We start from the raw sequence: 144,179 nt of genomic DNA, 5'->3' as shown, positions 1-144,179 counted from the left end.
TGTCATATATTAACCTTGTGTTTACTCCTATGTACCTCCCTGTGAGAAAACCTGTTTGATCCCTGTCTATCAACTTGTCCAAAACAGTTTTAATCCTATAAGCTATGGTACCAGATGCAATTTTGTAAATAATGTTTAACAATGATATGGGCCTCCAGTTCTTAATAAAATGTCTCGGTTTATCTGCTTTTGGTATACATGTGATGATTCCCTGCCGTTGTGTAATAGATAATTCCCCCCTGCGATAACCATAATTAATTGATCTAACAACAAACTGCCCTAACTGCCACCAAAACCATTTGAAAAATTCTGTTGTGAACCCATCAGAACCTGGACTTTTATTATTCTTCATGTGTTTTAAAGTTTTTCCAGCTTCCTCATAAGTAATTTCTCCTTCTAAATTAGCAGAGTCATGTTTAGTCAGTTTTGGTACCTCACAGTCACAAAGAAAATTAATTAAATTTATTTCACATGAAGAACTTGGGTTATCATATAATTTCCTATAAAAATTACTTACTTCCTCCAAGATATCTTCCTGTTTAGTTAGAATATCTTCATTATCTTTATGCAATTTTGGAATTATTTTGGATGTGAAATTTCTGTTCTCCAAATTAAAGAAGTAGCTAGTTGGCTTTTCCCCCTCCTCCACCCACCTAGCTCTAGAACGAATCATACTCCCCTTGATTTTTTGTAATCTGATAGTTTCTAATTCTTTTTTCTTTTCCTCTAATTCCACTAAATCTACTTCTTTCAACTTCTCTAGTTCTTCTATAGACTTCTTAAGAATATTCTCTCTATGGTCTTGCTGCTTTTTCTTATGAGAAGAGTAGGAAATAGTTGTTCCTCTAATTTCCATTAACAAAGTTTCAAAAAACAACTGATCATTAATGGAAAACTGTAAATCATATTCAGGTATATTGTCAACATTATGTAGGTTATAAACTGGGAGACAGTACTGTTTCTTAACATTATCTATACATTTATTTATACAATTCAAATAATCTATATCTTGTAATAATGAGTTATTAAACTTCCATAAACCCCTCCCTTTCTTAAATTCATTAATTTTCAGTGTGATTTTAGGAAAAGAATGGTCTGTTCGATATCCTGGGTCTACACCTGAAAGATGGATACTAGAGAGTAAATTTTCTGAAACCAGAAAAAAATCTAAACGAGCTTGTCTAACTGGATTACTTTTCCTCCATGTATATCTCCTAGTTTCATCATGTTGTTCTCTAAAAATATCAATTAAATTAAAATTCTCTAATAATTCCAGCACTTTATTTCTAGCTCTAGGGTTGTTTATATTCTTGTAATTTTTATCATAGTCAAGCTCAGGCTTTAAAACCAAATTAAAATCACCACACACTATAATCCTGTTATTGTTAAAAGTTTCAATAGCTTCAGATATTTTGTTATAAAAGTCTGGATTATCTTGGTTTGGGCCATATATATTAATTAAGGTTACACGAGAGCCTTCTATTTCCAAGTCAAGAGCTAAAAAATTACCTGTTAAATCCCTCCTTTCTCTAAAAACTTTTGTCTCAAAATTGTTATTCAGAAGAACAGCAACCCCCCTTGCATTTGACCTAAAGGAGTTAAAAAAACAATCATACCCCCATTCATTTCTAATTAATTCCTCATTTTCACGTGAAAAATGTGTATCTTGTAAACAATAAATACTATACCGTTTTTCCCTAAGATATGCAAAAACATTCTTACGCTTAAAACTGTCTGCTAATCCTTGACAGTTGGCCGAGATTACTGTCACACCTGTGTCCGCCATAGCGACGGTAGATAATTATCCGTTATCAAACAGCCTTCCATGCAGAGAAGTCGAGAGAACAAGAAAGAATAGTGTTGTAAGAAAAAGGGAGAAAGGATTAGGAAGATGAGAAAGGATAAAATCATAGCAAATATGGTTAAGGTCTCTGACTGCTACTAGCCTGCGTACTATTATCTTATAACAAGAAAGTACTTGTAGGCACGGAGAGATAGCGAGAAATCGTGTATACATCAGCCAACTCTACAGCCTTCCAAACACAGGAAGTGGAAATCTAATAGTAAAAGACGGAGACCGGAGATGGAGTACATAATAAACTAACCGGTAGCATCAATCCGGAACTGATATAAAGTCATAAAAAATATATATGTATTTTGTTTCAGCGCATATATAAAGAGAGAGAGAGAAGGGAAAAAGGGCATTACATGGCCCTACCTCTATAATATCAAGAATATGCATTACCAAATATATATTCTATTTATACTTCAGTATCTACATGTATATATATATATTTTTTTAATGAAATTAAAAATGTTGCGTCAACTTACCAGTTAATTAGCGGTATCCTGCTTGCTGCTCTCCTCAGTTATACAATCCACACAAACACATACACACATTAATGAGACTATAACACACATTACGATCGGCGGCACATATAATAATGTGCCATTAATGTCTGTTACCGACCGTTACCAAAAACACAAGAATTCACACAAAGTTACTGTCATCTCTTAAGAAGGCATCCTCAAGTGGAGTGTCGTAATAAAGTCTACGTTTAGTCCCATTTTGTAGCACCGCAAACAGCTTACCATCAACACTGTACGTATTCTGAACACAACTTAGCTGGTAAGCATCCTTCAGAATTTTAAGATTGGTTTTCGTCAGGTCCTCAAAAATCACATAACCAGTGTTTTTCAGTTTCCTGCGTTGATGAAGAACATCATGTTTTGTCTGTCTCTTGGTAAATTTCACTATAACGTTCCTGGGTTTATTCCTCCTGAACTTTCCCAGTCTGTGTGCGATGTTGACATCGTCCTTACTTATGCGGACCGCCAGCTTATCGTTCAATAGTCCGACCACTTTTTCCACACATTCCTCCACAGATTCCCTCTCAGAAGTGTCCTCTAGCCCGATAATCCGGATGGAGTCCTTTCGTCCATGTTGTTCCAGATCATTGATCTTACCATCTAAATTCCCCTGTAGCTCGCAACAACGATTTTCAAGTTTCTCGACAGTTCTCCTTAAGTCCTCGTTTTCACTCTCCAGATCTAGAATTTTTCCTTCTAGGCGGTCAGTCAACACCTTGACTTCTTTGGTGAAATCCCTCCTCAACATAGTTAGCTTACTGTCCAGATATTCACGTGTCAATATCGAAGAGAGCGAACTGGTGATCTCATCGAGTCTCTCGTCCATGGATTTCTTATCTTTTCCATCTTGATCGGATTCACTCTGCCTTGTAGACCTTGTATGTTGTTTCCCTCTTCCTGAACCAGACATGGTTTAGACTAAGAATGTCCAGAAAGTTCCAACTCCCAGTGTTACTGATATACGTATGTAAGTCCTACATGTAAGTGTACGTGGTTAGTAGTAGTCACCGTGGGGAGCTCAGTCCATTGTTGAAATCAAATCCGCCCAAAAACACATTTTTCTGGAATAATGTTCTAAAATCCTTAGATATATCGACAATGAATAATTCCACAATTTACATAGTCAGAAACGAGGCTTTGTAAAATAGAATAACTTGGTGAATTTGATGATTTCTGCAGAGCACAAAAAAAGCCTCCAACTCTAACCCACGTGACCTGGCCCTCACACAAACTTTTTTTGATAAATGTAATATGCTAAACATTATTTCTGTGATCAATATAACATTATAAACACACTATCTCTGTGATAAATATAATATAAACACACTATTTCTGTGATAATTATTATATAAACATACTATTTCTGGGATAAATATAATATAAACACACTCTTTCTGTGATAAATGTAATATAAGCAAACTATTTATGTGATAGATATAATATAAACACACTATTTATGAGATAAAAGTAATATAAACACTATTTCTTGGATAAATATAATATAAACACACTATTTCTGTGAATAATACATATTATAAACATACTGTTTTAGTGATAAATTTATATAATAAACACAATATTTCTGTGATATAGGACAAAAATAACTGTCAGCTGTATTTTGTGTTAATTGTACTTGATAGTTTTTATTAACAAAATTCTGTTACATACTAGCAGTCATTTTACTGGTGATGTTGCTGAAATTTATATAATATCTTAGTTTATGCAACAGGTTATTATAGAGGTGTGATCCTGTCTCAATTATCACCCAATCTCAGATGGGAAGGAGACATAGTAATTGCCTTTGTGCATCTGTCAACCTGTTCCACTGCTCTGTATATAGATCATGTTTTCGAGTTCTGTTATCAGGTCAGTTCATTTCAAAATTCATCCAGTCTTTTCTTTAAGAGAGTTGTTTTCAGGCCAGAGTTAAAAAATTAAGGTCACTACTACTTTTATGAAAAAAATGGTTTCTACACTGTATTAGCCATCCATCATCAGATGGTGGACTATTCCAATCACCCTACATCCACGGTCTATCTGTCTGTAAGCAATTTTTGTTTTTGCTATTTGATTGATTTAAACATATTTATTGCCCCAAAATTGAGCAGAGGATTAGGCACAAGTTATTTCAACTTATGACCGCCTTTTCCTCTAATACAATACATGATAAATATTTACATGATAACATCAACAAAGCATACATAATATATTTAACATTTAGTACATTTTACTTAAAATCTGTTGCTGGATTTGATAAAAATTTGCACGTGTCTGAATACTTCTGTATTGGTGGTTAGGGACAGATTTTCATTTCCAAATAAAAATAGATGTAAATTCACTTGATCTAAGTTCAACATGTTTATACTTTGAAAAAATGATATTCTTACCTTATCATAAAGCTTACATTCTAGGAAAAAGTGCCCAACATCCTCACAGTAATGTCCACAAGCACACGATGGGTTATCAACAATCTTAACACGGAACAAATCACTTTTCAAAGAGCTGCACTGATGTTTGAGTCTCGTATGTAATATATTTAGCTTACATTCGCCAAAATTATAATAAGATGGAGGACAAGAATTAGCGTCATTAGATAAAGAAGATTTAAAAGCATTCAAAGATGGTAATGTTCTTATTGAATTGTCTAGCGAATTCCACAGACGTAAACTTGATGGCAGAAAAGAGGAGTTACTTAGGGAGAGTCTGAAAGAAGGAATGATATAATCATGTTGGTTCCGTAAATTATACTGATTGTTGTAACCCACTGTGTTTGGCAAAAGGGCCAATAAATAAGAAGGGGTTAAATTATTTATCATTTTGTATAATACATTTAACTTGCGTGTCTTCCTTCTCTCTGATAATGTTTCCAATCCTGTTTCAAAATATAGTGATTCATTACTAGCATACAAAGGTAAACCTGCTATAACTTGAACCGCTTCTCTTTGTGCTTTCTCTAATTTCTCAGAATCCAAAACAGAGCAACCATCCCATACCTCACAAGCATATTCAAAAACAGGTAGAATGAAGGATTTATATATTTTTAACAGAGAATCTCTTTTTAACAAGTATTTCAGTTTTCGTAAAACATTAATTTTTTTCATAACCGAGCTATATACTGCCTCAACATGGCTCCCTCACTTCCATTTGAATTAAAATTTACTCCTAAGTGTCTGTGAACTTCTGTAAAACTTAAAATTTCTCTGTCAAAAAATAAATCTAGATCCCCGTCAGTATTGACTGAATTTTTTAGAGGGTTAAAAGAAACCAACCAACGTTTAGCCCACTGATTTAAAGATTCAAGGTCCCTGTTGAGAACAGTCTGTAATTCGTGACATGAAAAAGCAGAATGAAATAATGATGTATCGTCTGCAAATAACCTAGAGGCCGACTCAAGAGCATCTGAAATATCATTGATATATAACAAAAAGAGAAGCGGCCCGAGTATTGAGCCCTGGGGTACACCAGCGTCGATATTACTTAGACCGGAATAAGAATTTCCAATTAAAACTTTCTGTTTACGCTGGTGAAGATAATTTGTGAACCAATTTAACAATGATCCCGAAATTCCATAAGATTCCAATTTAGCTATCAGGCCCCTGTGCCAAACACGATCGAAAGCTTTAGATATATCACAAAAAATAATACAAGTGTGTTTTTTTTTCTTCTAAAGCAGTACAAATATTATGGTAAATTTCAATAAGTTGATAAACAGGAGAATGAGTAGGCATAAAGCCGGACTGATAGTGATAAAACAAACGATTGTCAAACAAATAATTATTCAAGTGTTTGTAAACTACACGCTCGAAAACTTTACCTACTGTAGATAGAAGGGATATTGGTCTATAATTACATGGCGTATGACGGTCACCCTTTTTGGAAAGTGGTATTACAGTTGCAAGTTTCCATTTGTTTGGATACACACCTAAAAAAAGAGACATGTTAAAAAGTAGTTCAAGTGGTTTACAGATAGAATTTGCAGTGTACTTCAGCACATGATGACTAATCCCATCCCCTCCCGAGGCTTTCCCTAGTTTTAAAATCTGTAAAACATCTTTTATTTCCAAATAGTTTAACCTGAGAGATACAAAGCGTTTATCAGTTTTGGATTCAATAATCGGAACTGGGACATCAACATCATTAACATGACTATTCAAATCACCCTACATCCACGGTCTATCTGTCTGTAAGCAATTATTGTTTTTGCTATATCTTGAGAAGTACTGCATTTCTCAGATTTCATATGTAGAATTCCCTTGGACCCTAGTTGTGCCTTTTTGATTTTAGGAAAGGTCAGAAAAACAGAATGGCTGATAGATGGCCATCTCAGATTTTTTCAATGAAGTTTGTTATGGCTGTTTCCTTGAGCAGTATTGGATGGATCTCTTATTTTATATATAGGTTTTCTTTGTTTCCTAGTAGTGGTGGTTTGATTTTGGGGCTGATCAGAAAACAAAATGGCCCACAGGTGGCCATCTTTGATTTTGACTTTGAAAGTTTGTTATCAGTTTTTCTTAGGTAGGTTTTCCTTGTTCCTTAGTTGTGCTAATTTGATTTTGGGACTGAACAGAAAAACAAAATGGTTGACAGGCAGACATCATGGATTTCACCTAGTAAATTTTGTTATCACTCTTTTTAAAGAAATGATGAGTGAATCTCTCTCAAATTTCTTAGGTAGGTTTTCTATTGTCTCTAGTTATGCCCATTAAATTTCGGGACTGACCAGAATGACAAAATGGCTTACAGGTGGCCATCTTAGATTTGGTGATTAATGATTATCATCTGTATTTCTGCGAAGGAATGTTCAAATTTGTTATCATTGAAAGCAAAAACAGAGAAGTGAAAAGAAAGGATAGTTCAATTTTCTTATCATTAAAAGGAAAAACAGAGAAGAGAATAGAAGGGAGAAAATCCAACTTTCAAAGAACAAATAAAGATCAAACGATAGTGGGTACCAAGATCCCTCTGGGATCTCTTGTTTCAAATTCTAATTCTGATTGTACTGTGACATAATATTTTCTCAATGAGATCACCATTTCTTTATGTATGGTTTCTGCATTATCTGTCAGTTTCTGTTGGACAGATTGCTCTTGGATTTTACCTGTTGCCTATTTACATAAAGTGCTTGCTTGAAATTGCTTTTTTGGTCTGGAGGTGAAAGGTCAAGGTAACTTACTTTGAAAATAAAATTTGTATGCAGTAATATTTTTCTGTCCCACAAATACCTCAGCTATATGATTTGAGATATATATTATGAAAGACACCTTTTTTCATGAGATTAAGCATTGTTACATATTAAGGATGCATTTGAGACAATATGTCATCATTCTTTGATTTAACCTAATGGTATTACATGCCGCTGTTAAATCATCAATATACCAGTACTAAATGATGGCCATGGATCAGCATTGCTTTTTGATGTCATGTTTCCTTATTTAGCAGTATCATGGTGAATGGTAGGATTGCTTCTATTTTGCTTTAATTCAGTCTCCAAATGTGTAGCTTAGCTTTCATGAGTGAATCAATAGTAGTTATCATTGAAAGTGTTAATTAAACATATCATATACACCGAGAACTAGTTCAGTCTCACTTAGCGTCGCATTGCTTTGAAGTATACATTTAATCAATACTGCCAATCAACACTGCCACATAATTACAAGGATATTTCAGTAAGGTATGAATTTGTACCTGGTATTATAATTATAGCATATCTATTTCTTTTATGTGCATATAGATGACTTCTATTTCCTAAAGTCATTGAGAAAAATGAACTGAAAATAGCATCCCTAACATATTTCAAGGGTGAGAAAGACAGATTTTGAACGAAGTTTAAAAAATTTTGAACCCAAAGGTGAAGAGAAGGAATTTCCAGTCTGAAAGACATTTTTGCTGCAATGTCATGTAAATGTCATTATTGCTTATTTAGTATTGTGGATAAAGATATTTAACTTCGGTGAACGATTTAAGCAGCTGAGTCTAGATTTAGAACTCTTTCACTTGAGTGGCTGTATGTAGACAAGAGTTTCAGTTGTATCCTGTCCTCACCTTTACAAGATCTATATCGAAGCAGACCTATTTCTAATATTTGGCTCTGATTTGGATTGGCCACAGATAGTATCTAGTTCCTGACCCACAGACCTTCAGAGTTTTTGGCCACCACTAGAGAAGTACTGGATGGATCTTTCTCAGATTTCAAAATGGTCAACAGGCAGCCATCTTGGATTTTGATTTTGCATGTTTATTATTGGTATTTCTTGGGATGTGCTCAATGGATCATTTTCATATTTCATGTGTTGGTTTCCCTTTATCTCTGTAAGCCCTCACTAACCGTCCTGTCCCGTCCCGTCGTGTCCCAAATCAGTATATACCACCTAACAACTTCATTCGGAAGGCAATTTTCATGAAACTTCATACAAATATCAAGTATGGAAAGACCTCATGCAGTGTTGAATTTCTCGGCATTCTAAAAGAAGATGGCCACCAGGGGGAGATAACTCAAAAAAGAGGAACATCATCTTATTTCTACATAATTTGGTACTTTTAAGGCATAAGGAACTAATATAGTCCCTCATTTTTTCCAAAGAACAAAATTCCAAATTCATGTACGTTAAATCAACTTGTCAATTTAAGTATGAAACTTAAGTTGTACATAGTTGCATACAAATTAACAAAATCATCTCTTTCGGACCTTTTACTATTATTTCACATGGGGGGGGGAGGGGGTGGCATTCATGTCTTACAGACATTTTCTAGTTTAAGATTATAGAAGTTTCATGTAAGGTATTTCTTTGGAATAAATATCAGTCAGAGGTTGTAAATGTATTTAAATAATTTACTACACTTATCAAAGTACTTATTTAAAGCTTGTTTAAAAGCTTGAAAATCAGAAGTTTTTTCTTTTTTCTTTTTAAGGAGTTATGACCTTGAAATGAAGACGTGGAAAGTGATAGGCTGCCTGCTGTTGATATGGCTGGGAATTATGGTGTACATGTCAAACATCCTGTTTCAGTCCTCTGACAGCAACCCCAGTGATATTGAACGACAACTTAAGCGAGCACTCCGGGAACTAGATAAACTTAAAGCACAAAATGATGAATTCAGGGGTTTAGTGGCTGATATTAAGTAAGTCTGTATATCATCTGGGGTCTGTGTTCATGACTACCTAGTATATCATTTAAATCTGGATCTTCTAGAGGTTTTTGTTTATGACTACCTAGTATATCAATTAAATCTGTATCTTCTAGAGGTTTGTGTTCATGACTACATTATTTAAATTTTTGTAATCTTGAGGTTGATGTTTGTGACTACATCATTTAAATCTTTGTCATCTTGAGGTTTGTCTTTGTGATATTTATCATTTAAAACTGTATCTTCTAGAGGTTTGTGCTCATGACAACATCATTTAAATGATTAATCTGTGTCATCTTGAGGTTTGTGTTTGCGACTATATCATTTAAAACTGTATCTTCTAGAGATTTGTGTTAATGACTACCTAGTATATCAATTAAAACTCTATCATGTAGAGGTTGTTGTTTATGACAATATCATTGAAATCTGTATCATCTACAGTGTTTTAACTTTGTTATTTAAATCAGTATTATCTAGAGGTCTGTGTTTGTGACTATATCATTTAAATCAACACGTCTATCATTGTATGAGATATTGTTGAGGTAGAGTATATGTGACAAATATTATGCGAATGTGTTCACAATGAATTATGAATAGTCCTAGTATGTGGTTTATGACTTATTGGGTGATGTTTTCAGAGAAATTCAACATTTTTTTAAGGTGTAATTGAATTCCTATATTCCTGTATTTAATGTTTGTATACTGGTGGGATATGTTCATATATATCTCTGTGAATTAGGAGTTTATAATGTTAAGTTTTATTTAGATGTTGCTTATTTCTATTTTTTCTACAGAAATCAGATTAAAACAGAAAATTCTGAGTCTGATTTAGGAAAAAAGGTGGAGCTCAGAAAACCTATCGCTGTAGCCAGTTCTAAAGTTTGTGAAGGTATGTATCACCACAACACTGTGTTGCTTGTTATTGATTAAAACCTTTTCTTAATGCAAAGAAATAAAAAAAATCTTGGAGATTACTGAAGATTTTCTGAGATTTTTCATCTCTGGGATCTGAAGCAGTATCACATCTTGGCCCATCTTTGCAATCAAAAAGCAAATTAAGTATTCTGTAAAGGCTCTATGCAGTCTGCTTACCGTTTCATTTTATTCTTATCTCGTTTACCATAACAGTTCAGGTTTCAAATCTACACACACTCTCTATAACACTGTTTATAAGTCTTTGGTTAGACTTGCTCTTTGGAGCACTGGTCCTGCTGGAAAAGCCTACTGTCCTATATTTGACTTAATCTGAAGAGTACCTGATGTGTTGGTTTGTCTTCAGTCCTTGTCATTATAGAAACTATTGAACACCAGAATAGATGATATATAAAAGTGTAGGCTTTTTCTGAGTTTCTTGAAAGAGTTTCAGAGAAGTTTTCTAGTATGATGTGCAATGCCAATTCATGGGAGGATTTCAGCTAAGTACCGCCAATGAAATCTGCTGGATTAGCTCAATTTTGTTAACTCAGAGTATTCTGATACAGGTTGTTTTATTGAACAGTCTATTAGGACAATTTCATGTCGGCAATATCAGTTGTAATTTACTTCTTCTCAATTTCTAGCCCCTGGACCTTCGCTTCAACACGAACAAAGGAGACGTAAAATCGAAAATGATGTAGTAGAGTTTTGGTACTACATGCGTTCTGAACTGAAGAAGCTAAAGATCAGTTCGAAAGGGGACATAATACATTTGGTAGACAAAGCCCTCACAGATGGAGCTGATTATCAAAAGTTTGTATCGTTAATGACTTAGTGTTGATTTATGCTTGAAACATTCAATTTATAATGGTGTAAATAGTAGAACGTTTGGATATCGGTAATCATTTCCTGTTAAGGTTCTTTTCATAGCTGTCACTGAAGCAAGAAATCAGAATTTAAAACTTGTTGTCATAAATAATTCTAAAATAACATTCATGACTAGATGAATTGATGAAAAGACAGCTTAGTAATATCATGAAAAGGAAATGATTAAGAAGGTGTTGATTAGTCATGATAATCAATAGCTGAGTGTACAGCCATATAAAAGTACCTTGTATCTGTCGATAAACTGGTGAACACTTTGAATGTTAAACAATGAATGTGAAAACTTGTAAGAGTTGCAAAAAGATTCCCAATTCCAATTTCCAGGTGTACTTTAATTGAAGAGATTAATTGACAGTTGTTATGAGTAATTATCTGAAGTTTTCGTAATGCCACAATAGTCATTATGGGAAGTATCAGATGTAATTTGGCTTCTTGTATATTTCAAACTTTTTACTTAATAAATTTTACGGTCATACTGACTTTAAATATTGTTTAATATCTAGTGTAATATATATAAATACTGTGTATGAAAACTGTAAGATTTAGAAAAAATGTATTTGTTTTTGTTACAATTCAAGAAGATGTTAAGTTGTGATTCTATTCATTCTTTTTTTTTCAGAACGATACATAAGGACTTTCATTCACTGAGGAATGTTGATAATGTTGGTGAATTGATGAAAAAGGAATCAGAGGAACTTGGTCAGCTTGTCCAACGAAGGTTTAAATACCTTCAGGTGAGAAATAACCTAGTTGTATTTTTTTGTTAAACTGATTTCAAGACATTGGGTTTACAAACCTTCTCTCTGTCTGAAGACCAGATCTGTTGATGATAATACTAAAACTTGTGATTGTAGAATCCAAAGAATTGTGATACAGCTAAAAAATTGGTATGTAACTTGAGCAAAGGATGTGGGTACGGATGTCAGCTCCACCATGTAACCTACTGTATGATGGTAGCCTATGCCACACAGAGAACCCTAGTTCTGGAATCCAGAGGCTGGCGTTATGCCAGCAGTGGCTGGGAGTCCGTGTTCTTGCCTCTAAGTGAGACATGCAGAGACAAAAAGGGTAGCAGCTCCAGGCCATGGGCAGGTAAACATACATACCCTTGACATAAATGAAAGTAAAAGGAAAAAATATTAGAAAGCTGTAGATAATCTCTAAATTTGACAATTGGTCTTTTTTATTGTAAAATTGGGTAGTATGGAAATTTTATATATTCAAATATAACTTTATTATGTACTGTAAGAGACACTTTGTTTGTATATCAATATCAGATATACTCACCCACATTTGCTATATTTTGAATGAGCATTCCAGGATCCTCTTGTAATGGCATAGTGTTACATACTGAATTTAGATCTTGAAAAAAATAACAGCTAACAATTTCTTGTCATGGTTTTCGGTTGATTAAGACAAGTGCAACACAAAACTTATTTTGTAATGAGGTCACCATAGATTGTGGTTTGTACTTTATTACTGTGAGTTTTGAAAGTAAAACATTGTTGATACTTAAATTAAGCTGTGATTTGTGCTGCTGTTTGCCTGTTATATGATATTTATATATATCCATACACATTTGTAGTTTCTTTTATTGGGGAAAATCACATGTTTAAACTAACTTGTGTGAATTCTAGATCCTGATATAATTCGTGACACACAAGTCGTTGAGATGCCCATCGTTGATAGTCTACACCCAAGGCCAAATTACCTCCCCTTGGCCATCCCAAAGGACTTATCAGAGAGACTCCAGCGTCTACATGGTGATCCAGCAGTATGGTGGATCGGTCAGTTTGTCAAGTACCTGACCCGTCCTCAGCCTCGGCTACAAAAAGATCTGGATAATGCCAAAACAAAGCTTGGATTCACTAAACCCATTGTAGGGTAAGACAATTTTACTAAGAATGATCTTGTCAAGTAGTAGAGTATTCATACTAGAACTCAGGATTATTTTATTGAATCGAAGAGTAAGACAACTTGGGATTATCTTGTCCGTTAGTAGGATAAATAAAGCTTGGATGATATTTTGACCTTGACAAGGCACACAGAATACTCTTACCCTGGTGTGATATTTTCTTGTGGCTTAGTCCAGAAGAAGATAGGGCAGCTGGGGAGAGATCAGCAGATCTCGAGCCTTTTTTCCCCAACTAGTTCTCCTCAATCTCACATCTAACAGATTCCATTATTTAAATGTAAGGTAAAGCATGCAATAAGATAAAAGACTTGGTCTCCCTAATACATTAGCTGTGTAAGATCAGTTTAGTTATATAATATCTTCTATAGGGATTTGTAAGATTTAAGTATTAGGATAAATAAGTGTTGATTTTTTTTTGTCTTTTGGTAAGATTTCTTTTTTAGCACTAATGAGAGTTAAGACTACAATATATGTGGGAAATGAACTATTCTGCAGGGTCCACGTGCGGCGAACAGACAAAGTGGGTACAGAAGCAGCATTCCACAGTATAGATGAATACATGCTTTATGTGGATGAATACTATGACAGGTTGGAGGCGAGGGAATCTGTCCAGACCCGCAGAGTCTTCCTTGCTTCAGATGATCCATCTGTCCTGCCAGATGCCAAATCAAGGTGAATAGAGAGTTAACATTTTTGATGTATAGCAAGTAGATGGATCTTTTGTGTTGGAAATCATTTCATTCATCATATTTTCCCAAACGGTTGATCATCTGAAACTGAAGTAATCAAGAAATGTGGTGAAATGTGGCATTATGTCTTAATTACACTATACTTAGCAATTTGGAAAGGTGCTTTAATACTGTTTAAGGTTAACTTAAAATCCAAGTGCAATCAACCTGTTTTCTGATCAGCTGCAAATATTTACACTTAAAACTTTTGTTAATATGGTCAGACTTTGATTGATAATAGAAAATCATAATTGATATGCTGTCAGATTCAGAGATAAAATTGATTTGATTTTTATCAGAACAACACTGCCTCGTATTCATACTAGACATCATTCAAAGTCCATCATAAGTCAGTATTTTGAGATACATAAACCTGCAAATAAAAATTCCAATTTCATAACCACAATACCTTAATAGCTAACACTGATCTAGTGAATGCAACTTTAACTGAATGCAAAAAAAAAAATCAAGTGAAATAAAAAAGATATTGCACAAGTGATGATATTTTGTCTTCTTATCTTTGTACATATGTTTACAGATACCCACACTATGTGTTTATAAGTGATTTAGAAATTACAAAGTCGGCAGGACTGAACAAGCGATACACAGATCATTCTCTGCATGGCATCATCATGGATATACATTTCCTGTCTCTGTCTGACTACCTTGTCTGTACTTTCTCCTCTCAGGTAATACCACAGATCCTCATTAATCATCCAAATACTGAGGCTGATTTTATTCATCAAGTGTAAATATTCAAACTCTTTGAATCAAGAAGTAAATGAAAGGTACAAATTGGGAATGAGACTGTGATAAACAGAAATGGTGATGAAGGGATTGACTGGCTATAAGTAGTTTGCTGTAGTTCTACTTTGAATAATTGCAGTTTGAAGATTTTTCAGCCACATTTTTAGATATTACTTCAAAAAACATACTGTAAGTATGCAGATTTAGGCAATGTTAGATTTCTGCTTTTATTTAGCAGCCTACTTATAATCAGATGGTGGACTATTCAAATCACCCTACATCCGTTGTCTGTCATCCATCTGTCTGTCCATCTGTAAACAATTTTTGTTATCGCTATTTCTTGAGAAGTACTGGATGGATCTTTCTCATATTTCATATGTAGGTTCCCCTTGGTCCCTGGTTGTGCCGTTTTGATTGTACGGCTGATCAGAAAAACAAAATGGCCGTTACAGGTGGCCATTTTTTTTTTTTTTTTTACACTTTGTAAGTTTGTTGCTGCTATTTCTTTAGAAATACGGGATGGATCTCTCTCAAATCTCATATGTATGTTTCCTTTGGTCTCTGCTTGTGCTCGTTTGATTTTGGGATTGATCAGAGGAAACAAAATGGCTTACAGGCAACCATTTTGAATTTGTCAGGTAAAGATTATCATTGCTATTTCTGCAAAGGAATGTTCAAATGTCTTATCATTAAGAGCAAAAACAGAGAAGAGAAGAGAAAAGATCCTACTTTCCAAGAACAAATAAAGATCAAACAATGATGGGTGCCAAGATCCCTCTGGGATCTCTTGTTAACAGATGAATACATAAAAAGATGACACATTCACACATGATAAGGCATAAAAATGCTATGACAGAAAATGCATAAATTGTTGTACTGTTACAGTCCAAATTATGTCTGAATGGATTAGGCTAATAAGATACAAAATACCAATATAAAATAGAAATTGTTTTTGAGAGTTAATGTGATATTTAATCTGTATCAAGTACTGTGAATAACCATTACTGTAATGTTATTATTTCTTTTAATACACAGGTATGCCGTGTTGCTTATGAGATGATGCAGACAATGCATGCTGATGCCTCTTCCTATTTCAAATCCTTAGATGACATATATTATTTTGGTGGACAGAATGGACACCATATGGAAGTTTTAGAAAAACACATTTCAAAACAGCCAAAAGAAATAGATATGGAGCCTGGTGATTCTGTTGGTATAGCAGGTAATCACTGGGATGGATTTTCTAAAGGAATGAACCGAAGGACAGGAAAGGATGGATTATTCCCGTCTTATAAAACGCAGAGTAAGGTTGTCATTGTGGATCTTCCAACATATCCAGAGGCAGATGAAGTAAGCCAGGACAATTAATGAGGATGTACCTAATACAGAATATAGAAGAAACATGTTTCAGGTCTTTGCAAACAAGGTTGTCATTACAAATATGCAACTCAAATAGGCTGAATAATATTGTGCTGGTGTACAGATAGGCTGATACTGTCCTGGTGTACAGACAGGCTGATACTGTCCTGGTGTACAGACAGACTGATACTGTACTGGTGTATAGACAGACAGACTGATACTGTACCTGTGTACAGACTAAGCTGATACTGTCCTGGTGTACAGACAGACTGATACTGTACTGGTGTATAGACAGACATACTGATACTGTACCTGTGTACAGACTAAGCTGATACTGTACTGGTGTACAGGCAGACTGATACTGTACTGGTGTACAGAAGACTTACACTGTACTGGTGTACAGACAGACTGACACTGTACTGGTGTACATACAGACTGATACTGTACTGGTGTACAGACAGACTGACACTGTACTGGTGTACAGACAGACTGACACTGTACCGGTGTACAGACAGACTGACACTGTACTGGTGTACAGACAGACTGATACTGTACCGGTGTACAGACAGACTGATACTGTACCGGTGTACAGACAGACTGATACAGTACCAATGTACAGACAGACTGACACTGTACCAGTGTACAGACAGACTGATACTGTACCGGTGTACAGACAGACTGATACTGTACTGGTGTACAGACAAGCTGATACTGAACCAGTCCACAATTATGTATTGAGACTTACAATGCTACATAGTATTTGAACGGGATGCATGCTGTTCATATGTCAAATTTTGTATCACTTTATCCAGATCATGACTCATTTACTGTTGTCATATGTTGCCATTGTATGTTTACTCCCGTGTGGGGGTGGATTGTGATGTACTAAACCTTTTGTATCCCATTATATAGAGTTGTTGCCCTTTGTTACCTGTTTGTCTCATTGTCTTTATAATGTCCTTCATAATTGCCAAATTTTGTATTTGGGTCCCTGTAATGATAGCAGAGTGTTGTATACAGAAATTACCTAATGTGTCCCACCTTACACAAAAACCCTGATCAAGTTTCTTTGAAGGTGGGAACTTGTAGATAATTACTGACAATACTCAGCCTTATAGAGTTGTACCAATAGTGAAGACTTTCTATTACTTAACTTACAAGTCTGTACTGATAACATGGCAATGAGTCATGACATTGCAGTACAGATCGCCTACTGCTGAACTGACATCCTAGATGGTATATCCAGGCACAGTGTGCAACTTTGACTCGGGGCTAGTAGTGTATTGTCAGTTAAAAGATGTTATACAGACGCATGATGGTATTGTGTGTAAGGTAAATGATTTGGTGTAAGATTACTGGTATCCGACATTATACAGATGTTTGATGACTAGTAAATGGCTTTCCTTTACACTGATGTATGGCTGCACATACCTGTGCTGTGTATATTGCAACTAGTATTAAGATTTGTTATTTGCTTCAATTATACAGATAAATGTCAATACATCACTATATCACTGCAGAGACCAGCTGTTACGCTAAGTAGGTGTAAAGATAATTATGCTGGTATCAGTACATAGACCAGTATACTGATGTCAATATATAGACCAGTATACTGATGTCAATATATAGACCAGTATACTGATGTCAGTATATAGAACAGTATTCTGATGTCAGGTTATAGACCAGTATTCTGATGTCTGGTTATAGACCAGTATTCTGATGTCAGGTTATAGACCAGTATACTGATGTCTGGTTATAGACCAGTATTCTGATGTCAGGTTATAGACCAGTATACTGATGTCAGGTTATAGACCAGTATACTGATGTCAGGTTATAGACCAGTATTCTGATGTCAGGTTATAGACCAGTGTACTGATGTCTGGTTTTATACCAGTGTACTGATGTCTGGTTATAGACCAGTATTCTGATGTCAGGTTATAGTCCAGTTTACTGATGTCTGGTTGTAGACCAGTATTCTGATGTCAGGTTATAGACCAGTTTACTGATGTCTGGTTATAGACCAGTTTACTGATGTCTGGTTGTAGACCAGTATTCTGATGTCAGGTTATAGACCAGTTTACTGATGTCTGGTTGTAGACCAGTATTCTGATGTCAGGTTATAGACCATTATACTGATGTCTGGTTGTAGACCAGTATTCTGATGTCAGGTTATAGACCAGTGTACTGATGTCAGGTTATAGACCAGTTTACTGATGTCAGGTTATAGACCAGTATACTGATGTCTGGTTATAGACCAGTTTACTGATGTCTGGTTATAGACCAGTATTCTGATGTCAGGTTATAGACCAGTATACTGATGTCTGGTTATAGACCAGTATTCTGATGTCAGGTTATAGACCAGTATACTGATGTCAGGTTATAGACCATTATACTGATGTCTGGTTTTAGACCAGTATTCTGATGTCTGGTTGTAGACCAGTATTCTGATGTCAGGTTATAGACCAGTATACTGATGTCTGGTTGTAGACCAGTATACTGATGTCTGGTTATAGACAAGTATTCTGATGTCAGGTTATAGACCAGTATTCTGATGTCAGGTTATAGACCAGTGTACTGATGTCTGGTTTTATACCAGTGTACTGATGTCTGGTGTTATAACCAGGGTACTGATGTCTGGTGTTATACCAGTGTACTGATGTCTGGTGTTATACCAGTGTACTGATGTCTGGTTTTATACCAGTATACTGATGTCAGGCTATAGACCATTATACTGATGTCTGGTTATAGACCAGTATTCTGATGTCAGGTTATAGACCAGTATACTGATGTCAGGTTATAGACCATTATACTGATGTCAGGTTATAGACCAGTATTCTGATGTCAGGTTATAGACCAGTATACTGATGTCAGGTTATAGACCAGTATTCTGATGTCAGGTTATAGACCAGTATTCTGATGTCAGGTTATAGACCAGTATACTGATGTCAGGTTATAGACCAGTATACTGATGTCAGGTTATAGACCAGTATACTGATGTCGGGTTTTATACCAGTGTACTGATGTCTGGTTTTATACCAGTTTTCTGATGTCATTGTAAAAGCAATTACTAGTATGATGATGTTAAGGTGTGTTGTATGTATTTTTGTGTTTTTACAGTAACATCACATCAGGGTTTTGTTTTCACCATGATCAGCTGGTCTGATTTCATAGACCTCTTCCTTTCAGCAAAAACTTTATCTTGAGATCACTGATGTCATTTGATGATGGAAGTATCATAGCCTGTACTGGCTATAGAGTGTGTGTATATATTGGTATCAATACATAGATGCAAGTGTTGGGACATCATTGTTTTGTCTTGTTTTAGGGATAATTTGTTATAACTGTGTTGTCCACTCAGTAATGTATAGTTTTCATATCCCTGTCTCAATGAATTATTGTTATGGTCTTTTGGTCTTGTTGTCTAATCAGACGACATGATGATGCAGCATTTTGTACCTGCTCATTTCCTAATGGAGTCGGTGTTGTTTCAAGTATAGAGTCACATCTCATATAAGAAGTCTCAATGAAAGTTTGTATTATATGAAATGGAACAGATTTTATAATTTTTTTCTAATGTTAATGGAGGACTTTTTTATTTGAAATATTATGAAGAAGTTAATTATAAAAAATAGGAATTTTTAAAAGTCCTCATAAATGATGTTTTTCAAAACTTTTTACAACATGGTACTCACAACACTGAACCAATAATTTTTTGTTGAATTGTTCTTCATAAAAGTGTGGTGTTTCATAGATTATTATAGTGCTGTAGAGAAGAAACTTGATACATTCCCTGGTCATGTAGTTACATGTGACATTTAGTTAGAACATCAGATCAGATCTCTCCTCCTTGTTACTACCCAATGATGGCATTAGATTTAGCTTTGTAGATAATGTGCTCTATATTGTGAAATCCACATTAGATATTACTTTTATTGTACACAATTTTCTGAAGTATCTTGGAACCAACATAGGATATTCCCTCTGAAAGCAAACACCTTGTACTTTAAACAAGCTTTATTGTTCGTTAAGGTTCCTGTATATTATCAAATTCTTTCTACATGAATGCTAAACATCACAATATTTATTCCTTATTTAACACTTTTCATTATTGATGAAGCAGTTTTGATTTTGTTCCAATCCTTGATACTATTACGGAGTTATGAGAAACTAATGTAAATAATGATTTCTGATTGTTGTTTCATTCCATAATAGCTGAAGTGTATAAATAGGATATTGATTTGTTATTATATTACCACATAAAATGTCAGATAATCTATATTGATTTGTTATTATATTACCACATAAAATGTCAGATAATCTATATTGATTATAGTTAATCATCCAATTCGTTTCCAGGTCAATTATATTTGAAATCCAAAAATAGAAATCAGATGTTGCAAATAACCCTGTTTTCCCATTTCTATGGAGAAATTTTATTATTCCTGACACAAGACTAGATTGGTTGGTAGCTTGGGTTTTAACCGTTTGTATTGCTAGACTTTGTGTTATGGGTGAACATGAGAAATAATTATATTTTAGTGGCCAGGAATCACTTTTTATGATCTCCTACACTTCCACAAAACATCCTCATTAGATGTTTCCAGTGTCTCATACACCTGTTTAAGGTTCCCTCACCCATATAACATCAGTTACTGTTGTCTGTTCTGCTGTCTATCTGAAATAGCTGTTTTAGTACACTGCTTTAGTTTAGTATAGTAATATGGTTTACACTCAGGTGAAAATACAAATTGATGCATTAGTGAATTTTGATTATTTAAGCTGCTTTGTTAGAATCACTTGCTAAGAATCCTTCATTTCAAGTCATCATACATTGTATCAAAATAAAAGAAATGATAAAAGTTGAGATATCTGTTTTAGAATATCAGATACCAGGGTACTGGTAAATTTAATTACATGTTCACCATGCTAGTTTGTTTACATATGTTTTATATATTTATGTATTATAGATACATTTAATTTATTAATATTTTAAAGAGGAAGTTGTAAGTACCGATACGATGAATCCAATCACATATTTATATAAATGAAGGAATTGTGAAAAAAAACAGCTGTGGTAGAATTAGTGTGTACATATATCACATATACCTCATTGTAGAGTAAATACCAAATCATTTTATGAATGAGATAAAAATCAACAGTATCATGTCACATTATAATATCAGATTACATCCAAATTAACCTCATTGATATTCAATATCAATCATTTATGTAGATTATTGTGTAGTTAGTGCAAAGAAATGTAAACTATCTTTTATTTGGTATTTTGCAGTAAACAAGTTTTTGAAATTTGAGTTACACATGTATGCATTCATTGCAGGTGTTGGATGTGAGCTAGTTTAATTGTGGTGAGAAAACAGTTGAGGATGATGAGCTCTCATTAGGTATCTATGAAAACTGAATACCCTTAAAATATTGGACATTTGACAGAACACATTCTTAATTCACACACATTTGACATTTAACCATTGCGTGTTGTCGCTAGTTATCTAGAAGAGCTTATCTGTGATTATCTAAAGGTTTTAAGATATCAGGTTGGAAAAATTTAAAGAGTACCTACTACAGTTTTTACCTGAAAACTTGGTATGTTATACAGCTTTAAAACAGAGAATGTCCATCCATTAATTTCCATTGGTGAAAAACTAAATGTGTACACACATACACTGTTGTCCACAATCACATACACAGTTACTACCCACATACACATACACTGCTGCCCACACACCTCGCTAACTTCTGATATATTTGATTGCATTTACATTTGCACACTTTATAGCCCCTATTTGCTATTGTATTCAACCTTTCTAATGTCCCATGACACACACACAAATAATCTTGCTAGTATACATTATGTACACTGCTGCTGTTTTTCACACCAATTCGATGCCCTCTTACAAATACTCCATTGCCCTCACTTCTGTGCTCTATTGTTCTCACTGAGACACTTCATTGCCCTCACTTCTGTGCTTTATTGTTCTTACTCAGACACTTCGTTGCCCTCACTTCTGTGCTCTATTGTTCTCACTCAGACACTTCATTGCCCTCACTTCTGTGCTCTATTGTTCTCACTCAGACACTTCATTGCCCTCACTTCTGTGCTCTATTGTTCTTACTCAGACACTTCATTTCCCTCACTTCTGTGCTCTATTGTTCTCACTCAGACACTTCATTGCTCTCACTTCTGTGCTCTATTGTTCTCACTCAGACACTTCATTGCCCTCACTCAAATACTCTTTTACCCTCACTGTGATCTCTACTACTTTTTATGATATATTTCATTGCCCTCACTCAAACACTCCATTACCCTCACTTATGCTCTCTACTATTCTCCACAATACACTCTGTTACCCTCACTTAGCACTCCATTGCCCTTCCAAATGTATTCTATAGACCTCAATTATACACTTCAATGACCTCTTTCATATAAGCAATAGCCTTTACATATAAACACTTTGTCTTTCACTCTACTGTCCTCACTGATACACTCTGATACACTCAATTGACCCCACTGATATACTCCATTTCCCCCATTCCCCCACTGATACACTCCATTGCTCCCACTGATACTGCATTGCTCCCTCTGATACACTCCATTTCACATCAGCTTTTACACATACATAGCTGTGGTGGACTCTCACATCAGCTATTACACATACATAGCTGTGGTGGACTCTCACATCACATACAACACATATATCACAGTGATGGACTCTCACATCAGCTTTTACACATACATCGCTGTGGTGGACTCTCACATCACATACAACACATATATCACAGTGATGGACTCTCACATCAGCTTTTACACATACATCGCTGTGGTGGACTCTCACATCACATACAACACATATATCACAGTGATGGACTCTGACATCAGCTATTACACATATCACAGAGATGGACTCTCACATCACATACAACACATACATCGCTGTGATGGACTCTCACACCAGCTATTACACATACATCGCTGTGATGGACTCTCACATCACATACAACACATATATCACAGTGATGGATTCTCACATCACATACAACACATACATCGCTGTGGTAGACTGACATCACATACAACACATATATCACAGTGATGGACTCTCACATCACATACAACACATACATCGCTGTGGTAGACTGACATCACATACAACACATATATCACAGTGATGGACTCTGACATCAGCTTTTACACATACATCGCTGTGATGGACTCTCACATCACATACAACACATATATCACAGTGATGGACTCTCACATCACATACAACACATATATCACAGTGATGGACTCTCACATCACATACAACACATACATCGCTGTGGTAGACTGACATCACATACAACACATCTATCACAGTGATGGACTCTCACATCAGCTATTTCACTTACATGGCTGTGATGGACTCTCACATCACCTACAACACATACATTGCTGTGGTGGACACTCACATCACATACAACACATACATCACAGTGATGGACTCTCACATCACATACAACACATACATTGCTGTGGTGGACTCTCACATCACATACAACACATACATCGCTGTGGTGGACTCTCACATCACATACAACACATACATTGCTGTGGTTGACTCTCACATCACATACAACATACACATCGTCGTCATGGACTCTCACATCACATACAACACATACATTGCTGTGGTGGACTCTCACATCACATACAACACATATATCACAGTGATGGACTCTCACATCACATACAACACATACATCGCTGTGGTAGACTGACATCACATACAACACATATATCACAGTGATGGACTCTGACATCAGCTATTTCACTTACATGGCTGTGATGGACTCTCACATCACATACAACACATATATCACAGTGATGGACTCTGACATCAGCTATTACACATATCACAGAGATGGACTCTCACATCACATACAACACATATATCACAGTGATGGACTCTCACATCACATACAACACATACATCGCTGTGGTGGACTCTCACATCACATACAACACTTACATCGCTGTGGTGGACTCTCACATCACATACAACACATACATCACTGTGGTGGACTCTCACATCACATACAACACATACATCGCTGTGGTGGACTCTCACATCACATACAACACACACATTGCTGTGGTGGACTCTCACATCACATACAACACATACATCGCTGTGGTGGACTCTCACATCACATACAACACATACATTGCTGTGATGGACTCTCACATCAGGTACAACACATACATCGCTGTGGTGGACTCTCACATCACATACAACACTTACATCGCTGTGGTGGACTCTCACATCACATACAACACATATATCACAGTGATGGACTCTCACATCACATACAACACATACATCGCTGTGGTGGACTCTCACATCAGCTATTACACTTACATCACTGTGATGGACTCTCACATCAGCTATTACACTTACATCGCTGTGATGGACTCTCACACCAGCTATTACACTTGCATTGCTGTGATGGACTCTCACACCAGCTATTACACATACATCGCTGTGATGGACTCTCACAACAGCTATTACACATATATCACAGTGATGGACTCTCACACCACCTATTACACATGCATTACCACCTTTACTGCTGGGCCAAATTATAAATTATTTAAGATAAATTATCTTTGTTAACTGGTTAAACAGTATTGTAAGTTCATACATGAAGATTGAATGTGGTGCTGGGTGCTATGGTAAAGTCTCATCTATATAGGTATGCTTGCAACACATGTTCACTTAAACAGTGTCGATAGGAATGAATTCTTTTGTAAATAATATGATCTGATAGCTTCATGGAAGCACTGTAAAATATAGTATTGGCTGTATAACGTTGTAATTCCATAAAAATGTTGAATGGGTGTGTTGTAGGATGAAGCTTGTCATGATTGTATGTTATAATGATATGTAAAGTAGAATAGAGATGGTAGTGTGTATAGACAGGATAATAACAGCAGATAAAACAAGACTACACTACAACACACATGCTGGAAACTACAAAGCATTAAGGAATTATGCTTAAGGTTCAGTTCTGTACCATGGATGGTAAATTGTCCATGGAAAAGAGTTGATGCTTTCTATACATGAAATGAATTTCTTGTTCATATGTGTTCCATGATGATAAAATTTATTCTTATGATATTTCGAAGTAGATTACCTAGGTAAATTTATCAATAGGGTTTTATTAATATATCCAAATTTGTAGAATTTCTCTACATACACTTAAAAAAGATAATAAATTGATTGCATGATTATGTATGTTACCATGACAACATTCAATCAAGGAGAGTGATTGCTCATTCCATGATATTGATAGTTGATATATATATAACATAAGGCCAACATAGAAACAAATTCTCTCTGTTGACATTTATTATCCAATATTTTAACAGTTTTGTCTAGTATGGGTACCTGATTGAAGTGGCATTTCCATTATATATTTTTCAGTATGATCTGTCATTTGGTGTAAAATGGTGCTATTAGATGTGTAAACAGTTACACAATAAGTATTCCTTACTTTTCTACACAGCTTACTTGTTGTCATTGTAAAGGATGATAACAGCCATTTTATTTACTAGTTTCAGACTTAAAGCAAAACTAATTTTTTGTGATCATGTTTAATGGTTCTCTTAAAAGGACAAATTGTATCTAGTGTTGCTAGCCTAATGGTTTGACTACTCAAATTTATCAACATGGTTTAATGTAGAGTTATTATAACATACAAGGACAAGGGTGATCATTTTGATTTAACATTAAGCATATTTGTTTTCATTTTTAATAATGAGAGAAATATTCCTAGTTCAGTTATTGCATTTTTGTTTTCCAAAGTTAATTAAAAAAAGTTCGATACAAATAAAGCCTACTCATTCCACTATACACTTGCCCCAGTATACCATTGTATTCTTGTGTTTTAAATTCAGTATTGTAGTATATGTATTTTATAGGAAAAATTGCAAACAGACATAACTTTATTGGCCCTTTTTGCAATCTGATTAAAATCAGATCTACATTCACTCTGCTCTGTCACACTACTTTATATTAAGGTAATGTCGGACACCTGTATGTAGTTAAATTCAGATCTCATTTTATTCAAATTGCTTTTTGTCCTTCCTTCTTATGTAAGGTCTATCACTATAAGTTCCTGTTTTTAATTTAATCTAGATCTATCTGACATTGAAAGAAATGGAGAAAAAATAGGAAAATTCAATGGTATACATATGAAGGAAGATATCATTCATTGGTAAATATAGATACTTTGTGTTATATTTTCTGTTATTTTAAAGAGGTTCCACACATTGAAGTACCATGTATGATAATTGCTTGCCCTAAACCCTTTTTAATAGATACAAAATTGAAGGTAACCATGAAAGATGTAGTCAGATTTTTCTTTCTTTTTAAAAGTTTTTTAAAGTTACCATATGAAATAGTGTGATATAATATCAAAACTTTACGATTTTCAAAAAATCAAAAATGGCTAGAAAAGATTACATACTCATGTACACCTGGTTTGCTATGATAGATTATAAGGATATACCACAATACACCGTTTCTTTGTTTGCAATATTTTAAGAATTTTTCTATTTGAAAGAGTTTTCTGTTTGACTGAATGTGATACATGTAATACATTATTTTAATAAAAGTGCAATTGTGCAGGTATCTGTGAAATGATTTATTTTATATCTTTTTGTGACTAGTACTAAATATTAAAGTACCTTTCAAACTGCATACATGACATTTATTTCAGAATAATTAAACTCTTCAAGGAATTACAAAACTATCCAAACTTCTAAACAAATCTGCGTAAGTGCAAGTAACTGTCGAGGCAGATGTGCCCTCCGACAACAATATCTATCTTTATTTCAATAATCAAGGTCCTAATTGAACAGTGTTCTAATTTGCTTAAAGTTGATAAACATGACCTTTAACAATGACTATTTACTAACAGCCTGCTATGTATCAATCAAGGGGAATCCAGAGATATGCAATATAGCAGTGACAAAAATGTGGAGCAAATTTAAGAAACAAACTCAAAATATGGCACACTTATTAATGTCTTACAGTGAACATTTCCCAAAAAGTTCCAGCAGATATCATCATTAATGTTGGGAAATAACATTTGCAAACTTCAAACTCAAGTTAAAAATCCAAATGACTGACAATGCAGGAATTCAGGATCAGGCTAGAAGAATGACTTGCTCAACCAATACTGCTTATGTATCTGAAAATGAAGGATCAAAACAAAAATGTCCAAGTTGCCACCAAGAACATTCCAATAAGTTAATATAGAGCTGGAACAACATGGATTTAGAATATCAATAGAGTCAAGAGAAGATCAGTAGTTCTTCAGAAAAAGTGGTAACAAAGGTTAAATTCCGAATTTTCAAATGGTTGTAGTAGCAATTTTGAAATCTGTAATGTGGCATGAACAACTAGGACCCATAAAAGGTTTCAAGACTGAAAGTTTTATATGCCCATAAAAATATTGGCAGGCTGTATTATGTTATGGTGTTGTCCATCTGTCCATTGCATTCCATTCATCTTGTCCTGAGATCTCTTCTCTCAGTTGCAGACAGTAAAACTTGGTAGGCTTAATCATCACGACATAAAGTTGTGTTTTTCTGAATAACAGTTTGATTCAAATGTATTTGAGAGAGTTCTTGCCACTTGTTGTTTTCAAAGAATTAATCCTGTTCTGAGATCCCCTCTCTGTTTTCAACCGATTTCTTTTAAAACTGATAGGCTTATCACCAAGGCATTAGCTTGCATTTTCCTGAATTACTCTTTGATTCACTTATAATTGGAAGAGTTATTGCCCCTCGTTGCCAAATGTTGATCTTGTCCCGAGATCACTTCCATAAGTTTTCAACCAATATTTTCAAAACTTCTAAGACTTTTTAACACAGCAGTTTGATTCTGCCAATTCAACCATTCTTGAAGGAGTTTTTACCCTTTGTTTTTATCAATATTTTGATTTTGTGTTAAGTTGTCCTTCCTCAGTTATTCACCAACTTTGCTGAAAAATGTAGACTTTCTATCTATTACATGAAATTGTGTTTTCCTGCTTGGCATTTTGGGAAGAGTAATTCCCCTTTCTTTTTTGCAACAGTTTTATCTTGTCTAAAAGTCAATGCCCTTTGTTCTTTTCAGTCTTTTTTTCAGCTTTCCACTTATCTTTTCAATTTATCATTTAATTATATAACACTGTTTTCTCTCTTGACATTTTGACTCGTTATTACCATTACCATAATTGTATTCTTTTTGATACAATAAATCTTAAATATTTCTTTGGCGTTGGATGGGAGTATATTGTTCCACTACATGGAACTCTTGGTAAAATGGTTGCTAGCAGCTATCTTCCCAGTAATCATGATTGTAATTATCTGACCAGGCTCAAAGAGACCCCAAAGAGAAAAAAAAAGTGAAAAGCCCACTGTCTTTCCACTGTACCTGATATCACGGACAAATTTTTTATGGAACTTCACAGGATACTCTATATATAATACATATGTATTGTGTTTATATCATCATGGGAACAAAATAAAACATTCAGGAATCATGTCACCAAAAAATATTTATCCAGAAATAATGAAATATCTAAACACATGATTTCTTAAAACCATTTGTTTCATTATTTGATTTATTTTCAAGAGCAATTTCTTTTTCCCTTCATTTTTGTCATATCCGTTCTGGTAATTTGTTGTTAGACTTCAGGACCCAATAGAGTTCGAGTCTATCAAGCCACTTGTCCCAGTAGGTGCTGACCTGATCACAATCCATGATGTGGACATGGGCGGGGTCTCCTTGAGGGTAGGCTATCACCAGTGCACATTGTCTCAGTTTTGAGTCCTAGCAACATCAGAAACAATAGATGGATATAGATTGTAACTTTGACTTTTTACTAAATTGTATACGTTAAAATATACAGCATGTTTTGCTTAACTTGCCCATCAGCAGTTTGTCAAGCATCACATTTCCCCATGAAACAACTTTTTCAAAATCACCAAATAGCCTAGATCATTATCTTTTGCTGGATGGTTCCTTGAATGAAGCCTGAAAACGTTAACAAAAAGAAATGGCCTTGTCCCATATACAAAGTCACAAGGGTAAAATTTGTCACAACCTTACAAATGGCTTCTTACTATCAAAAGTGTCTAGAACTATATTTAGCTAGTAGATTCCTGGGAAGAAACTGGACAAAATTTGCATTAAAAAATGCCTTTGACCCTAATTCCAGGTTAAATGGGTCGAATATGATAAACTTTTAAATACCTTCTTCTGATGAACCCAAATGCCTAGAATAATAACAATCAGCTGGAATGAAGACTGACAAAGTTTGCATAAAGAAATGATCTTGACACTTATTCAATGTGACAGGGGTCAATTTTAAATACAAATGCACCTTTATGAACAAAAACCACAAGGAATATATATATAAACCCTGTCTGAATTTCCTCACACCCTATATAGTAACCCTGTCTGACTTACCTAACATCCTATACAGTAACCCTGTCTGACTTACCTCACATCCTATATAGTAACCCTGTCTGACTTAAATCACACCCTATATAGTAACTCTGTCTGACTTACCTAACATCCTATATAGTAACCCTGTCTGACTTACCTAACATCCTATACAGTAACCCTGTCTGACTTACCGCACATCCAATATAGTAACCCTGTTCAACTTACTTCACACCCTATATAGTTACTCTGTCTTGACTAAACAACATACCTGCTCTCCTGTCATGACATTACTGGTAACCCTGTCTGACTTAACTCACATCCTATATAGTAACCCTGTCTGACTTACCTCACATCCTATTTAGTAACCCTTTTTGACTTACCTCACATCCTATAAAGTAACCCTGTTCAACTTACTTCACACCCTATATAGCAACCCTGTCTGACTTTCCTCACATCCTATATAGTAACCCTGTCTGACTTAACTCACATCCTATATAGTAACCCTGTCTGACTTACCTCACATCCTATTTAGTAACCCTGTCTGACTTACCTCACATCCTATAAAGTAACCCTGTTCAACTTACTTCACACCCTATATAGCAACCCTGTCTGACTTTCCTCACATCCTATATAGTAACCCTGTCTGACTTAACTCACATCCTATATAGTAACCCTGTCTGACTTACCTCACATCCTATATAGTAACCCTGTCTGACTTAATCCACATCCTATATAGTAACCCTGTCTGACTTACCTCACACCCTATATAGCAACCCTGTCTTACTTACCTCACACCCTATATAGTAACCCTGTCTGACTTGCCTCACATCCTATACAGTAACCCTGTCTGACTTACCTCACATCCTGTATAGCAACCCTGTCTGACTTACCTCACATCTTATATAGTAATCCTGTCTGACTTACCTCACACCCTATATAGCAACCCTGTCTTACTTACCTCACACCCTATATAGTTACTCTGTCTTGACTAAACAACCTACCTGCTCTCCTGTCATGACATTACTGCTATTGATGGCACCAAGGTAAGCCGCTAGTTGGATAGGGTTGTCATATGTATTGGACAGCGAAGGCTTAGCTTTCTTTGAGGTTTTCCAGTCTATGACACACAGCATATCTCTGTTGTGAAACACACAGCAAATTACTACAATGTTAATACTAGGTGACAGACACAAACTCCTTACAAGGAGATAATGTTCTTGCTCCATTAAAAGTCATGGGACCATGTTAAAGGGTTTTGGCCATGGTCTTTGTAAAATTTTAATGAAAAACTGCCACACTGTACATCAAGACAGTGATACCCTGGTCAAGCACCATTCAAATATGTCCCAAAAGCTATATAGAGGCAGAAGAATGTACTTGTTAAGGATGAGTAAGAAATTTAATGAGGTGACCAGTCACTTGGTACATATGACAGTTTGCACATTAGTGTGTAACAGTGTTGAAGACAGACACATGCATCTTAAATACAGACTGCTTTTTCTGCGCGATTCCCTTGATTAACAGTGAAATTTCTACTTGACCTATAACACTAAGTATTGTTTTATATAAACTTTCCACCCATAAAACTGTTAAAATAAAAACAAATTAATGGAACATCCATACTGAAGGATCCTGTTTTGGCAATAGTCAATGATACATACATACTGGTTCTGGTTATGAAATAACTTATCACTAATTCTACCTGTTGGCTGAGGGAGCTAGAAGAATGGTTATTAATATTAGTACATAGGAGACCTACCTGTATCTGGCTACACAGTCAAATTTCCCATGGTACATCAACGTCTGATGGCTGACATTCACTTCTAAAGCTCTCACATCACTAATGTCTGGGAACACACTGGCAAGGCTGTTCCAGTGACCTTGGTTGTCTGCCTCTAGTGGAAGATCATCCTTACTCACACCCTCAAGGTGCTTCTGTATACAGGAGTGCAGATTCCTCCCAAGGCCTAATGTCTCTGAAAGTATACCAGATAAATCCCATTTCACAAAAATGACCCTCATACACAAACAAAAATTACATGTCATTATGTAACATATGTACTGCTTTTATCAATTTTAAGCAATCTGCAGACTACACTCAAATCTGTCTTTTTTCCCCCTCCAAAAAACTCTAATTCGAAGCTAATTTTGATTAATAAAATAGCATGCAAGCACTACAGAAATGTTGTTATCATGTTAAACTATTGATGTAAAAACAAAAAATGAAAATTTAAAACATTTTTCAATTATTAAAATTCAATGGTAATCAAATGTGAAACTTTTACACTAAAAACATCAAATCATCCTATGGAGGAATAAGAGCAAAAGTCATCTGACATTTTACAGTTCGTTTCATTTAAACTATAAATTGAATCTAAAGTTAACAGAACATGCCTTACACAAAAACAAAATAGTTGGTGTGTTATATTCCACAGCAGTTGGACTTAGAGAAAATCAGAATCCAATTTCTCAGTATCCCTTTTTTTTTTAAATAATTGGACTATATAATCTTTAAAAAAGGTTCTGTAAATTACTGATCATTGAGATATCTTTTATGTGATCAAATTAACAACAGTATAGGTTTAGAGGAAACAGATATTCAGAGACATATATATAAACAGTGGTACACATGGTTTAGAGGAAACAGACATTCAGAGACATATATATAAACAGTGGTACACATGGTTTAGAGGAAACAGACATTCAGAGACATATATATAAACAGTGGTACACATGGTTTAGAGGAAACAGACATTCAGAGACATATATATAAACAGTGGTACACATGGTTTAGAGGAAACAGATATTCAGAGACATATATATAAACAGTGGTACACATGGTTTAGAGGAAACAGACATTCAGGTACATATATATAAACAGTGGTACACATGGTTTAGAGGAAACAGACATTCAGGGACATATATATAAACAGTGGTACACATGGTTTAGAGGAAACAGACATTCAGGGACATATATATAAACAGTGGTACACATGGTTTAGAGGAAACAGACATTCAGAGACATATATATAAACAGTGGTACACATGGTTTAGAGGAAACAGACATTCAGGGACATATATATAAACAGTGGTACACATGGTTTAGAGGAAACAGACATTCAGGGACATATATATAAACAGTGGTACACATGGTTTAGAGGAAACAGACATTCAGGGACATATATATAAACAGTGGTACACATGGTTTAGAGGAAACAGACATTCAGGGACATATATATAAACAGTGGTACACATGGTTTAGAGGAAACAGACATTCAGGGACACATATATAAACAATGGTACACATGGTTTAGAGGAAACAGACATTCAGGGACACATATATAAACAATGGTACATATGGTTTAGAGGAAACATACATTACGATTTATCTTTTCTCACAAAATCTTTATAATCCCCTGTGCAATATATGTTAGCCATGTATTTTTCTGAAAAATTGCTGGGAAGAATTTCATTATGTTCATTTTTCTGAAAAATTTATAGGAAGAATTTCATTATGTTCAAAATACCTGAAAGAAGCAATCTAAATTATGATTTATGTATATAGTCTCTGAATGGTAACTTTGAATAACAGATGAAATGCTGCAAACAGGACATGTGTCAACTGCTAAATTACTAACAACTAGCCAAAATAGCTTCTCCAGCAAATCTGCTTCAGTTTCCATTATATTGAAATCTGACATTATAATACCATGAACAATTTTTGATTCCAGATAAAAATTCAATATTGATAAAAACCTGATTAATTTAAAAGTTGTTTATTTCAGCTGGATTTAATTTTCTCTAATTAAGTGAATTTGAAAATTTAGAGACCATGTGCAAAAAAAAACAAAACATGCTATATGGTTCCACATTATCTGGCAAATTTCTACCTCCACATGTGCGTGAAAATCCTACTTTTAAAAGTTATATTAGCACTTTTGAACTGAATAGGTAAATTTCCAGTGTCCTTACCTGACTTAGATGGCTCTGAGAATCATTATGTATATTGAGCATAAAATCCATTGATACGGTATATGTTAACTTCATCGGACTAAATTTTCACTGGAATGATATTTCATTGCAAGATTAAGAACTTTTCCAGTAGTTAAAGACAATATTATAAGAATATTGAACATTTATTCGATCTAAATTTAGTTAAAAACGATATCATTGGACTTCCTTACACAACCAATCACTTACTTTCTTGGTGCAATGCGAATCCTTCTGTGCCCAGTTCCTGAATCATTCGTTGTTTCCAGCGATTTAAGAAATATCTGGCACTATCTGGCATGGTTAAATTGATAATAGAGGTTACACTGGGAATTGATCTTAGAGACAAATTGTCTACAAACTTTTTATATTTGGAGTGGTCTCCATTCAGATCACACCTGACCTGATCTAGGGGATTGTAAGGGCAACATTTCCGAACATAGCCAAGAGCAACAACCTTGCTGCTGTTCTGACGCAATGAAGATGGCTTTTTACTAAATTTTGTACTCTTAGCATTGTCTTCAGGTTCATATTTCTTTACTTGAAGATTAGCAATGTTTGACGTTCTTATATTTTCAGCAACAACTGATACAGCTTTCAAATCTTGACTTTTGGTATTTCCTTTTCTATTTTCTCCTATTACTTTTGTTGCTTCTCCTACAACTTTTGGAAAAGTTTTCTGCTCTAAAACAATCCTTAATCTATTTTCAATTCTATCCGAGGCAGACAATGATTTTGCTGTTGATAATGTTTTTCTTGAATTGTTCAAACACACATCATAATGAAGTCCAGATTGTGGACATGTAAAAAATATCTGGATCACTGGATCTTGCAACAAAATAGATTTTCTCAAATATCGTAGGCTTGGGAATAGACTGGCAGCCATCATCAAGCATTCACTAATGAGGCCAGAAATATGACAAAATTGGTCCAGTGAGTTTTGTTCAGCATATATCTACAAAGTCAAGTAAAAAAAGGTTAAAATAAATTCATGTTCACAAAACAGGTTTTCTCATACAAAGAAAACAAATCAAAATGTCAAAAATTTGAATATGTACCACATCACAAGGGACCGATTAGTTGAATCTAAATAAGATAGTTGGAAAGAACTCACTGTTAAATTCCAAGACAGACACCAGTTGGTTATCTATTTTCAATGTGGAGCAGTTGCAACAAAGGACCTGCCTCCTTCCCCAATGCTTCAGACCAAACTGGGACAGCATCTACACATTGCTACAAAAGGAGAAGATTTTAATTTAAAGAACTTGCTAAATATCCCCCTTTTAATTCTCACTCCTTAGGCCCTGGGAAGAGGTGGATGGGGCAGACCCACCATTTATACAATTTTGAGTCCGATTTCCCCGAGGATGCTTCTGACTACATTTGGGTCAAAATCCACTCGGTTGTTCATGACTCGTAGCGATTGTAGAAATAGTTGACAGAAGACGGATGCCACAGTATGCTGGTATGCTAAAACCTGACTGGACCCCCACCTCTGAGTACCCCTATTTCCTTTTCCCTGCTGTGCTTTCATCAAAGAACTGATAAATTCATGATGATACAACTTGTTACGCAAATGTTGTAAAAAAAATATAGTTTATTCTCATATTTTAATCTACCTATTCACAAGATTTTTTACTTTCTCTATTGTGACATTTCAGTCATTAAAATGTTAAAGTAATCTACACTATTATTGTTTACTTTATACCTAAAAGAGGATCATTGTATGTGTGACACACTTACACATGTGCCAAACAGTGATGGAATAAACATAGAAATTGTACAGCACATCCTTACATCATATGTAAATGCTGTCTTTCTGCATCAGCAATTGAATGTTTTACCAATCCTTAATTCAGGTCAATAAAGAACATCAACTTGGTTGTGCTTGTACATATATGATGTGTTGATAGGATTTACAGATCTTTGTTATTCAAGTCAAATTCAGAAATTCAAATAAAAATATTAAAATAAAAATACATTGTAAATATTTTGGAACTCAAGAACCTGAAGTTATTTTGAACCGAAATATTAAGTGCAATACAAAGATAGTAATAATTTTAAGTAACTTTACGGCTTTGAAAAAAACATATCTTGCTTTTATTATTGTTACTTTAAATACTTTCAACGACTTCATGGTCTCTTTCTTTAAGAGAGTATAACAACAATGTGTCTCTAGTGTGGTGATGACCAATTCATTTTGCCAAGAGATTAGGATTCATTTTCCAATTAACTGCATAAACTGGCTGTCTGATATGGTGACCAAGTGAGTGAACAATTTCCTTATATGGTTTTAAATAAGTATACATAACAGACAACCAAGAGGAAAACCAATTGCATCATCTTCTTTCAGTTGTTTGTGTGTAGTTGCTTGTGTGTGTTTTGAGAGAGGGACGGGGACAATAAATATCTTCATCTGCACCATGACCCTGTTTACCTCGATTTTTGAGGCATACGGAAACCGCACGTCATTAATATCTAACCGATTTCTGTAGATACTGATGTCTTGTAAAAATTCAGATGCAAAACAAAAATCAAAAAGAGTTTTCATGAAACAGATCTACACGTGCAGTGTTATGATTTTCCGTTTCCGCCTTTGGTTTCTGTTTAGTTAAGCTTTACATGTAAAGCTAGCAAGTTCTGTTTCTCAGAAAAAGAGATATATCCAATATCAGATTCGCGTGAGCATGTTTTTAGATATTTATATGATACTTGCTGTATACCCTAATGATATAGTTAAACGAAATATAAGTTAGGATTTTATTTTACGGAATACGAAAACAAAAGCGGCAAATATGGCGACGTCCAAGAAGAAGAAAGTTGTCTCCAAAGAGGACTTGAGACGCTTAATGAAAGAGAAGAAGGCAACTGTCGCAATAACTAAACGTGTCGAACATCAGTTTGCCAAGTGAGCATTTCATATGGTGTCTGATGGATATCTAAACGATACAGTACCATTGAAGCTTAAAAATACAACCTACCACCAGACGTTTTTGAGATTACTGTATCTGAAACGTAAACAATACAAATCATGCATTTTTATTTTTTTACTCGTGTTGTTTTCGTTCCAGATACAAGTGCTTTTGAACAGTGTAGGATCAAATGAAGAAGAAATTAGAAACATTCAAGACAGTAGTCATTAATTTAATCCCATTTAACCCATTCGGTATTTGTTATTCATCCACCCGTTCCCTCTCTCTTTCGATAAAACTATCCTGTGCTATGGCTACATTGTATATACATAACTGTATAGGAATGAGTAATTGAAAATACCCTGCCCAGGCGGGGTTCAAACTCTTCAGTCTCTTGTCAAATTCTATGCTATTCCCTCATTCACAAAGTCTTCGGCCTCGAATTCGACAACAGCAAACTAGGTTTGATTAATCCAAGAAAGCATTTCATTGCCCTATATTTTTTACCCTTGGAGTGGTCAATGTCACCAAACTTGGATTAGGAAGGCGTATTAATGAACACCCTTCCCGTTCAAGGGTTCGAACTAGTGACCCTTTGGTCCCTAACCTTACATGTTTCTGTTTAATTGGGAAATTCCAACTGGCTATAGCTAGTAAAGAGACCTGTGCTTCTTCTATATATCATCAAAATGACATAATTTCATCTTGTAAAAAGTAGTCATTAAAAAGCAGAAGTAGGAATAGTTCTGACAAGTCATCAACAGGTGTGCAGATTGACAATTCTTCAAGTCAAGTGTTGGAATAAAACAATGTATATAAGGTTTGATTTAGGATGTAGAGGTATGTTACAACATGGGTAAGTTGGTCAGTGCCTTTTATAGCTAGACTGAGTACCAAACAGATGAAAAGCAATATATTGTTTATGTAAAAAGGGACCAATTAGTTGAATCTAAATAAGATAGTTGGAAAGAACTCACTGTTAAATTCCAAGACAGACACCATTTGGTTATTTATTTTCAATGTGGAGCAGTTGTAACAAAGGACCTGCCCCCTTCCCCAATGCTTCAGACCAAACTGGGATAGAATCTACACATTGCTACAAAAGGAGAAGATTTTGATTTAAAGAACTTGCTAAATATCCCCCTTTTAATTCTCACTCCTTAGTCCCTGGGAAGAGGTGGATGGGGCAGACCCACCATTTATACAATTTTGAGTCTGATTTCCCCAAGAATGCTTCTGACTACATTTGGGTCAAAATCCACTCAGTTGTTCACGACTCATAGCGATTGTAGAAATAGTTGACAGAAGACGGATGCCACAGTATGCTGGTATGCTAAAACCTGACTGGACCCCCACCTCTGAGTACCCCTATTTCCTCTCTCTTGCTTCATCAAAGACTTGATAAATTCATGATGATACAACTTGTTTGGTAAATGTTGTAAAATAAATAAAGTTTATTCTCATATTTCAATCTACCTATACACAAGATTTTTTACTTTTTATTTATGTAAAAATGCACGTGCTCAAAAGCAACATTTAAAAAATTACTCCAGGGTTGTTTATATACATGGGTTGTTGTCCTGATTTTGAGGGATAGTTACGGCTTTGAGTAATTAATTGGTTACTCAGATGCAGTGTCATTCGACATAGAAATGTGCCAAGTTCTTCTATATGTTTGCAACAAAAAAGGACAATTGCAACTTGTACATTTTTTAAAGGGTTTTGGCTATAATCTCAGGTTTTGTTTAATTCTGTTAGATAATAATTTAAATAGTAATACCACCGATATGGCACAGCTGGAATATTTCCCAATACCTATTTTCAGGCAGTTATTCCTCTCAGTAAGGCCTTGTAGAATAGACGGCAAAATACCACTTAAAATCTTAAAAACTTCAGTGACCATGTATTTAATACAGTTGGCATGTAAAAAATCAAGTTTAAATCTACTTAAAATATCGCTAATTGAGGAAACATAGTCATTTTCGATAAAATGAAGTGCCTGCTTTTGTCCCTTTTCCATTTTCCAAGTGTTTGTAAGGCTACAAAATGCCAGCTAATAGGCAATAATTAAAATTTGACAAAAAGAAAGACTTAAAAATTATTATCTTCCCTTTCTTAGTTAGATTTTTCCCCATTCATTTAAAAACAGCAAGTTGTTTAGAGGAATTTTGTAGAAGGTGAGAGATGTGAAAATCAAACTAAAGTAAAAAGTCAATATCTACACCTAATAATTTCACTCTTTCTTCACACATTATCTCTCAGCCTTCTACCTTAAGAGACTAAACTGAAATGTTACTCTTTTTTACCAAACTTTGTTCTGGATAAGATTGTTTTTGGTTTAAGTTGAACCAGTCTGTAAGGATTTTGCTTTCATTTTCTGAACAATCCTTTAAATTAAAAAAGTTATCACATATCATTATATAAACTACATCCATGTACAAAGCTAAAATATCATTTATAAAAATTGTTAAAGATCAGAGGTCCAACTATAGAGGCCAGAGGGACCCCCTTCCTAACATCAGCTCAGTTGCTGGTCACAAGTCCCAGTGTGACCTGCTGCTGTCTAGGACTAAATGATTAAAAATGAATCTTAAGAAATAATTATGAATCCCAAAGACAATTTAGTAGTAAAAGAATAAAACCCTGGACCCTGAACATGTTCTGTTTTGTTTATTTTGTGATGATGTAACAGGTTTATTTGAGGAAAAAAGACCAAACAATAAAACTTATATTTAACCCATAAGAAAGGTGCTTACACAGACAAATATTCATCTTTTTCACAATATGATTTTATTTTAAAAAATTTCATTGAAATAGCATTCCTGATCTAATGAAGATTACATGTAATACTGTATACCGGTATGTAAACTTGTCCTCCAGTATGTCATATTGAATCAAAAGTAGGTCACTCTGTCCTGCATTTTGACCTTTGACCTATATGAAAGGAAAAGTTTGTTCTGACTCTATCTCTTACACAACTTTACTGGAACTTAATAGTTGGGTAATGGGTTCACGTTGGTGAGGTAGTGTGTCTTGTATCAAAAATTGATTTACATTGATGTACCCCAGTATTGATAAGGTTGCAGTTCAATAATATAGCGTAGCTATTGACATACTATTCTTAAGGGATTTGAAACTAACATGCCAAGGATATACTAAATTTGTTAAATGTGTAAGATTTTGTGGTCCAAAAACAAAAACAAACTCTTTTGTCCACAAAAATAATCAACTCTAAATTTTCATTACAGGTATAACAGTATCGACCAGCTGGTATGTGTTGTCTGTAATACAGTGATAAAAAGTGGATTATTGTGGCAAGCACATCTACAGAGTAAACAACATAAAGAGGTATATAATGCTATTTCCGTTAAATATATTTTTCTGTATATATGCCCTTCTGTTCAGATGTGACTGTTTGCTTTAGCTGTTAAAGCTTAGGCTTTTTGTTATGTATATTTAACTTATGTTGCTGTGAAAAAAATGTCTAAGGCGATAATGACCTTGACCTAAATGTATGCTTCTCTTTCATGCACTACTACTCTAAATATTGTTCTTTATACAATATCTGGATACAGTCTACTGAGAACAGTGATATTAGGTCATTTATTTAGGGTGCGGTACTGAAGTGCAGGTGTGCTATTGTAATCACAGTGTCTGTCTGTCCTTTAGAAATTACGTTTCTGTGTGATAACTTGAGTTTCCTTTGGCTGATCAAGCTCAAACGTCATACACTGCTTTTTTATTAAAAGCGCTTGTATGGGAGAGCTTTTCAGCTTCAAAGGTCAAAGTTCACTGTAGCTATAAGTTAAAAACAGTTTCCGTGCAATAACTTGAGTTTTCTTTGCCCAATCTAAATCAAATTTCATACATTGCTTCCGTACCTAATTGCTTGCTTTGGATATTGTTTTTTATATCCCAAGTTCTAAGGTCAATGTCACTGTTATTATAAATGAAAAAACTAGATTGTTGAATGTGTTTATTATCATGGTTTTTTTTCGTAACAATCTTTTTTGACTTTCTTGTTTTAAAATAGAAACTGACTCAAGTCAAGCCAGCAGCAGACACTTTTACCACTGGCATCAAGAGGTCTCTCCCCCAGCATTCAAACAGTCATGAAGACTCTAAACGACACCGAGGTATATACTTCTTTTTCTGTTTTTCTGTGCATAAAGGTATGAAATTGATGACAATATATTAGTTTGATAATGGTATAATAGAAATCATCTGCAGTACAAAAATATTCCAATAGTACATCTAGCAATTGCAAGATTATATGTATTCAAATGATAAGAACTTAATTTGATTTGACATTTTTATAACTCTTACATTTTGACTGGATTTTCAAAAGAAGTTTTCTTACAGTAAGAATAGAAACAACTGTGGAACTGTTGGATTAACTTTGTATCTATATACATATGTATATCATTATATATATATATATATATATATAATTTTTTTGTATCTATATACATATGTATATCATTTTATATATATATATAATAATTTTTTGTATCTATATACATATGTATATCATTTTATATATATATATAATAATTTTTTGTATCTATATACATATGTATATCATTATATATATTTATATAATAATTTTTTGTATCTATATACATATGTATATCATTATATTTATATAATAATTTTTTGTATCTATATACATATGTATATCATTATATATATAAGACACTTTTGTTGTCAAGAATGAGAGATGCAATTGTTTGTTTTCATGAGGATGTCAAGAAAATTTGATTTTCTCTAGAATAGGCTAATGAATCGTTAAGGCTTTTCACACAGAGGATATTTTGAGCAATTATCGTTAGAAAGGTCCAGAACAATCAATATTAGAAATGCAATGTTGGAAGTAAAACTGAAGCTGGCAAGGACATTATCATTAATCAGCATAAATCGTGCAAGAATATTTGAAAGGCAAACAAAATTAGTGGCATCAGCAGCCAAAAATACTTCTAGAAACATCCCAGATATCTGAGCAAAATGTAAGATCAGAAATAAAATCACTGAACCAAAGACTTGTCATAATTAGACTCATACATGTACATTGTATTATACTTCATAATTTATTGATAATTAATTAGTATACTGGTTCATATTAATCTCCATAGAGATTATGTGGAAAGTAATATGCATTTGTTGATAATTACAGTGATTCGTAGAAAGCTTTAAATTGGAAGTGATACAAACAATTTGATAAATGTTAGATATGGACATAGATTCCTCAGGTCTGTATCAATTATACAATTATATTATTGTAATATTATGTTATACTGTATGCATATCAGAGAAGTAAAGTACTTCAAAGCTAAATATCACAAGAAGTCAAATAAATTTATAATACCAAGTCTGTGGTTTTAAAATCATACATTTTTTATATAAAGCTATTTGTATGTTTGTTTTGATGCTTGATATTACAGGAAATGGTCAGTCAGCCAAATCATCCTCAGCAGCCTCAGGGTGAGTAGACAGAGTGGTGAACACAGGGTATGAGTGTTAAATAACAGATAGACCTGGTAATTATAAATACATTTATAACTGAACTAGGATTAATATTGTGTCTGGAGATTAATGTACATCTGACTAGTTATCAGGGTTTTTAATTTAATCATATGTGGAGCTAAATGTACAAGTCATGTGGATTCACCAGACATTAAAGATCTCTGAAGGTTATTAAATTTTACCACAGACAAAACATCATCTGTATAGCATATGAAAGTTGTAAAAAAAAATTAGATACATTGGAGCCATTTCTTGAATAAGGTCAAAAGTGAAGTTTAGTGAAATAACTCACTTTAAGTATTCAGTTAAAATTCACCAAGTCACCAAGATGTCAGGAAGTTGTATAAACGCTTCAGCAATTAGATCATTGTTCTTGGGTTTGAAAGATATACCTGATCAAATGTATTAGATATTGACCAAGATATCTAATGAACATATTTTTGAACTTACCGGGGAGTAAGTCAAATATTGTGGAAAAAACACATGCTTGTGAATACACCAAAAGGTCAAACTAAGATTTGATCAAAATGATTCATGTTGAATGCTGATATATTTGTTATTCTACATGTCTTATCATCATGTACACATATTGCCTTGAATTGGATAAATATTATCATATGATGTATTTTGTGTAAATATTTTTCTCCAGGCTACCCTCAGATTTCTTTGACGGTAAATCTAACGACAGAACGAGTATGTCAAGTCGTCCTGGTCTGGCATCTTACTCATCATCTTCTGAGGATGAGGATGAGGTGAAATCGACATCCAAACTCAGCACTTCCACAGTGTCTAGTGTACCAGGTCTCCCAGCAGGTAAGTATGTGTTCTGACAGGTATTAGAATTTTCAGCTGTTGGTAAACACTATTTGGAATGTGTAAACAGTAAATCTAATCAACAGTTAAATTTTGTTTTTATGTTAAAAAAACTGGTATGTGACACATTTGTTTGTATTCCAAAACATTTTTTAATGCATCATGGTACATGCTGATTGTTCTGAAATTTTACATGTCAGGTAAATGTATCAAAGGTATTTTCGAGAGTAGATTATACAAGTGGCTTTCTATGTGTTAATCAATACGTATATATCTATAATGTAAACCTTACATGTGGTTGTGTATCTGTTTAATATACAAAAGTCATTAGGAATGTAAATACTTAATGAATATATATGTGAGCTGTTTTTGCAGATTTTTTCCATACAAAGTCCAACAGTAAACAAGAGGAAGTTGAAAAACCTAAAACAGAAACAATGGCTGAAGTGCTACCAGAAGGCTTTTTTGATGATCCAAAAACTGATGCGAAAGTGAGTTTACTATATCATTAAATATTGAGTACATTGTCTTGTTTAGGGTGTTATGACCACAGCTGCTGTATCTACCATAATTTTATAGAATACTTATGTGTTGTAGTGTCACAAAGATTGATGGTGTTAAAACAAAGGGCATATATACATATACAATCAAAGGTGCCAGTAAAACTTCCTCCCTATAACAAATACCTGCCTATGAATGCCACTTGTTTGTTTTCATGTGTTTAAGTACATGTACAAAGCATAGTAATGAAATCACCCATCACTTTGTGTATCTTTTGTTTTCAGATTACTTCAGTATGTTTTTAAGTTTGTACAGTAGTGAGTTATTTGATTCACGACTAAAGTTGTTGTTACTAAGTTCATTTATCAAAAACATTTGATTTGCTTTGCCTGTTTCAAGGTTCGTAATGTAGAATATAAAGACAAGATGGAGGAGGAATGGGAAATGTTTCAACGAGCTATGAAAGAAGAAAATCATGTAAGTATATCTATCTGGTATTTCTACCAACTCAGATCAAATCAGATGTTCTGATTGACATTATCTTTCCTTTGCCATTGCTACATAACCAATGTGAGCTACAGATTGATGCCAGTTTCGTACATTATTTTCAACTTAATGTAAATATGCGTCAAGTAGAATGTTGTCAGTCCTTCACCAACTTTTCCACCTCATGGTACTAATTGTCATGTGTCAGAAAATCTCATGAAATTTTAATAAGGCAAAGTATGAAATTATTGATGGAGTTTTACTGCATTATCTAATAACAATTATCAGGTATCAGAAGCTATCATGGATGAGGAGGATGAACAAGCAAACGTGGACAGAAACATAGACGAAATAGATGACCAAATGTAAGCCATTTATTATTTATTAGAATTAGGGATCAGAATTTCTAACTTTGGAGCATTAAAGACCAAATATATCATGTTACATTACACCATTCAATCATCTTCACTCTGGAAAACTAAATTACAGTCAGAATCTTATGGTCTCAAAGAAAATGTCTCTCTCGGATGAAGATCCAAGGTTTGTGGTTCCATGCCCCCTAACCTTTGGCAGTGTTTTCAGGGAAGTGATGAAATAGACCTGTTAGTGCTGACATTTAGCTTCTATGGGTAGCGCTCAGTTTGATGACTGTATTTTGTACAATGAAGTAGTCACTGGTTACGAAAATGAGACCCCGCCTCAAAGTTACCATGGTGTTTGATGAGACAGTAAACTCAGTTAACAAATATTAGTCCAGCTATAGGTAAAGTATGGCTTATACACAGTAGTTCTAGTTTGACAGTATCCATGATGTTAATGAAAATATGCTGAATGCATGATTATTACCTGTACAATTTTGATGCATACAATATTCTTATTCAGTATTACATGGTCACATCTGGGATGATATATTCAGATGACCTTTTTACTTAGTCAATTATTCTAACCTCAATATTTTGTAGTTTATGTTACTCAAGACTGTTTCAGAGAGATGTAGGTGTATACAATTGTGTAGAAATGTTGGTTATTATATCATGACACTGATCCTTATTTGTCTTCCAATGTCAGAGCATATACATAGCTTTTAAGTCAAGTAACCAAACTTTATGACTTATCATTTGTTTTAGTAATCGTTGGAACGAAATCAACAATCTCCAGATAAAAAAGGAAGAAATAATGTCAAATCAGGGATCCAAGGAGACAGGGTCAAAATCAGACAGTGATGAAGACGCAGAGGACCAAGAGCTTCAGGAGTTTATGGACTGGCGTTCAAAAAAATCTTGGAAATGACAATTCTGCATCATCAGTGTTTATTTCATTGTGATTTGGCGTAATGATGGTTGAATAAATCATTTAGTGATATAACATTGGAGCAAGTTATGTAAAGTTGAAAAACGAACCATGATTCTGGCCTGACATATGGCTTTGGTGTTTGGGCTTACATTTTCCTGTAATTTCCAGATACATTACACTAGCTGGTTTAAATGCAGACACTGAATTTGATTGCCAAGAATTGATCACTAGTAGTTTCTGACATGATACGGATACATTTATCAATCAATGCATTTGTCCCCTCTAGTGGGGCTGATATGAAAGTACAGTCAAACTTGTATGTTTCAAGTTAAAAAAAACTTTGACAGATCGAAACATTGAATCATTTGTGGTGGGTTATATCTACGTTTTCATGTTCATGGCTATATATAGGTGAATGACATATTTCTACCTGAACAAACACAACAAATACCAAAACTCCAGTTTAATGAAAAGATGCATTTTTATCTTAAAACAAAAAATATTCACTGAAAATCAATGAGAAATTGATAATGCCTGCTTACATTTACATTTATGTCATACAGTATATGTATTTTTACAGGTCCGTTTTAAATGAAACAACTTGCAGCATTAATATGGTCTTGAAGTGTTACTGTAATCATTTCAAGACTGATACATAAATGACAGATAAAGTACTGTGTTTCTCATGCTTTTAGACCTAAAACTGATTGCTTTCAAAATATCTTAGATTGGACCTTACTAAATGCCATTACCAAAATGGCAGTGATGGACATCACACGACGTCCCATTGTCTTTTATTAAACATCATGACTTGTAAGTAAGCAAGTAAATTCTAATCTGTGTCCAGTCATTAATTAAGCTCGTAACCCAGAGCCAATGATAATGAGCTATTGTAATCCCATTGTCAGGTAGTAATATGTGAAATTTTGTCAGGAAGTGAAAATATCTGAAAAGTACAGGTAAATGTTTTGTATGATGACTGTTGTTATATAGCTTACAGTCCATGAAAACTTTCATTCTTTGAAAAGTTTGATTTATAAAACTTTGATTCAGAAAGGGAGAAGTTTGTGGTAATATATAGGAATAAATTTGGGACCAGACAATAACTTTGATACATAGACAAATTGGAATCATTGAAGTTCGATTCATAGGAGTTGACCGTATTTCACTTTTTGGTCTACTTTTGGGGACCATTGTAGTTACTTACGAAAGTGGAAAGCCAAATCAAAAAAATTGATAATAGTTTTCAAAAATGTCTTTTACAGTATTTAATTGCTCTTTGTGGTGATAATGTTGGGATGTACACACCCAGTATGTTGTATATCATTCTGGTATAATTTCAGCACTGCTGGATCCTGTTCTTAGAATAGGATATTTGGAACTACAAAGTTTTAATTCAACTGGTGAATGAAACGGTCTACCAAGTGAAACAGGACTAATGTGATGTTATAGTTCACTTTTCTTACTTAATTTAGTAAGGAACTGTTATGTTATAGCTTATGTTGATACTGATAGTAAATACAGATGTCAACAAGCAGTTGAATAAAACGTTACAGGAAAATTGTTACAAAATATTGGCCTCAGAAAGTCAAATAAAAATTATAAAACAAGTTTTCAACATTTATTGTTTTTTTGTTACAGATGCTTAGGTCGCAATCAAAATCCCTCGACTACTTCCACTCACACACCCAATGGGCATATAACCTCATGCCTTGGTGCGACATCTATCGTCAGTCTGTCATCAACATTCTCCTCTAAATGTCTCGAACAGTTAAATGGTTTAAAGTCATCAATTTGATACATGTTGCATGCTCAGTAACAAGACAAGCAAGTTACTTCAGAAGAAAGATCATGACCAACTTTTAGATCAGTGGGGTCAAGTATGCTTCGATGAAGGGCCCATTAAATTTGTTTAAAAGAATTTACATTAATAAATTGTCATTGCTACTTCTTGAGAAGTACTGGATAGAGATTTCTCAAATTTCATATGAAGGTTCCCCAAGATCTCTACTTGTACCCTTTTGATTTTGTGACTGATCAGAAAAAACAAAATAGCTGACAGGCAGCAATCTTTAATTTTGACAATGTAAATGTTTTATCCCTTCTTGGTAAGTACTGAATGGATCTTTCATATATATATATTCCCCTTGGTTCCTAGTTGAGGACTTATAATCACTATTTCTTAATTGTAATTTTCAAGTAGTATGCTGGAAAGAGGACTTGTCTTAATTTTCATCTTCATAATGCATTGTTGTCTGCTCTTGTGAGCAGATACTGATCATTATTTCAAAGTTTGTACGATAAAATTAAGTTATTTTCTCACAAATTAATGACATTACTCTCACAAGCAAATGATGAAACTATCAATACCTGCTTGTAAGAACAGATCACTTTGCATTATGTGAAGATGGTATAAGCTACAGAACAGGTGAATGATACAGCTGTTTGTGTCCTTTGTCAAAAATTGTATCTGATGAAGTAGTCCGCTAGCAGTAACTGTACACATTATGTGAAGATGGTATAAGCTACAGAACAGGTGAATGATACAGCAGTTTGGGTACTTTGTCAAAAATTGTATCTGATGAAGTAGTCCGCTAGCAGTAACTGTACACATTATGTGAAGATGGTATAAGCTACAGAACAGGTGAATGATACAGCAGTTTGGGTACTTTGTCAAAAATTGTATCTGATGAAGTAGTCCGCTAGCAGTAACTGTACAACAAAAAAAAGGCATTTGCTATCTCACAGAAACTGATGTAGAGTAAGTCATATTCTCTATATTTTGTGATTTCACCGCGACAAACTTTATGTGGATAGAGTGTATTTTGCATGCATCAATATCAAGCTGAACTCAGCATTGTCAGTCTTTAAAATTGACAGCAATCAGTACTGACCACTTCAGACATACAAGATACAAGAAAGTCTTCAGTTGATGTCCTACAGTTTATTTTTTTGTATGACATAAGATAAAACGTAAGAAACAGAATCTGACTAAATTCCAGAGCAAAAACACAATAATAGAACAAAGAGATCAAATTATATCTATCGAGAGTTAAAATGAAAATATATATCTTATATGAAGGTACAAAGTATTGTGTACTTTTTATCACACAGTAAATATATGTACCAGGCCCAAGAATGATCATTGATTTCGTGATAATAAGCACATGTATGCTAATCAGACACCACAAACTTGTACATGGCCATTTTTCGTATAACATTGTACACATACACTTGGTACATGCAGAAATATATAGGTTCTAGACTTCAAAACAATTTTCAACTTTTATTTGTTCATGGAAAAAGCCAATCATACATTGATTTGATAATCAATTGTTTACCACTTGGACGCAAGAATGATGGATACCATCTGAAGTATATGAAACAATTTTGCCTTAAGGCTGTCGCTCTTATTTTGTTGTCTAAATCTTGCACGGTTCACTTTTTCTACTTATTGGAAACTAGGGTTTGAATGAAAGTAAATGCAGTATCATTAATGACCTCCTGTTAAGTAACTTCAATATGTATCTATGGAGAACACTTTAACAACATACATCTTTCACTGTCGTGTGCAATTAGCGCATTGTACTCCAGTGGTATTTTTATCATTGTACAGTGATATTGTATGTCATCAGTGAAGTGTCATTCATGAACACACTGATTCAAAAGTCAGCCTTTTACGAGGCACTTATGGAAACAAAATTTGGAAGCTATATATCTTATTATTGACTAACTGATAATAGTAATGAATGTAATATAGTCACAAAACTAGAGTCTCTGGTATTAATCCTTTTCAGGCTTTAGATTGAACTTTCACTTCCATATACATGATAGTCAGTAAATTCCACAAAGACGTGATTGTAATACAAAGTATTAATGAAAACACTATAACGGAACCTAAAATCTGAGGATTGCATATAGAGGCCTGATGGGTTGTTAATAAACACTTAAATGACCCTGACTTCAGAGCAAAGAACTTTCATGTACACAAATGTACATAAACACACAAGGTATAAAACAACTATCAACCTGTGAAGTAAGACAAAAATGATGCACAGATAAGCCTGAAGGGTTGTTGCTTGCATATACAATGTTCTGAGATTTAGTTTCATACCACACTCAAGTACAAGTTGTGATGAAAACATTTTTTTTACAAAATCAATAATATTACCAGTGTTCATGTATGATACATGCTTAATCTATTTAATTTAAACATAAATAAGCATGATTTGTATTATCTCGTGTAATGACAAAGCATGATTTGTAACATATGGTGCTGGGTCAGTTATAAAAAAAATGATGGCAACCATATAGATGGATTCTTGGGAATCAATTTTGTATGTAATTCAGGGAAAAAAACAAGAAGTCCATAGGGCATGTATCACTTATCAGGATAATAAAGTCCAGAAATGTTATAAATGCCTATAAACAGGGTATTTCAAATGTTTTCAAATTAAAGCTCAGTCACTTAACCTCTTTGATGGGTCAAGACCAATGGGTAAATTCTTTATCATTACTGTCTTTCTCTTTGATTCCCAGGAAGAATTTATATGGTTAATTGGGTTGGTATCTTAACTATTTCAAACATTATGACCAAGAAATAATGTCCTTTTGAGGTGTGTCACACCCAAGGGTCAATATTTGCAGAACAAATGTGTTTGTCTCTTTATACAAAGCTATTCTATATCTACATATGGTTTTGGGTTGGAATTTCAACTGTTTCAAAGATATCACCCAGAAATTAACTCAAGAGGGGTAGGGCCACACCCAAGGGCCAGTTCTTACATTCTGAATGTGTTTATCTCTTGATGACCAGCATTGTCATATATGGTTTGGGGTGGCAATCTCAACAGCTTCACAGATATATAAAGGAAACCAAGTCCCTGGGGATGAGGCCACACCCAAGGGCTGATTCTAACATCATGATTGTGTTTATCTCTTGATGCCCGTCATTACTATATATGGTTAAAGGGTTGGTATCTCATCTGTTTCAAAGATACAACAAAGAAACTAAGTCCCCAGAGCCAATTCTTACATCATGATTGTGTTTATCTCTTTATGCCCATAAATGATGTACATGGTCATGGGATGGGAAACAAAACTGTTTTCAAACAGATTTCCCTTATTAAGCCCCTCCCCTCCTGCCCAAGGAGGCCGACATCCATCATTTATGCAAAATTGATTCCCCTTCACTAGCACATTAATAACACCAAATTTGGACACACCATTTATACAAAATATGTTCCCTTTCTCCTAAGGATGCTTCTGACCAAATTTGGTTAAAATCCCCTAAGTCGTTTATGACTAGCAGCGTCTTGTTGAAAAAAATGACAGATGGTAGTGGGTCAGGTGAGTTTATACATAATTTTCAAGACATTTTCTATTGGCCTTCAAAGACCAGCATGCATATTATTTGACTTTTTAAAACTTTCAAAATTAAAAGAAGAAGCAAAACAAAAACCTTGAAGGAACTGTGTGTATACAACCATGTTAATGTAATATGTAGTTGATGAGAAAGTAAAAATTTGATGTTTTGCTTCAACCTGATCTTTGATAACTTGTCTTATATTTACTTTAGATGATGTAGACACACAAGAATGGGTAAAAAACATGTCATTTGTTTGTATAAGTTGTATTGATTTTCAAAAAATGTCAAATCAACAGTGTCATTGATGGGTCACAAAAAAAACCTATGATTTGATTATGGGGTGACACTCGTATGATATACTCCTTCCTATACTTACAAAAAGTGGGAGAATGAAAAGTATCGGTTTTCATGTAGTCCATATTGCCTATGTAATCTTAAGTCATTCTCATGAAAATATCTTGAATTTATCATTATAGTGTTTGTTATTTAATACATTGGGAACTGAAAGACTTTTTTCTTTGCATATAAACAAGAAAATACATAGACTTCATATTAAATATTGTAACAGTATGTTCTAGTCAACTTCCCTTATGAATTGATGCAACAGAGCGTTCTTGTTGATGTATACACTAGGAATTTCATGAGATTTCAGTTCAGTAACTTAGAGTAGCACTATTCGAGGATTGAGCATGAAACTTTTTCTTCGTCAGCATCACTGTTGTTCAGAGAGACATTAAGGCCACTGCTGGATACCACAGGTGTTCGGGGTACATCATCCTGTAATGGAACCTTCCCATCACAAGGTTGCATATGCCGAGCATAGTCTTTGGCTTTCTCCCTGTAAAATTCAGTGATTTTCTTTTTAAATGCATACTACATGGAAACATTACCTACATTTGTAATCATATTTTATATCAAATTGATTAAATTGGATGAATATGACCCACCGGTATTTCATTTTTTTTTTTAACTCTCTGAGATTTATAATATTGAAGACTTTTTAGAAAGACCTTTTTGTTACTTGTAAGGGCATTATACATCTGAAATTTGAAAAAGTTTTGAGAGTGATATCTAGCTTACTTGTAATGCTAGTTTAGGGAATTATACAACTAAATTTGAAAAAGTTTTGAGAGTGATCTCTGGCTTACTTGTAATGCTAGTTTAGGGAATTATACCACTAAATTTGAAAAAGTTTTGAGAGTGATCTCTGGCTTACTTGTAAGGCTGTTGTTCCTGTGGAGACATGTTTCTCCAGGCATGGCCCATCATTTTACTGATATGAGATGTGTGGATACCAGGGTTAGCACTATAATACAAGTAATAAAACTCAATTAAAGTACTAGCACCAGATCTGCAAAAGGGCAGGTCCAATAAAATGAAAACAGGAATACAATAAGTCTCATGGCAGGTATTGGTAACAGTAAAAACTTTTGTCTTCCTTTATTTCAATTTCAGAAGTTCTGCTGAATTGTAGTCCTTTACTACCAAAACTAAAGAATTAATGTATAATTTGTACATGTAGAAACATTATTCACAGAAAATATCATAAGACAAACATCTTTCAACCATCAGGGGAAAATTATCATAGCTACATGTATATTTCATTATTACAAACTGACATTGATAATACTATATGCTCCCATCCTCCCTATCAAATGACAGGAAGCATGAAAAGGTATAGGTTTTACAGAGCCAAAAATTACTGCACATTATGACAATTCCATTTGACAATGTTTGAAAGAAAATCATTTGATTAACTAGGAAATATGCAAGGTACCCATAGAAAAAAAAGAAAACAAAGAGTACACCTGACAGAGGGACATTAATATATCCTTGACAAATGAATGGAAATAATTCTGCATGTTTCATACTCAATAAATGTCCTCCTGTTAAGTCTGCTGAACATCATGAAGCCATTCATCCAGGTTGTTTTCCGATGGTCAATTTTATTGGGTCTGGTAACTGCCAAGTGCTTGTCGTGCCTTCAAATGAAATACATGTTTAGAGTTGTTTGTGTACAACATATATGCTATAATTCATTATTTACATATTTTACTTGATATATTAAAGCAAAAGTAGTTAGTGGTAGGCGATTCTTGTCTCAGACCCTATCCCAGAACTAATAATTGACTCTAGGAAAAGAATGAAAAATTCAAGTACTATTTGACTTTTATGCAATTATAGCAAGGTACTAATGAACAATACTAAACCCTCAGAAGGACAGAACTTAGTTACAGTCTTGTTTCTCTTTATTAGGTATTAAACAGTAACTTTGACCTAAAGTAACATTTAAATTGTAGAGTAATCCAAATGTAACAAGCACTGTCATTTAAGAAAGCAGTGTGTGAAGCTTGAGATTGATCAGTCGAAGAGAACTCAAGAAATCCATGGAAACAAATTTGCTGTTTACAGTAAGTGATCTTCACCTTCACGCTTTCAAATCAAAAATAATCGCAAAAAAGCCATATTGGAAGAGGAGCACTTTGTGAAGTTGGTTTGGACCAAAGAACATGCATTATTAGTCAATTTACTATCAGGGGTCCTTAACATTTGACCTGAAAAGCAATTCTAGATCTAGAACCCTGAAATTCAAATGGGTCTTTATAGTTGTGAAGTTTGGTCAAAATTCCTATAAGAGTACCAACAAGGATGGCAAGGACAAGGATTACATTACATATATTCTGTACTATACAGGCATCTAATATCTCCTCCCAATAATTCACAGCGAAAGTAAAAATTATGTCTGCACAAGATCAAATCTGAAAATTTTGCATCTTAGAACACAGCTAGCAGTATCAGTAGGGAAAAATTCCAAAAATGCACTGAAAAAGGGAAAGTCATTTGTAAGTCTGTTCATATTTGCATACTGTTGAGTATATCGAGTCATCAGTTCTACACATTTATTACCAGCAATACACAGACAGAGACTATCAAGCAAGCAGAGAAATAAGATCAATTTCAGAAACTTGATTTTGTCAAGTAATCTCTGCTAATACATTCTTAAAAGCTCATTATAACCCCACCCCACTCCACAAGGAAGTTGGGGTCGGGGGTATACTGGGTCACCATGCCTTTCTGATTATTTATTAGTTTACATTGGATCTTTTCAAAGAGTTTGTGCGAATGGTCAGCACAATATGGAGATATGCCCCCTGAAGTGACTTTGCATCCCAACAACCTTTTCAGAGAGGTTTTATATAAAAAATTAAAACAATTTTGTCCGACTAAGCATTGTGAGAAATAGCCATTTTTCAATACTAACTGACTTGAAATATGTTTTATTGACATGGCAACTATGGCAAGGCAAACTGTAGCCTCTTATTGGTTGAAATTTAGATATTGTCAGATATTTACCTTATTTTGTATATAGAGGTATCAGGGAATGCCAAATGTTAATTTTTTAACTGTTGTTTTTACTTTTTTTTAATGAAGTTTTGATCAAATTTGGTATATAGATGTCTTTGCATCTGCAGGGGGTATTAGTTTTTATCCTCAGGATGACAGTTCTAGTTTACAGTTAGTTATGAATGAACTCTCCGCCAGCATGTACACTGGAATATCAAAGTGTACAATGACTTACAATATGCCTAAACAGTTTTAAGTAATCTGGACATCCTATTAACTGGATACATAATATTGTGTGATCCCCTTCTTTACAATATATACATATAATTTTCATGGAAACAGACTTTTTCACTCAGAATAACATAACTACATATCAACATATTGAAAATAAGGTCCAAGATCCATGCCTTTGATCTGCCTGACGAATGTCTGAGGAGGAGGATGAGAAGAGCTGAGCCTCCAGCCTGGCTGCCTCTGCTTTTTGTCTGCGTGTGATTGCAGTATTGTGAAACTTCCAGATGTATGGTACATAGGAGACAAAATCTTCATCGACTGTAACAAATGTACAGGCACATGCTAAATTAAGAAAAGCTTCACAAAACAGGAAAAGATCCCGGCATATTTTTGTCTTTCTGAAATGACGATGAAAGGTTCGCATAATGCTGTGTATGCATCATCTGGTACAGAGCATTTATACCTATTGTTTAAACAAACATACTGAGTATTGAGTGTTGCCTCCACAACCTATTACACTATAACAATTTATAAAGTTTGTGCTGCTTGGGGTTAATTTGGAAATAAAAAGAGGAATGTATACAAGTTGTTACAATTGGTTTTGATGGAGCAACAAAATAAATGTGAAAATCTGACAATCATCACCAATGTGTAAGAATGTGTTATGGTCATTTGTCAGCATGTGAGGTTTTATCAAAATCCTGTAAGGAATGAAGCAACTAGAGAACTGATTACAATTTTCCAATAATAGTAATGGTGATCTTGACTCCACAATCCTGAATTTCAAACTTTTTGCCTTGTCGTATTTGTGCTAATAAGAAATTAACAAACAGTTTTGGCAATTTCTTGTATATTGAAAAACAGAAATACTATGACTTTCTTTTTTATCACTTGTTGTAAGATGTATTTGTAGGTTTTATTAAAAGAGTATTATGAAGTACATGCACATGAATTTCAAGCTGTGTTAATAATGTAAAGAAAGAACCTACTTTTGGAAGGTCTGACCAAAGGAAGATGAGACTTTGGCTTCTTGTGCTTGGGAAGCACCACAGACAAAGGCTGGTCTTCTTCACTGTCTGTAGATGCCATAGTGGACTGGCTGCTAAAGTTTGTGAGATTATGGAATGGTGACCGGTGAGGGGTGTATTGCTTTCGTTTGTTCTTCAGCTTTAAGGTGCTCTTGTCTGGTGTACGAAGAATATCATCATTTGATGACTGGTATGGAGTCACTTGGTGAAAGGTCCTGAAGCCACAGCTGTCATGCAGCATGGAATGGACATGAGGGCTTGGAGTGGTTGGAAGGACACATTCTGGGGATATGGTCCTCATCTCATGGATGTTTTCCCATTGCTCAACAAAGTCTTTCTTGTCACTTCTAATTCCGAAATCTGTGAGGCTGTCCTGTTTTACAAGTTGACACATGGATAATTTCAAGGTTATCACTGTCCAGTTTGCAAGGTCCTGCCAAAATCATGCTTTTAACTTGACTCTTCATTATTCATTTATTTGTTTTGGGTCACAACTGTCATTAATTTGCTGGACACTATTCTATATTTTCTTTGACTCCCAATTTGATCAAGGCTTACTTGGTCTGACTTCTCAGTCTGGATGGAAACTCATATACTAGACTTATACAGTTTGGCACTTTGTCTGACTCACCAATGATGACAATATGGCTGATATCCAGTGATGACTACAGGCTGTTGTCTTGATTAATTTACTTTTTGATGTCACATTTGATGCATTAATGTTAATGAGTTATGATGATATTTAATGTACTTTTATAAACATAGCCACTAGTGTACCATTATTTACTCACCATTGCCCGTAGTTTAGGACTAAGCAAGACATATTTAGACCTAGCTCCAAGAGGACTAGACATCAACTCAAAGGCATCAGGGAAATTGTCAAGGGTTGTTGATGTTGGAAGGAAGTCTTCAGTCTGTTCCACATGTTATAGATGAAATGAAATTTAAAATGACAGAAAACTTCTTATTAAAGTGACCTTTTACTTTTCCATTTAAGATAAAGAATTTTTTTAGTAATTAAATGAGTAAAACGTAAAACCATTTACATGTTATGTTGGTACAGAGGCCTGCATAGTCAGCTGATTTGTAATTTTGAAACCAATTCTCAATAGCAATATGTTTCCATTTTAAAATATATACATGTAGTTATTTTTTTCTAGATATGACAGGTAGCTATTCTGGTTGATATATAAGTAACTGTACTTCATTTGACAAGAGTAGGAATATACATACAAAGTAAGCAGGTGTGTCCTCTATACTGGATGGTGCAGCACATGCATTGTGATCAAGGAAAACATCCATGTCATCTGAAATGCATACCGATATATACATATTTTTTAGATTTTACCACCAATATGTATGTTAATAATATCTACTGATTTAATGTACATGCTTCCTATGTAATTTTTTTTATATCTTTTGTCCAGACAAATAAATTATTTTACAGTACATGTGTGATGCTTTCCTGTCATATTTTCTTATATTGTGATGTTTCAGATACAAACAAAATGACAAAAGAATGCTACCTCCATAAGGTTTCTCAATACGCTGAAAATCCATCGTACCACTGGAACTGTGGCAATCTACAGGTTCCTCCTTTACTTGTGGAAGTTCAAAACTGCAAGTGTCTGACAGATTCTGGTTGAGTTCCAGTGTGGTGTTGTCTGTGGTGGAGTCAATGGTAGGGGAGGACACCTTGAGATGACGTTTGGCAACTGGTTCCAGCCGCTTTAACAACTTATTCCGTGTCTTAAGTTAACAAAAAAAAACTTAATGTCAGCTGTTCATTCTTGATCTAGGTGTATAACTTTTTAATAACCTTTTCCCAGTGTGGTATCATTATAACTTTGATGCCATCTAAATACATGTATGAATATTTTCATACCACTATACTGATTTCTGCAGAAAAATTTCATGCATTTCCCCCCCATTATTTGTTTCAATATGCATTTGCTTGCAGGCTGCAAATGATGGCAATTTCGAAATTTTCAAAATTCAACTAGATAGTAGAGTTATTGACTATACTGATGTCCTTTTGTTTCTCATTTGAAACTATAAAGTTGCTTAAGTTTTAGTGATAGGTAACTCAATGACAGTAGTGAAATGTTTAGTACTCAAAACCATTTATAAGAAAAATCTAATCCACAAATTGTGAAAGTCACACTCACACGATATGGTCTCATACATGAGCCAATACTTTCTTTTAAATTTACTCTTAGTCTGCTAGGTTTGGAACATCCAACAGTCGACGCCTTTGCTTTTGACCTATCTAGAAAGATCAGAGACAATATGTTTCTAACATTTAAAACACAGCTAATTAAATTAATTTTAAGATGGCTCAATAAGTCTTTACCTGGTATTTGTATTAAATAAGATGTATTTCATAAAATGATTTTAAAGAAGTTATTACTTATTGACCATATCCATGGCCAGTATTGTGAAAAATATTTCTTTTCTTTCAAATAATTTTTATAACAAGAATGACAAACTTAGTCATCTCCTTTTTAATAGGCAATGAAGGTTATGAGGGTAACCTCTACTATCCTTTACAGAAAACTGTATCATGCTGAACCATTTATAACATCATAAATGTACTGACTTTAAACACTTCTACCACTTCAGAAATTCCAAGTGCAAATTTGTTTCACAAATTAACAGAAAAGTAACCTTAAAAGGTAATGCATTTTGAATGCATAACAAGAAAAATTATCAGTGAAATTTGCAGGTTTGACTTGAAGGAATACGGAAAATCCACACCTGCATTAGGCTGCCACTGTTCTGTGAGGAGGTTTGTAGGAAGTCTGAGTTGTGAAATTCTGAGTCCCAAGTTGTCACAAACACTTTGTAAAGTATTTTCTAAGTAGCAGATATAAGCAATGATCCTTTGCATCATCACTACCTGTAAATAATGAATGAATTTTACATCAGGAGAGAAGTTACAAAAGATTTTAATGTCACACTCTTAAACATATCTATTACCCTAGTACATAGAAGTTGAAACAAATTTGAATAAACCATCAAATGAACATAGCATGTTTGTACACCTTCAGGAGGAGCAGGACAGTTTGTACAGAATTCAAATAGGCAAGATTTAATTCCATTTGAAAAAAATTGATATTTGGTGAGGAAAAAAAAAATACGCCCAAAGAAAGTTTTTTCCCACAACTTTGAAAGGAAGTTATGGACATTTTCATGTGGCAGCTTTAGTGCTGTATGTATATTGTCATTATCAGCCATTATAATATTCAAATTTGGCCATATGAGAACTTCTGATGGTAACCTTTTGACATCCTTACCTTAGTTTCTTTCAGGAAGTTTCCAATTCCGGGAACCTTATTGCAAACATTCATCATAGACTTATTCAAAGAGTGATGACGGACTCTGAAATTGATAATATAATCATCTATTCATGTTTATATGATTACTTTATGGCTTTTACAGATATTGTGTTGATTTATATTGATGAATCTATTCATAAATTTGTTCATTCCACTGGGAGTAATATAAATTAATAATACAGGTTTCTTCCATTGTTTTCATGATATCTTCATCTTCAGCTTTAATATAAATGATCAGTAATCAATAGTATGTTTACCTTTCATTCTGTCGATGCCTCTCAATACGTAACAGTGTGTTGGGAGTTCTGTCATTCTTGTGCTTTAACCTCATCAATTTGGTAGCAACAGGGGACAGCATACTTTGTGTCCTGGTCAATTGTGTTGCCAATTTACTAGTTCTATACACTGTTTGAGCCATTCTCCTTGGTCGAACCTTTGGTAAAATTTCAATTTCTTACTTCACACAACATTAGATCAAAACATTTTCACAGCAAGGATCTTAAAAATGGCATTTAAACTTATTATTCAGTAACTAGGAATGCAGTAACAGTCTTACATTTAAGTTTCCCTTACCTGGTGACACTGTTACAAATCATTTTGCATATTCAGGTAATAAAAGTTTGGTTTATTTCTTTGTTGCTTTGCATCCTACAGCTTGGGTAATTTAAGGGCATGCCATGTTAAGGTGGTAGAAGAAAGATGGAGTTCTCAGAGAGAAAAAAAGTGACAGCCAGTTATGTACCCCATGTAGGTCTCAATCCCTCAACGCACAAGTGAGGACAAGTGATAACGATGGCCAGATGCTTTAACCACCCATCCCGAAATCCAAGTCTTACAATAACGTGAATATTAAAGATCTTATAAGTTATAAATATTTGAAATCATGATATGAACCTTCGGAGGCATATAGGTTTACCCCAACCCACTTTCAGACTAGCTTACCCTTACAATACTGTGGAAAAACTCACATCAATGTAGAAGTGTTCATTTTGTGAAGACTTCACATATTTTCATGTAAACTAAATGAAACAGTCATAATAAACATATCTCACCAACCTGTATTGCTATGACGTCACTTCTTTACAACTCATCTTGAATTTCAACAATTAATTTACCTAACAGTTTACTGAACGTGCTTACCATGGCGACTTTTGAGGGAAACCTGTGACATGTGCCTAAGGTCAAAGCACTATGAAATTTCAACGTGACCTACCAGAGAATATCCTTGATTTCGGTCTGGGCTTCTAAGAGCATTTAGTTTGTCACGTGGGGAAACTTTAAGTATAGGTGATGTATAAGTTGAAAATGGCAAAATCTCCCCAGTAGTCTTCGTGTGATAATCCTGATCGGATTCATCTTCATCGGGTGAACAGAACGAAGCAAGAAACTCGCGACCTTTAGCTTTACATTTCACCTCGTCTTCTTTTTTCTTGTCATCACATCTTATTGACTCCATATCGATACTGTCAGTTTCCCAATTTGCGATGATATGGTTTGGGCTTATCGTTTGAATTATAATTGGTGCAAGTTTTCTGCTATTGTAAAAGCTATGCTTCCATGACTTCAAGCAATTTTATACTTCACCTAACTCTACCTCTCATCATCATTTTTCACTTTCAATTATTCCCGCGCTCATAAACTGCTGACGTAGACATATGTAGCCATTGTTTCGTATATAATAATGATATCATTACATTTAAAGATTAAATGTGATCAGAGAGTTTTAAGATCTGTATAACATGCATTATATTGTTAACCTTTATCCATCAGATATTTATGGAATACATTTTTTCTCAATATTTAAGATCTTATTTTCGCATACGCTTCAAACTCAATGACGTTTTACACATCTCATGCCCGGATCCACTTTACACATGTACGAGATGGAAGATGCCTCACTAATATCTATATCTAGTGGTGTTGGTATGTATTAACACGCATGACAACTAATGCACTAACGTTTAACGATGTTGAAAATCAATACTTTGCATATAATTGTCTCTAACCTGAAGTTACCGTGATGCTTTTAGCCGAGGGGTTGTTGTACCGGCCGGTCTCTATCGACCGATGGCGGCGATCTCTCACTAAATAACGATGCGGTTAATCGTTACAAATGGAACCTGTCTTCAATTCATAACCGTGTTATTATATTTCTTGAAATGATGCTACAGAATGGCCAGACACCGATGGAGTAAATTTGCACAAAGACAAGAACAAAAACGCTTAAACATTTGATAGAGATTCAATATACGCGTAGTTGTTAATTATTTCATACTACAGAACATTCGTAAATGTAAGCATTTAGACATATCAGGGACGTATAATACAGTCACTGGCCATATATATTGATATCTTCTTTGTTGGTCTTTCATAAAGAGAACTGATGACTAGCCAACTTCAGCAGATTTTAAACAGTTAAACACAAAATTCTGATTTTCAAAGTGTTTATTCTCCCACGCTTCTGCTCATTAAAAAATAGGGGATATTTCATGGTTTCCCATTAATGTGTAGTATCATAAAAAATATGTTTCATTTGCATGGCAGAATACATTCATATACAATATTTAATGGGAAATCATTATTTTTTATTCTATATAATGAAAAATAAAGTATGTAAATGAAGTTAGAAAAATATTAGAACATTCTTTGATGTCAAATAGTTTGATGTTATGCATGTCAACAAGACAACAGCATTTTGAATTGGCTACTTTATTTGGTCTGGTAAGAATCAATTATAAAACTTACTATGTACCAAATAAGAGAAAACCAAAAATATATACAGGAAAAAATTGATGGAAAACCAGCTTATTTAATCTTTGTTTCCTTAAAATCTAACCATGACATTGTCAAATTTCAATGCAATGATAAGAAAGCAACATCAGTCAAAACTACTAGTTACATCACCATGGGGAAAAGTAACATTATATAATCTTTAGCGATGACACAAGATTTCAATGGATATATTTCACTGGATAATATGTAATACAATTATTTATAAAAATGATGAATTCCTTTATCAAAGAGTATTTCAAGGCAAACTAGAAAATGTGGAATATATGAAAAGAATATTTTTAATGCCCCACAGAATGAGTTCAGTGCACAGGTTGTCAATAAATACCTACATAAATGTTTGGAGACATATTTTACAGTTTCAATGGAATATAAAGCTGATGTCACTCAGGTTAAGAGTATAGTTGCTTTTTCATATTTTCTTTAGGTTATATTATATCTACTTTAGGTTTTTAATGACTGGATTCTAGTGGTGCAGTGGACTACATGTACAGTGATATATAAGTTATGGTAAAAAAAATAAAATTTGGATGTTTTTTGTATACTCATAACTTTATTTGATTAATTTCTTCTAAATGCATTTAAAAATGTTCAGTGAGTCACACATTCTGCTTGCTGTAAAGTGAGCACCAGATTTGTTATTATAATGTCTCTAATTGATTTATCTTTGATTTATTCTGTTCAAGAAATAATATCACTGCTTAATGTTTCTTCTACTTATACTTAAATTATTATATACTTACCAGGGTAACTCTGAATTGAATAACTTTTAACATATTATATTATCATCTACATGTATAATGTATTATCTATATAATATATATACATTATTATTTATAAAACTACCCTCATAACATACTAGGTATTTACCCATTCTCCCTGCATGTTACTAATTATAGGAGATTGCTGTACAGAAGCTAGAATATGTATACATTTAATTGTTATATTGATGTAGCCAGCTAAAAAGTATGTTATTGTATGAAGCTTGCTCGTTTGTAAACCGATATATACCAGCTGTGTGTCTCTTGTCACACATGTTAAATGTGAACAAGCAATCAATCTAGGTTGAGACAACTGCAAGAAATTAGATATTAATTTTCTTAGGTATAATGTATTCTTTGTTTTTAGGGAAGTTTTTAATTCAACAGATGCTGATATCATGATACAGTATTTCTGTTGATATAGTGATGGCAGTATTTTGTCTTACATCGATAATTTGTGATATGTGATACTGTGCTGACAAGATAAAGCAATACTTGTGTAGGTTCTGATACTGTATTATCAACTGTGATACAACATATTATGTTTTGTTGATAACCAGTATCCTGATGTGATACGATGATACAGCATTGGGTTGATAATTGATATACAGAGCTGATGTGACAGTGATACAGCAGTGAGTTGATACTGTGGTATAATCTGCTGATGAGACAGAGTGATACAGCATTGAGTTGATACTGTGGAATAATATGCTGTGTAATAGAGTGATACAGCATTGAGTTGATTCTGTGGTATAATCTGCTGATGAGACAGAGTGATGCAGCATTGCGTTGATACTGTGGTATAATCTGCTGTGTAATAGAGTGATACAGCATTGAGCTGTTACAGTGGTATGATCTGCTGATGAGACCGAGTGATACAGCATTGAGTTGATACTGTGGAATAATATGCTGTGTAATAGAGTGATACAGCATTGAGTTGATTCTGTGGAATAATATGCTGTGTAATAGAGTGATACAGCATTGAGTTGATTCTGTGGTATAATCTGCTGATGAGACAGAGTGATGCAGCATTGCGTTGATACTGTGGTATAATCTGCTGTGTAATAGAGTGATACAGCATTGAGCTGTTACAGTGGTATGATCTGCTGATGAGACCGAGTGATACAGCATTGAGTTGATACTGTGGTATAATATGCTGTGTGATAGAGTGATACAGCATTGAGTTGATACTGTGGTATAATATTCTGTGTGAAAGAGTGATACAGCATTGAGTTGATACTGTGGTATAATCTGCTGTGTGACAGTGATACATCATTGAGTTGATACTGTGGTATAATCTGCTGATGAGACAGAGTGATACAGCATTGAGTTGATACTGTGGAATAATATGCTGTGTAATAGAGTGATACAGCATTGAGTTGATTCTGTGGTATAATCTGCTGATGAGACAGAGTGATGCAGCATTGCGTTGATACTGTGGTATAATCTGCTGTGTAATAGAGTGATACAGCATTGAGCTGTTACAGTGGTATGATCTGCTGATGAGACCGAGTGATACAGCATTGAGTTGATACTGTGGTATAATATGCTGTGTGATAGAGTGATACAGCATTGAGTTGATACTGTGGTATAATATTCTGTGTGAAAGAGTGATACAGCATTGAGTTGATACTGTGGTATAATCTGCTGTGTGACAGTGATACATCATTGAGTTGATACTGTGGTATAATCTGCTGATGAGACCGAGTGATACAGCATTGAGTTGATACTGTGGTATAATATGCTGTGTGATAGAGGGATACAGCATTGAGTTGATACTGTGGTATAATATGCTGTGTGATAGAGTGATACAGCATTGAGCTGTTACAGTGGTATGATCTGCTGATGTGACAGTGATACAGCATTGAGTTGATACTGTGGTATAATCTGCTGATGAGACAGAGTGATACAGCATTGAGTTGATACTGTAGTATAATCTGCTGTGTAATAGAGTGATACAGCATTGAGTTGATACTGTGGTATAATATGCTGTGTTTTAGAGTCATATAGCATTGAGTTGATAATGTGGTATAATATTCTGTGTGATAGAGTGGTACAGCATTGAGTTGATACTGTGGTATAATATGCTGTGTTTTAGAGTGATACAGCATTGAGTTGATACTGTGGTATGATCTGCTGTGTTTTAGTCATATAGCATTGAGTTGCAGGGCTCTCACACCCCATTTTGGGACTGGGGCCCGGGGCCCTTAGAATTGGGGAAAAAAATGGTGTTTTTCTTAGAATTGGGGAAAACTGGGGGTCAAAACTGGGGGGAAAAAAGATACTATTTGGCATTGGGAATATTTGGCCCCAAACCTGGCAGATCGAGAGCACTGAGTTGATACTGTGGTATAATATGCTGTGTGACAGTGATACAGCATTGAGTTGATACTGTGGTATAATATGCTGTGTGATAGAGGGATACAGCATTGAGTTGATACTGTGGTATAATATGCTGTGTGATAGAGTGATACAGCATTGAGTTGTGACGTTGGTATGATCTGCTGATGTGACAGTGATACAGCATTGAGTTGATACTTTGGTATAATCTGCTGTGTGACAGAGTGACATAGCATTGAATTGATACTGTTATACACTATTCTGTCGTGATAATTATAAATGTTTATTATGTCCTAATACATAGTGTGTTATATTGTGTGCTGATGTGATACAGCATTGTGTAGTGATATAGTAGTTGTGTAAGAAGTATACTACAATGCAGTTATCGCTGTTTTGATTTTCAGCAGTCTTGTCTTGTTGCTCTGTATTTGTCTACTGTGATAAATCCTTGATTAGCTGTCAGCCAGTATCTTTTAACACTTTGCTGTGTTGATAAGAGGTTACAGCTGTCTGTAATATTAGATATTAAATAAACAGAGGTAGGAATGCCAAGTGGTATATAGTGATACAGTTATATCTATATTAAATCTATGACTAAATCTCTAGTACAGGTTTTGTCAGGTACCACCAGTGGGTAAGTCAGGTTAAGGTATGAAAAATAACACAAAAACGGTATCTGAAGTTGCTTGTTTTCCTAAATGAATCTTGACATGACTAGACAGCTCATGAATACAGTTGGTAGCATCTTCCTGTAGATTTTCTCGGACCTCATCTCAAACTCAGGGTTGAGTAGATCTCATCTTCAATTATCAATTGGTGCAGTTCCAAAACTTTTTGTTACAATACTTCTTTAATTGACTTGGCAAGACAGTGTAATATGTGGCGAGGTAAAGATGAGGTTATGAGCAGACAAGATACAGTGATGGTTAAAAATCACTTTACCTTATCAACTAATTATTGACTAATTGGTAGCAATTTTATATTTCTGGGTAACTTATCGTGAATTAGCAATCCATCTAATTCATTTGAATGTTGGAAAATTAGAAATAAAAAAATATATCTGTTGGGGACCCCACATTTATTGTTGCATTTGAAGCAGATTCCATTTCAGTGAGTACTATAGAAACTTTTGAATCATATTGTCTTAAGTTGGTTAAAGTGGACAATTGTTCTGAAGCAAGACATTAAACATTACATGAATCACTAGTAATATAATGACTAATAACCTAAATAAAGTCCCACTACTCCCTGTGTAGTGTAGGAGGACTTGCATGAGTTGAATGTACCAAGTAGTGTAGATGATATATCCCAGTCAAGAGAAATGTAAAATAGAAATACAGAAAAGAGGAAACATTTAAGATGAAAAAGTTTTGTAGAGCAATTTTGCAATAGGTTAGGTTTTGCTAAAGTATCCAAATCAGCTTCATATATTATAGATATGAATTAAGAAAAGAAGGTTGTTGCAAAAGCCTGAAAATATGCAAGGAGCTAAATAAAATGGATGCATAAGTCAGAAATAAGTTTGATTTAAAACAATTGCAGACATTTCCAAAACTGTCATCGTTTGTAGAATGCATCAATTTTATCATGGGAAACTTGAATATACAAATTAGCTTAATGTCTATCCAGATTATAATTACATTTAGTAGAGTATTAGAAGTCATGAGGAAGACTAATAGGATTGGTTTGTACATGTAATTTAATACTGATGAAGCCTGTCAAGTCTAATCTGCCTAACAGAGATAGAGACACCCCATCTACCTGTCAACGATCAATGTTCTATTGATTATTATGTACACAAAATATACAACAATTGACTGTGACCAAACAGTGTTAAAATTTTAATGATTTTTATTTGAGCTTGTATAACATCTGGGGCCACATTTTGTTGTTCATAAGTTGTTATTATAAAGAAGAAATAAGTCTGAATTAATTCTTTAGATTATTTGTATAAAGAGAACTTTGGTGTTTGCAATTTGAAATTTAAGTAGGTGGGAGGGAGTGTTGCAGAATTTTAAAAAAAATCATTTAACAATATAAACTTTAATGTTAAGTGCAATATAATTATTCTCTGATTAATCTTAACTGGATCTGGGATTCAAAAACAGTCTGTTTGTTAACTTTGTTGATTTGATTTAGTAATACTAAACATAAAAGTTTTCATGCACATTCTGAAAGTGTGGTGTTATTCAGCATGTGTGTCATTGTGTTCGGGACTGGCCATATGTATGTGTAGTGTTGTACACAGTATTGGAGACAGAAAAAAAAGAAGATATATGACATTCCTTATCTGTTTGGTATGGTGTGGACATTATCTGAGACAAGTGGCATAAAGCTGTCTGATCAGGGTTAAAGTAGGTTAAAGTGTTGTGTGGGGTGTATTGTGTGAATGGCTGGAGAGGCATGAGTAGGGCCAGTCGCTAACATACACATACCTATATATACATACTGTATAAACATTAGTCATGTAGTACCACTTCTTTGTGTACTAGCTTTGTTTGAATTGCACATTATTTATATTATAAAGTTTATTCATAACAAAACACCATAATTCCCATAATTTTGACCCTAATTCTGCTTTCACCTAATAACTCACATGTGAGGTATGCACACTGTATATGTTTGGCTGGTTTCACGGTTCACATACTACAGTGTTACTAATGTTATCTTCAGTAACAGTGAATGCACTCAACTGACCTTGACCTTGTTGGAAGCTAGAAGTTTTCCTGACTAAATTTAAACCTTAGTAGTAGCGGCAGCAGCAGAAGAATAGGCGTGGCATTTCTGTGTGCATAGGAGTCATGGATGGGGACGTGCCCAAGACTAAAGGTAGGTAACCTTGGCCAGTCCCCTGGGTGGGGCTCTGGATTTAAGCAGAGATCAGGGCTAGGGCTACAGGTAGGAACATATACAGGGTCCCAGGCCGGCAAACTTATCTGTCATGTATACCCGTGCATTAGATTTAAATTAAAAACACTTTATTTCAAGTTGAAGCATGCCTGAAAGCAAATAATACAATGGCCCGGCAAAAAGCAATGAAAGTTTAGTATGTGATGAATGAGTTGTTGAACATTATAAGATTATCTAACATGCAGCTTTTGATGAATATTCTGACTTTAGATTTGAATGTTTTTAGCTCTTTTCAGAACATTAAGTTGATAAGGTATGTTGTGTACACTACAATTGACAAAGGTGAGATTTGTCAACATACCTACTACAGTATGAGACCTGTCAGTAGATGTCTATGTACTACTGTGTAATGGGTGACAATGTAATGTCTTGTTTACTGTAGGTATATCTGTCAAGATAATGGTCCAACTACTCGGTGTTTTGGTTAAATAGTGAATTGTTTATCAAGGTGAAATGCTTAGTTGAGAACCTATCCCTCGCTTGGCATTCAAACACTAAAATAAACACAGTTTACTACATCACCACTGTTCATGTGTCGACAGACTGAGTACACTCATTAGAATGTGTAGAGTATTCAGCTTTAAGCAAATACAATGTAAATACCAAACAGAAAGTAGAAGGAAGAAACAGAATGGAGGTTTTGATTTATTTATTAATTCCAAACACATAGGTCATGTAGCAGTAAGAAAATGGTGAAAAACAAGGATATCATAGAAATAGATCTGCAGAAATCAAGGTCTAGCAACGAAAAAAATAAATGAAGGTTATTTGGGAAGCACACGAGAAAACTACATTTTAACATATAAACTTTATAGTATATCAGTAACTGCAATTCTACCAAATAATTGTTCAGAAATAGAAATGTCCAACACCAATTATTCTCTTGATTTAGTTCTAAGTACAAATTTGTTGAAACGGTCAGAGCAGCTGTTTTTTAACAATCAAATGCTTATACTGTGACCAATGCTATAAGTTTTGGTGATTCAAATAAATTTTAATAACATTATCAGTTTAATTGATACTTGCAAAAATCTCATAACATTTAATAAAGGGACAACATTATAGTGCCATCTCATTGAAATGTCATAAACTGGACACAGTAGTGATCCCCCCACTCAGTAATGTTATACTGACAACAGGCCAATGAGTCTTTGTTGCCACCTATTAAAATCTGAACCAAATAAACTAAATTCTGCAGTTGGTAAAAGTACATAATGTAATTAATTTTGGTTACTTTTTATTACCAAGTAGAGAACACAAAAATGAAAATTCTCTTTCTGCAGGGGGTTAAATATTGTGTGCCTCATATAAGCGTGTGTCTGGTAATAGAATAATATTCAATATAAATATTATTCCTTGAGTATCTGACCTGAAAGGTTTGTGCCATGAGTTAAGGAGTAATACTTTGGTTATGATCATCCTATTAAACTAGTTCCAAATTCAAAATCTTTCAGTTATATGAGTGAATAAGAAATACATTTCTATATATATAATTGAAATGATATGGTAATTAAGATATTGGTGAATTTCATGTCTTTTTCACACACAGTTTTGTTTATTATTGGTAACATTTATCATTATACTTTAAAAATGAAAAGTTGATATTGAGTTTGAGATTGAAATTGTTAATGAAAAAGTTAAAATTAAGATTTCATATTAGGAAAGTGTGTATTTAACTGGTAAACACAGTAAATGGTTATGCATCATTCAGACTAGTATAGGTGAACAAGCTCTGAATATTCATCACCTTGGTTACAGGACTATGTAAAGGAAATTTTAGGTTATGTTGCTTAGGATACACCACAACTTTTCAAGTTTTTCTAATAAAATGATTAATGTAGACTTATAGTGGGGTGTTCCCATCATGAGTCATTTCGAGGCTTTCATAGCCGAGAAAAAAATCCTTACAATTTTTAGATTTCATTATTTGTGCTGAAGTCTTCCATTTAAGGGTAACATGGCAATTGCAAACATTACACAAAACCGGTATACTACAATGGCTTCATTCTTTCAGGATGCATAATGTCACATTTCATGAGAAACCTTAGATTTTCAAAGGTTATGAGGTTCCTTTACCTTATTTCAGCAATATACACTGTATGTATAAATATTGGATTGTAATGCTGAGCACATAAGATTAAAATACATAATGTATATAATGTGTAATTGTGCACTACTTTACATGTCTGATTAACAGAAGGTCAGATTTGTTCTACATATTTAAATCTTTTCTAGGCTGGTGAACACAACTTGTGCTTAATCATATTTTCATCTATTAGGGCCATTTGTGTGGCTGCTGAACAAACCCTGGCCACATAGTGAATACTGTTAGAAACCACTTCTGGAGGTGTGGATCTTAATCTGCAGTTCTCCCTATCTGGGTCAGCATCCAGTTTCCTGGACACCTTAATACATATATAACATAATTATGCCTGATCAGGGAAACATGTATTTATTACACACTGCATCTGAGGTAAATTGTTGTACAGACAAGCAATCTGAACTCATGCCCACTACCCACCTACTATACACCCTCTACTACCAAAAGAGCTGGCTACTGTTTACACATTTTGTGAATATATATATTTTGTTATATTTCTGGCAATGAAATGTCTGAAATCATCATTTTGATTTTTAAAAGAAAACCCCAAAACTGCTGTGCTGTTATGACTGTGGTACCAAACAATAGAACAGTGCATTCTTTTTACTACAATGACATCCTCCTTTTTTTATCAACACTAAGGTATTGCTGTCCCCTGTCACTTTCCCATCTCAAAACTCAGTTTTTGGAGTGAGTTATTGAAGTGCTTCCTCCATATGTACTGGTATGCTTCTTACAGCCTTTCTATTTGGCATATACCATTTGTATTCTAATATCTGTGGCTGGGAAGCATACTGTTCAGCTGAATTTGTGTCATTTCAGTCACTTACACACCACTGTTATGGAAATAGAAGACTAGACTGGAAAACGGCAAATGTTGACAGCTTTGATTAACACATATACATATGTATGCTACCAACAAGGAATTTTGTCTCTTTGAAGTCTTTAGTTAATTATAGATCAAGCCATGATCTGAAGTGGAGGCTGTAATGGTAGGTTTATAGCTGTAGTAGTAGGGACAATTTGGAGCTTTTACAGGAATATGTAGCTATTAACTTAAGGACAGCTCGGGATCTACTCCGGTCTGTCACACTCTTCCTAAACATACCACACTTACTAATCATACACATCTAAAATGCTAAGTAAATATACTGCCTGATTCATATTGTTAAAAACTTCAACTTTGAAAGGATCTAAATAGGCAGTTGATAGAATCTTAAGAGTTGATACAAGTGCGACATGTCCACAAGCTGTTTTAAACCTTTTAGAGAAGGAAATCAACATTCTTGATGCTGACAGTGATAAGTGTTTATGAGTCATACAAGGTTTACCACAACAGGACTGTGTCATTTCCATTCAAGCCCTGCACAATGTTCCGTTCATGATTCCAATATCAGGCAATCAACAGGAAGATAAATATAACCCAAAAAGTAAACCAAGGACTCCAGAAATCGCTGTGTCACAGCACCTACCATAGATATAACCCCAAAAGTAAACCAGGGACTCCAGAAACGGCTGTGTCACAGCACCTACCATAAATATAACACCAAAAGTAAACCAGGGACTCCAGAAACTGCTGTGTCACAGCACTTACCATAAATATAACCCCAAAAGTAAACCAAGGACTCCAGAAACTGCTGTGTTTGTGTCACAGCACCTACCATAGATCTAACCCCAAAAGTAAACCAGGGACTCCAGAAACGGCTGTGTTTGTGTCACAGCACCTACCATAGATATAACCCCAAAAGTAAACCAGGGACTCCAGAAACTGCTGTGTTTGTGTCACAGCACCTACCATAGATATAACCCCAAAAGTAAACCAGGGACTCCAGAAACTGCTGTGTTTGTGTCACAGCACCTACCATAGATATAACCCAAAAAGTAAACCAGGGACTCCAGAAACTGCTGTGTTTGTGTCACAGCACCTACCATAGATCTAACCCCAAAAGTAAACCAGGGACTCCAGAAACTGCTGTTTGTGTCACAGCACCTACCATAGATCTAACCCCAAAAGTAAACCAGGGACTCCAGAAACTGCTGTTTGTGTCACAGCACCTACCATAGATCTAACCCCAAAAGTAAACCAGGGACTCCAGAAACTGCTGTGTTTGTGTCACAGCACCTACCATAGATCTAACCCCAAAAGTAAACCAGGGACTCCAGAAACTGCTGTGTTTGTGTCACAGCACCTACCATAGCCCACCCATGTGTATTGCAGTTCAGTGAAAGTGTGAATAAATACAATTTTATTGTCCTACAATAAGCCCATCCTGAAGTTTGAATCAAAGTTTTCATTAAGGCCCCAGACTTTTTGCAAGATAAATAAGGTGTATTGGAAACCAAGTCACAAGGATTTGTCAGATATTTTCTATATATCTTGACCCTGTCTACATTACTTGGATATATTTGTCTAGTCAATTCTGTTACGTAGTACTGAATCAATTCAAAACTAGACTGGTATGTTACAGATTGCAAAAGGAAGGTTAGCAATGCTTTGTTTGACATAGCTGGTGGCTACCTCATTGATTGGGGTAGATTGTCTTGCCTAAGAACACAAATGACAGGATGGTTCATGTTCTCTGCCCGTTGTTCAAGCAAGTGATCAAACCACACTCCTTGGATCTTTCTTCAGATCTGATACTCTGTTGACTGATAGATCAAAGCACCTGGTTAGGATCTGATACTCTGCTGACTGATAGATCAAGGCACCTGGTTAGGATCTGATGCTCTGCTGACTGATAGATCAAGGCACCTGGTTAGGGTCTGATGCTCTGCTGACTGATAGATCAAGGCACCTGGTTAGGGTCTGATGCTCTGCTGACTGATAGATCAAGGCACCTGGTTAAGGTCTGATAGATAGATCAAGGCACCTGGTTAGTTATGGCAAATATGATAACATGATCAGTATCAAGGAATATGGTTGTGAGGTGGCAGTGTTAGAAAAAACATATGATGTCAGTCTGATAGTGACATAAATTTTGGCTGTTAAAATTCTGAAGGATACAACTGAAAGCAATATTTAGTTTTTTTCCCCTTGGATTCTTGCTACTCACTATATATATATATGAAATTCAGAATATGGACTTCAAACATGTTCAAATTAGCAGTTAGCTCCACAGATTGGGATGGTTCTTTTTATAAAATGATATCAGCTAGCCTTTATTGAGTCCACCTTACTTTCACCCTTGTCGTTAGCACAAAATAACACTTCATTTCACCACTATGTCGACAATAGCCTCCACAGCATTTTTTATCGATCACAAAGGAACAATTCAGTGTCCAACTTGTCACTATAAAATTGTTTGACACAAGGGAACACTTATTTTCTGTTTTTTGTCACAATGATTTTTAGCCAAAAGAATGATGATTAGTTGCCACCTCTTGACACTACAATGTTTGTTTTTCCCCCAGAGAGTTCTTTAATCTCCCATCTTGTTGTTCTGGGTAAAATAAAGGACTGGACTATTCCAGAAATTTTGTAGGGTTGATATACTAATCTTACCCCTGTAGTTCAGTGCTAAATACAGCACTGACATTCTGGCACATCCAGAGGATGAATAACATGCATTGTAGCCTAACCTACATGCTATTGCTGTAATGTCCATTGTTGTATTTAGGAGTAAATCAATACCAGACAAGGTACGAGACAGGACATAAAAAATCCACCATTGTCCATTAACATTTCTGTGATTAGGTAATGGTTACAATCAACATATTTATTCCTATTGTTAATAACTTATGAAGATCCTGGTATGGTGCATTATTCTAAGATTTCCTTGTTCGGAAAGTTTCTAATGAATATTGATGACATCTCCAAGTACATAGCCCTTATATGCTTTTTATTAATTATTACTTTTTTTTATCTGTAATCTAGGGATAGAGAAGGTTAGAAAAATGTGTTTTATTTTATGATGTAGGTCATGATTTTAGACCTGCAGTTATTTTGATTCTTAAATGCATGTTGTTGATCAGCAAAAATAGCCATTTTAGACATAACTCTTAACAGTACCTGGATGATAGATTGCTTATATCCAGTGGTTGTCTCTCTTTCCACATAAATATTTACCTATATCTAAAAGAAGATTGTAAAAAATCAGCCTGTCCTCAGTCATTATTTACAGGTTTTCATGTGTAGTATTGGATAGAAAACAACAAGACACTGAGATAGAGGATACCTGCTTATACATTTACCAAATAACAGGTAGCACCTACCTGATGTCCATGTCTTAGTTATCTCCCTTCCATCATAGCTTCAGAAGAATATTGGTCTGTTGCCATTTTTTCACTCAGTACACACAAAGTTTTAAATTAATATGATTAAACGCTGATCAGCATTACAGAAGATATACTCCTTTATAGAGGTGTCATACATACACACATATCCAGATAATGTACCTGTGTTTAGTTTCAATTTCAAAACTACTCAGTATGACTTGTGGCCTACTGGAATGGCACTTGGCTAAGTTAAATTTGAACCAAATGACAGGTCAGGGTTGTGCTTGGTTTTTTGTGTGATACCTCCTCCCAGGCCTTTCTGGTTGATGTAAGTCTGCAAATGGCAGACACCAAAGGTCTAACTGAGGGAAAATTTTAGGAATGGATGGACAAATTTTGTTGTTCCTGTAAGTAATAGAGATTGGTTTGCCACCGTAGAGAATGGGACCCCTCAGGACCCCTGTGCGGGACTGGCCCCTAAGAAGGAGCTGCGGTTTGCCCTTGACATGACGGGTAAGAGAATGTTCAGCATGATGTTGGATGTTACACTGCATGCCTGTGGTTCGACCAGCAGCTCAGCCTGATTATAGCTTGCTGCCATCCATGTAATTTCCGACACATTAAAGTATCACTTCTTATTAATGAATTTATCTATCACATTTCACTGTTACTTCGTAGGTCATCACATCACTGTTGACAATCTTATTTTTTTTTTACGAAGATTTCACATCACATTCTCAACATATATCCTCATCTTTCTTCTCAGCATCTGTCCACATTAGTCTCAGCTGTAGGTTAGTGACAGCATGACTGGTATAGCCTTTTCTCTTAATCAGTAATTATATTGCTGGTTTACTTCATTCACTTAGGTGACATCCCAGATCATGTTCTTATGTGATAGTCTACTGCTGCAGATCCAGACATTTTCTATCCCTTCATAGTCAGAACTTACAGATATTTTTGTTTTAAATCACTATTGGGTATGTTATCTGGATTTTGACAAGCACAAAATAAGTAATATTGAGTGGGATGTCAGCAAATATAGGGTTGAAAGTCAATATATTGAGTGGGATATCAGCAAATATAGAGTTGAAAGTCAATATATTGAGTGGGATGTCAGCAAATATAGGGTTGAAAGTCAATATATTGAGTGGGATGTCAGCAAATATAGGGTTGAATGTCAACATATTGAGGGTTGAATGTCAATATATTGAGGGTTGAATGTCAGCATATTGCGGGATGAAAATCAATATATCGAGGGATGGATGTCAGCATATTGAGGGTTGAATGTCAGCATATTGTCGGATGAAAGTCAATATATTGAGGGATGGATGTCAGCATATTGAGGGTTGAATGTCAGCATATTTTGGGATGAAAGTCAATATATTGAGGGATGGATGTCAGCATATTGAGGGTTGAATGTCAGAATATTGAGATTGAAAGTCAATATATTGAGGTATAGATGTCGGCCTATTGAGGGTTGAAAGTCAATAAATTGAGGGATGGATGTCAGCCTATTGAGGGGTGGATGTCAGCCTATTGTTGGATGGATGTCAGCCTATTGAGGGGTGGATATCAGCTTTATTGCATTTTGAAATTGATATTGTTATTTAATGCATTGACATGTATTCAGATCTTACAGCTGGTTCTGTTGCATTTTGATTCTCGAACACAAAAAGTGCTACATTGTATAAAAGTAATATCACAAGTATATTGATTGGTAGTTAGAAAAATGCCAGTACCATGTATGACACGTAATGAAAGCAAAGAATTGGAAAAAGAGCAGCACTAGGTATAACGTCATTGTAGTAAACAAGGAGCAGTACTAGGTATAACGTCAGTGTAGTAAACAAGGAACAGTACTAGGTATAACGTCAGTGTAGTAAACAAGGAACAGTACTAGGTATGACGTCAGTGTAGTAAACAAGGAACAGTACTAGGTATAACGTCATTGTAGTAAACAAGGAGCAGTACTAGGTATAACGTCGGTGTTGTAAACAGGGAGCAGTACTAGGTATAACGTCAGTGTAGTAAACAAGTAGCAGTACTAGGTATAACGTCGGTGTTGTAAACAAGGAACAGTATGAGGTATAACGTCGGTGTAGTAAACAAGGAGCAGTACTAGGTATAACGTCAGTGTTGTAAACAAGGAGTAGCACTAGGTATAACGTCAGTGTAGTAAACAAGGAACAGTACTAGGTATAACGTCGGTGTTGTAAACAAGGAACAGTACTAGGTATAACGTCGGTGTAGTAAACAAGGAACAGTACTAGGTATAACGTCGGTGTTGTAAACAAGGAACAGTACTAGGTATAACGTCGGTGTAGTAAACAAGGAACAGTACTAGGTATAACGTCAGTGTAGTAAACAAGGAACAGTACTAGGTATAACGTCGGTGTTGTAAACAAGGAACAGTACTAGGTATAACGTCAGTGTAGTAAACAAGGAACAGTACTAGGTATAACGTCGGTGTTGTAAACAAGGAGCAGTACTAGGTATAACGTCGGTGTTGTAAACAAGGAACAGTACTAGGTATAACGTCGGTGTAGTAAACAAGGAGCAGTACTAGGTATAACGTCGGTGTTGTAAACAAGGAACAGTATGAGGTATAACGTCGGTGTAGTAAACAAGGAGCAGTACTAGGTATAACGTCGGTGTTGTAAACAAGGAACAGTATGAGGTATAACGTCGGTGTAGTAAACAAGGAGCAGTACTAGGTATAACGTCAGTGTTGTAAACAAGGAGCAGTACTAGGTATAACGTCAGTGTTGTAAACAAGGAGTAGCACTAGGTATAACGTCAGTGTTGTAAACAAGGAACAGTATGAGGTATAACGTCAGTGTTGTAAACAAGGAGTAGCACTAGGTATAACGTCAGTGTTGTAAACAAGGAGCAGTACTAGGTATAACGTCGGTGTTGTAAACAAGGAACAGTATGAGGTATAAAGTCAGTGTTGTAAACAAGGAACAGTACTAGGTATAACGTCGGTGTTGTAAACAAGGAGCAGTACTAGGTATAACATCAGTGTTGTAAACAAGGAGTAGTTCTAGGTATAACGTCAGTGTTGTAAACAAGGAGCAGTACTAGGTATAACGTCATTGTAGTAAACAAGGAGCAGTACTAGGTATAACGTCAGTGTAGTAAACAAGGAGCAGTACTAGGTATAACGTCGGTGTTGTAAACAAGGAACAGTACTAGGTATAACGTCGGTGTTGTAAACAAGGAGCAGTACTAGGTATAACGTCAGTGTAGTAAACAAGGAGCAGTACTAGGTATAACGTCGGTGTTGTAAACAAAGAACAGTACTAGGTATAACGTCAGTGTTGTAAACAAGGAGCAGTACTAGGTATAACGTCAGTGTAGTAAACAAGGAGCAGTACTAGGTATAACGTCGGTGTTGTAAACAAGGAACAGTTTGAGGTATAACGTCGGTGTAGTAAACAAGGAATAGTATGAGGTATAACGTCGGTGTAGTAAACAAGGAACAGTATGAGGTATAATGTATAAAGTATAAAGAGTATTTTTGATGTAGAATCCGAAGTATACACCTGTATATGGTGCATTTTTCCTGTTGGGATTCAAAAGACAGTATTTGCTTGGCCAAAAGACAGTATTTGCTTGGCAGATAGGGTCATTTATATACATGTTTGTTGGCATGTTGATGCTATTGTCTGCCCTTGCTGGCATCTTTTACTCCCCAGTATGACGAGTCAATACCCACTCTGCATGGGAAACTTGCTTAAAACTACCAGTATATTAGGTACTTAATGTATGTTTTATAAACAAAGACTACAACTCTGCATATGTTGATAGCTTATCATGAAGCTCTTATTTTTTTCTAATAATGCGAAGAGAATGTAATAATACATTCATATATTGAAACAACTAAGTCACAGTTAGTTAGCAACACTGCTAACATGATTTCTGTACATTGGATATGTTGTGTGAAACCCGATATGTTGTAAACCTTAAACCCACAACATCACATAAAATTTGAAAGGTCAAATTATATTGTAATTTGATCCCAGGCTTTTTCTGAACCTTTTTGATGAATTCAATCCATGCTATAGATGTATTGAAATATTACATCAATGTGTCACATAGTGTTCTAGGTAAAACAGAGAGTTCTTCATATTATGCTGCAAAATCGTATATTTTCGTGTGTTTAAATTTTTCATGGTTTTTTCAAACAAAAACAAAAACCTAAGTAAAAAAATCTTTTTCAAAGGACACTTGATTTTGAAGATAATTATAGCAAGCACAATTAGTCTACTTTACTAATTCTAGCAAAAAAATTCAAATCAGACTTACCAATTAGTGGATAAATATACCTATGAAATCAACAAAAAAAACACCAATAAAAATTAATGATCATACAGTAGATGTGTGATAATCATGATCATAAGTTTAACACATTGGTTGAAGATCACATAGCTACAGCTGCTTGTTAGTTTCACATAATTTTGTAAATCCAATGGTACCTAATTGAGCCTTTGATGGGCTCTTGGTCCTAGCCTGGTAAGTGAAACTTAAAAGTATACAGACATTTGTGTGAGAGAACTCTGTACCGCTGTGTTATAGACGGTCTGCTGAGTCAGGACCATGAGGAACTCTGTGAGCGTGTGTCCTACCTTGAGAAAAAGGTACAGCAACAAGAGGATGAAATCATCTGTCTGAAGAGTGCTCTTGCTGATGTCATTCGCCGTCTTGGGCAGGCAGAGGCAGGCAGAGGTATGTACATAGTTAACAGGAAGCATATACAAAAATGAATTCTTAAAAATGAACTTGATAGTGAACCATAGAAAAGTGGTATTTCATCCAAATTATAAGTAAAAATTGCTGAAAAAAACAATTTTAAAAGCTTGAATTTCTGTTCTTGATCATAGCTCAAAACAGCATTTTGCCATCAAAGCCAGCCTTCCGTAGCAGCCCAAGAACAAAGTCTTCCAGTTCACATGCAACTCGTACTTCTAATCTCAGTGCATTGGATAATGCACATGTGACTCCAGCCCGCAGCAACACACCACCTGCCACCCGTAGCACCTCCTCACCACGACCTTCATCCTCATCCAGCCTTAGTAAGAAATGGTCTTCTATGTCCAACCAAAACAACATCAGTGGCCACTCTAATGTGAGGTGGGTTTTTTTATAATCCTATGTTGTACATGCCAACGTAAGATCTAACATTGTCCTGCTTCATTATGGAAACTTATCAGAGATTTTCTTTTCAGCAAAACCAAAATTAATAATTTGAATTTAATTCCACCAAGAAGTTTTTGTACAAAATATTCTTCTGTTGCATCAAATACCAGATTCAATTTAGATTCATAAAGCTTTCATTCATGTTGTTGAACATGTCAGCTGCTGCTATACATACTTCCATCATCGAAAATTTTTTTTTTTTAAAGTTTTCTTAATTTTTCTGCTTACAAAAAAACTTCAAGAGAGATTGCTTGCTATGGTCTCTGATTTGCATAGACATTTCCAAATTCTTTTCTAGAACATCTTCATGTACAGATCTTTGTTAGTTTTTCAATACCCCTGACATTCTTACTAGTGCAACGGCTGTTAGACCTATGTGTTTTTCTGGCTTGTTTCCATTGAAAGGAGCTGAAATTGAGTGTATCTATTTGGATCAAAATTCATATTTCTATTATTTTTTTTTTTCAATGTATTTTATCGATGAAATATATATACTCAAATACATTTTGGGGCTGTTTGAACTTGAACTGAAAGATTTTTTCTTTCTGTGTTGTATATTTAACTTATAATATCTGACTTTCATCTACAATTCTTTATCTTTTCCAACCGGAATCACAGTAATGCATTAGCTGGAGAAAAGATGAAGCTGTGAGATTCATACTTCAACAAATTAAACACAGTTTTATACCAATGTCGTGGTACAATATTTCAACCTCTGATTTCTTTGAACCACTCCAGGGATATATATATATACAAGGAGCAGAAATGTAGGAAATGATTGAAAACTTATATATGTAACAATTTTTTGATATGCGTCCCCTAGTCTTACCCAGATGCATGTTAGAAATCTGTCTTGTCTTACTTAGTTTTTTCCCCAAAACAGATTCTAAGTAATGAAGTGGGGTTTTTTTGTTTTCAGGTGTACAGTATATATAACCATGTTACCAATTCCAATTAGATTTTCTTTGCATTTAATATTCCTAAAATTCTGGATGCTTGTTTTGCAGTTCTGTTGGTGTAGGAATTATAATAACCATGAAATAATGTATATGTAGATTCCTGTTTGTTTTCTTTTCAGCTGCAAGGTTACTCCAGTATTAGTATGTGATTAAGACACACAACTCTTTGATTACATCAATCTGTAACTCACTAATGATTTTTTAGTCTGAGAGGAAGCCTTTTCTATTAATTAACTGGGCAATAATTAATTGACAGGATGGAAATCAATATGACTGCAGATGAAATTTGTGTGGCACTTTGGAGACACTGACCAGTGTTTTCTGTTGCCATGGTGACTCTGACCCTCATAAAGAAGGAAAGCTTTGCCTGTAAGAGCCATTGGCTATATCTGTATAATGTACCCCTAGCACCAGTTGTCATGGAAACTAATAACAAAACAATGTAAACTGTATTTGTATTGGTGCTTCATTTGTCTTTAATTGTTAATGTGTATGTCCATCAGTGTTAGGTCTACAACTTGTTCTCGATACGTTTTGTTAGATAACATGACCATTCCATCATATATATTTAATCAGGCTCATTTAAGAGAATGAAGCCACTACGGAGACTAATATTGATTCCAATTATGTATACATGTATATATAGCACCATGGTACACAGCCCTATCAGATCCACGTGTGAACCTGTTAACAAGGACCAGTTCTAAATGTCATCAACATTTATTCTTATAGTGCTTGTGTATCATGCAAACCCCACTGATACCCAATATGTTTAATGTAGTAGGGTATACATTGTATATGGCCATCCACAAGGAATAGAGCCAACAGAGTAGTCTGTTGTATATGGCTGAACATTGTTTCCCATTTCTTAGAACATCAGTACATCTCAGAGATTTAACCGTCAGACCTTTAGATGATAAAGAGAGAACTCAGGCCACTATGTGATGAGACATGATATTTATTATTCTAATACTAAACGTACCTGGACTTTTTTACAGTTTACTGGAAATAATTCGACAATCTTGAAAAACTACCACCCTTGCAGACAAGAAGTTTAACATGAAGACAAACTAATAGAAGATATTTTTAAGTATCTGTATTACACAATAAAGAAAGAGGTGGAATTCTTTAACTTATCTCCAGAATCAAGTAAATCCAGCTCAACGGTAACATTTTATTGACTGATAATATGCATCAGTTTGATGTGAAATCATTGGAGGTTAAATGCAGACTGTCTTTCATCAATATAAACTTCTTCCAAATTAAATAGCCATGTTTCCATAGTAACTTGGGCAACGTCCAAGGTAAGGACTGGCTTACATTTATATGGGTATAGTTATGGTCCATGATTTTCCATGAACTGAGGTAGGTAGATTCTTTATAAACAATATATTTTAAGACCCATATTAAGGTATAAAAGTATTCCCTACTTCACCCTGTTTAATTACTATACTTCATAGTCTTAAGAACAAGTTCTAAGCTTCTCATTAAGTTTGTAGTTTCTGATAATGTTGATGGTTCCGTTTGGTCAGTGAATAGATAAAAGTAGATACACTGATTGAATATCCAAACAAAGGTGACAGATGCAGTATTAATGAGAATGTCATTAAGGATTAGTGCCCAGTGTTCCATACATTGCTTATCAATTGACTGATGTAGCAAGCTGAGGTATTGGTCATGCTCTCAAAGGTATACCTGTGTAGCTGACCACAAGCATAAATATATAGCCTCTAGTCTCAGCAGCTTCCTCACAGACAGGTGTTCATTGTATGCCTGATTGCTGCTGCATAACACATGACTGATCATGTGCATTGTGTAGTTTGTATGGTTGTGCTGTAACCAGTGTGGGTGTGGACTGGACAGAGGATATTATCTCAGACCTGTCAACCAGGGGAAATTTAGTGACAGAATAATAACAAGTGTTACTGAGAGAATGGCTACTAGAACCAAGGGCAGGAAGAAACGAAGGTCAGTCAACTTAATAATCAAGTTTTTTATTTTGTCATGACTTTTGCCTATTGTAGTTGTAATCAGGTGTTGGGAATGAGTTCAGATGGCAACTGGTTCTGATGGCATGGTGAGGAGATAAGTGGAACTAAGGACAGGTTTCTCAGGAAAATCAGTGTGGTACATGTACTATAGACAGGTTTCGTGTTAATGGTCGTGTGGTATTATAGGCAGATTTCGTGTAAAGGCTTTTGTGGTACTATAGGCAGATTTCATGTTAAGGATTTTGTGGTTCTTAAAGAGAGATTTCATGTGAAGGATTGTGTGGTACTTACAGGCAGGTTTCATGCAGAAGAATATGTGGTACTTATAGACAAGTTTGATTTGAAAGATTTTGTGGTACTATAGACAGGTTTTATATTACATAACTATTTGGCTGTCTGGACAGGGTTCTCTGTGATGAAGTGATGATACAGTGTACTATGGACATACTGAAGGTACTTATGGGGTTCTTGTAGACAGGTTGGAATGATCATTCGATGGTGGAAACCATGTGATGATCTGGACAGGTTTCTTAAGAACCATGTGATGACAGATAAGCCGTTTTAGTGAAAAAGTACTTAGTATATACTGGACTGGAAAAATGCTAGTGCTTTATAAGTGATTATGTACAGATAGTTACACAAAGTCTGTTGCAGTGCAGTTTTAACTGAAATTTGTTCATGTGGATAAGTCAGATAATTTTCGATGGCATGTTTCACATATTTGGGTAAATATCCAGAGGAATGCTATAATGAAGTGATCAAATGAAGAGATAACATAACCCTGGTTTATAAACCTGAAGTACTGATTTACAAAAATAGTGTTTCTGTTGTAGTTTATAGCTGTGGTTGTTTGTTCTGTGGCAGATTTTATCAGTTTGTAACAGAGGAATTCATTCCAGTTATTTGTCAATGCCTCGGATAGCAAACAATTCCATACCTCTCTTTCATTAATGTGATTCTCGTTCTCGTTCAGTAATCGGGTACATATTCTGGTTCAGTTATCTGACATCAATCTGGTTCAGTTATCTGATATCATTCTGGTTCAGTTATCTGATATCATTCTGGTTCAGTTATCTGATATAATTCTTGTTCAGTTGTCTGATATCATTCTTGTTTGATATCATTCTGGTTCAGTTATCTGATATCATTCTGGTTCAGTTATCTGATACCATTCTGGTTCAGTTATCTGATATCATTCTGGTTAAGTTATCCGATACCATTCTGGTTCAGTTATCTGATATCATTCTGGTTCAGTTATCTGATGTCATTCTGGTTCAGTTATCTGATATCATTCTGGTTCAGTTATCTGATATCATTCTGGTTAAGTTATCCGATACCATTCTGGTTCAGTTATCTGATATCATTCTGGTTCAGTTATCTGATATCATTCTGGTATCTTATATCATTCTGGTTCAGATCTTATATCATTCTGGTTCAGTTATCTGATATCATTCTGGTATCTTATATCATTCTGGTTCAGATTTTATATCATTCTGGTTCGTTGACCTGGTGCTCATTCTTGATCTCTGACCTCATCCTTGTTCTATAATCTGATGCTCAACAAACTGAGCTGAACAGAAACTCCATATCTAAGTCTGTACAAATCAGGACAATAGTAATTACTGGAAATTGTTCTGGTGACGAGGTATGTCAGTAATATTCTGGAAATTGTTCTGGTGACGGGGTTCGTTAGTAATATTCTGGAAATTGTTATGGTGACGAGGTATGTTAGTAATATTCTGGAAATTGTTCTGGTGACAAGGTATGTTAGTAATATTCTGGAAATTGTTATGGTTACTGGGTTTGTTAGTAATATTCTGGAAATTTTTCTGGTGACGAGGTATGTTAGTAATATTCTGGAAATTTTTCTGGTGACGAGGTATGTTAGTAATATTCTGGAAATTTTTCTGGTGACGAGGTATGTTAGTAATATTCTGGAAATTGTTCTGGTGACGAGGTTCGTTAGTAATATTCTGGAAATTGTTCTGGTGACGAGGTATGTTAGTAATATTCTGGAAATTGTTCTGGTGATGAGGTATGTTAGTAATATTCTGGAAATTGTTCTGGTGACGAGCTATGTTAGTAATATTCTGGAAATTGTTCTGGTGACGAGGTATGTTAGTAATATTCTGGAAATTGTTCTGGTGATGAGGTATGTTAGTAATATTCTGGAAATTGTTCTGGTGACGAGGTATGTTAGTAATACTCTGGAAATTGTTCTGGTGACTGGGTTTGTTACCTTGTAATAATGCAAAGGTTCTAGATCTTACAACTGACTGGTTTGACAACTGACAACCTTTTGAAACATGCTAAGGTTATAGACATCATGACCAGTTGGTGTGGACTGGTTTGATTATAAGGTTTAAGGTCTTATTTATGGCCAAGATGGCTATTTAGTTGCAAAGCTACACTGTAGAACTACATATGGTTCAATGTTTGGGGTATCAGTATCATTAATATATATCACATCATCATTTGAAATGAAAGGAAATTTACCATTAATCTATAGATAATTTATATACTGTATATAGACATGAGCTTTGAGGTGGCCCAAGAGGTATTCTAGTTTTATGCAGTAAAAATTACATTAGAAGGGTATTTTTTCTTTATCAATATAGAAATTTTTATGCAAGTCCTTTTTATTCATTATGATGTGGATGGAAACATGATGTGCAGGAGTTTGGATCGCGATATTGCATGTCCAGGCAGACACCATGAGCAGTCTGATCTAGTGAGGTTCTAAATTATTAATGATGTTTCTTTGTGCCAGCTGTTGCCACTAGTAGCCACCTCTTCCTTCAAAGCATTTAAAGGTAGCACTTCCTTCCCCTACAGCAATTTATATATCTCACTACTCTATCAGTTACATATCACAGTAACAGATTACTTATCCATCAGAATCCCTGGTTGAACCATCCCCTGTCCACTAAAGTTTTTGCCCTTTGAAGGCAGTTTTAGGTTTAAACCACAAAAATAAAATTACCCAAAACATTTCACACAATACAGCTGTCAATATACCACCCCCTACCCCCATGTGCTTTCTAAAAAAGGTCAGAGCTGAATCTAACCCATTCCAATTTTTCTTATGGTGAATATTGTTATACATTATAATGTAACGCAGCATCCATAAGTCCAAATCATCTTGTCCCTTTCATTCAAATTGAAATACAAAACATCCTTGCCAATATTTTTCTCACATATAAAATATGGTATTTTTATCTCAGAACTCACAAGTAGGATTTTACCTGAGAATTGAAAAAAGGCCAGGGTGGAGTATTTTCCCTTGTTTCATGTATAAAATGTAGTCATATCATTTGATTACTCCGTGCCAGATACACCTAACATGTACCCACAGCACCCTGTTTTCCAGGTAAATCAGTTATAACTAGCACTTTCATTTAATATTCCCAGGTGATATCATAATTAGTATAACGTCGGTGATATACCTACAAAGTAATGTCCACTTTATGATCAACCATTAATTATACAATAGTGCTTACCTATATCTGCTGGTGCTGTGAGGAAAGAGTTCATATTTTATGGATCAGGATTGGAATTATGTGTTGTTTTGAGTGACAAAGTCAATTTAACCAGTCCACAAGAAACAGTTACACTGCCGATTTATTGGTAATTGATGGCCCAAATATCTAATTACATACCGGTTTAGGACATTTTACAGATATTGCAAATATTTTAATTCCTACCATTTTCCTTTATCTTTTGTTTTCTGTGGTAGTTATATTCACCCAAAGGTGCAATAACAGAATTTTTATCCTGTTGCCCCAGATCTGTGAAGCATCTGACTATACATATACTGTTTGGATCTTTTTTGGACCAACAGATATTTTACGATTTCAGGTTACAGTCGTCCTGTGAGCAGCTTGCTGGACCAAAAGTGAAACATTTGTCACTTGTTCTTTCTTCTTTAAGCTGACAGTTAAATGTTTGATATGTTTATCTGTTCTTGGTTTGCAGTGTTAGATGTACATGACTTATTTTGCTGTTTTAGACGTAGCGTTTCCCAGAGCAGCTTGCTGATGCGGTCAAACCACCGAGGGTAAAACATGTGACCTTGTCTCTCTCTGGAGCACAGTTGATACTGCTAATCTTTCGGCTTATTGCTAACCATGACCGTTGCCTTCTTGCTGTTTGTTTGCTGTGGGAGTCTAGCTCCTAATCTGATAGCATGCCACCCAATTTTAGATGGTGGCAGACCTTCAATGGCTGGCTAGCTCAAATCTCAATGCATCTATGTATTATTTGAATTTTTTCCTTTTCCTGTGAGAACATGGACTGTTCCCAGTTTGAATTTCAACATTTTAAGAACATAACAGAAATTCTGTGCTCTGATCTTTGTTATATTGCTTTACCCTTACTGGCCTAAGATGATTTGCTTTCTGTTTTAAAATTGTACCTTTGAGTTAACAGTTCATGTGTTTTGATCCATTTTATCCAGCCATTCAAGTCCCAACCTTAGGTTGATACCTTTTAAATACATTGCATTAGTGCACTATAGACAGAATCTACAGCTGTCCCACTCAACTGGACCGATATGCTGACCTTGAACCCTCTGTATCCTGCCAAAAATAGTATACACATATATAATCAACAAATATAGAGTTTTTGCTTGAAATGTCATTTTCCCATGATATATTCCTATTTTAGTAGATTGTCATATATTCAAGATTAGCTTCTTTATAAGTTTAGAATCAACTATAAGACTGTTATACTGTTTAACAGCTACATACTGTCATCTTTTCTAAATACATGTTTCATGTTTTCTGTTCAACCTGCCTAGATGCTAGGAAAATGACCAGATGCATGGAAGTTTAGAAATTATTTACCAAGTGTTTGACATGTTAGTGTGTGTTCAAACTCTGATCACATTAATGGACTTGCAAATGTGTGTCATCACTTCATGAATATATTTCAGAAGAATCAGTTATTCAAATATCTACAGATCCTGTCTGGCCACCTCTGGCACATATGTATCATCCGTTTCACAATGATTGAAATCACCTGTTTAACCTGTATTTAGATTAACAGAAATTGTAGGTTTTGGTAGACTTGATGAAGGCAGGTAAACAGTTGATTTAGGCAGAGGTATGGCCATTACCTACGTCATGAAATGTATCTCACATGTACCTACAAGATGTACATACTTTTCTTATCTGTACACTTTGATACAGTTTTCATCTGATTCATTTGATAAGAATTTAAAGAGCTATCACCCTATGCTTTTATAAGTAAATCTGGACATATCAACCTCCTCATTAAAACATCTTAGTGTTTATAGATAGACATAGTAGACTAATCAATCAGCAAGTTAGTTGTTTATTGTACGTAACCTTTTTCATACTCTATTATATCTCTTGTGTTTTTTTTTCTGTTTTTATTTTTTTGTTTTTGGAGGTGTTTGCTTTCCTTTTAGAAAACTGTTTACATTATTTTCAGAAATGGTATTATGGTACTTTCATATTTCTTAGGTACTGTTAGCTTGGGAAAATGGTATTCGATCTTTAGTTTTTAATTTTTATTGAACAAAAAAAAGTTTCTTTAATCCAGTTTCATGTTTTCCTGCTCCTTATATAATTTTTTTGGGATCTTTTTCTTTTATTGTCAGTTTATGGAGGTTGTCATCTTTCCAAACTGGGTAAGACTTTACTGAAACCCCTGATTCACTGATGTGGAGTATTCTAATACGGGTACTGAAACCCCTGATTCACTGATGTGGAGTATTCTAATATGGGTTTTTGTGGACATCTTTAATTAGTTTCAGTTTTAACTTCAGATTTGCTGTGATCTAATGAGGTGTTTTTTTGTGCACACCAAATATGAATATCACTTTTTCATCAAAAGTTTCTAAGTAAATTAAATCTGGGTCCTATTATGACATATTTGACCAAGCTAGCTATATTGTTCCTGTTGTGCTAGTATAGGTAGATTTAGAAGTGTATGACTTGCCTTCATGTTTATATATGGAATGGAACTATCTCGGGAATCATTTGAGAGATTGTTAAATGATAATGATGAATTGGCAGATGCAATATCCTGTTCACAGCTAGTATTGGATATGGTGGCATGTCTGTCGTTGGAAATGTCATGCATGTATATTAAGTGTAAAGTAACACAATTGTTGTGATGTCAGAGAATGCATTAGTTGATATTATCCTATTTGATTATTAATACTGGTATGTTGGGGGGAAACATTTACAGTTGTTTATCTTGCTTGTTTTTTGTATTTCAGTGCAAAGGAACCAGTATGGAACTGTGGTAAGTGATTTGATCAAATATTGAAATCAGTAACCAGAATCAACTTTGTTGTCCAGTTGTACTAAACAGGTATTAAGTGGCCTGGACTTAACAATAGCAGTGGTACCTTTCAAGATAAAAACCATCAACAGTTGATACCCAAGTAATAATTAAGATTTTACACCAAACCAATTGACATGATTTTGCATCAAACATGGAATAAAAAAATTATGCTTATCCAGGGAAATAGTGGAGAAGTTTAAACGGGCATTGCCCCTCAGAAACAAACCCAACAGAAGGCATATAGACAAATATATTTTACAAAACCAGTAAATCAGTTAGTTTTTACAAAAATTATAAACAAACCATATGAAGACAATATTACATTTTCTGTATGGAAATTTTTGATAACACAAAAGCTAAATATTCTATAACAAGAAAGGCTAAACTGTTTAAAAACAATTTTCATTTCTTTATTTCAAATTTTGTATAATCAATATACCTGTCTTGTATTTTCTCTGCCCAGTAACTCAGTGTAACCACTGAAAGCCTTGTCAAAGCATTCTTTTTTCAGCAGATAGTAGTAGTTTTCAAATATGAATTAAAACCATAAATAAACAAAACACACAACAGAACCTTTTTATATCCCCCTGAAAGAAAGTCTTCAAATTAATCTGTTATTTGCATGTGAAACTTAATCAGACATGTCTTTCTGTGGAATCTGCTGTCCCCAGATTTGTGTATATTGTATGTGTAACCTTTGTTTTAATCCATGTCATACTCAGTAACTGGTAAGTGGTGTGGTGATGGTACATTTTATATATACAAATGTACAGAAATATGTTGTATTGTACACCTTCAGTGTTACATGGTCTCATTGATGGGCAATACTATTATCTGTGGTCTGCCATTACTCTCCTGCCTGTATTGATAGAAACATTTTGACAAAACTTCATTCAAGTACAATGTGATCTGGTACACTTTATCACTCTGCTACACAGTGGTATTTGATGATTTTTCACATTATGTTATATCTTCACAGATTTTTTTTAAGAAATTCAAACTTTAGTGTGATCAGTCAAAAGTTAATCACCTTACAAATTTTAATGAAACTGAATACATATATGAGTGTTTTACATGGACAAGTTTGAATTTTGGTGTGATTGGTAAAAGATCAGAAGTCTCCAGTTTTCAAAACTGAATTTCAGGTTTCAGTGTTGTGGTACATTTAGTTACATGGATGCATTGTAAAGGTTCTGATAATTGAAACAATTTAAATGTATTGTACATGATAGTACACGGTGTAATTTTCTGTCCCTACAGTACATGAATGAGAGTTAATTACAGACAAAATATTGGCAAAGCACAAAGTAAATAGAGATCAGAAGATATTTGAAATTTTCCTACAGTGATTTCTGTAATGTTTTAGAGGCTGAGATTTTTCTATGCATTTTTCTCTTCTTGCATTTTTCCTTAATGTCATTTTTTTTCTCTCCTTTTTTTTATTCTAAAAATATAATCACAAAGTTCTTTTTCTCTTTCAATAAAAAGAAGAAAAAAAACCAACTCAGAAATTTTTCATTGGTCATATTTAAAAATCATTTTGGTTTCATGATGAAGTGAATATTGTATTTGTAGAAGTTTTGGACTGCTCTCTGATAATATCTGATAACCAACTGTACATGTATTTATATATGTGTAGATCTATGCCAGGTATTAACTCATCTTGTAGCTGTAAAACTACCTTTTAAGATCTACTTATCTGATAAATAAAGACTTGTTATCTATAAGAAGTTGTCACATTATGAAATGGGATACAGTTCAAATAAAGTTAACCTTTGGTGATATAAGATCTTAAACAGAAATTAAATTCTGGACAGAGAGATAGGCCTAAAAATGTTAAGACTCTAATTTCTCTCCTCTGTGCTGTTACAGATGAAGGTTATCTGAAGATCTACCTTCGTGGCCGTCCAGTGAACCTGTACAGTCCAAGTGCTATCACTGAGTATGACATCTCCAAGGTCGGAGAAGCTCCTGATGAAAAACTCCGCCTGGAATGGGTGTATCCTTGACTTGGTCATATGATTAATTTCTTGTGAAATTTTTCAAATTTTCAAAATTCAATTTTATTGAAACCTCAAACAGAGGAAAACTTCATAAATGATTGACAACATGTTTGACATCAAATTACCTCTTGCATCAGTTTGGTACTTGAAATATATGTAATCTGTATTAATTGTCAAGGATCAAAGGGTGTATCAATTTGTCTACACTTTCTACCATGTACAGTACATACATTGGTAGTTTACTACAATGACATATATTCTTTTGTATGATTTACTCTTGTGCTACAAAGGCAGTACTTATTGTGATGTCTTAAAGGTGATCATACTGGAATCATTTTGTCAACGATGATCAGCTGTCATTGGTAGCCTTGTGTGTGTGTAAAACATCTATGGCTATGATATTGAGATCATGTGAGTCAACAAAATCTCACTTTTCAAGTAGTGCTTACTCATACTCATTTGCTTAGAATCAGTTTTCATGTTTGAAGGTCAGATATCAAGGTCACTGTTTTATAAATAGAAATCTGAATTCAGCACAATATCTTCCCAATTTTCAGTTTTTTAACTATTCTGATTCAAACCTTAGGCTGCACTTCCTGACTGATATGGAAAACATTTTAGATCTGGAGATCAGAGGCCAGGCTCAATTCTAATAAATAGGGATAGAAAATGATTTCACCTAATAATGTGAGATCCTTCAGCTAATCAATCAAAATTTGTATAGTGCTTACCCATTTATTTAAGACCATCGTACTTAACAGGTCTGTAGATCAAAGGTCAAGGTCATTGTAACTGTTAAATGTTACATGAGTTTCCTTAAGGCTGGTAAAACTCACTTAGATTTGAGATTACAAATCTATATCAATGGAACTCTGTCTCCCATTGTTTATTTTAACACATCAAAAAGTTGGCATTAACATCTTAGAGGATATTCATAACAACGTTTCATTGTCTAAACACTGAATGTAAAAAATCAACTTCAGTGGACTTCAGTTGACTTAGCAGGACACATCATTTCCCAGAATTCTTGTTGTTTGTGATTCCTTGACAGATGTAGTTATGGTTACCGTGGACGAGACTGTCGGTCCAACCTTTACTACCTGCCAACAGGGGAGATGGTCTATTTCTCAGCAGCAGTTGTCGTCCTCCACAACATGGAGGAGAACACCCAGAGGCACTACGTTGGTCACACAGATGATGTCAAATGGTAAGAAATAGCATGTCCTTCCTAAATGGTAATGATTGATTAGTCTTTTGTGACAGTTACTGAAACCATTTTTCTCAATGTTGAAAAAAAAGTCATACATTTTACAAATATTTCATGGTCAAAGTTTTCCTTTATCAAACAAAACAATGATGCAAAAAGTATAGTTTGTTTAAGATTGAAAATGATATGAATTATTCATTGATAGCTTGGCAATCCATCCTGACAAGATCAAGGTAGCATCTGGGCAGGTTGCAGGTCATAGTCGTGTGGAAGGCAAGGTAAGCTATAATGTCAATATATTCATGTTTCACCCTTTTTTTATAAAAAAAATTTTGTGAAGGTTTTGTGTATGATGCTTAATTTTCAAACTGCCATTTTCTATTTGATGTTGTCATGCTTTGAGATGTTGGTGGATTTTAGTGGTGAAGGTATGGAGTTCGTTTTAATAAATGATAAACATAAACACAGCGAAAATACCTGCTTCAACAATCAACATTCTCAAGTATCTATATATATTCCTGACCTCATAACAATTATAAAGAGTAAATAGATATTGATAAGACAGATGTGGTGTATTCATCTCCACATTGTAAAATATACAAGAAGGATATCTATCCAGGAGTAACTCTCCATGGAAAATATGAACATATAGTACTATTTATATAAATAAAATAAACTGTTATGATCTTACAGTATGTAGACTGAGATTTAGAAACCAGTATACTTGCATGCTGTATGAGGTTACAGTGATATAAATAGGTGAAATATATGGTTTATTTGAATTTTTATTATTGCACGTTATATACACCTTTCACCGAGGTCCAGTTTTACCTGGTCTCCTCCTTCAGCCTAATGCATGATCACTGTATATTTTGTCATTTGACATTATAGCTGAGGAATTCAATTTTATAGAATTTTTCACTTGATGCTGTTTTATTTTGCTTAAACTTTGTACTGTTTTCCTGCATGTTTGAAGAAATTCGGTAAAAAGACAGAAATACCTGTTGAGGATCGCGAACATTGGGTAAGTGAATACAGGTGTGATATGTACAATGACTGATGTTGGAGTAGTTTGTGGAAATGTTGGACTACTTTTGTATCAGTGTGTGTAACAAGAATTCTGATTGGCTTATGATCACATGTGATCTATATGAAAAAGAGGCAATGAATACATCTGGAATGAAAAGTCAGATTTTATAATGATCATCATTTTATTTTTTTATATTTTTGGGGCATTTTATTGATAGAATTCAGGATCATATACATGTAGGCAGAAGATGAAATCTTTATTTAGTTCATGTGTATTTTGACATAAGACACAAATGACATTTCACATTTACACCCATCACTATACTACTGTGCCATTCCGTACTGTGTGTTTGTGGAAAGTGCCAGCTGTAAATTCTTGATATCTACTGATTATTAAAGCACTTATGATGGTGTTCTATATCTTATTTACAGTATTGATTATCAATATATTGGTGCATGAAATTTTTTCATCTTTTACCACATAATGTCAATACAGTAAATACATTGTTTAATGAGATATGTTTCTGTTCGAACATTGCATTAGAATCTCTATCTCTATATAACTTTATAAATTTTGTTAAAAATCAGTATCCTTCAATTAATGTATATTTTTTTCCTAAAAAAACAGTGTATATGTTTAGCTTCTTTAGGTACCATTTCAATTTTACATTCTTTTAAGATTACTGCTATACAAAACATTAGTATCCTGAGAACCAACGTTTCCTTATTTCATCGGTTTCTGATACATGGAATGATTTCAAGTATAAAGCTTTGTTTAATTCAATTTTTTTTTTACTTCTTTATTTCATTCTATTTTTTTTCCATGGACACATATTTCATCCTGTCGTTTTCAAAACTGATAGGCTTAATCACCATGACATGAAGTTGACATGACATGAAGTTGACATGACATGAAGTCGTGTTTTCCTGAACAACATTTGATTGTATTTGGAAGAGTTGCTGATGCTTCTCGTTTTTATGATAATGATCTGGTCTGGAGATCCTCGCTTTCAGTTTTTGACAGATTCTTTGAAACTAGGTTTGTTTAATCACTCTGAAACCACAAAATGAGATTGTGTTCTTATCTCCAAAAGTTAATGCCCTTTGATTTTTCAGCATTTTAACCTTGTTCAGGGATTTTTCCAGCCCCCAACCCAAATCTCTTCATCATTAAGATATATGTTTTCCCTCATGACTTTTTGACTCATCATTAGCATTTCCATATTTGTGTTCTTTATGACCATCAAATATTTCTTTGGCATTGGACAGGGGTATACTATTCAGCCCCACAGCACTCTTGTCTGTTGAGTTATAATACAAAATATATACCAGTATACACCTAATACTATGCTCTTCAGTATACATTACTAACCCCATATTTATTTCAAATGAATTACATTTATATAAAGATTAAAGGATTCTTCACTTTGTAATTATCACTTTTCATTTTGTGATTTGTTTACAAGGTACAGATCTTTAAGCATTGACTGTGAGTCTAATACATCTAGCATAAGTCGAATGAAGTTACAGCATGTATTAGGTATACTTTATTATTACTAGTAATGAAATATAAATTGTATTCTTGTATTAAGCAGACTTTCAACAGTTAATCAAACTTATCAGAGGGGATGTGGTCATTTGTTATCCTCTGTTTCAGCCTCATGTCCGTGTCTGGGACTCCGTCAGCCTTAACACCATCCATGTTGTAGGTGTCGGAGAGTTTGACCGTGCCGTCTGCTGCATCTCGTTTTCTAAACTAGTAAGCTAAAATTCCAGAATTCATGTACAAGATGACACACTTTTTATTGTCTCTGTCTCATTTTAAACAATTTTGTTCTGATTAAAAGTTTGATCTACATATTCCTTATTTCCATATTACAAAACATAATATTTATGTGAGATAATAATTCTGTTGGCATCCTTTCAAATTGTTGTCTTTAGTAAGAATTTATATGTTTTATTTTAGGATGGTGGCCATCACCTGGTTGCCGTTGACGATGCCAATGAGCATGTGATATCTGTGTGGGACATAAGCCGTGACAACCCTCGCCGTGTCACAGAAACCAAGGTCAGTAGCATTGATATTACTGGCTGTACAGTCAACACCAGTATTACCACAATATCCCTCATAGATGAGCAGCCAGGGTTGCTAAGGTCAAGGTCATTGAGAAGGCTTAATTGTTTTGTACTAAGGGTCTTATTGTTTATATGTACAAACTGGTTCGTGAGCACTTTGAACGTATCATTTTTGGCATAAATCAGGACAGACCTTCAAATGGTAATACTGGCCTTGAAAGGCTTAGTCAAAACTGGTCCAAAAAAACAAAACAAGATCAGTACATTTACCATTATTTCATAAACAAACAACCGTGGTCCATCAGGTCACACTGATAAACAAAAATGGACATAGTGTTTGATGGATATACTATGTGAAGAAAACAGTTATTTCAATTAGTTCAATTCTGTGTTACAGAGCTCCACAGAACCTGTCCTAGCAGTGGAATTCCATCCTTCTGAGAAGAACTCTATTATTTCCTGTGGTAAGGGACAAATCAACTTCTGGACCTTGGAGGGAGGTACTTTGGCCAGGAAACAGGGCATCTTTGATGTAAGTACTTGTGTATAGTAACACTTGAAGAAAATCCAGTGGTTTAAGTATTGATGCCAAATTGTACACTAAAGTTAGAGTTACGGTAAAAACAACTATACAATGAGGTTGTTTCAAACGTTATGGTATTATTTGTGTTTTAACAGAAACATGACAAACCAAAGTATGTGCTGTGTCTGACATTTGCCGATAGTGGTGAAGTTATTTCTGGGGACTCCAATGGAAACATCTTCATTTGGGGCAAAGGTGAGTCAAGAAGTACAGTATCAATAAAAAAAAAGTATTGATAGATACGAAGAAAAATGGATAATCTGTTACTAATTATAGTAATTTGTAAGTTGAATATGTATTAAACAGACTCTATTTCATGACCAACATTTTTTACGCAAATCTGAAAAATCTTGTCATATTCCCCATACACATTAGTATACAGACAGAATCAATCAATATTCAGTATTTTACATGGACCAACTTGAACTTACTCACTCGGTCCTTCTACTTTGATGTTCCAATAGTATCACAACCTTTACAGGTACCAACAGGATCACTCAGGCCGTGACAGGCAGTCACGAGGGTGGTGTGTTCTCGTTGTGTATGATGAAAAACGGATGCTTGGTATCAGGAGGCGGAAAGGATCGCAAAATTATTCAGTGGGATAACAATTACAAACCTACAGGAGTAGAAAATGAGGTATGGCACAGCAAAGTAATAATCTTTAGAGTCATTATTATGAAGTCATTATGTACTTTACACTTTTTCCTGACTCTTTGAAATTATGTCCATTTGAATGGATACCGGCATGATTCCTGCTGAAAATGCAATTGATGCTGGGATGTTTTGACAAAAACATACATTTTTATGCTCCCCAAAAATGTTTGTGGGAGCAAATAGTCCCTGTTTGTCCATCTGTATGTCAGTCGTTCAATTAGTCCTCTGATGAAGCATAGCTTTGCCCATTTGCAAGGATCATGAAACTGATGTATACATTGGTCATACTAGAGTGATGTTTACTACCAATTTCAGAGCCTATAACCCCTCAATTACAAAGTTGTTGCCCTTTCTCGTTGGGTGCATAACTTTGCTTGCATTTAAACTAGGAATATGGAATGTTGTTTATACATAGATTATGCAAAGACGATGTGAATTGTACCAAATTCAGGGCCCACACAAATCCTTAATTACAGAGTTATTGCCCTTTGTTAAAAATTTGTGTCCAGAGCACTCCATAACTTTACTTTTGTTTAAACTAGGATAATGAAACTTGGTATATACTTTGGTCATACTAAGATGATGTACAGTGTACCAAATTCAGGGCCTGAAATCCCTTAATTACAGAATTACTGATCTTTGTGTAAATTTGTGTCTAATAAAGTTGTTTTCGGGGAGCATTCATCAGTTTCACTGATGCTCTTTTTGAGGTTCCGGAATCATTTGGTGGTGTAAGGATGCTGAGTCAAGGTAAAGGTGGCATGGTTTTGGTTGGAACTACACGCAACTGTATCCTACAAGGAACTCTCGACCTTCAGCTTGACCCTGTCGTACAGGTAGGTCACCATGGTAACAAAAGTCAAATGAACATTAGTAATGATATTTCAGTTTGTACTTTACCAGTACTGATCATGTTTTTAGCCAATCATTGTGAGGCTAAAGGTATTGATATTTTATATATATCTCAAAAGGGTCACATGGATGAGCTGTGGGGCTTGGCCGCCCACCCTAGCCAGAATCAGTTCCTGACTTGTGGTTCAGACAAACAGGTTCGCCTGTGGGACAGCCTGACCCGATCTGTTGTGTGGACCAAAGACGTTGCAGTATGTATAACTCTTGTTTTCACTTACCACAAAGAAGGAGAGAGAGAGACTAAGGTTTTACTTTTCTCAATATGACCATATCAATCCATAGTTTGTAGAATGTACAATAAAAAGCATGTTTATCAATTAAACACAGTGATGACTTAGGCCCCATTTAAGGGTATAAAATATGAAATTTTCATTTGTTTTTAACTCAAAGGTTATGAGAAACTGTGCACTTATACTGTTCTTCCGTCCTATTCAACCCGGAAGTATACATCCCACACCCCTCCTATTTTGCAAGTACAATTCCATGATAAGGCAATGACTGCTGCCTGTAAGTTTGGCTATCTGTGCTGACTGTGATTGGGTATGTTAGAGTAAGGAATAACTTGAAGTACTTCAAAATGATGGCAAGGAATACTGTTTCACATTGGGATTGTTTTGGCAATTTATTTACAACTGATTAGCTAGTTATTGCTTGATTTGCCTGTATATAACAGGTTAGCATGTTTGTCTTTTTCACACAGCCATATGATTTCCCTTTTGCAAATTATATATTGATATTTATAAAGATGTATTATATTGAACTTGTAAATGTGATATCATATCTCTTTTTTTCTACATTTAGGATGCTGCCCACTCCTGCAGTATTCATCCCAACGGTAACCTGGCAGCCATCGGTACAGAGACTGGGCGCTGGTATATCCTTGATCTCCACACTCATGAGATTGTCACCAGCCATACTGATGGAAATGAACAGATAGAATGCGTGTTATTCTCACCAGGTAAAGAAAAAGAAAAACTTGCAAAGAAAACAAATGAAAGGTTTATTATGCTTATGCTCACTGCATGATCAAATAAATATTAATATATTGAATATTAATATAAAAAAAAAATACAGTTTGTGTAATATATTTCATCATTGCTAGTTCATATAAAGTTTAAATCTATTACTGGTTCTCTATTTCCCATGTAATCCCAAAATACATAAGAACATTTGTCTTTATAGTCCATCGGGTGTTTATATACATAACATAATTAATACAAATAGATTGGCTCACCAAACATAGAAGTAGATGATGCCTTTTTAAAAGCAGGAAAAATGTGTGCTTTTTGGATTCCCATTCCAATTTGTAATGGGTTACATCCCCTAGACCAAATCTTTCACACATCATTTGGTGATGTTATGATAATAAAAAGGAGAGACTTCAATGTTCCCTATATGAATACTTTTTGTTTGCATTTAAATAAGAATCATATGCAACTCTGTAACCAGGATCTAGAATATACAGTAACAAAGATATAGATTTTTTGGTTGAATTCTCTTTTCACAACTGGTGTTTATATATGCTTGGGGTTTCTCCTCCTTTTAACAAGTCCCTGCTACCATAATAGTATTGAAATGTTTTAAAATCAAGTGAAGGATATTATGTATGCTGGAAGTAGTTCTATCAACTGATCATTTACTAATATCTTCAATGAAATGAGAAATGTGAAATGGTAAGCTCTGCTTGGTTTATAAACAGATGGAAAGTACTTGGCACTTGGCTCCCGCGACAACTATGTGTATGTCTATGAGGTCTTAGATGATGGACAACGCTACAACAGAATTGGCAGGTGCTCGGTATGTATTTCAAGTTTTACATATTATCCAACCTTCCTTATTCAGGAGAAGCACTAAGATTTTGTCCTAATTTTACTTATAAATTGTTTATAAAATTTCTTTTTCATTCATGATTTCTGAAAACCATTAAGTCAAAAAATACATTGGTCATTAACTGATTTACTAAAATTTAAGTTCACACGTACTTATATGTAGTGAAACATTTTGATGAATTGGTTAAACTGGTTTCAATAAAATTTGTAATTATGTAATTATATTGTGTTTCAGGGACACAGTAGTTTTATAACACACATTGACTGGTCGTCTGATGCTCAGAACTTGGTCAGCAACTCTGGGGACTATGAGGTTCTATACTGTAAGTGGGTCATGATCATTATAATCTGTCATCATGATTTGCTGTGTTTATTCTTCATAAAGCCTAGTGGGTCAACACATTACCTCTGAATCTACAACACTTTAGACAGTAATGCTATGAACGCTGGGCTTCCACAAACAAATTATTGATCCCTTTTGTAACATTTCTGACATCTCTTGCTTAAAAAACTCTTCAAGTTAAAAGGATTGATAGGCCACTAACTAATGCTGATGATAACACTTTAGATAGTTATTATTGGTTATGATAAAAAAGGGTGGGCTTATTACCAGGCATGGACTCATTGCAGAATAAATATGGTAAGTTTGTTTGGATGTTCAGAAGATAAGGTCACCTAAATACTATCAATAGTAACAAAATGTTGGGTCAAATTTTATTACACATGCATGTGTCTAGGTTTTATTGATAACACTTTATCATTAAGAGCATAAAAGCTTTTCTGACCAATTATCAACAATGTGAAATTACATCATCAAGAAATGTCATCATACTTTATCAGGGAGTGTTCCAAGCTGCAAGCAGGTCACCTCTGCCTCCTCCCTCAGAGACGTAGATTGGGCTACACAGAACTGTACTCTGAGCTTTAATACTGCTGGTATGTACATCGTCCCAGTATGGGAGTATTTGTTATAGCTGACCTCTATATATATACTTGTATACACTGTAATAGACAATTATTTGTATGAGAAAAAATAATTAAAAAGCATTTTCTGTTGTAAATATTCAGTGTTTTACATTTATGAAACATAAGTATCCTCATGTTGTGGTTTTGGGTCTTCTTTTTTACTGAAGTCTTATATTTCGTTAACAAACATTTATTTGGGGTTTAACACGATAATGAAGCAAATTCACTGTACATTTAAATTTGTAAAATATTGTAAAGTTGAATATGGTCATCAAATAGAATCTGATGTTGCTTGGTACTTGTAAAATAGTGTTGGTAATGTAAACAATGGTTATGTTTGTTTTAAACCTTATATACACTGTAAGGATTATGTGTTTTAGGTATTTGGCCAGATGATGCTGACGGCACAGATGTAAATAATTGCTGCCGTTCCAGTAAACACCACCTGGTGGCCAGTGCTGATGACTTTGGCAAGGTGAACCTGTACAGTTACCCAGCCTGTCAACCAAAGGTGTGTGATCTGTATACTCATTTGTTTACTTCAGGCTAGAAATGCATTACAGAATTACAATCAGACAACGGGCACTGCATCTCATTATGGCAATCAAATTGAATACATTGTACAAATTTTGTTGATATTCTTGACTATTGTTTTCTTTATCTAATGTATATAATCCACAAAAGTGTGCACCATAGAAAATCATTTCAAACCTTGATATCTGTTATTTACAGGTTTGAACAAATGACGTAAAATGATACAGATAATTTCTACTTGAGAGTCCTTAGAGTGTTGATGTAAACATTTCATTACTTAACAGGCATGATTTTTTTTTTCAGACTAAAGGCAGTATATATGGAGGGCATAGTAGTCATGTGACCAGTGTGAACTTCCTGCACGACGACTCACGTCTTATTTCCACGGGAGGACGGGATATGAGCATACTGCAGTGGGAAGTTGTGTGAATGGTGGAACAGATTGCAGCACTTAGCTAGGTGTAGAGTTTTGTGAAGGTGGAACAGCAGTATAATGAGGGCAGCGGTTGGCTGCAAATTTGGCTAAGGCGTATGTGTACGGAGAAGAAATTGCCCATGGACATTGAGTACAGGATCAAATCTTTTGTTACTTATGTGTGTTTGGTGGTATATTTGTAATCTTGAGAACAGTTTTTGTAACATAGCAGCAGGGTGTGGGAGAGTAGATGCACAGGATATATAGCTAATCATATATTCTTAGTGGATGTAACTCTTTAGAACTACAATGATTTAGACAGCCTCCTGGTTAGAAACCAGCACCATTGAAGAAGATGCTGATGGTATTTTTTTCTTGTTAAAGCATTGAATATAATTGTAAATTAGAGATCAAATGATAGATGTTCATGATTTTGAGAGATAATCATTCTTTACATAATGTGTTCAATTAAATTGCAATCAGTTCAGATTTACCTGATCACTATTCTATACTAATCAAGTCTGACCAACTCATTTGTGATTGTAAAGTTGGTAGTTCAATAGAAAGGAAATGAGACACACAAATACATACAGTTTGAAAATACACATAAGACAAAGAAATAGAAACATTACTACAATTAGCTGAGATTTGTTGTACAGTTAAATATACAGTGTAAGTTTTATTTCATGCCTTCTTTATACACTAATTTACAACATTGATTAGTAAGAGGTACATGTACCTGCTTTGAGATTTGAGAGAATGATGTTCAATTAGGCAGAGCAGACTATAATTGGTTTAGATCATACCAGATCACATTTGCATGACATTGAATTTTTTCCAAGTTATTCAATTACACATATAACCTCTTTGTTGATTCAAATTTATACCTATGTTGACATTTGTTTGTTCAAGTTTTATCTGCGGAAGGAAAACTAAAGCAAATTATCTTGAAGCAGGCTTAACCACAAGATGGACTCCTTTCTAATCCTCCCTTTCTACTACTTGTTATGTACTCTATAACATTGGACAAAATATATATAAAGTCTTTTTTTCTTCGTTTGCAGTGTGTGAAACTTGTTAATCAGTTTGTTAACTTTGTCTTAATGTCTTGTATCATGGATGGCAAATAATTGTTTTTGTGATATACAATGTATCTAGATTTTGTCCATTTTGTTATATGTTTATCTTTTGCCTACAGCATTTGCATGTTAAATTCTAATGTTAAGCCCCTTGTTTGGCCCAAAGGGAACTCACTGCCAGGGAAACAATCATGTTTGTATATATTAAGCAATAAGTCCTGAGATTGTGGCCTTATTATTACAGGACATGTCCCAAACATCAGGTATTTTCATCCTTTATGAAATTTCTAAAATCATCCTGCCCCTGTTTATATGATTTTTACAGTGTAGAGTTTCAGTCTTGACTTTCCTGCTGTAGGCCAATACGAAGACTTATCTTACATGTACTCCGGAACTTTAGCAGTGCTTTTATAGCTATAATCTACAATACTTATGTGCCTGAAATTTTGATAATCATTTTTTGTAATCTCTTCTTTGTGATTCAAGTATATATCAGTTGTCAAATTTTGGTCTTAATGGTTTATATCTGATTTTGACTAGGATAAATTTTAGTTAGCCTATACTGTAAAGACTAAGAGCTGAAAATTTTGCTTCATTTTAGAGTTTGTGCGAGAGTTTGAAGGTAAAACATATTGTGTTCACCACATAGCTGATTGATTTAAAGCCTTTCTTGTCCAAAAGGACCCATACTCATGAATGAAAGGTTAATCATAAAGGAAACTGGGAGAAAATCAATGAGGTTTGTTGTTCCGAGCAAGACAATTTTATTGAAACATTGCATGATCTATTACAAGTTCCGAAATATAATTTCCTTTGGCTGTTATCAGGGACCACAAACTTGAAACTATAATAATTAGCTACCCATCGTATCTTTTTTGTTATTAGATATTTGAATTTATACTCAATATATGTAACAGAAAGGGTTACAGATTTATGTTTTAAAGAAAGCGTAAATATTAGTCATAATATAGAAACTCTATTTTAGAGATAGAACTAGGGAGATTTATATATTCCTGGAAAAATGTGTTTGTAATTGTGTTAGCAAATAGGAATCATAAAAAAGAATGCTTCCTTCTGTGTATGTAGTTCTGGAATAACAGATACCATGGACTTAGATATATCTGTAAGTCCTTGCCCATACCTTTACTTAATTGTCAACTGAGCATTGTAAACATCTGGATAGTATCATTATAGACCTGTGGTGTTGTGGTGTAGCTCTATGTTCCCACTATCTGTAGACACTATTCTGGTGTAGGTGGTGAAGACTTGTGATTTTTTTTTTTTTTTTTTTTGTTATTTGTTGATTGTTAAGGTGAATCAGTATTTGTGCTGTTTACACTATAGATTTATACAGATATACTGATTTACCACATTATTCTCATCTTTCTATATTGTACACCATATTTAATAATTATTAATAGACTTAATAAAATTTTCATTTCTATTACTGGTGGTTTTTTTTATTTCATTGATATATATACTCTACTACATGTAGATCAAAAAAATACTTCTAAGTAACAATAGATGTAGCTGGCTAGTTTTAATTAGTTTCTGGAGAAAAATTGTAATATAATAATGTATTCTTCACTGATCCACTTCAAGAGTAGAAAAATTTACTCGTACCTGGTATATGAATGATAGCTGCAGATTCATACTACTAAACATAGTTAAAACAGACTTCCCTTATAACATATTTCTAATAAACTCTTTTAAATCTTTTCAATACTTGTGGAATAATTATTATTTTGAAGCTGAATTATAAATGTGCAGTTATATAGAGTTATATCTTGAATATTGTACAAAGATACAAAAGTGAAGAACATTTTTCAATACATATTTATAATAAGATACATTAGAGCCAAATAATGAATTAAACTGCACCATTCAGCTGTTTGTTCTGTCGAGGACTTATTAGTGATGCTAAAGGCCTTGATTTTTAAATTGTATGTGACTGAGGAAAATCCAGGTGATCCAAAAAAAAAAAAGAAAAAAATGAAAAATGTAAATGGAGAGTCGCACTACCCTCATGATTCTCAAACTTTCATAATTTTCAAATATCTGATAATTTGTAAAGAGCATCAAGTACATGTGTATATTCTAAACCATACCACTGGTCAAATGAATTAAAACTTGGCATGCAGGTTACGGCAAATCTTGGGGTCTAAAAAATCCACTAGCATTATCTGCTACCTGCATTCTGGAAGATTGTACAAAAGACACAAGTGAATAGCTCTTTCCAATACAACTTCAGAATAAGATACAGTAGTGCCAAATAATTAATTGGCATATTACAGCTGTTTTGTCCTTACAGGATTCATTAGTGATGCTTATAAAGGTCTAAATTTTAAAAGCGGAGGCCACTGAGGCAATGAATATAGTCTCTGAATATCAGGTGGACCCTCCTTCCTCATATGTTTTGAGGATTCAATGATGTCCTCCAAGGATGTGCGGGCTGGGTTGATTTGGCCTAACCAGGGACTGATCAGCTTTCGCCACTGTATCCGTCACCAGTTGTCTAGTACTGTGTCTGATAACCACTTCATCTTTCTTTCCTCTTTTCCATATCGAGCTAGAAACCACCTTCATCTGTCTACTTTCTACCCATTCTCTTTAAGGACCTGGTTGTGCTGTTGTGTATACCTGCCATCAGTAAGTACAATCTGGTACATGATCAAAGTTAAAGAGTTGTATGCTCAATATACATGCAGAGTTGTCCTTAATACCCCAGGAAAACAGGTTCAAAGGACTTAGCAGGACATTGTTTGACTTCATGAGTACACTAAGCCTGTAGCCTTCCATCTGCCTGATGTCCCAGGATACTTTCTGCTGACTCACACTCTCTAAATGGAAATCTCTGACAAGCTGTCTCATAATAACTCCCAGGCTAGGTTGACCTAGTTATTACCTTGACCTCCTCCATTACTGATTTGAGTGAAATTCGGAGCTGTACAAGCCTACACTACTGAAGATCCAAGGTATGCTCAGCCAACACATAGATATCCATTTTCCATTGCCTCAACAGAGGCGAAAGGTACTTCATACATGAGCAATGGTCACAAGGGTCCTAGAAGAACATCGTGCTGGTTTATCAAGGTTTTGAATTCCCCTGGAGTCCACTTTCATTAGCTTGACTGTTTGGTATCTCCTCTTTGCTGACAGTTAACTTCTGTTCCTCACATTGTCTGATTAAAGGATGATATTCTAGGACTTAACTGGCTTGAATTTTATATATGCCAATATGACCTTCTTTTCTATATGTCTCTGATGGCCAAACTCCCTTTCACCAGTCTTCATTGGCACTATGTCAACCATGAAATCTCTGGTAGGTGGCCGTCAAATGCCAGCCAACATGTAAGGGCGTCTGTTCATCTTCTCTACAGCTTTTAGCATCAGGTTCAAAGCTGTTGTGAAGAGTCACACGTATATTGTGTTCCCGATGACTATCCCAACTTCCAATCTCTGCTTAGCTGTGGTATAATCACCAATGACGAAACGCATCTAGAACATGTGTCATCGATGAAGCCGAGAAGTCGCTTACTCTTACGGAACAACTGGTTTTATTCTCATTGCACCTCTTCAGGTGTCCCCATCTAATTTTTGTTTTTCCTATTTATTCTAGTTTTATCGGATTTGAGTTTAAATAAAGATTATGTGGGCACCACTGTTGTTACACTATTAAATTTCGTGTCTTGTATTTGACAATGCGTTTCAAAAACTTCTAATATGGAATCTCATACAAGGTAATCACAGTCACTTTGGTCTTTCTATAAGGTAATATATGCCACAAGAAGAAATAATTCGAAGCTAAACCATGGACGTTTATATCATACACGTCCCTAGTTAAATCACCCTTTGTTTTTGTTTCTTCTAGCTTACATGTGCGCAAAATGGGTCTTGCCGCACACTAGCCTATAGGTCCAGATATTTAAAAGCCTATTCGTTTGGTCCCTGTCAACAGGCATGTTACCACAAAAATGTGAATAAAATAGAACGGGTCGTATGGAAATTATTTATACAATTTCCGAGGTATCACAACGTGTCCATCTGGCTTACGAGTCAATCTGTGGAAGCCATGAAACAAGCGGGAATACCCAAAAAATATCTTAGTTAATTTATTACCAAAACATCTTCTGCTGACTGATATATGTCAAACAAACTTACTACAAAAGTCATTAGGGTTTGCCATAGTAAATGTGCATACTCAAATTTACCGCGCCAAACATCTATAACTTTATTTGGTACAGAGGAACTCTCCTATTTTGAAGGCAAGGAGTGCTCTGGCTGTCAGACGAGAATGGCAGGATAACTTTCGTGAGTATAGAAATTGCCGTCAAACTGTCGATTTCGTCAACCAAATACATGTTTGTTACGCTATCGAACAGTTTTTACGTGTACTTAAACTATTAGAACGATATTTAATATACAATATAGTGCATAAAAGTTTACTACCCAACTTCACTTTTCTTTCGCCCTCGTTGCAGGGGTTCCAACAGGATATCTGGTAGGCGACGATGTACATGTGTACATAATGTAATACTCTACTGTACATCAAACTCTTCAGTGTAACGTTTTGAAATCACAACTGTAGATTCACAACTCACTTGAGAAAGAATATGCATCAATGTTGATATATATATAGTCACCACAATAATGTATTCTGGTAATCATGAATATTCAGATGTCAATACTGGTAGTGTAATGCTACACACTGCATCATTGAAGTCTCACACGGTCACCTGGAAATAAATAAAAGATATATTATTGTATACGCATTACCTATAATATTACAAGAGATGTTATCATCTTGTCAATGATTGGAAGATGTGTTTATAACTAATTTTAGTTATATAAATAACTTCATTCTGATAGAGCATAATTAACTTTCATGGTAATATACATTGATGTTCTTTTAGTTTATATATCCAGATAAATGCATCCTATTTAAGAGATTTGTTTCCATTCAATATCAGAAATATTTACATTAATAAAGATGTGAAATGGAAGTGGAGGTTAGTTGAAGAATAAAACAGCAGTAATATCCAGTGGCATTTCCCATATAATGTATGGAAATTATTGTCATGTGACAACTTATAATGATTAAGTTTAAACTTTAAAGCATTGATGTGGAGATTTTTGAGAATGGAAAATGACAACATTTGAAACTAATTTCAGTTTTGGTAAATCCTTGAAAAGATTTATCAAAAGTGATTATTAAGTTAGATAATGTGAAACATTTCACTATTATTTAGTAACAAGTTTATCAAAGACCTGCAAACTTTTCAGTACTTTCCACAATTGTCAAGGAGATGGAATTGTTAATAATTCAAATTATAGATGCATATAGATTGCTATGTGATGTCTTCAATCAGACAGTTTGTCTGATAAATATCTTACACAAATTATACAGCATCTTACGTATATTATAACATTGTTGCATCTGCATTATATTAATATATATTTAGTGAGTACTATGTATACCTGTCACAGATATATTTGTATTCAGTATTGTGAGTGAATATGTCAGGTGATGAATGGTTTGAACAATGTGATGTCATCAAATACATAATATTATCACATATTAATCCAAGCACACACATATTCTTTGAAACTATATTAATTTCTTCTAGTTCATTAATTATGAAGTTTTATGATAATTTTGTTCATTTTGGGGCTCTTGTAAGTGAACTAGATAACTTTTTGTATGTTTGTTGATGGTGTTCTGAAGGGTGTATTTGCAGTTACATGTTTTGTGATAAGGATTACTGATATGAATGGGTTACACAGACTATCAAATTACTCAAGAAATATCAGAGAAGAAGTATGTGGTGGTTATGTCATATAAAAATCACTGGTGAACATTGTAAGCAGGAGAAGTTGACAGGAGGCTTGTGAACAGTTATGACCTGAAGCTGTATACCTGTGTATTGGATGGTCACGCCAGAATAGTTACCCCCTTGTCATCGCAGTGTATAACATTCTGTACATACCTGGCCCTACCTTTGGCTACCTACCAACCATTATCATCTCACCTGTGTAAATTATCAGGTCCCAGTATTGACATTCTTAAGAAAATAGTTTGATATGCTTCATTTGTTGCCTATAAACTTGGGTCAATGGAAATTCCATTTACTGATTTAGTTGATAAGATTTTGGTTTCCTTCTTTTAATTTGTGTCTTCTATGTATAATTTATGATTATCATACACTTTATCTTTATATACGGTGCAATAAAATCTGTCATATAAGGAATTAGATCTGACAGATCTCCTAGCATCTTTGACATGTTATGTACATGATATATGTGTTTTCTTTCATTAGACTGCTGGCTAGTAGTGATCTGGTTTATTTTTTCTCATACAAACAGTAAAAAATGAAGTGTTTTCAAAATAGATTTAAAGTTTCGATAACATTAGATTAGTTTGTCCTTCATGAACTATTAATTATCTTCTTTGATGTAATTATTTAATTTCATTTATGTCGTGGGTCTCATGAAATACTTATATTTGTCATTGTGCTGAACAGCAATGAATAGGCTACCTGTATTTCAAAAGCTAAAGACTAAACATAAACAATGTATACAAGTAACATATGAACTTTGACTTTACTCAGTGTAGTTTAAGGTGAATGATTTGAGGTTGTACTACCATATTTAACTGTCAATAAGCCCATGTCTGGTAATAAGATAATCAGAACCTTTTGTCATCATAAATTAAGTAAATTAACTCAAACTTCTGGTCAAATTGTATGTGTTGGCCGTGGGAGATTTATTACATTATGTACTGTATATGTTCTCAATGGTAAGGAATTTGTCAGCCAAACAAACAAATCTTTCAGTCTTTGAAAATGTTTTCAGGGGTATAGTCCAAAATTTTCTGAGTCGCTATTACTCATCACAATGCTGTTGGGAATTTATGACCTGGGATGTGAAATTTCACTGCACCAAGTGATGTCTACAAGGCTTATACATGCACATCACAACAATATTTGCACAACTGGTGATTTAGGATATTAAAAGAAAATAAGCCAGAGCATTTTTTGAAATCTTTCTGCAGATCCTGTGAGAAGTATATACTTGATATGTTTACTATGCATATTAACTCTTGGTATGTTTCAGTAGTCAAAAATATACCATATAGACTGTATGGCTATAGACCCTTTAGAACCTTTACATACCACAATCATTTATGTGTTGGCAAGATTACAATATCACATCATCATGGATCAGAAAGGAAATTCATTTCCTGGCTATAAAAGTCAAACTGTGAATAATTCATTCTGAGCTCACAAAGAATTTGAAAATAGTTTGAGAGTCTAATACTGTACTATACTGGTGTAATAAAACACACCTGGTGTGTTTAACAAACTGATACCTGTGTACAATATATCAATACATATAGGTTAGTACAGTAAGTTTGCTGAAAGCAAATTGTGTGTATTAAAAGAGAAAGCCAGAGGTGAAGTAGACAAGATGAGGTGAATCACTTTCAAGATATGTTTTTGGTGTGCATTTGTATATGAGTCAACTAAAACATAAATTTGGAATTATATTTGATTTGGTACTAGCTACAGCAATCTTAACTTTACGATTTTGATAGAAGTTTGAGTTATGTATGATATATTTTAGATTCTGTATCATGTTATGTGTAACCAAAATACAAGTTACTGGTAACTAGTCATAAAACCGAAGACAAAACAGTTATATGTTAGGAAGCTAAAATTGAATTGGTTTCATAAGGATATTTTATTGACTCAACAAAAATGTGTTACAGAACAGTACTACTCCTGTTTGTGATAGTTTATAGCATGTTTTGTCAACAACAGCTATTGGAATGAAGATAATCAGTATGTTTTGAAATGTGAAAAGCTTGGTATTATTTCTACCAGCTGGTAAAGTGAAAGGTGATATGATGCCATATGCTAGAAGATGATGAGAGGATTGTAAAATATAGCTGTGGAGTACTGGCTCTCGCTGTCTGCATATGTACAGACTTTGTAGGATGTGTGTATGGTTATCTGTCTGGGTGTAGGGAGTGAATCACACAGCCAAGTAAATATAACAGCTACCAGCTGATATACTACCAGGTAGCAGGTATACACCCTCTAGCTCTCTACAACACGCATCCCTACATCTTCACACACATCCTCTCGCTACAGCTACACGTACACAACCTCCTCTCACAGTAGGGAAAACCTAAATTCATCTATCTCATTATAATCTTAGCATAGTACTAGTAAATGTAGGTTTGGATGAACTATCTTAGCTCTCCATTGATACTTTCCAACCATCCAATCTTGTTAAGTCAACTGTCTGATATATTGTTGGTTTTTCAAATTGCTTTTCATCCATCAGTTGGTCAGTTCATTGTAAACAATTAATTATTACCACAATTTTAGGAAAAAAGTAATGAAGGGATCTCCTTGAAACATTCAGAACATGCATATTTTTGGGATCAGTGTAACGGTCCTAGTTGTGAATGTAAAGCTTTTAGATTTTCATTATGACTGCTTTTTCAAACTTGGGTTTCAAAGTTTGCTATCAATATTTCTGAAGAAATGCTTATGGCGATTTCCTTGGAATGTTTCCTGGAAATCCCTAAAGTGATTTATCGGAAATCCATACTGAAAATGTTCAGGAAGGCTTCTAGTTGTGCATATTCCTCACTTTAAGCTTTTATCAGATTTTCATGATGGCTACCAGTGGCTAGTTTGGATTTTGACCTTTTAAGTTTAAACTTGCAATGTCAGCACTGTAAACCCAGTATTAAAAGAGTGCAGTAATTAGATATATATATGCAGTATCTCTTGAATTGTGTTGATTTAGTAAGGCAATATGGTAAGTATGTTTCAAAAGCACAACGGCAAACAGCAGTAAAGCCATGCTCAATAAATGGTCATGTATACATAGGCAAATTGCTAATGTATAGGGTTGATAGTAGATAATAAATTCTAGTTTACTATTGTTTCTGTTTCATTCTTTATCAATGAAAAAGGGTGCAATATATAATTATCATGTTTTCCTTCATTTTCAGGATTTTAGGGGCAAAACACAAAGTCCACCAAAGTAAAACTAAATGGCCATCTGTTAAATTTTTCCCTCTCTGTTTTCCCTCAATACACACATCAACATGACTACCCAGGTAAGAAAAATTTGTCTCTATGCTTGCAGTTAAATTTGAATATCAGCATTCTAAACTTGGCTGATATTTGTTGTGACATTTAATATTTTAAAGCAATATATATTAGGTGTGTATAGTTTGCTGTTAAGAGCAATATCATGTTCTGACATTCAAATTTACATCTTTTGATGGTAAACATTGTGTCATGGAAATGTTTAAATTCGCACAAGTTGATTTCTTGGTACAAGGTTAAGGTCAGTGTTGAAGATCACTAACATCGAACAACATATTTATGCTATATAGTGATCTAGATTAGACTGTTTCAGTAGTTACTTTATAAAGCAATATTGAAAGGACTGATCCACTGATTAGGTTAAAGATCAAAGTCTAGGAGGTCCAGTTGAACTTTCATTAGATTAAAACTCAGATTATATGAAACTTTGGTAAAATATGAACAAAACAAAGATTTACGTGTGTGATAATCCCAAAACTAAGTGTAAGGAGAATAAGACCAGGTGTTACAAAATGGTAAGCATCTTCTGCTTCATTGACAACACCTGCCATGTGAATCTTCATCAATTCAAGTAATGTGATATTCCCAAATGAGAACAGGATATACAATGGAACTACATTTTTATCAACTCAAAGACTTGGATTCACTTTCTGTTAGTATTCGTTCCTTTTTATAAAGTTAATGTGCATACAAGTTTTCATGTTTACAGATTTCTGCAAACCAGGAGCTCTTCCTGGACATCCTTACCAAGGAGGAAAAGGAGGCTTTGCTCAGCAAAAAAATGGAAGAGATCCGCAGAAAAAATGACCTTCTCCGCAAACGTCATGAGGTAGTAACAATCATAAATCTAATTGCTCCGAAGGGAAATCTCTAAGGGTAATTGTTCCATCATTAGGGGTAGTTGTTCCATCTTCACGGGTAATTGTTCTATTTTTTAATTTTAATTTTTCTAAATGCAATCAATATGCCTTTACATATTTATCTCAGAAGGAAAATATCAAGTACAAGGTAGTTTCAAAGCCAAGTAAGTTAATAGTGGAAGTTTAAGGTGTAAAAATGGTGAACAATAACCTTGCTTATACCAATGTGAAGCAGTTTCAATAAATCATGGCATCACAATGTCAGAAAACAAAACATGGAACAGACAATGCTTTTTTGATAATAAAGGAAATATGTGCATTAATAAAGAACAAGAAACATAAAAGTATGAAATTTTAAAGACTTCTTAAAAGTTGCTTCAAAGATTTCATACAGATACAGAACAAATATTGGTCTGTTTTTTCAACTTGTAAAATGTACCATACCTGTAAAAATAGATTTGTATTTAAGACTTCAATATTTAAAATTTTATCTTACTTTACTACTTCAAGAAAATGTATTGCACATTTAGTGTAAAATTATTCTTAATGAAATACTGTTTTTGCAGGAAATAGAAGCAGATAAGCGAGGTTCTGGAGGTGGGCCCATAAAAAACAGACAGACTTCTCCCACGAAGGAACAAAAGGTAGGGCTGTTCTGGTGGTCATTTGAACTACTGTGTTTAAATTGATGCTTGATTATATTCTATGAACTTGTATTATGATAATGGTGCAAAAATGAGCCAAGTCTCAGTTGTATAAAGTGTTCTGATGTTTATTTGAACTTTTTACTTACATATTAATGTTTTTTGGATGTTATTGTTGATACACTGACTTCAGAGTTGGCTTGCTTTACTTACAGGCAATTCCTGAGGTTGCTGATAGAGATGAGAACAAACGACAGGAATTACCACGACCTCCTAAACCTGCTGGTAGAGGGAAACAGACAGATAAGAAGAGGAAAGACAAGCCAAGAGCACAGGTAGGTTATCTATTGTAAATCATATAATATATGTAAATTGATTTATGTATATCTCCTTTATTTGTAAGCACCTTCTCCATTTATGTATATGTAAGTACATGTGAAGATATCTTGTAGTGATGTATTCTTTCCTCAATATAATACATTGACAGTAATTTGTCTATCTCACTGAATACAAATATACATAACTTGAATACAGTTACCTATATCTTCTGTTTAACAGTTGATTCATGTTTGTTTCTGTCTTTGTTTCCCTCAATATATGTCCTTCAGTGTACTTTGTAACTGTTATATATGTGAAGTTGTGATCCTTGCTGTGTCACTTCATTGTGTAGTTTTGACCATCAGTTTATTAGCTTGAATTTTATTTAGTTTTATTTTGGACAGAAATTCTACAGTATGTGCATGTTGAATCCTGTATCATATACAGTCTCCCATCTCTTTAGAGGGGCATGCATTTTAGTAAATTTTGTAGTATGACAAATATGTCGTATAAATCAGCTTCATACCTCCAGCAAGATTAACTTGGTAGACTAGTACTTCTTAAAATAGTTATAACCTGAAATGATGCCTGGTATGCTTAGTTACCCTTAGCAATTACAACTCGGACAGAGGGTAGTAGCCTTAGTAGTGCTGAGTAAGTTGGTAATTACAATCTGATGGCTTAGTAACTCTAAGTAAACAAGGTGTTGGTCTAGTTACTCTTATTAATAACAATGAGGAGGTCTAGTAATGCTTCTTAGTTGCAATTGGATGGCTGAGTTATTCCAAGTAATATAAGTATTGACAAATAGAAAGATTAGTAACTCTTAGTGATAACAACAGGGTGGTCTAGTACCCCTTGGTAATTACAACAGGGTGGTCTAGTACCCCTTGGTAATTACAACTGGGCAGTCTAGTACCCCTTGGTAATTACAACAGGGTGGTCTAGTACCCCTTGGTAATTACAACAGGGTGGTCTAGTACCCCTTGGTAATTACAACTGGGCAGTCTAGTACCCCTTGGTAATTACAACAGGGTGGTCTAGTACCCCTTGGTAATTACAACAGGGTGGTCTAATACCCCTTGGTAATTACAGCAGGCCGGTCTAGTACCCCTTGGTAATTACAACAGGGTGGTCTAGTACCCCTTGGTAATTACAACAGGGTGGTCTAGTACCCCTTGGTAATTACAGCAGGCCGGTCTAGTACCCCTTGGTAATTACAACAGGGTGGTCTAGTACCCCTTGGTAATTACAACTGGGAGGCCAATTAACCCTTGGTGTTAATAATATGAAGGCCTAGTAACCCTTGGTGTTAATAATATGAAGGCCTAGTAACCCTTGGTAATAACAACTGGGAGGCCTAGTAACACTTGGTAATAACAACTGGGAGGCCTAGTAATCATTGGTAATGACCCTGGGTAATAAAATTTATATAGCGAATTAACTCTTAGTAGTAATGAAAACTGGATAGTCTAGTAACTCTTGAGTTAATGATAACTGGATGTCATAACTCTCAGTGATTGAAGTGGGTGGCCTGGTAACCATGGTATTTAATATGGTGGCACAATAACTCCCAGTATTATAAACTTTGGATGATAGAGACTGTCTCCATGTAGCCTTGTAAGTCCTAAAAATGGTACCTGATTGACCTCATAACTCTAATAATGGTAGTTGGTTTCTATTAACTGATTCTTTGTCTTTCCTTTCCATTTCTATCATTATGCATCATGTAAAATTTAAAAATTGAAGTATGCAGTATAAATATTCTTGACACGCTTAAGTTTTATCATTTTTGAGTTAATAAATATCCAAGAAGATTCCCTAGGTTTCCATTTAATCTCTAAGTTAAACAGATGATCTACAATGCAAATTTGATAAGACATGGTATATTTACTTTTACCTACATATACTATAACTTCTGTGATGGCCAAAATGAAACTCATACTTTATAATTAAAACACATATTGGAGTTCTTATGGGTCATGTTATTGAGACTAGACAGGAAGGTTATAGCTACAATAATATTTGTGACAAATTCTAAAATTTCAATTCTCCACAGCCAACTTTGTTCTTTACTGGAATGAAGCTATATGGATTGATAAATCAGATAATTTTTTGCTTTTCTTAAGTTGATAATCATAAAAGATGGCTACTATGAAAGGCTACCATTATGAAAAACTGTTTAATTTGAACTCAAGCTTTTTAGGGCTAATTTTACCATTAATTGTTTATTTAAAGAATTAACGATAGTTCATCAAAACAATTATTTTCTGAACATTCAAGTAGCAATCAATATTAGCAGCTGCAGGCAGTCTTTTTTAAAACCATTTGTCTCTTTATAAGTTAGTCATGTATGCAATGAGTGTCTCTTAGGTAAAAGGTAAGGCACATAGACCTCACGTTTCCTGTCCTTACATTCCAATATTTCATATATAGATAATACATACCTATGATAGAAAGATTTCTTTTAGTGTGCATTTTAATCTGATTTTATAACTTTTACTTTTCTCTTTTGGTTAGTATTCTTGACTTTTTTAAGTTTTGATGGGGATGTGTAGAAGTTCCTGGTTTTTTCACTTTCTTATCTGCTTTTTTCTGTTAATGAAGTTTTCATTTCAGATGATCACATGATGTGATCATTTACTAAAACATGCATGTCATTATGAAATATGCCTAAGTATAGAAAAAGAACAGTTTAAATATTTTTGAATATACAGAAAATTTTAAATCAAGACATTAATTACTGAAAAAAAACTGGTACATAAACAATTCTGCAAAAGAAACATTGCAAATATCCAAAGACTTTCCTTCTTGATACTATCATTTGGAAGGGTTATTGAAACACAGATAAATATTACGTCAAAAATTAATTACTACAAGTCAAGGATGACAGACATCATTAGTGCATTGTAGTACATCTTCATTGGGCAGATGTATGGTGACATTATATAGTGTCTCAATATGCCACACCTCTTTAATGGTGTCACTAAAAAATTTAATAGCTATTTTGTAAATCAATGTTGAATAGCATACAAGTTGTGAAATTAGGAACGGTCAAATGAATTATGAATTAGAAATTAAGCTTCAATCGAAGGGAGGTAACTCTGATATTTTTTTTACCTTTCTGTCATTTGAAAGGTGTACTAAAATTTTTAGTTTGAGGGTTATGGCTGAAGCCTTTGTGATTAATATTTCACAAAACATGGAATGAATTGGGAAAAAAATGTTTTGGATATTATTTCAAAATTTGTATACAACTAAACTGGAATGTTATCTGCTATCTGACCCAACTTGACTTTTAACCTTCCCTTGTGTTACTTACCTGATTTTGCATGCCTTTGTTGTGCTTTATTGGTGCAGGACAAACGTGCACGTGCCATGCGTGTGGTGTCTAACAATGAGGGTGCACGTGAGAGCCATGATAATGTGTCTCTAGTGGAGGCCTGGAACAGTGCAGTTCACAGAGACACGAACAAGCCATTCATCCATGGCTTTCATCACAATGGTTTTCAGAGGCCCCTGTCTGCAGACTTCCATGACTTCAATCGGCAGCCAAATCGCCAGAACAATTGGGAAAACAGCAACAAGTCCGGGTCGCCAGATGTCCAGGATTACCAAAGGCACAACCGTCAGGGTTCAGGCAAGGACAGAGACCATAATGTTCAGCGCAGACACAGCTTTCGAGAAAACCAGAATCAGAGGTCTTACTACAAACAGTCGTCAAGGGAGTCTGACCAAGACAGGGACATTCCTAGGTACAACAAACAGTCATCTAGGGAATCTGACCCAGATAGGGAGCTTCCTAGGTACAACAAACAGTCATCTAGGGAGTTTGACATAGAGAGGGAACAGAGGTCACACAACCGGGATAACAACCGGGACAAGCGAGTTCAGTTTCAGGACTCTGAATTTGAGCCTCGTCGTAAACGTACGCATGGTGGTGCTAGCTCTCCTCCGCACAAGGAACCCTCTGCTAATGTGAGTGTAAACCATTGCTTCTGTTTGTATCTTTGCTCTCTCTTCTGTCTCTTGTTAAGATGCTTTTCTTCTTTGTCCAAATCAATATATTTTTATGAAATAATAAACAAAACAAGCACATTGTGTAAGTATAACTTTGTCATTAGACTGTATATCTGTCGCAGCTGTAGAAAACTGGTGTCAAGGTCAGATCAGAAGTCAGACTCAGAGATCAGTGTCAGACTAAGAGGTCAAAGTCAGAATTAGAAATCCAAGTCAGATTCAGAGGTCAAAGTCATAGTAAGAGGTCAAAGTCAGAATCAGCAGTCAAAGTTAGAATCAGTGGTCAAAGTTAGAATCAGCAGTCAAAGTCAGAATCACCAGTCAGTATCACCAGTCAAAGTCAGAATCAGAGGTCAAAGTTAGAATCACCAGTCAAAGTCAGAATCAGAGGTCAAAGTTAGAATCACCAGTCAAAGTCAGAATCACCAGTCAAAGTTAGAATCACCAGTCAAAGTTAGAATCACCAGTCAAAGTTAGAATCACCGGTCAAAGTCAGAATCAGAGGTCAAAGTTAGAATCACCAGTCAAAGTCAGAATCACCAGTCAAAGTCAGAATCAGAGGTCAAAGTTAGAATCACTAGTCAAAGTCAGAATCAGAGGTCAAAGTTAGAATCACCAGTCAAAGTCAGAATCAGAGGTCAAAGTTAGAATCACCAGTCAAAGTCAGAATCACCAGTCAAAGTTAGAATCACCAGTCAGTCAGAATCAGAGGTCAAAGTTAGAATCACCAGTCAAAGTCAGAATCAGAGGTCAAAGTCAGAATCAGAGGTTAAAGTCAAAATCACCAGTCAAAGTCAGAAGCAGAGGTCAAACTTCAATTCAGAAGTCAAACTTCAATTCAGAAGTCAAACTTCAATTCAGAGATCAAAGTCAGAATCAAAGGTCAAGGTCTTAATTACGAATTTAACCATTACTGAGGGTATATCACTGGAAAGGCAAATACTAGTTCTTTCCTTGAGATGCAAGCTGCAATATACAGTTCTGCAAGAGCGATCTTCTCATTAATCTGTTCAGTTTAACATTACACTTTTAAATTAGAGGTCTTGCATTTGAATCCTAACAGAGACATTGACATAAATAATGACCTCTTTTACATAATGAATTTATAATTAAGATTGGAATTCCACAGCCTTCAGTTAATATGTTGGACACATTGATCAATATTTTAGAAATATTTTATCATAATCTTGTCTTTTATAATTGACATAAAAATAAAATTATATTCAGTGAAATGATGACACTTCTTCCCTGTAGAAATTGAATAAACTTCATTAACTTAAAAATGTTATATCTGTTAAGTACATCTGGATGCATGCCAATTTTGAATTTTGAGCAGGTCCATGCATGGCTTATTCCCTGCTGTTTGAGCTGGCAAATTTTGTACCCATGAATTGCATATTTATGTTTATAATCGTGTTGAGAAGTTGACAAACAAAATACAGTAAAACCCCACTAAGTTGAACTTCTTGGGACCATTTCAATAGTTAGAGGAATACAAGTACTTGGGTAATCAGAGGATGGTCACAGTCCATCAGGTAACGATCATCTATTGTCGCTCAGTGTCGATAAATGACATATTCATTACACTATCCTTTGATCAATCTATTTATTGATTGAAATTAGTTAAGAAAAGTTTGTGATTTCATTGTCTCAAATTTTACTGTTGAAGAATAGGTAAAATTTGTCATTCACAATATTGTTCATTTACTGCAAAATGTCCATGTAACATGCAGCAAGCATGTCACTGAGAATGACAGTAACATGATGAATAGGTACTTTTGCATTGTCTTATTTCAGCAACTTCAAGTGATCATAAAATGTAGGTTTCATATTCTCTTTTTCATTGTGTTAGTGATTAACCTCATCTGCTAAAACCTTTTGGTAAGGGTACACGGAGAATGGTGTTGGATCTTTCATCTGTTCTCTCCAGCTAAATATGTACCATTAAGAAGTTTTGTTTTATGCTAAATATAAAAGCAAACTTATGTTTGAACTCCAGTTGATATTTTCAATGGCAGTCTAAATTAGATATGCACATGAAATGTCCTGATATGTTATATCTATGTAATTATGTCACTGTTAATCCTCGAATATCTGTCCTGTCAGACACCTGTATAAACACTCAAGAATGCTGCAGTTGGACACAGTCATGTGTGACATCGATAAATTTTGGCAACCATGACACCTGTTCAACAACAAGAAGAAAATACTAAAATACTTGGCATCTAAGGGAGAGGGATAAAAATGAGTTTGAGGAATGTGGGTATGCAAGGAATGAGGGTTGAAGGAATATCAAGTCCAGTAACAAGGATTATGTAAGGGTATTCATGTAGTGCGAATTCAAGAAAGTGGGGTTTTACTGCACATATAACAGCTGTACTCCTCGTTAGTGTCAACTTACAAAAATCTTGCATATTAATTCTGAAATCTTATGTTGGCGTGCTTGATACTGTCGGATGTATAGATTTTATCTAGAACCTACTAGAATGACAGTTAGTTAGACAGACAGCAATTATTACCATGACATTTTGTCAAAAGATTAAGGTCATAGTTTGGACAAATTTTGTAACTGCTCATGTCAAAAAATCACTAGTGTAAAACATTTTGCAATGAATTTCATTCAGTCAATTAAACACAGAGGAATGTATGGTATATATAAGTATGGTGTGCAGGAATAATAGGATTATCAAATAAGTTACCTTTCATCATGCATAACGCTTACTGGTATGATTGTATGTCTTCACAAAAATTACTGATCAATTTCTGGTAAAAACTTTCAAGAATGAAATCTTTCCTCTTTTTTTTAATTTTTTCATCATTTAAATGGAATATCTGGAAGTATTCCTCATATTAAAATATAATTGGTTGATTTTTTATATATGGTTTGGGTTGTAACTTCCATTATAGGGACCGCCCCCTGATCCTGCCTATAATTTCCTGACTGATCGAACCCGCGAATGGGCAAACACAGTCGCAGAGAGGAACCAAGAGCAAAGCAACAATTACACGAGGCATCCAAAAAACTTTGGTGGCACAGATTTCACAAATGTGAAAAACAAAATGAAAGTTGTAAAGGAACGCCAGGTAATCATTAGGTTTTTTCTGTGATGGACTGTTACATATATTTATAAACATAAAGAATTAAGTCACATCTTCTTATGAATATTACCTGTATAAAATAGAAATTCTATCAGAGAAACAGCAACAGGTCACTTCTAATGCTGTGAAATTGATTAAAATGTGAACAGGTAAACTTGTCATTTTTGTTTCCAGAACTTTTCCCAGCTCAGCTACAGTACTGTACTAAATTAGTCAGCTCCTGACAACTGAATATTAGATATGATGGTGGTTTTCATTCAAGTTGATTTTTAACACCTACCTATCCTACCATTTCAACTTGTAATTGTAAGCCATATTTTCTTGCTCTTATCAAAAGAATTGCATTTACCATGGACGTTGACATTGGGATGCCTGAGAAAAATATGGTTTGCTTATGTTGTTAAGGTTTTTGTAATGATATTTTCAAACTGATCATGATAAACTATAAAGACAACAATTAGTTGAACCTTTGAATAAAGTATATTTTGTTGGCAGGAGAGAGGTAGAGGTGGACCTCCTAGATCTAAGATGGAGATGGCTATGGCAATGACAGGCCGAGAGCGACGGCAGTACATGGAGTGGCGAGCAGAGCGTGAGGCGGTGGACCAGGCCAGAATTGATCGCCAGAAAGCCTCTTCTGGGGAATGGCGACGAGAGTGGGACAACGAAAAAAGTGCTAAAGAGTAAGTTATGTTTTATATATACTGAACAATAACAGAAGTGAACAATCAGATTACACTAATTAATACAGTAAAAAAGTGATAGATGTTTGCTTTGAGTCCCTTTATGCTGACTTATTAAGTGGAACCTGAGAACGTTCAGGCTAGCTTCATGCTCACTTAGTTCATACATGATCAACAGATTGAAACAATGGGCTGTATTCGTATCACAATGCATGAATCACTAATTGGTGTCATTACTTGTATCAAACTTAATGACTTTTTCTGAGTGACTCATCTGATACCACCTCGGATAAGAGTGAACCACTAGAAGTGAACTACAAGACATTAGCATATGTATCAGAGTCCACCAGCACCCTGTGTTTGGATGAGAGAAAGTAAAAATACATAACAGAAACATTGCTTAACAAATATTACTCAGAGACATGGTTAAATACAAATACTTTATTAAGTTAATATAACGGCTTACCTGCCCTTAGTACTATATACATGTTTACATATAACGTCACAATGCAAAAGCGAGCCCCATTTTTAGTACTTCAGGGGTGAAAATTGTCAGAAAATTTGTCCTGATGAAGCCTCACCCTAGAGGCAAAACTAGTTGACCATAATAAATTACCCACTAATTGGTAACGCTTGGGTATGTTGTGATTGAATTCTACCTTTATTAATTTTAATATTTTACTTCATCGCTCTGCATACCTCTTGGTATCCATACCCAACGCGAAGTACCCCACTGATCAACCCTCAAACTTGGAACTGACATTTGCTCTATTTTTTAGTTGTTAAACTTAATGACTGATATCAACAGATCTAGTCAGTGTAATATAAAGTTGTATGCTACACTTTCTAGTATTAATCAGATCTGCTTGTAAATAGATATTACTTACCTCATTATCAATAGATAGTATTTGCCACAATACAACACAAAACATTAATTGAGGTATTTTGTTATGGAAATAGGACCAGCTATGTCCTGGCATTTTAAAGAATCACTCTTAGATGGTGTCTACAAAAAAAATTGTACTTACATCACTGCAGATGTGTTCAGATATGTATTTTGTACATTTTACATGAATAGGATATATTCCATGAAGTGTGAGATTCTGATTTTAGATACGAAAAAGAACCGGTACAATTAGAATTTCACGCTCTGTGTTCATTGTAAAATCATTTTGTTTTCCAGTTACGAAGATCAAGAGAATCCCAAACGATCAGAACCTGCCAAACGACCAGGTAAGCTGTAATATTGGGTAGATCAAGCATATAGCATTTTTAAACATTTCCAAACCATATACAAATTTTCAGAATAGATTTATTATTTTAACTGTTATGTGTTTTATATATACAAGACAGAGAAACAAAACTGTCGTTTGTCTGAAAACCTAATTTTGTTGTGATATACCTAATAATACCTCCTGTTTACTTTCCAAATTAGGGTGTGACTAGGTTTTAATGTGCTTGCAAAAGGTGGTAAAATGCTTTATCAATCCCTTAAGAAAAAGACCTAATTGTACAGCTCAAATGTTGATCATTAGGAATATCTTTTTCATACAAGAAAAGCAAAACTGCCCATTTCCTGTACTAAAAAGGTTAAGTGTAGATTTTACACAAATACACTTTTAAAGTCCAATGATAGTAAATATTGAGACAGTATCCCACTCTAGCCTCACAAATCCAGACTGTATTGATAAGCTGATTGCAATATTATCAAGTCAGTATTTACAAATATTCTTCTATTTTACTTTCCTATTTGAGTTTATACTGTATTCGTATAATTGAGACCAGGAAGCTTAAGGTGGATGGCTGAATGATAGTAGCTTTAGTATATAACCTGATTTGGGGTCATAACATACCATTATCGTACAGGTATAGCTCTACCTGGCTTGAATGTCGACATTGGTATTGTAGGTCTCGTAAAATTAATCTGTATACATTAATGGCTTGGTGTATCTTTGGTTCTTTAGTAGTCTTACCACTGTCAAAATCCATTTCTGGTACCATCTTTATCTTGTTTGGAAAATCAGTAATACTAATAGCTTGTGCAGAGGCACAGCTTTTGTTACATGACCTTCATTTTGTTGTCAACCTTTCTTTAAAAAACTACATTAAGAACTCATTTTAACCGATTTGTCACTGAGCATAAATGATTGAATAGCGCTCGATTTTCGGCCCTCATTTGGAATTATGAAATTAATTGTAATTGTATAAGGAATCCCTCATGTTGCTATGAGGTTCTCATTAAATGGCAAGTGTTTCTCATATCACTGTATTGAATAAATACTGAAACAATCAAGTGAGCAATACAAACCCTTGCAGGTGCTTCCATCGTAATTGTTTCTGTATTTCTATAACATTTTTTTGTTATAATTAGTACTTGACTTGGGTTGACAAGCTTGAATTTTATGATTTGAAGCTGGTCGTATAGGCAGTGGTCGATTTGACCGCGGCGAGCGAGATGAGAGACAGAAAGGTGAGATCTGTGAGCAGCCAGGTATATATATAAGTATAGCACACATGTGTAACTCGTGCTTGCTCCATAGCTGTATGTCCCACAGTCTACTTCCCTCTAGTAACATTCATTAATGGTGGGCCTTGTCCTCATGTTTTGTAGCATGTATCAGAATTTGGTTCAAATGCATGTTTCCTTATTACTGTCAATTTTTCTTTCTACATTTATTTATTAACACTAATTGACCGTTATATGATGTCTTATTTACCATATGTCATCCCAAGTGTACCATTTTGCAACAGATTCATTTTCTTTCAAATTAAACCAAATTAATACCGATGGATTTTTACCCCACCTCCAGTTTTAGAATTTAATGTAGAACTCTGATTTAGTTCTCTGAAAAATAAGAGATATAAAAGTTGTAAAGAAAGACAATATACATGTACAATTCAGCATGCTTTTTCTACAGTGTTAAATTTGATATGATTGCAGTTGTTTTCAATCTCTATTTGTAAAGCATGATAGTGATTCTTGGCTGAAGTATTGAAAACGACTCCCTTGATCCTGTACCATTAGACCTACTATGCCCTAGAACCAATTCTGGTCATTCCATCAATTTCTTCAAATAGAGGACTTGACAAGTATGAAAAAATGAGCAAAAGAATTTAGTTTATCAGAATTTTTTCTGATGTTTCTGATCGTTACAGCTTTTAAATTTTAACTGGGTTGACATTGATGGTTATATAGGTGCCACTGCTTTAGAATATTGATGACATTGGGAAAATGGTAACAGTACTCATGTACCCATTTTACGCTGTGTGGGTTTCTGGATTACTTCTGCTGACTTCATGGTGACAGATTTATCATCATTCATATTAACTGATGGATGTAGTTTGCTAGAAGAAATTAAAATAGTTTTATTATGTACATACTCTACTATAAATGCTCATTTTTTTATCGTGTTGTATTTTGATTTCATTTTACCATTATTGTAACTGCCACATTATTACATTAAAATTATTTTCTTTGTCCCAAAAGACTAATTTGTTTTTTTCAGTAAGAGCATTTTTCCACTGTATTCCAATCAATGTTTTTTTTTTCTCTTTTTCTTTATTAATAGCACTACAGTGATAGTATCATATCACATTTGTAAATATTTTAATTGGATTTTGTATCAAAATCTTGTCACTAGATTATAACCAGAATATGATCACATTTAAGTTCCAACATATTTCTGTCAGTGTTGCTTTAATAATGTTTGCCTTTACACACCTTTCAGGATTTTAATACACTAGGTAAAAAGTAAATCAATTACTGCATTATAGTGCGGAGTATTTAGTGTTATACACCAGCAGAAAGAATATAATTTATATAATTATATATGTTCCTACCTATGCTTTTTAATGATTGAGCATTTTATTATTTAAATCAGAGGTACGTGTATTTATAGTGCATAATGTATATCATGAAAAAGATAGGCTGGGACATTTTTTTTGCTGTTATGCAAGGACCATTTTAGACAAAATTCTCAACTGTTCCTCAGTAAATATCACCTCGTAAAATTGTCTAAGCAACAGGAAGTTATGAACTCTGCATAAATAAAATAATTTAAATATTTAAGTGTAGCCATACACAGTAAAGAAACACTAATTCCAAACATATTCAATCTTACTGTATTTAAAATGTTAAATTCCATGAGATCAAGATCAATCCTCTTTTCTATGGTTGAAAAAAATTCTTGAATCAGCAAAAATGTCAATTCTGCAAACAAGAAGAGTTTTGCTCAGGTTAGTGTCATGTACACTATGTGTGTCAGTGCTAGTGCGCTTTACACTGGTCATTTATCTGATGAAGATCACAATGTAGTCATCAAAATGTCATTGATACATCTTCTAGTGGTTGTGTTATAAGAACTTCCAACCTATAGCTCAAGTTATGTTTTGATGTTTATTTTGCAGAAGTACATGTAATGATCAAGTTTCCTTGTAAATTAAAATCGTACTATTATATATGATGAATGCTGACAACATTAAGTCTTCCAACATCTGGATGGTGATATGTGCAGGTGTAAAATGGCCACATGCAGGTTCAATGTTACAGTTTATCATAACCAGATATTGTGTATTTACACTCTACTATGTTCATAGGTAAGAGATTATGTGTGTATCCTGCAGACTGCATGATTTGAATAGTTGATAATAATTTTCAGAAACTTTCTTATATAAGTAAATTGTTTGTGACAAATTAAGAGGGTCAGTATTGTTGATTTTCTAACAAATATATGGCAAAACTAAGATTTGGAAATGTTACTCTTAAGTTTTATAAACTATTGTTATCATAACTGATATAACTTCTTGTTAATTTGAACTCCTTACTATAATTGTTCTGAAAGTATCTATGTGTCAAAAAAGGGAAAATATTGGCCACTTTTTATAAAGAATTACACATTGAATATAGTAAAGAACTGCCATGAAAATATATATGTAACTTGGATTTTAAGTGTTGGAAGGATAAGGTTGTTCTGTAATCAGGTGTTTTATCCATGACTTGATGTTCATACTTCTTTTCTTGCAAAGCTTCCAAATAACCAGAATGAACAGATTTGGTGTTTTGTGTCATATGTGATGTTGTGAAATGTTTTATGCCTTTTGTCATACAGCATGATTTAATCTAGTATAACTGTCCAAATTATTTGAACGTCATTTCGACAATGTAAAAAAGAAAGTCGCAGTATACATCAATTATTAGTTCCCAAATGAACGAATGTGGTTTTGCGTTGGGTCTGTCTGAACTTTAGCTACTTAATACTTGGGTTACGACTTCACCTTAGTGAGGTGTTGTGTCATAGATCAAAAGTAGGTTGTTCTACTTATATTTTGACCTTTGACCTACATAAAATAAAGCTACATTTCAAAAGTTTGTCCACGCTCTATTTCCTACACTACAAGTCACAAGAACTTCATTGTTGGGCATGAGCTCACTTTAGTGAGGCAATGTGTCAGTGGGAGATTCATTCGCTGAAATGACTTATGATACACAGTTTTTCTTAACTTATCATTTAGTGTTTGAGTTTTTATGTAAATAAACCGCTGTGCTTTGAAACAAGCTATGCAGAGTAAAAGCTATATGGCTTGGAATAGTTCCAGTTTTGTTTAATCTTTTGAGCTCAAATGAATTTTTTCTTGAATGTCATTAAGACTTGGAGTACACTCCATAATATGATAAGGACTGCATCTGTAAGTTTAAAAAAGAAATATGATATTACTTTTCTCAATATATATGCTATTGTTTCAAGTCCATTAAAGGCATTTTAGTTTTTTTGGTATATGATTTTAATTTGATACTGTAAAATGAATTTTTTAACTTTTTTTTTTTTTTAGGTACTGCTGGTACTGGTCAGTCAGAGAAGGCACCAAATCGACAAAGGGATAGTGAAGGAAGCAGACCCAGAGAGGGTGAAGCTCATCCTCGCAAACGAGAAGAAAATGACAGAGAGGGTCCACCGCGACCAATGGGAAGAGGTCGAGGCAGAGGTCGAGGAAGAGGTCGCCCAGGGAGTGGGGAAGTGAAGCCCCAGAGGGTGAGGACAACTTCAGGTGAGGATCGCAAAGTAGAAACACAGCACGACCTCCTTGTTATTAAATTGGACAACTCACCTGGAAAGGTGAGTGATGGAAGTGTGGAGATTGAGTATTCAGATGGTGAGACACCCAATAGTACAGTCATCACCACTTCCTCTGGCAGATTGCCAAACTCTCGCACAGCCCAAACATCCACAGAGGAACTGTGGTGGGATGAAGAGGCAGATGACCTCCTCACAGGCAGTCTGATAGGCGAGGACGGGGATGACATCTTCGAGCATAAGGAGCTGTTTGGTGAGCATGTAAGTTTAGAAGAAGACCATGATGGTCTAAATCTCCACGACAATGTACAGGAAGACCAGTTCCTGTATGATTATGAGGAAGGCCAGTTTGATAGTACGCCTCGCCAAAGTCAAAGTCAGGGTGACACAGATGAATGGGAGGACTGCCCAGAGGAGGAAGAGGAAGACCTGGAGAACCATGCTAAATCAGATGTAATAAAGATCAACTGTCACCTTAACCCAGAGGCACCGGAGTTCACACCCCACTCTCCTCATTCCCCTATCTCAGACACAGCTGTTAACAAAACCTCAGGAAAAGCATCTGCAAGTAAAGCTGCTGGTGCCTCTTCTAAACCCCAACACACTCCAAATGCCAAACTATCAAAAGCTGCTACTAAAAGTGATGTAATAGCTAAACAAGACAGTGGATCCTCAGGGCAGAAAATGAAGAAAGAGGTTCAAAAAGAAGACAGAGCTGCTAAGACACCACTCAGTGACAGTAGTGATAGCAAGCAGAAATCTGCTGCAGTTGAAAGTCCAAAAGTGGATAGCATGCAGAAATCTGCAACAGCAAAGAGTACTAAAAAGATTGATAAACAGAAACCTGGCGAAAGTCCAAAGAAAATCAGTGGACAGAAATCAGTTCCACAGAAGGATGTTAAAGTTGAGGAGATGAAAGACAAATTATCATGTGATGCACAAAACATGGTCACTTCTCAAAACAAGGAAGAAGATCGTAAAGTGTGCACATCCTCTGAAGGAAAAGATGAAGGTAAGGATTCTCAGGAGGAAGTAGTGTCCAAAACAGAGGAGGAAACATCCTCTAAACAAGAGGATCACGTACACTCTGAAGTGAAGGACATATCCTCCACTCAGGAGGAAGTGCCGTCCTCCTCAGAGGACAATAGTCCTCAGGTAAGTAACACACCCACAGAGAAGGGTGATGTTAAACCACAGATGGCCGAAAACATTGACAAGACGGAGGGAAAACTCACAGAAGTCGACAGCCAGACACTGAACGACTTACCAGACGAGGCAGCACAAGTCTCAGTTGTGGACGACTCAGGTGAGCTTAAGACATGGTTGAAATGTCACAAGCTTCGTATTATGTTATGAATAGAAGTTTTATTCTGTCTTATCTTGAGATAGACAAACTAGGACTGTAAAACTTGTGTGTTTCTGGAGTATTTATGGATTTGTATTACTTACCGAAAACCTAAAGTTAAAACAGTTTTGAAAACACAAGGAACCTACTAAATCATATTGTGTTTCCAGGTATAAAATGTACATTATTCAATTACAACGATTTCTTGCAAGAGGACATACAACCTTTGTAACAAAAAAAGGGGGAAAAAATTAAAAAATAAATGCAAAAATATGTTCATAATAAACACCATCATTATTGTAATGTTATAATGTTAATCTTATTATAATGTAGGTAAAGGTGAGGATTGTAAGGATCCCGAGAACCCCAACCTTCCACAGGAGAATGAAGATGCTGCCTCCTAAGTTCATACCACAACCAGTGCTAATGATCTCCTTGTAAGTCAAACATTTTCCTATATTTGTATAAATGAATATATTCAAAAATTTGAAATTCATACAAATACATTCAATCATGATAAACACTGTCAAAATTTTGAATAAAAAGATCAATTTTAATTAGTAAAGTAATGTTTGAATAGGTTTTCATATCTCACTACCTGTACTGTATTTTGGATTTTGTTTCCTGTTTTTGTCAGCTTAAGCTTGGAGTGCAGAAATACACCAACACTGAAGGAGATCAAGCACCCATAATCCATCTTTCGCTGACCAGTAGTAAATGGTCATTCATGTACAGTAGTTAAAGCATCATCTGACCTGTATGTGTGCAGCTGCACATGTACTGCTTTCTCATACTGTGTGAAGCATTAATACAGATGACTGGATGTCTGTGGACTGAAACTATCATGAAAGTTGCTACATGTTGTAAACATTGGATTATCTCCCTTCCATCATTGCAAATCAATATATTGAATTTACAAGGATTTGGATTTGAATCAAGTGACCTGTCTCTTTGATAAAAGTAGAACCATAAAGACCTGTCACTCTGTACTTGTGGTAGTATAAAAAGGCTAATTAGTAAAAAAAACATTTTAAAATGCCAGATACATAGTATTGTACGTTTTGGTATAGGACATTATCTGTCGGAACATTCACTTGTAATCAGTAAGATCACACAAGTTCAGAGTGAAAAGTCTTTGTTGTGGTGTTCTGTATTATTTGTTGGATAGTTGACAGAAATATTAAGGTAATATATCAGCTGACGTCATGGAGATGGCCTGGAATTCTTGCTTACCAGGTACAAAGTTTGGTTGAGTGACCTTGAAATGGAGTTTTGCAAAGTGACCTTGATACATTGTTATTGTATTGATTGATGGTCTTTTCAAGTATTTAGTGTTAGATATGTTGATATAGGTAGATTCAGACATCTTGTGGATGATATCCAGATCATTTTGCCTAACTTTGTTCTAGAGTCTTGTATCTAATATAAGTGTGCTTGCAACTTAATAGCTACTAATGCTCGAAGATAATGTTCTGTGTGCCAAAAAAATTAAAGGAAAACACACTTTCCTATTCTATTTTTTAACAATTATATTGTATGAAATTTTCATTCATTGGATGAATTTTTAAGATCTTTTTAAACAATATCTGTGATAGAACAATGATGATGGAGAAAAAGTTAGGTCAACAAAGTGTTTTATTAAGTTACAAACTATATCACTGCCGTACTATCAGAGAATTTTTAGAATGACTTTCTCTAAGCTGATATTATTGTCAATTTTGATGCATCTTGTGTGCACAACTGAACAATATTGTAATATTTATACTCAAATATACCTGTGTGAGGCCTAAATGTGTTTCAGTGTTAAATTTCTGCCAACACTGAGGAAGTAGTCGTAACTGTTTTAGATTAAACTTGCTTTAGCAGTTGTACTTTTGAAAATTCACATGTATTAAGTACTTATTAAATTTTGAATAACAAGCTTTGTTAAAAAAGATAAAAAGCTTACATTCTTTTCACCAAATAGGGCAAGTATTTTTGTTACATAAGCTGTGGTGTTGCGTTGAATTGTAGGGCTTGACACTGTGATCTGTGCTTGACACTGTGACCCATGCTTTCTAGAACCTTACTAGGGTATATGATTTGTAATGAAAGATGTTGTGTATGAAATCATTTTTATCTCATTTTCCATCATTTTTAATCATTGAAGTGTTGTTATGCGATGAACACATGGTGCTTAGGTGGTATGATTACCTTAACTCATGAATATGAAATATGTACATATCAGAAGTACACATGAATCCTAGAGAGGAGGGGAAATATAAAACTCATAACTATAATACACATACTACTACAGTATACTCCTTTTGATATGTACCCATGGACTTTTAACCTTAGTTTTACTTTGATCTTGGAAAATGTTAGAAAAGCAATTTTTGTTTTATAAAGTTTGAGATATGTTACAGGAGAACATATATGACAACTACTTTTTTTTTTTCCTAATTAGATTTAGTATCTATATAATCCTTTATTGGTTGTGGGTCAATACCTCTCTGTCTCGGAGTTAGACAATTTTGTTATGTTGATTTAGATAAGATGATGACATACACAAGTTTTGGTAATGATTACACATCTTGTGATGATGAGGTACACAAGTAGTGCTGTGCTGTTAGTAATGATAAGTTAGTACATTAGGTTGAAGAAGTCATCAATTTTAGAGGATTTTTTGTGCACATTGTTACGAAAATAGACTTGCCAGATGGAATTCTTTAAGGATCAATTTTCTAGAGGAGCATGTTGTCTGCAAGTGTGGCAGATGTCATTATACTGGGATTTGTGAATAGCTTTGTTGCATACTATCTTGAAGGGTTTATGCATGAATTTGAGATTTTTTTGTATACAATGTGTTCAATAAATTATCCTGATGGATAAATATGCTATGTGATATAGGCATAGAATGGAATGGATTAATAGTCATGCGTAATATATTCTGTATTGATATATTTATTATTTTTGTGTAGAAATCAAGCTACTATTCATCAATTATTTTTCAGACAGTTACACAATAAGGGCATTGAATTAAGATTTGTTGGGATTTAACATCTGCTTTCTGTATGTTAAAAAAAACAGTGTTCCTGAAAATGTATTGGATTGAATAGCTGTACCTCATTATTCTTTCGACTTTCGTGAAATGTTAGTCTAGGTGGTATTGCATGGATGTGTACTTAGTGCCCCTTCTGGGATTTATATCTCTCCAAGTTGAAAAAATATTACTTTACAAAGTTGTAAAGAGAACATGAAATTTTGGATATTAAACCTATTCTTTACGTTTGCTTTATGATACCAGTTAGAACTTTCGACATTTCAATTCAGTTCCCATAAAAAAACACAAAAACATGTAAGGTATCAAAGACTTATCATTTCTAGGGACTGAGTAAGTTTTTGGTAAAATTTATATATAGAACAGAAAACAGAGAGGATATGTGATTAATATATACAATTTAAAGAATTAAAATCACGATAAGGAAGTTTGGTAGAAAGTATGATATATATTACCAACCTATCAGTCATTCAAAGTGTCCTTGTCAAATTCTTCCTTGTTGATACACAATTGGTGGATAATAGCTTACATTTCTGGATATTCAATGTATCCCGAGTTCATTTTCATACTCGCTAAACAAAATTTTCACTTTTTAAAAGGCATACTGCTGCTGTGTTTGTATTTTCTGTACAGTGATCTGGTGTGGCGTGGATGTCGCACCAGACTACTGGGATTGTTTTGTACCATAAACAATATGTCCTTCATTGTGTGTTGATCCCCACCTTATTGTACCTTTTTTTGGTTTGGAATAGAGGTCAGTCTTTATGCTGAACAAGGAAACTTTTTGAGGCATCAAGTTGAAAAGAAAATAATTCATATCAGGTGTAGAGTTATTGTTTATTAAGAATGGCTACAAAACAAGTTAAAAATAAATCATAGAGAGAAAAAATGCATTTATCATAAAATCATGGTCATCATTATCATTGCATGGTGTTAAGGTCATACTTATTGTAACAGGGAACAAACATTCCCAGACAGAAGTCAGTCTGTAGACTTCGTTATAATACTTACTTACATTATTTAAAAAAGTGAAAAAAAATATGCAAGCCATATATCCTACACTATCTGGAACATATTGGTACATCTTTAAACTTATATTATTTATAATAAAACCCTTTATACAAACATGTTTCATTGTTTGATTTTCATTTAGCACTCTAACTTTCATCCAATTCCATTCCCTTACATATCTGACATATTTAGAAATTGTGTAAAATAAAAAAAAAATGAGTGAGGAGGAGAAACAGTCTTTACTTTGAACATATTGGTGTTTTTCTAGATGACATCAGAGTTGTTTGGTCATCTGAAATTCAATCAAATTTACTTTCATACATATAATGTATATTAAGTTTAGTTGAGGTATTTTACCAATCAATGATAAATCCAGTTTATTGAGGTTTTAAATTGAGAAGCAAACTTCTACATTCTTGATGTTCATTACATATTTCTGTTAATAATTTGCTTGTACATGTAATTACCAAAAATATCAATTTTAACTGCAACCTAAACCAATCACACATGTTTAAAGAAAGTTTTGTTGAAGGACAAAAACAAGAAAGGGAATGAACTCGTGTGATGTTCAGGAAGGGTAACAAAAAGTTGTCAGTATAATTAAAATCATTTGTTACTCAAAGGTTCATAAACCAAGCTGTATAAATCCTACAGAAAAATAGCGGAATTAACCATCCATCATTGGCTCTTCCTAGTTAAACATAAAATGTCAGAATTCTTAATTCTTTTAAGTGCCAAAGTATTTTCATAACTTTCGTAAAACGTTAAGGTACAATATACTTTTCAGGCAAATTTGTCAGCCTGTAATATGATAACATTTGTACATTACATCATAGAAACTAAAATCGGTATATTTAACCATTGTTCCTGTTATCTAGACTATGTACAAAGAAACTTTCATCTGAATGTTATGAATCATACAAGGTCACATCCCAGGATTTTTCCTCTGTGCTTGGAGAGATGCCAAGAGAACAGTGTCGACAAAGTTGGACAGCCTCTGTATCTCTGTGATAGGCCAGGAATCCCAGAGAAATTGGGTGAGCAGGCACACTGGTAGGCAAGAAAACGTCGCACTGAAGAAAATCTGAAATATATAAAATATACAATATACTTAAAAAGCTAACAATATCAAAAACTATTAACAGATAAAACTGTTTTGTTATTGATAATAGGCCAGTTTTCTTTTGGTTCCTTGGCTCACTGGTGAGCTAGAATCACGTTATTTATCTCTGATTTTGACATGTTAGATTTTTCTTCAATAAATGGTAACATTTAATGATGAATAAATGTTTCTTGTTCAGGTACACTGGGGTATATAGTTAATTTTGCAAGTTGTTGGGTTGAAAAGTCAGAAGACAAAGCAAACCTGTTATCATTGCCTGTAGATCACTATTTATTTCAATGCCTCCACTAGGAATTGAAGGCAGGACCCCTGCATTATTAGTCGAACCCTCAACAGATCAAACTAAAAAGAAGTTCTCTCCAGCTGAGCAGTATATTGCGGCTATTTACCAGGATTGCATAAAAAATTTGTTGTATTAAGTCTACCAGTACTCCCTTAACAACCTGTAGTATTTATCAGGTATGATATTAATCCTAGCTTGACTCCTCATACAGAAGAGAATTCATGCTGCCAACTACCAGTTTCAGCACGATTTCGTCGTCTAAGAAATCGTCACGACGAATACGGAACTACAGCTACCTAACAAATGCCTTTCAGTGTTGGTATACCAGGCAGTTGTCACTGGTATAGAATAGTCAACTAGACCGTTATACCTCCAGCAATAATGAGAATGGAAGCACCTTGTTCATATAGACATATTACAACACAATTATGACGATCAGGATGACCATACCATTTACATATATTTGTCGAATTACTTTGGTCAAACAGACTTCATTTGTTATTTTCAAATAGTTTGGGCAAGATATGGTTTGCTTGAAATGTCAAGAAAATTTTACTTGTATAGTTGTAATTAGGACCTTACAACAGCTCTGAATCAGCCCCGCGGATCAACTTTGAGTTTGGAGATTTTACCTCTTCTAACTTTGGTTCCATGTACTTGGATTTGTTATACACAATGGTTTAAATTCCTCATATCCGCTGTTGATCCCAATTCCTCATATCCAGTGTTGATCCCAATTAGAGCGTAGAAAATTATTTTCTGGGTAGATTTTCCGGATTATTTGCTCTGTTCTGTTACAATATCAGCCATTACAAAAAAAACTGGTAAATTCCGAGGCATTTAGCCTGACGTTGAATCATGGCATGATTGCGATGTAATAAGACAATTGTTCCTCTGATAAAAATATGTCTACGTTCTCCACCTAAACCAACTGTTAAGAAGAGAAAACTGTGATGAAAAAAATGGCTACCGGTGAGAAAATTTGTATAGATGTGAGAATCTTGAAACAATCATAATGATGTCCTCGTGATCTCACATATTGTGTCTTGTTTCCCAAATTAACCCGCTCCATCAACTTTATCTGCAATCAACTATATGAATACATGTTCTCCATACTTCAAGGACAAATAACGTGACCTTCATAATTTGATATGACGGAACAGTAGATGAATTCACAATACGTTATCCACTCTACTCCCGCTCGGTTGATGTTCACGATAACGGAGTGTTCCGAATGGCGATAATGATAAATATTCTGGGCAACATACGATATGTAAACGTTAATTTGTAATAACACATTTATCAAAACAGTTGAATATGGTATATATAATTACATATCGCAATGCATGTTACACCATATAATAGCGTTCTTCCTCGCGCTATGCAGCTTTTAACTTACGAGCGCTTCATTTCAACCAATTGTATATTATTGTCATTTAAGGATGTATGGCTTAGATATAGACCGTGTAAAGTTATTATCAATGATTTCGTAACAAGGTTTACGCAATATCAGAGCATGAACTCGAGAAATATGATAATTGGTATTTTTAGTAAGATCCATATCTGATATTTGAATCAAAGCAAAACTCAGCTATGCAGTCAGCTAATCCGTATAATGTTACCATGACAACCGTTTCTAATCACCTTATCGTCTCAGTGGTGGCTATAGGGAGCCTACACACTGAGTCACATAATGCTCTGCAATAACCTCTTACAAAAAATTATAAACCTCTTTCACAAAGAAAAAAAATATATCATAATGATAATTGGGTTATAAATCTTGACTGATAACTGATGAGAAAGGATTCATTGACAAAATACGATATCTGAAGAGTTATTGCTAATTTGCCTGATTTTTATTTTTTTCGTTCTCGATTACCATATTTAAAAAAGAAAAAAAAGAAGGAACTTAGATAAAACACTGGGAAGGAGATCATATCTTAACACAGTCAACAATACAATGTCATATGGCTACTATCTAATTCACGGACTTGTACATTTCTAAAAATAAATAAATATGAAAATAGAATGTTCTTGGTCGAATGTTCTCGTCGACATATGAATTGGTTTTGCATGTGAAGTATGAGAGAGAGGAAACTGGAGACGAAAAAAACCTCCGTTTAGAATTGGTTTTCAGATTGAATGTCTTTTTTAAAAAAAATGGATGTCGTGACTTTCTTAAGAGTGACTGGGAAAATAATAGCCGACTACCACTGGACAAGGCTGAACATTGGGTAAAAGACACACAAGAGATTGGTACCTTTCGGTGACTGGCAAAATCAAAATAAGTCGAAATAAACGTAAAAATTAGATGTGTTCTAGACTAATTTCTTTCAAACCTTAGCGAACTATCATTCTTTTGGGAAATAAGCGCATTGATTAATTTACGCTTCCAAATTAATTACTCATTACTTGTGTCAACTACAAACACACTGCAATTCACGAAATAAAAGGGAAAACTTTAAAACAAAATTATCGCTGAAATATTGACCTTTTTCGGCTCTGTTGTATCCAATTCTAAATGTACACTGAAATGTGCTGTTCAGCTGATCGTCTTTCGGACAATCTTGTGTTCAGCACTATTCTAATACATATTTTTTGGAGTTGTCTGTATGTAGAAAAGAAAAACAGTAAACACCTATAGAGGTCAATATAATTATAAACTAAAGATAAGAAAAGGGATAAAAAGAGAATGAGAGCCAGTATAATTACAAAGAGAAATATCAAACGCGACAGCACATGTATTCCTAACTGTTTAGATAGAAATATTCTACCCTGTTGTATGATACTCTTCACAACGAGACTGAAATCCATCACCATATTTTCATTATATATTAAAAGTTGAAATCAGAATTAGGGCTGCATTATAGGGCTAGTTTACATTGTCAACATCCTACTTAAATGGCAGTATTGTCTAGATATACACTCTCTTCGGACAGGGACGTACTGTAACGGTCTGACTGGAAAATCACGCTATAAACAATTTTTCATCCAGTCGTTAATTTCGGAAACGCTATTTTGAATATTTCTGTTTCACTGCGGCCACGTTGATTAACACCGGAAGTAGATTATTTTCGATAGCTGAAAAAATGATGACGGGATACATAGAAACAAAACTTAACATTTTTTCACAATGCCAAATTTCGTGATGTATTCTCCCATTACCACTTTACTATTACACAGAATGATTTGTCGAAGATACAAGTGTTCCCGTCAATAGTAATAAACGATAACGACCAAGTTTGCCAATGGTAAAACACACTTTGCTTTATCTGCGGTCATGTTTAGATCAATTCGCCAACTGTTACTGCACGTAATGTAATCCTGTCGCGCCACCATTTATTCAACGATAGCTTTACTATGATACGAAATCTATGCACTTGGAGACCGTCTATGTGATTGAATTTCGAAACAGAAAAATGCTTTTATATACTAACCAAATCAATTTAGATTCATCGTTAAAATAAATTACTTAAGGGACAATATCATACAACAGAAATCGTTTTGTACCATATGTCACAGCTTCGTGGGCTTAACCATACATACCAAAAATAATTTAGTGGTGACGTCAGATGTCAACCTTTCTTTCCCCTACTTGGGACCGTGCGCGTGTTACTGGTGCCGAAATGTACTGGCGTGGCGTCCGAGGGGTAGTTGATGATAAGTCTTGGTTCGGGATGCCAGAACACGCCATAATACACGGCCAACAGGATGGCGGACACCGATATTGCGAGGACATACAAGAGGACCGTGGCCAGACGAACCCACTTCCGTCTCATTTCATTATCCAAGACATCTGCCTTGATATGGGTGGTGCTGTTACCCAGGGAGTTGGTACCACGAAAATGTACTCCCTTCATACCGTCGTCTTTATCCATCTTCACGTTATCCCCACGGATCCAAGACTCAGCGACACCTCTAGTTAGGGGGACTGCCTTTTCCGAGTTATGCACCGATTAATCGTATCGATTCGTCAAACAGTAGTTCCATGCACTATCAACATATGTCACAAACGTGAAATAGCTTATGATGGGTTAGGGCAAGGCTTATTGCTGACTACAATCTGGGCTGTAGACTTGATTACAGTCGTCCTGTATGTGTAATTGTGCGTTAGTTTCTCTGTGGCTGAACACAGACGATCATAGTCTCCGTGTATATCGTCATTCTATCGACATACACATCTATCATTATATTTATAGGCTTATCGTTTCCTTTTGTAGTTGGAAGTCCATTGTTACAGTTTTAATCACATAATGTGTCCACATATGTTGTAATATTTATGTCATTTTATATGATTCAAAAGATTTTTTCTCTGCAAATCAGTTTAAGTTAACTGATGTAGACAATTTTTAATCCGAGTGTCAAGCATCCGCTACCGCGTTTTTCTTTTGGGGAACACTTTTAAAAAATAGATATTGACAACAAGTTTAGTTGCCTCGTTGATCATGGAATGGTGACGGCAGGTACAAATGTAACATCAACTGCCATCCTATTCCCATTGCTCAAGTTATTGTTAAGTCGTTTGGTTCAGTTTTCTCATCATCTTTGGTAACATTTCTAGTAAATCCATAGTCCCTCGTCACATTTAGCATCTACAATGTACATATCTTTAGACGTTAGTCACAGACACGACTTTCCTGGTCACATCTGTTTTAATTCAGTTGTCCGCTCGTTTTAATTCTATTGTCGTCCTCTTTTGTCGCTTTTGCAGACATCACATTTTCTATGGTCACATTTGTGTGTACTAGTCGTCTCAAATCTTATTGAAGAATTGTGCCGTATGTTGTCAATTGTGTAGAAGCCGACCAGTAATATGTTAAAACTTGGTAAAACATCCCAATGTGTACAGTAGTGGAGCCACCTTGTGTTTGGTCGATGATTTATTAAGTTTTATTGTGTGCTATCCACAATATACATCTATTGAGACTCATTATCTGTGGTCCATATCATACAGGAACGAGTTTCATTATGTGTGGTCCACAGCGTCCATCTAATGAGTCCCATTATGTTTGGTCCACAGCGTCCATCTAATGAGTCCCATTATGTGTTGTCCACAGCGTCCATCTATTGAGTCCCATTATGTCTGGTCCACAGCGTCCATCTATTGAGTCCCATTATGTGTGGTCCACAGTGTCCATCTGTTGAGTCCCATTATGTGTGGTCCACAACGTCCATCTGTTGAGTCCCATTATGTTTGGTTCACAACGTCCATCTATTGAGTCCCATTATGTGTGGTCCACAACGTCCATCTATTGAGTCCCATTATGTGTGGTCCAGGGCATCCATCTGTTGAATCCCATTATGTGTGGTCCACAGCGTCCATCTATTGAGTCCCATTATGGGTGTCCACAACGTCCATCTAATGAGTCCCATTGTTTTTGGTTCACAGTATACATCTGTTGAGTCACAGTAATCTCAATGATGCAGACAAAAATAAAACGCACGGACTACACACGTCTGCTGAAAAATGCAAATATATTAATTCTCTCGCAATCCTTTTGGTTCCTCTGTGTATTGTGGTGGTGTACAGTATACCAAGTCTGTTGTGTGTTAAGGATACACAAACGAAGTTTTTGGACAAGTCAAAGCTTTAGCAAAGGCTACTTTTTCATTTTCATTATATATTTTTTATCAACTGAATATGTTAACTCAATTAAGATATGAAAAAGTATATTCTTTTACCAGACAAGTTTATTGGAATCACGCAACAATGTCACGAATTCTCAGTACTTTGATTTCGACAAGAATTCACTTGTTGTTCAGAACTATAATACAGCGTTTTATCTTATTTCAAATTGAATTTTCTTGTGCGTTGTTTCTTAATTTTGAAATTAAGCTATTTAAGTTTTGCCATTGAAAGCAAATGATTGTCAGTTTTCAACCAAAACTAGAAATTATATATACATATATGACTGTATTTGCATCTACATTAACATGCTAACAGTTATCATCAAAAACCCAGACAAAAACTTCCCATGTCTAAGGGAAGATACGATTCTTGCTGCACGCAGATTATGTACCACCCACATTGTATTTGAAATCATAATATATCATAATAATATAATCAAAATATTTTAGGCTTTCTATTAACGTTTACGATTAGCGAATACCCTTACAACGTATTTCCATTTCTTGGTCGTATCCGTCCTGTTTTTGCGGATGTACTTGTCTCAATCGATTTGATATCCTATTTTATCCTAATACCATGGCGGAGGATATTTCCAACGGACGCACACGCGTTCAAGACAGAATCTCGAGAAATATATGATGATGAACCTTTAGTGAGATGGTCTATTCCTTCAGATATATAGTTAGCGTATTTAAAGCTTATAAAATTGCTTTGAAAATTTGTTGGCATTTCTCTTGTTCTTATTCATGAAAACAAACAATAAATTTATCTAAAAGTCGTTTGCCTTTTCGGGTTTTATTTTCCTTTATGTTTTAGTGATAGACCTAATGGACATATAACTATATCTATCGTTATTTTTTTCATATGTTTAAAACACCATTTCAGTCTGAATGAATCATCCGATCCAGTGTGCCATGGAGACACAGAAACTTTTCCAATCAAGATTTCTATATGATCGTATACTACCGTTTTTTTCTTGAAATGGTGTGTTAATTTCCCTGTTCACATTGGACTATAGAACCAGCTGATATCATTATCTATAATTATCACCAGATCCGTGTGGTGCTACACTGTACATGACTGGTCTATTACATGTCACTGTGGACTCGTTTAGCATTATGACTGTCTGTGTATGTCACATATCCTGTGTCAGAGCTGATAAGCCTGGACGGACACATATAACGATGTAAAATATCAGCCTTAGCTATAATATGATATCCCTGTGGAAATATTGTGGAGTATAATGACTCTATCGACAAAGCAAACAGAAATACCAAAAGGTTAATGTTTCATTATTAAAATGTTAGTAAGTACGTGGTGTTGTTAAACCTCCTCGTGGTTCATTCTCTGTACGTCACGTCGTGGGTTTGCCTCCACGCCAAGCTTAGGTTCATCTTAACAGCGGTAGTTCCTGCTGTAGCTGACATCCACTATACTATTTTAGAGGCTACTATTGGCATTATTTGAGCTGCCTCTGGTAAATAGAATGCATTGCAGTAGTAACATAACGCCTAATAAACCATTTAGTTCGTAGGATGACACGGAGACATTAACTGTCGTTGTATGTCGTTTTTAAAATATTACAGAACGATGACGCTCAATAAAAACCAAGAAAAGATTAAAGCGCAATGAACGACAAAATCAAATGTGGAGATCAGTAAAGCACATTATGGACGATAGTATCAGGATAATGGATGTTCCACAGATAACTAGAAACGTTTCCTTTCTCATATGGCACCAATTACACGACGAAGTATTATTTTAACAACATAAGGACGCTAGGGGAATTGGACTGATTGGATCTTGTTTTATAAAGTGTAATAGAAAATAATATGTAGATATTAAAATTGTCTGACGTTATACATGCGATTAGAACAGAATAACATGTATTAACAAAAGTATCTTTTCGACATTTAAAAAAAAAAGAATGAAATTATTCTGAAACCCGTAAGCAATCATTCGTTAAGTGGAAATGACTCCTATAAATAGACATCGAGTAATTATCAATCTTGTTTCCCCAGTCAAAATGTAATATTCCGTAAAATACATTCCTTCTCACATCAATAACGGTGTCAACTGTATAAATTTGCCAAAATTAGTTTCAAGAACTACCAACAAACATACGGTTCTGACACCCTTTAAGCATGGTATGATTTTAAGATCCGGCATTAAATGTGACTTCTAAAGCTAACGAACAACTACGATTCTAACATCTGCCAATAACCATGTTATTTTCTATAAATAAAATGAAGGATTAGTTGTTTGTGGTTGTCATATGTAAAGCGTCAGTGGAGGCTGTTCATGGTTGTTAGATGTAAAGCGTCAGTGAAGGTTGTTCATGGTTGTCATATGTAAAGCGTCAGTGAAGGTTGTTCATGGTTGTTAGATGTAAAGCGTCAGCGAAGGTTGTTCATGGTTGTTAGATGTAAAGCGTCAGCGAAGGCTGTTCATGGTTGTTAGATGTAAATAATTCATAAACGTTGTATTCGTTGTTATCACACGTAAAAATTCAGCGAATATTGTTGTCATATATACAGAGTTGGCGAATGTCTTTTCGTGGTTGTCATATGAAAAGAGAGAAAGTTGTCCGTGGTTGTCATATGAAAAGAGAGACAGTTGTCCGTGGTTGGCACATGAAAAGAGAGAAAGTTGTCCGTGGTTGTCATATGAAAAGAGAGAAAGTTGTCCGTGGTTGTCATATGAAAAGAGAGAAAGTTGTCCGTGGTTGTCATCTATAAATAATCAATAATTGCTAGGTAAGTGGTTGTCATATGTTAAGGATATGTACATGATGTCTTTGGTTGTGTGTAAGTGTTGGTGTCATTGATTTCATATAAAATGAATACGTATTGACAAAGAACATCTATGTATAAGCATTACCACGAAAATTTTAGTCTGACGTGACTTGTGGATGAAAAAAAAACAAACAAAAAAAAACAGAAAACACAACATACTGTTGCTGACGTCAAATGCAGAGCTTTTTGTGAAATCGCTCCTTACTATGATCTACAAGTTAAACGAAAAAGTCCCTTGAGAATACTCTGTCTACTTTTAAACTATAACACGTGATGTAGTTTTATATAGTAGCTGTAGCCAGCATCATTAGATATTAAGAGATACACACATTCTAGTTTCACAGCGGTTCAAAATCATTAGATTAGTCAAACAAGGGTAAGATACAACCTTTATCTCTATATTCTGTTTACTTTATACTTAAAGCAGAAATGAAAAAATAATAGAAATTATCTTATACCATACCATTTCTTGTTGCTTAAGTCTTCCTGGGCATTCCGTTGCATCTCCAAGTAACTGATGTCGGGTGTCCAGTACACCCCATAGTACACGGCTAACACCACTGCCGTGATGGACACAGTCATGAAATACAGAAAGGCTGTGACCAGGCGAACCCATTGCTTCCGGAGATTGGCTTCCAACTTTGTGGTGTGATACTGGGCATTATTACTGCTGTTCGTCTTCCCCATCTTTGTCTTCACTCCACAGAAGTTGAGCGTCTTAGAATCTTCCTTATCCATAACAGCTGGCATATGTTTGTATGGGACTCGCATATACCGCTGCCAAGAAATGGAACTTATCTCTACCCTAGCCAACACTCGTTAAAACTTGTGCTCCTCCTCCGGTTAAATTTTCGTGGGAGGTGAATGCCGACGTGAGGAGGCGATGGTATTGATTTACTTGAAGCGGATAATGTATATTGCAATGCTGTACACAGTGCGATCTACACAGATACTGACAGAGCTCATCATTACCAGCTCACTAATACTGAAACAGGTAGCTGTAATGTGTTTACAGAGAAGTTGGCGATGGAGTTATTATATCTAATCATATCAATATACCGACTAGTTACATGTAGCTGAAATACCAATTCTGAAATGTATTTATAATTAAACGCTGTTAACAAAGACTTTTAATATGAGAAATTCCATGTAAACGGTATAATAGGTTCCTGTTTGACGAAGTAATTACAAACAATAATATTTGCCATTATCAAAAGTCAACTCGCACGACTTGTTTAATTAGAAAACCTACATGTTAGAGAGTAAACCTAATCACGGAATGTAATGGTATATTTGACTTATAATTTATATCAATTGATATTGTGCACGGCCCACATTGCTGCTAGAATATTTGTAGATCCTATTCTAGAAACAGATGTTTCATGCCTGTTAGTCATAAACAATTATATGAATACAGATTTTAACAATCGATTGAATTCCTAGGGACGGCTTTTCAACATATATCTTAGTGTATAACTTACATATTTCTCGTGGGCTCAATAGCTACGTATTTATCATTTGCTTCTAATGTTTCATAACTACAAGTAGCCATTATATTCGGAGGGACTCTATCTCCAATTTCAGTATTTGTGTTTGTCGCGGTCGATAGAACGAAATATAAAAAAATTACATTTATAACGGAGAGATAAAGCATCTATCTACTAAACTGTACAATTTCCATACAAATTTAGAGTTACACCTGTATGACTGCATCATACAGCTGTTTCGTCCTCCTAGGACCTGGGCCAAGGACCTGAATATTATACAATTTCCACACAAATTTAGAGTTACACCTGTATGACTGCATCATACAGCTGTTTCGTCCTCCTAGGACCTGGGCCAAGGACCTGAATAATATACAATTTTCAGACAAATTCATAGTTACACCTGTATAACTGAATCATACAGCTATTTCGTCCTTCTAAGACCTAGGCCAAGGACCTGAATATTGTACAATTTCCATACAAATTCAGAGTTGCACCAGTTAAACCATGAGGCGAAATTCAATCTTTAGCTTTTGTTTTCAAACTTACTTTCCGGATATGTTTAAATGGTTTTCAACACGAATAAACTTGATGGATCGTTTTTACGAATTTATTACCAGGAAAGTGTTATACTTACTAACCAGGCCTTATTGTCGTAATTATACTGTCATCAAATGAGTTTTACCTGCGAGGCGTAGCGGATCAACAATTTGTCACAACCTTTAGAGGTGGTTACGAGAAATATGATCGTCCTTGTAATTCGTTTGTAGATTATAGATAGAGATGAACTTTCTTATTCCACGAATCCTTTATTAACTTTCTTATTCCACGAATCCTTTATTAACTTTCTTATTCCACGAATCCTTTATCTGAAGCCGAATTCTACTATGCTATATAATCACGGGTTTTCTTCCGTTTCTACCAAGAGGACACTAACAAGACCAAAATACGGCCTCCATTGTAACACTTGGGTAATCGATGTTTTCCTTTCTATGTTGTCTTTTGTTTCTTTCCCTGCTTTGTTTCCCACTGTTGGTGTTTGCCTTGACAACCGTAGGACGGTTGTTGCCAGAACGTTAAATCCTATAAAAGCTCGTTCCATAAAACACAAATAGGTTAAGTCTGAAACAAGAATAGTTTTGATATCTCTCTGTTTTTGATAACGGATTTGTAAACTTTGATAATTACTAAAAGTCGACATCACTGGTGATTGATCTTTGTCTGATAATTATCAACCAATAATGACATTTCACGTGTACGCCACCTGGTGGTACGTCGTACAAACTACAACGCATGTTTTACAACAAATAACTGGGAGTTTTATACTTCTATCTTAAAACAGAAAAGGGTTGTGGTTTTAGAACATTAATAGACTATACCTACATTTTTGATAGTGTA

The 144,179-nt window shown here is 34.6% G+C and overlaps 6 protein-coding genes across 11 annotated transcripts in view; 4 read left to right on the top strand and 2 right to left on the bottom strand.

Moving 5' to 3' along the window:
* Positions 1 to 16,053, top strand: part of LOC132559188 (alpha-(1,6)-fucosyltransferase-like) — a 22,463-nt gene extending 6,410 nt beyond the window's left edge. Inside the window, exons 2-10 of the mRNA XM_060223808.1 lie at positions 9,280 to 9,489; positions 10,290 to 10,384; positions 11,055 to 11,223; positions 11,915 to 12,029; positions 12,150 to 12,387; positions 12,933 to 13,179; positions 13,706 to 13,882; positions 14,477 to 14,627; positions 15,721 to 16,053. Of these exons, the coding sequence (XP_060079791.1) occupies positions 9,296 to 9,489; positions 10,290 to 10,384; positions 11,055 to 11,223; positions 11,915 to 12,029; positions 12,150 to 12,387; positions 12,933 to 13,179; positions 13,706 to 13,882; positions 14,477 to 14,627; positions 15,721 to 16,053 (1,719 nt within the window). The 5' untranslated portion in view covers positions 9,280 to 9,295. The remainder of the gene's footprint in view (positions 1 to 9,279; positions 9,490 to 10,289; positions 10,385 to 11,054; positions 11,224 to 11,914; positions 12,030 to 12,149; positions 12,388 to 12,932; positions 13,180 to 13,705; positions 13,883 to 14,476; positions 14,628 to 15,720) is intronic.
* A 12,663-nt stretch (positions 16,054 to 28,716) lies between these two features.
* On the bottom strand, positions 28,717 to 36,049 carry LOC132559186 (mitochondrial genome maintenance exonuclease 1-like). Its single transcript, XM_060223807.1, has 6 exons — positions 35,971 to 36,049; positions 34,648 to 34,766; positions 33,744 to 34,488; positions 31,303 to 31,519; positions 30,545 to 30,680; positions 28,717 to 28,925 (listed from the first exon to the last, which is right to left on the bottom strand). The coding sequence occupies exons 3-6, from the start codon at positions 34,420 to 34,422 to the stop codon at positions 28,755 to 28,757; spliced, it is 1,203 nt and encodes a 400-aa protein (XP_060079790.1). The 5' UTR covers positions 34,423 to 34,488; positions 34,648 to 34,766; positions 35,971 to 36,049; the 3' UTR covers positions 28,717 to 28,754.
* A 279-nt stretch (positions 36,050 to 36,328) lies between these two features.
* On the top strand, positions 36,329 to 46,491 carry LOC132559185 (zinc finger protein 830-like). The gene is made up of 9 exons (XM_060223806.1): positions 36,329 to 36,441; positions 39,694 to 39,793; positions 40,479 to 40,581; positions 41,887 to 41,926; positions 42,618 to 42,781; positions 43,157 to 43,272; positions 43,682 to 43,759; positions 44,057 to 44,133; positions 44,896 to 46,491. The coding sequence occupies exons 1-9, from the start codon at positions 36,329 to 36,331 to the stop codon at positions 45,056 to 45,058; spliced, it is 954 nt and encodes a 317-aa protein (XP_060079789.1). The 3' UTR covers positions 45,059 to 46,491.
* A 4,610-nt stretch (positions 46,492 to 51,101) lies between these two features.
* On the bottom strand, positions 51,102 to 59,830 carry LOC132559189 (uncharacterized). Its single transcript, XM_060223809.1, has 13 exons — positions 59,588 to 59,830; positions 58,632 to 58,807; positions 58,333 to 58,417; positions 57,794 to 57,935; positions 57,205 to 57,305; positions 56,563 to 56,785; positions 56,270 to 56,343; positions 55,828 to 55,950; positions 54,998 to 55,409; positions 54,182 to 54,326; positions 52,301 to 52,411; positions 51,646 to 51,735; positions 51,102 to 51,267 (listed from the first exon to the last, which is right to left on the bottom strand). Exons 1-13 carry the CDS (start codon positions 59,828 to 59,830, stop codon positions 51,102 to 51,104), a joined length of 2,091 nt encoding a protein of 696 aa, XP_060079792.1.
* Positions 59,831 to 60,230: 400 nt separating this feature from the next.
* On the top strand, positions 60,231 to 102,692 carry LOC132559180 (echinoderm microtubule-associated protein-like 2). Of its 5 annotated transcripts, XM_060223795.1 has the most exons (24): positions 60,234 to 60,297; positions 66,939 to 67,094; positions 73,930 to 74,004; positions 78,073 to 78,222; positions 78,378 to 78,627; positions 85,653 to 85,700; positions 87,891 to 87,916; positions 89,831 to 89,957; positions 91,019 to 91,168; positions 91,374 to 91,446; positions 92,145 to 92,192; positions 93,855 to 93,956; positions 94,164 to 94,265; positions 94,671 to 94,805; positions 94,952 to 95,051; positions 95,338 to 95,495; positions 96,224 to 96,349; positions 96,485 to 96,616; positions 97,227 to 97,383; positions 98,125 to 98,222; positions 98,490 to 98,577; positions 99,095 to 99,190; positions 99,601 to 99,731; positions 100,058 to 102,692. In XM_060223795.1, exons 2-24 carry the CDS (start codon positions 67,067 to 67,069, stop codon positions 100,181 to 100,183), a joined length of 2,526 nt encoding a protein of 841 aa, XP_060079778.1. In that variant the 5' UTR covers positions 60,234 to 60,297; positions 66,939 to 67,066; the 3' UTR covers positions 100,184 to 102,692. The 5 variants fall into 5 exon arrangements, with proteins under 5 accessions (XP_060079781.1, XP_060079778.1, XP_060079777.1 ...); XM_060223794.1 differs by lacking the exon at positions 66,939 to 67,094 and having other exon boundaries at positions 60,241 to 60,297; XM_060223798.1 differs by lacking the exons at positions 66,939 to 67,094; positions 73,930 to 74,004 and having other exon boundaries at positions 60,231 to 60,297.
* A 2,820-nt stretch (positions 102,693 to 105,512) lies between these two features.
* On the top strand, positions 105,513 to 131,585 carry LOC132559179 (coiled-coil domain-containing protein 9-like). 2 transcript variants are annotated; one of them, XM_060223793.1, is made up of 13 exons: positions 105,513 to 105,559; positions 110,277 to 110,384; positions 111,086 to 111,205; positions 111,803 to 111,880; positions 112,096 to 112,215; positions 115,559 to 116,176; positions 119,126 to 119,302; positions 119,813 to 120,000; positions 121,184 to 121,233; positions 122,414 to 122,491; positions 125,830 to 127,377; positions 127,750 to 127,853; positions 128,054 to 131,585. In XM_060223793.1, exons 2-12 carry the CDS (start codon positions 110,373 to 110,375, stop codon positions 127,818 to 127,820), a joined length of 3,060 nt encoding a protein of 1,019 aa, XP_060079776.1. In that variant the 5' UTR covers positions 105,513 to 105,559; positions 110,277 to 110,372; the 3' UTR covers positions 127,821 to 127,853; positions 128,054 to 131,585. The 2 variants fall into 2 exon arrangements, with proteins under 2 accessions (XP_060079776.1, XP_060079775.1); XM_060223792.1 differs by lacking the exons at positions 105,513 to 105,559; positions 110,277 to 110,384; positions 111,086 to 111,205; positions 111,803 to 111,880; positions 112,096 to 112,215 and having other exon boundaries at positions 115,562 to 116,176; positions 122,414 to 122,470.
* The last annotated feature ends 12,594 nt before the right edge of the window (positions 131,586 to 144,179 follow it).

Source organism: Ylistrum balloti, unplaced genomic scaffold (assembly GCF_031769215.1).
Source record: "Ylistrum balloti isolate Yb309-2 unplaced genomic scaffold, AGI_CSIRO_Ybal_v1 Utg370872, whole genome shotgun sequence".
Lineage (NCBI taxonomy): Eukaryota > Metazoa > Mollusca > Bivalvia > Pectinida > Pectinidae > Ylistrum > Ylistrum balloti.
This window is presented reverse-complemented; position numbering and strand designations above follow the sequence as displayed.

Excerpts from the sequence above, each read along its gene's own strand:
- LOC132559180 (XM_060223794.1), top strand. The coding sequence starts at position 60,249 with ATGTACGAGATGGAAGATGCCTCACTAATATCTATATCTAGTGGTGTT. Across the intron at positions 91,169-91,373 it reads CACACAGATGATGTCAAATG|CTTGGCAATCCATCCTGACA; the intron begins GTAAGAAATAGC and ends ATTCATTGATAG. Across the intron at positions 98,223-98,489 it reads ACAGAATTGGCAGGTGCTCG|GGACACAGTAGTTTTATAAC; the intron begins GTATGTATTTCA and ends ATTGTGTTTCAG.
- LOC132559179 (XM_060223793.1), top strand. Across the intron at positions 120,001-121,183 it reads AACGAAAAAAGTGCTAAAGA|TTACGAAGATCAAGAGAATC; the intron begins GTAAGTTATGTT and ends TTTGTTTTCCAG. Across the intron at positions 122,492-125,829 it reads TGAGATCTGTGAGCAGCCAG|GTACTGCTGGTACTGGTCAG; the intron begins GTATATATATAA and ends TTTTTTTTTTAG.
- LOC132559185 (XM_060223806.1), top strand. The coding sequence starts at position 36,329 with ATGGCGACGTCCAAGAAGAAGAAAGTTGTCTCCAAAGAGGACTTGAGA. Across the intron at positions 36,442-39,693 it reads GTCGAACATCAGTTTGCCAA|GTATAACAGTATCGACCAGC; the intron begins GTGAGCATTTCA and ends TTTTCATTACAG. Across the intron at positions 39,794-40,478 it reads AGAGTAAACAACATAAAGAG|AAACTGACTCAAGTCAAGCC; the intron begins GTATATAATGCT and ends GTTTTAAAATAG.
- LOC132559189 (XM_060223809.1), bottom strand. The coding sequence starts at position 59,830 with ATGGAGTCAATAAGATGTGATGACAAGAAAAAAGAAGACGAGGTGAAA. Across the intron at positions 54,327-54,997 it reads TTTGGTCAGACCTTCCAAAA|TCGATGAAGATTTTGTCTCC; the intron begins GTAGGTTCTTTC and ends CATTTGTTACAG. Across the intron at positions 52,412-54,181 it reads ATTCGTCAGGCAGATCAAAG|GCACGACAAGCACTTGGCAG; the intron begins GCATGGATCTTG and ends TTTCATTTGAAG.
- LOC132559186 (XM_060223807.1), bottom strand. The coding sequence starts at position 34,422 with ATGATGGCTGCCAGTCTATTCCCAAGCCTACGATATTTGAGAAAATCT. Across the intron at positions 30,681-31,302 it reads GACTGTGTAGCCAGATACAG|AGATATGCTGTGTGTCATAG; the intron begins GTAGGTCTCCTA and ends GTTTCACAACAG. Across the intron at positions 28,926-30,544 it reads ATGTCATGACAGGAGAGCAG|GACTCAAAACTGAGACAATG; the intron begins GTAGGTTGTTTA and ends TGATGTTGCTAG.